General features: G+C 44.8%; 4 protein-coding genes across 5 annotated transcripts; all 4 read left to right on the top strand.

Annotated features, from left to right (window-relative positions):
• Positions 1 to 53,922: 53,922 nt before the first annotated feature.
• Positions 53,923 to 59,049, top strand: LOC138846319 (leucine-rich repeat-containing protein 37A3-like). The gene is made up of 2 exons (XM_070061722.1): positions 53,923 to 54,537; positions 55,965 to 59,049. Exons 1-2 carry the CDS (start codon positions 54,435 to 54,437, stop codon positions 57,764 to 57,766), a joined length of 1,905 nt encoding a protein of 634 aa, XP_069917823.1. The 5' UTR covers positions 53,923 to 54,434; the 3' UTR covers positions 57,767 to 59,049.
• Positions 59,050 to 59,836: 787 nt separating this feature from the next.
• LOC138846310 (leucine-rich repeat-containing protein 37A3-like) lies at positions 59,837 to 91,310 on the top strand. Its single transcript, XM_070061704.1, has 9 exons — positions 59,837 to 62,628; positions 64,269 to 64,340; positions 67,864 to 67,935; positions 70,783 to 70,854; positions 71,469 to 71,549; positions 78,056 to 78,127; positions 78,675 to 78,749; positions 86,680 to 86,798; positions 88,226 to 91,310. The coding sequence occupies exons 1-9, from the start codon at positions 59,837 to 59,839 to the stop codon at positions 90,025 to 90,027; spliced, it is 5,157 nt and encodes a 1,718-aa protein (XP_069917805.1). The 3' UTR covers positions 90,028 to 91,310.
• Positions 91,311 to 109,642: 18,332 nt separating this feature from the next.
• On the top strand, positions 109,643 to 115,215 carry LOC138846327 (leucine-rich repeat-containing protein 37A3-like). 2 transcript variants are annotated; one of them, XM_070061753.1, is made up of 2 exons: positions 109,643 to 114,668; positions 114,749 to 115,215. In XM_070061753.1, the coding sequence occupies exon 1, from the start codon at positions 109,878 to 109,880 to the stop codon at positions 110,370 to 110,372; it is 495 nt and encodes a 164-aa protein (XP_069917854.1). In that variant the 5' UTR covers positions 109,643 to 109,877; the 3' UTR covers positions 110,373 to 114,668; positions 114,749 to 115,215. The 2 variants fall into 2 exon arrangements, with proteins under 2 accessions (XP_069917854.1, XP_069917855.1); XM_070061754.1 differs by having other exon boundaries at positions 109,643 to 114,885; positions 114,975 to 115,215.
• A 2,114-nt stretch (positions 115,216 to 117,329) lies between these two features.
• Positions 117,330 to 121,658, top strand: LOC138846318 (leucine-rich repeat-containing protein 37A3-like). Its single transcript, XM_070061721.1, has 2 exons — positions 117,330 to 117,985; positions 119,413 to 121,658. The coding sequence occupies exons 1-2, from the start codon at positions 117,883 to 117,885 to the stop codon at positions 121,212 to 121,214; spliced, it is 1,905 nt and encodes a 634-aa protein (XP_069917822.1). The 5' UTR covers positions 117,330 to 117,882; the 3' UTR covers positions 121,215 to 121,658.
• Positions 121,659 to 141,891: the final 20,233 nt, after the last annotated feature.

Here is a 141,891-nt window from a genome sequence, read left to right as displayed (position 1 = left end):
TCACAGCTTGGGGAAAGGGTGCCAAGGGGAGATGCAGAGGCCAAGGAGCCTTCTTGCACAAGGCTCCCTCGTGATCTCACAGAACAAAGAACAAAGAACAAAACAGATGATGGTCAAAGTCCAGTCTGAGAAACCCTGCTTCACCAAGCACGTGATACATTTTTCATCTAGCATCCTTAGTGACTATTAAAGAATTTTATGAGTTGAACAAGTTCATGATGCTAAAAATACCTGCGAGAACACACTTGAACGGGGGAGATCACAGGCAAGACAATACATGGTTCTTGAACTCACCACTGACCCTGACCTTGATCACAGAAGAATCAGATGTTTCATTCTTTTCCCATATAGCAGCATGTCTGGTTTTCTGGCACCTGTGTATAATATGGTTCTGTTTCAAAACTGAAATATAATCCACTTATCATAAAATGCATACAATCCAGTGGTGTCTAGTATAGTCATTCACAAGGCTCTATAATCATCTCCATTATCTGATTCTGTCACAGAGAGAAGTCATGTGGGGTTCTTGTCTTCATGCAAGAAAGAATTCAGGTGTGAGACAGAGAGCAAAGTAGCAAGGTTTCACTGGGGACAGGGCATCCGTCAGGATGGAAGGGACAGAGAGAGTTTGCCCAGTCACTCGGACTGGGGGAGAGCAAGGTGACATGTTTGAATGGAGAAAATACACTTGGCAGGCCAGGCGGGCAGCTCAGGGGAGAGCAGAGAGCTGAACGTGCAGTCTTTGTCTAGACTGGGGTTTATGAGGGAAAAGGGGTCCAGGTTTTTCCTTCCCCTCCTTCTCCTCCTCCTCTAGGACAAGTCAGATGCAAAAGGCCACAATACTGTGTGGTGCATTTGTATAAAATGTTCAGAATTATACAAATGCATAACACAGTATTGTGGCCTTTTGCATCTGACTTCTTGCCCATAGCCTGCTGGTTTCAAGGTTCACCCATGTTGTAACAGGTACCAGTGCTTTAATGCCTTCCTAATGCTGATAAGGCTCCATGGTGTAGACAGACCACAATACCAATTCACATACTCATCCTTTAAGAGCCACCTGGGTTATTTCCACTTTGGGGCTGCTATGAATAATGCTGTTGTGAACATTCAGGAACAAGTTTTTGTGCAACCATGTTTGTTTTTTAATTCCTGAACCTATAAGTAGGAATGATACTGCTGGGTCTTATGTTAAGGCATGTTTAACATACGTGAGGAACCACCAATCTCTTTTCCACATTGGCTACACCATTTTACCTTCCCACCTGCCATGTAGGAGAGTTCCCATTCTATCTATCTATGTCAACAACTGTCAGTGTATGTCTTTTTTTATTATGACCATCCTATTAAGTGGCTAAAGTAGCATCTAATTGTGGTTTTCATTCACATTTCCCTAATGACTTCAGATGTTGTGCATCATTTTATGACTGCTGGCCATTTATATATCTTCATTTCATGAATGTTTATTCCCTTCTCCTTGAAGTCTAAGAATTCTTTAAATACTCTGGGCATTCTAAGAACTAGACCTTTATCAGATACAAGACTTGCAAATACTGTGAGTTGTCTTAGCTTTTTTTAAAAAATTATTTACCTATTTTATTTTAAAGGGATACAGAGACAGAAGACAGAGATAATTCTTCCATTTGCTGGTTCAATCGCCAAAGTCCCGCAACAACTAGGGTGGGTCAGGCCTAACCCAGGGGCCCAGAACTCAATCTGAGACTCCCATAAGAGTGGCAAGGACCCAATACCTGACCATCACCTGCTGCCTCCCAGGGTACACACTAGCAGGAAGCTAGATTGGAAGCAGGGTAGCCAGGAATCAAATACGGTACTCTGATCTAAGATTCAGACTTTCCAAGTATCAACTCAACTGCTATGCCACACACCTGTCCCACCTTCTTGACAGTCTCCTTGGATGCACCAGTGTTTTTAATTTTCAAAACATATAGTCTATATAACCCTCTATATGTGAGGGTTCATTTTGGGGGTGTCAAGTCGGTTCCATTGATTCCAATGATTGTCAATCATTACTCCAGTACCATACTGAGATTACCATAGGTTTGAACTGGGTTTTGTTGTGGAGTTTTTGCTTGCAACAGACTGAAAGTAGAGCAGGAAGGGAAGTTCAATCCAGGCCTCCCACATGGGTGTCAGGAACCAATTACTTGAGCTATCACTGCTGCCTCCCACTGTCTGCATTACCAGGAAGTAGAACTCAGGAGCTGAAGCCAGACATCAAATCTAGGCACTTGGATATGGGATGCAGACATTTTAACCAGCATCTTAACTGTCAGGCCAAATGCCTGCCTCTGGGTTTTGAAATTGGGAAGTTTGAGTCCTCCCGATTTTTTCCTTTTTTAAGTATTGTTTTAGCTATTCTGGATCCCTTGAATTGTCATATGACCTTATGCCAATTTCTGGCAAGAAGCCAGCTTGGATTTTGCTAGGAATTGTGCTAAAATCATGGATAAATTTGGAGAACAGTCACATCTTCACTGTACTTTCTGATTCATAAACACAGAATGTCTTTCCATTTTCTTAGATCTTCTTTAAAATTACTCAAAAATATGTTGTAGCTTCAGAGTACAGGCCTTTTCATTCTGATTAGATGTATTCCTAAGTATTTTTCTTTGGTGTGATTGTTTATGGAATTGTTACCTTAATGTCATTTTCAGATTATTAATTGCTAGTCTGAAAATACAGCAAATTTTGGCAGACTGATCTGTGTCCCACAAACTACTGAACTTTTTCTCTAGTAGATTTTTTTGTGCATGGATTCTTTCTCATTTTCTACAGGTAAGATAATCATCTCATCTCCAAAAAGAGAATGTTTTCTTTCATTCATTCCAAAATATATGTTTTTCTCACCTAATTTCCCTAGCTAGAACCTTCAGAACAACATCGAATAAAAGTGGTAAGAGAAAGCACCCTTGCTTTGTTCTTGATCTTAGGATGAAAGCTTTCAATCCATCATAATTCAGCATGAAGTTAGCCAGGGGATCTTCACTGTTGTCCTCTATTAGGTTATTGAGTTGCCTTCTATCCAAGTTCCATGTTTTTATACTGAAAGGTTATTCTAGCTTTTAAATACTTTTAGAACTGTATGTATTGAGATGATCACGTATCTTTTCTTTCATTCTATTAACACAGCACATTACAGTGATTTACTTTGATATGTTTAATCAACTTTTCATTCCTGGGATAAATCCAAGTTGGTTAAGATATGGAATCCTTTTCATATATTCTGTTGGATTATACTTGCTAGTATTTGCTGAGCATTTTCCAATCTATATCATTAGGTACCAGTTTATAATTTTTCTTGTGATATTTTTGTCTGACTTTGGTATCAGCATAAAACTAACCTCATACAATGCTAGGAAATGTTCTGCCCTATATTTTAGAAGACTTAATGAATTATTGACGTTAATTATTTTAGATTTGCAATGAAGTTATGTGTCCTTGAGCTTTTCTTTGTAGAAGTTCTAATTACTAACTCAATCTCTTTTCTTTAAAAGAAAGTTTATCTATTTATTTGAAAGGCAGAAAGAATCAGAATGAATGAATGAGTGAATATCTTCTATTTGCTAGTTTACTCACCACAAACCTGAGGCTGGGCAAGACTGAAGCCAAGAGCCAGGAACTCCATCTGGGTCTTCCACATGGGTGGCCAAGAATCTGAACCCTCATCTGCTGCCTCCCAGGGAGCACATTAGCATGAAGTTGTATCAGAAGCGGACGTGGGGCTTGATCCCAGCCAATCCAGTAAGGGGTGTGGGCATTCTTAGTGGCAGCCTAACCTACCACACCACATCTGCCCCCTCAGTCTCTTCACCTGATATAGGTCTATTCAGATTTGTTAATTTGAAGTCAGGTTCAGCAGTTTGTATCCATCTAAGAACGTGTCCATTCCATCCATGTTTCCTAATTCACTGGCATATAGTCCTCAGTTTTCCTTTTTATACTTCTGATGTCTATAAGGTCAACAGTAATGTCCCCTTTCATTCCTGATTTTTTTTTTCTTGACAGGCAGAGTGGACAGAGAGAGAGACAGAGAGAAAGGTCTTCCTTTGCTGTTGGTTCACCCTCCAATGGCCGCCGCAGCCAGCACGCTACAGCCGGCACATTGCGCTGATCCAAAGCCAGGAGCCAGGTGCTTCTCCTGATCTCCCATGTGGGTGCAGGGCCCAAGCACCTGGGCCATCCTCCACTGCACTCCCTGGCCACAGCAGAGAGCTGGCCTGGAAGAGGGGCAACCGGGACAGAATCCGGCGCCTGGACCGGGACTAGAACCCGGTGTGCCGGCGCCGCAAGGCAGAAGTTTAGCCTAGTGAGCCGCGGCGCCGGCCCCTGATTTTAAATAATTTTATTGGTCAGTCGAACTTAAGTGTGTTGATCTTTTCAATGAACCAATTTTTATTATATTGAGTTTTCTCTATTGTTTTTCTATATTTCTGCTCTGAACTTTGTTTCATTCCTTTTTTTTTTTTTTCATAGTTGATTTGGGAGGAAGTTTAGGTACAGATATGAGACTTCTAAACATTTATATTTACATATATAAACTTCCCTCTGAGCACTGCTCCAGCTCATCATGTAGTATTGATATCTTCTGTGTGCATTTTCATTCCTACCAAAATAGTTTCTGGTTTCCTTTGTGATTTCTTCTTTGAACCACTGGTTATTCATGGGTGCTTACTTCCACTTATATGTGAATATCCCAGATGTTTTTCTGCTTTGATTTCTAATTTCATTCTACTTTAGTTGAAAACATACTCTGTGTGATTTCAGTCCTTTTAAATGTATTGATAGGTCTTGTGATGTAACATATGATCTTCCTAGAGAATGTTCTATTTACACTAGAAAAGAATACATCTTTAGCATTTTTATGTCGACATTGCTGGGAATTGCTCTGTAGATGTCTGGTACATCTAGATGGTTTATATTCATTCAAGTTTTCTTTTTTTAAATATTTTATTTATTTATTTGAGAGAGCATTACAGAGAGAGGGAGAGACAGAGAGAAAGGTCTTCCACCCACTGGTTCACTACCCAGATGGCCACAACAGCCAGAGCTGAACCCATCCAAAGCCAGGAATCAGAAGCTTCCTCTAGGTCTTCCCATACGGGTATAGGGGCCTTGCTTTCCCAGGCCATAGCAGAGAGCTGGATGGGAAGAGGAACGGCTGGGACACAAACCAGCACCCATATGGGGTGCCAGTGCCACACCTCCCAGCCCACTCCCTAAATGCCTGTACTGGCCAGGGTTGGGTAAGGCAAAAGCCAGGAGCTGGCAACTCAGTCCATGTCTACCCAACATGGGCAACTGGAAGCCAACCACTTGAGCTACCACTTGCCGCCTCCCAAGGTCCACACTGGCAGGAAGCTGGAATTAGGAGCAAAACTCAGACTCCTTTGCAGACACTCTAATACAGGATGCAGACAACCCAAACAGTGGTTTAACCACTAGACCAAATGGCCATCCACTTTTTTTCTACAATATATTCAAGTTATTTCCTTAGTGGTTGTCCTAGAATTATAATTAACATCTTAGTTTATAACATTTTTCTTCAGATTACTATCAAAATAACTTAAATAGTATACAGAAACTTTGCTTCTCTATAGCTCCATTCTCCCCCTACCTTTATACTATTTTTTTATTTAATAAATGTAAATTTACAAAGTGCAACTTTTGCATTGTTGTGGCTTTCCCCCCCAACCTCCCTCCCACCCGCAGCCATCCCATCTCCCACTCCCTCTCCCATCCCACTCTTCATCACGTTTCATTTTCAATTATCTTTATATACAGAAGATCAACTTAGTATATACTAAGCAAAGATTTCAACAGACTGCACCCACACAACCACATAAGATATAGAGTACTGTTCGACTAGTAGTTTTATCGTTAACTCTCATAGTAAAACACATTAAGGACAGAGATCCTGCATGGGGAGCATGTGCACAGTGACTCCCATTGTTGATTTAACAATTGACACTCTTATTTATGACGTCAGTAATCACCTGAGGCTCTTGCCATGAGCTGTCAAGGCTATGGAAGCCTCTTGAGATCACCAACTCTGAACTTAGTCAAGGCCATATCACAGTGGAGGTTCCTTCCTCCCTTCAGAGAAAGAAAGGTGACTCCTTCTTTGATGGCCCATTCTTTCTGCTGGGATCTTGTTCACTGAGATCGTTCATTCAGGTTGTTTTTGCTACAGTGTCTTGGCTTTCCATGCCTGTGAGACTCTCATGGGCCTTTTAGCCAGATCCGAATGCCCCAAGGGTTGATTCCGAGGCTGGAGTGCTGTTTAGGACATTTGCTATTCTATGAGTCTGCTGTGTGTCCTGCTTCCCCTGCCGGATCATTCTCTCCCTTTTAATTCTATCCTTCATTCTTTGCAGACACTGGTCTTTTTTGTGAAATCTCTTCGACACTTACCTTTTTGATCAATTATGTACTTAAACTTATCACTTTAACAAGTGAGATGCCATTGGTACATGCCTCCTTGATAAGATTGATTTGGAATCCCCTGGCACATTTCTAGCTCTACCATTGGAGGTAAGCCCGAGTGAGCATGTGCCGACCTGTACATCTCCTCCCTCTCTTATTCCCACTCTTATATTTAACAGAGATCATTTTTCTGTTAATTTTAAATGCCTAAGAATAATTGTGTATTAATTACAGAGTTCAACCATATCCTGCTATTCTTACCCATCAGGGTGACAAAAAGTTTGAGAAAGTGGAATTAAAACATATTAGATAATCCATGCATCTGATGAGTCTTCAAAAGTTTACAGAAATGTGTACTATGGAAAAACGATGCACTTCTTGGTTGACATTTCTTCCCTGCAGCACATTGAATGTGCCATCTCACTGCCTTGGGGCCTCTATTGTTTCTGATGATACATCAGCTATTAATCTTTTGACGATTCCTAGTATATGATGTTATTTTCTCTTGCTGCTTTCAAGATGTTCTGTGTTTGGCTTCTAATAGTTTGATTATGATACGCCTATATGTGAAACTCTTTCAGTTCATCCTACTTAAGAATTCCTTGAACTTCTTGCATGTATAGATCCATATGTTTTATTAGGTTTAGGAAGTTTGAGGCCACCATTTCTTCAAATATTCTTTCTCCTCTTTTCTCCTTCTGAAATTAGTAAGCTTGATGGTGTCCTACTCTCTAGGATTGCATCCATCTTTCTTCTTTCTTCCTTCTTTCTGTTCCTTCAACTCAACAATCTCAATTTATCATCAAATTCCTGATTCTTTCTTCTGCTTAGTCAGATCTGCCACTGACACTCACTAGTGAATTTTCCATATTAATTACTATGTTTTTCAACTCCTCAATTTCTATTTGGCTCCTTTTTATAATTTCTGTGTTTTTTTTTTTTTTAATTTAGAAAGCATACAAAGATGGTGATCTTCCACCCACAGTTTTACTCCCCAACTATCTCTATCATGTGGGGCTGGGGCAGGCTGAAACAGGAAATGGGGAACTCAGTCCAGGTCTCCTCTGTGGGTGAAATTACCTGCTTCCTCCAATACTCTGCATTAGCAGGAAGCTGAAGTTGCGAGTGGAATCAGAACTTGAACCCAGGCACTCTGCTATGGGATGCAGATGTCCCAAGCAGCGTCTTGACTGCTGCACCAATCAGCTGTCCCTCTTTTTAAAGTAATTTCCGTATTTAATATGGTCCATTTGATGAGGCATAGTTTTCATTAGTTCTTTACTAAACAAAACTAAATGGTTTCCTTTATACTTTCTTAAACAAGGGTGTCCTCACTCATCACTTCCATTTTAACATCTGTTTGAAAGGTAGTGACTGACAGAGAGGTCTTCCATCTGCTGGTTCATTCCCTAAATGCCTGCAAAAGCCAGAGCTGGGCCAGACCAAAGCCAAAAGCTTAGAAAACCATCTGGGTCTCCCACATGGCTGGCAGGGGCTCCCACACTTGAGGCAAAGCTGCTGTCTCCCAGCACGTGAAGCAGCAGGAGGCTGAAGTCAGAAGCCAGGTAGGATGTGGACATCCCAAGTGACAGCTTAACCCTCTGCACCACAACACCCACCTCTGAACTTATTATCAGTAACTGAATCAAGTCTTTGTCTAGTGAGTCCAATGTCTGGGCTCCTCTGGGATAGTTTTTTACTGAAACTGGAATTTCCTCTGAGTATGAGCCATATTTTGTTTCCTTCTCGCTCTCATAAAAAAATGAACATTTTAAATAATATAGCAATTCCAAAAACTAGATTCCTGTCTCCAGTTTGGTGTTACTAATGCTTGTTGTAGCAGTTGCTGTTATCTAGCCACTTTTCTGAACCAATGCTATAAAGTTTGTATTACTTATGATGTGTGGCCATTGAAGTCTCCACTTGGTTAGTCTGGGGGTCAGGACTGAATAGAGAACTCCCTACAAGTCTGGAATCAACAATTCTCCCAGCTTTTGTCAAAGAGCTCCAAGTACACGTTGTACTGTGTCCTTTCTGTTCTTAGCCAGGCAGTCCAGGGCTGTCTTTTCTTTTACTTCCTGCATGCATAGAACCTCAGGATCAGCCAGTTATAAAGAAGTCAGGGCCTCTTCAGGTCTTTCCTGGCAAAGCTTATAGCCCTAGATATGTGTAAGGCCTTCCAAATTCACAGGAATACATTCCACCATCTTCCAGTGTCCTGAGGGTATATTGTGTGTTTCAAAGTTCTAATGAACATCTTATTCCTCAGCTTCCCATGTTAAGCTTTTTGAATAGACTATCTTTTGGTCCCAACTGCTATCCAGTATCGCACACAGCTTCCATGGTGAAGCACTTGCCTGTAGTTATTTCCCAAAAACAGCCTCTGAGAGAGGCTTCATTCTGCATGTTTATCTCCATTCATTTCCATTCTCTCTGTCTCTGTTCTGTCTCTCTCTCTCTTTCTCTCCCTCCCTCCCTCCTTCTGTCCCTCTATCCCTCTCCCTCACTCTCTCTGATACTGGGCATACAGGCTATTTTTTTTTTTTTATTTTGGAGAGTTTGAAGGTTTTTTTTTTTTTTGCTCATTTTACACATACTTCTCTTTTCTCTCATTATAATTCCTGATTTGGTTCAAATGTAGACAAAATAAATTGGACAAAGTTCAAACATTATCCAACATTCACATGGTTACATATGACTTTGAGTATGCAAGTAATACATCTCATAATTTTAAAAAAATTGAGAAGCAACAAATTAAAAATAAAATTCACCCACAATCCAAAAACCTAAACCCAAATATTACTAAGACATCAGTCTATTCCTAAAGCAGATGTTTCTTTTTTAACCTTTATTTAATAAATATAAATTTCCAATGTACAACTTCTGGATTATAGTGGCTTTTTGCCCCCATAACTTCCTCCCACCCGCAACCATCCCATCTCCCATTCCCTTTCTCATCCCATTCTTCATCAAGATTCATTCTCAATTCTCTTTATATACAGAAGATCAACTTAGTATATACTAAGTAAAGATTTCAACAGTTTGCACCCACACAGAAACACAAAGTATAAAGTATTGTTTGAGTACTAGTTATACCATTAATTCACATAGTACCACACATTAAGGACAGAGATCCTACATGGGGAGTAAGTGCACAGTGACTCCTGTTGTTGATTTAACAATTGACACTCTTATTTATGTCAGTCATCACCCGAGGCTCTTGTCATAAGCTGCCAAGCCTATTTTTAAGGCTACCACTGAGCTTGCCAGGGAGGAACTGTCTAGGGCAAGTTAAATACACGAAACCCACACAAATCTCACTATTCTTAGAGAAAGTCAGCCAATTTTCTTGAGTAAATGCCCCACAGGTGGCTGCAAGCCTTTGGTTAAATTTCCAGAATTATCAAAAACTTGATTCTGACCACTTTTACCATTTTGTTGTTCCCTTTATGAAGGGATAAATTTTCAGATGTTCTCACTCCACTGTTTACATAGGTTTCCACTGATGTCACCTACAACATGCTTTTAAATCTCTAGTCTCAATGACTCTGAGCTAAATATCTAATCGTGGGATAAGATTAGGGAAAAGGAATAAAAAGAGAAACTAATTTTCATGAGCGCTATCCTGAGAAGGTTGATGAAATTTTCAAAGTACTTCTATATTTAGTCATCTCAAGCTTCAGATTAAAGTGACAAATATTTGGACCCTTTTCTGCACACATATTAGACACAGTCTGGGGCAGGACTGAGCTCCAGCTCCAGCTTTGCTTCTTACAAGTGCAGTGACCTACAACAAGTTACACAGCCTCTGTGACTCAGCACAATATATATCACAATAGGCTACTGGGGTACAATACCTATCACAGAGGTTACTGGGAACATCCAGTGTTGAATGCTGAACACAGATGCTTGGCAGCCAAATAAATATCATCTGTAAGAGTTATTATTTTCACAGTCTGTAACAGTACAGTACGTTTTTGAGTAGAGTTAAACTAAAGGCAGTTTTTTTTTTTTTACCTGTTTTTGTTTTTGTTTGCTTGCTTTAAAAACTTTAAAAATCTATTACAGCATTTAGGAATGAAATTTCCCACAACACGAATTTATTCACTGTATTGGTAGGGAAACAAAATGTGAATTCTTTACTCAACAAATATTTATTAACCATGCAGTAAATTTCAGGCACTATGCCACACACAGGCATAACAAAGACAATAACAATATCCCTGCCCTCAAGGAGCTACAGGCCAGGAGACTGACAGGCCAACAGGTGATGACAAGCAACGTAACAAAGACTGATGTGACGTGATGTGACGTGATGTGATGTGACGTGATGATGTGATGTGATGTGATGTGATGTGATGTGATGATGTGTGATGCGAAATGAGAACACCAGTGGAAGAACGTGACAAGAGTATGGCTTTGATGTGGGTTCTTTTTCCATCAACTAAATGAATTAAGTCATGGCTTGTTTAAAATTTCCAAAGATGAAAGGCAAGCACCTTGAATTATGGAGAACACAGGATTAGTGTTTCCTACACAAAAAAGGGCTTCCCTATCAGTGTGGTCACTTCTATACGTCTTTCTTTTTTAAGACACAGACAGCTCCCGCCCACTAGTTCACTTCCCAAATACCTGCAACGGCTCAGGCTAGGCTAGGCCAGGCCCAGGCTGAAGCTGGAAACCAGAAACCAGTCCACGTCTCCAAGTAGATAGCAGAGACTCAACCAATTGAGCCATCACCACTGCCTCCCAGGGTCTGCATTAGCAGGAAGTTGCAATTAGAAGCTGGAACTGGGAATCAAACCCAGGCATCTGATTTGAGACGTAGGTATCCCAATCTGGGTGTTAATTGCTAGGCAAAACACTGGCTCCACTTCTAAGGCTTTTCACCTAAAAAGTTCTTTGGCATATTTTGTGTTTATTATGCATTTTTTTGTATCTTTTCTCTTTCTCTTCTCCATTCATCCTCTAGGAGACATAGATAGTTCCCAAAGAACAAGTGCTTTTTGAATCCTAAGGGTGATTTGTAAGTACACAGAAAGTAATTTTAAGCCTAAAATGTCTACACAAAAAAGAATATAATTTCTTATACAGTCTTGTGCTTACTGAAGTGGCCGATACCTTTAATTCCATTGCCTTTTTCAGAAATCTCAATCGTAATCCTCTGACAAATGTTGAAGATTCGTATCTTTTTAAACTGCCAGCATTAAAATATCTGTAAGTATGAAAATAATCTTTTTTTATTTTCATCAAACATTAAGTATTTGAGATTGAGGCTAAAAAGTCATGATTTTAAATTAGGTTACTGAAAAAAGTTATTGACTGAGGCAAGAACTGAGAAAGAATTTATCATGGGAAAGACAGCTGGCAGGGCGAGACAGTGTTACATGCAAATACATGTTAGGAATACCATCTATCCCAAGCAAAGAGGTATAGATGTAAATTTTTTAAAGAAAAAATAAGAATTAAAAGAGGTCAGTGTAGTATAAAATGAAAAATAAGACAATGGCAGAAAAAGGTGTAGGTTCTACTCTTCAATGCCAAGGTCATTAATCTGATGATGCAAATAGTAAAGTCATTTCAACCAGGGCTTTCTGGAACTGTCTCCATGACAAACTCTTGAGCTGTCTTGCTTTATAGAGAAGCCAAAACTGATGTAACCACATCTTCCTGAAACAACCTTTTTAAGGACAGATCTTTTTATTGAGGTCCATACCGTGAATGTTTGGGCTTTCTCCTTCAGAGACTTGGGAACAACACAAGTACCACTTACCACAGTTGAGAACATTCTCATGATGACTCTTCAACTGGAAAAACTGTAAGTTATCTTTTTCTTAGGTTTATTTCCATGTAAGTCTGTAGACGTGTTTTCTTTAAGTCAGGCTTATGGAGGTATAATTTTTATGTATTTCAATTCACACTGTAAAGTTTGCTGAGTTTTGGCAAACACGTGGTTATGTAACCACCACCAAATTCCTGATGTAGAACATTTCTATCAACCCAAAAAGGTCCCTCATGGTCCTTTCCAGTCAATCGTCTGCTCCCATCCCCAGACCCAGGCCCTCAAACCACTCACCCTGTTTCTATTCTTGTAGTTTTTCCTTCCACAGTGTCTTATAAGCAAAATCATGTAGTAAGTGTAGCCTCTTGTGTCTGGCTCCTTTACTCAGCATAATCCTTTAGAGATTAAACTACTATTCATGTTGCTGCCTCTACCTATTGCTGAGTAATATTCCAATTGTGTAGTTACACCAGTTTATCCATTTCATCAGCTTATAGAACTGTGTTTTCCAACTTTTTGCAATTATAAATAAAGCCACTAACAGCACTCACATGCAGGTCTGTAAATGAATATGTGGCTTCATCTCTTTGGTGTAAAGATCTAGGGGTAGGACAGTTCATTACCTACTAAGTGTATATTGAACTGTTTAACACACAGCTAAACTGTTTGCCAAGTAGCTGCTGCAGTCTGCACTCTCACCAACAATGTTCGAGAGTGGCACTTGCAACATGTGTTGTCCCAGTCCTCAGATTTGAACTTTAACAAAAATTTAGAAACTGGATGTTGTGGCACAGCATTAAGATACCACTTGGGGGGCCAGCACCATGGCTCACTTGGCTAATCCTCCGCCTGTGGTACTGGCATCCCATATGGGCACTGGGTTCTAGTCCCGGCTGCTCCTCTTCCAGTCCAGCTCTCTGCTGTGGCCCGCGAAGGCAGTGGAGGATGGCCCAAGTGCTTGGACCCTGCACCCGCATGGGAGACCAGGAGGAAGCACCTGGCTCCTGGCTTCAGTTCGGCGCAGCTCCGGCCATAGCGGCCATTTGGGGGGTGATTGGGAGGTGAGCCAATGGAAGGAAGACCTTTCTCTCTGTGTCTCTCACTGTCTAACTCTACCTGTCAAATAAATAAATAAATAAGATACCACTTGGGATGCCTACATCCCGTATCAGAGTGCCAAGTTTGAGTCCCAGCTACTCTGCTTCCAGCTAATGTGCACCCTGGGAGGTAGCCGATGGTAACTCGAGTATTCTGGTCTCTGCCACCCATGTAGGAGACCCACACACTGAGACCTATATCCTTGGCATAGTCCTGGCCCAACCCTGGCTGTTATCAGCATTTGGGGAAGTGAACCAGCAGATGGAAGGTCAATCTTTCTCTCTCTCTCTCTTTCTCTCTCTCGTTCTTTCAAATAAGTTAAAAAATAAAACTTTTTTAATGTAGCTTTTCTGCTAGTAGATATATAGTGGAATCTCTATTTTTTTTTAGTATTTAAAAATAGTTACTTGAGAGTCAATCAGTTCTCTCACCAAATGCCCACCATGACCAGCACTGGGCTGAAGCTGGAGTTGAAGGCTGGGAATTCAACCAAGACCTCCCATGTAGGTGGCAGGAACCCCAATTTCTCAAGCCCAAGAAAGGCAGGAGAACTATATTAGCAAGAAGCTGGAATCAGGAACCAGAGAGAAGAATCAAATGCAAGTGCTCAAATGTGGGACTCAGTCATCCTAACGCTGGCACCTTGGGTACACTCACTGCAGTTTAAACTTGCACTACTCTAATGACTGACGATACTGTTGTGCAAGTATCTTTACCAAGTGTCTATTCAAATCTGTTCCCATGTAGTAATTTGATGTTAATCTTAGGGAGGTTTTTTTTTTTTTTTTTGACAGGCAGAGTGGACAGTGAGAGAGAGAGAAAGAGAGAAAGGTCTTCCTTTGCCGTTGGTTCACCCTCCAATGGCCGCCGAGGCTGGCGTGCTGCAGCCGGCGCACTGTGCTGATCCGAAGGCAGGAGCCAGGTGCTTCTCCTGGTCTCCCATGGGGTGCAGAGCCCAAGCACTTGGGACATCCTCCACTGCACACCCTGGCCACAGCAGAGAGCTGGCCTGGAAGAGGGGCAACCGGGACAGAATCTGGTGCCCCGACTGGGACTAGAACCCAGTGTGCTGGCGCCGCTAGGTGGAGGATTAGTCTATTGAGTCGCAGCGCTGGCCGTGAGTTATCCTTTCACTCTACTAAGTGTACCTTCTGAAGAGTAGAAGTTAATTTTTTAATGTTGCTGAGCCTATAGCAACTTTTTATCTTGTATGGTTTGTCCTTTTATTGTGCCTTTCCTAAATAAATCATTCAAATAACCCATTGTCTAATCTAAAGTTACAGAGATTTTTTCCTGTTTTCTTGTAGAAACTGTAGAGTTACATTTAGGTCCATGATCCTTTCTAGTTAATTTTCATGCAGAGTTTGAAGTATCTCAAGTTTTGAAGTTTTAAAAAGGATTTCCTTAGAGCCCTATTCTGACATTTTACCATAAACTCACTGCAACTTCCATTGTGACCTCCCCCCTGCCAATTGGACAAGCTAAACAGAAACTATGATAAGGCTAGTTGAGCGGACTCCACAAGATAAGAATGGGGAAAGGCCTCTCACAGCATACCCTGCCCTAATCACTTCTGTCAGATCACCTCCTTGACTAACTTCCCACATCATCAAATCCATTGGTTTCTGCTCTAGCCTCCTCTTCCTCAACCTTGGGCAGCATCTGCCACAGTGGATCCTCCCAGGTCAGTGAGAGGCCTTCCTCTCCAAAGAGTCAAAGCTCTCATCATCAACAAGCTTTCTCAGTTAGCCAAGGCTGTGGTGTTCTAGCTGCTTTTTTCATACTTGACCATCAGTGGACAGGAAAAGTGCTAGCATTTTCTGGAGCCATGTGCAACCAAGGCTATAAAAACCTGAAAGCAATTGTTACACTGGAGTTCATTATTGGAAGTCCTCAGGAGTTTAGACAAAGCAGGCCAGCTCACTTGTGTCATGACTCATAAGTGATGGTCCTTAATGCATTCTTAAAGACTTACTTATTTATTTGAAAGGCAGAAATACAGAGAGAGAGAAAGATCTTCCATCTGCTGGTTCCTAGCTCAAAAGACCACAACAGCCTGGGCTTGGCCAGGCCAAAGTCAGGCGTCGGAGCTTATTCTGACTCATGTGGGAGCAGGAGCCCAAGCACTTGGGCCATCCTCTGCTGCTTTCCCAAGTGCATTAGCAGGGAGGTGGATCAGAAGCGGAGCAGCTGGGACTTGAACCCGTGCCTATAAGGGATGCTGACACTGCAGGTGAAGGCTTAACCTGCTACACCACAGCGCTGGCCCCTTTATAGCATATTAATGTGCAATGGTCTTATCTAGTAAGAATAAGCTATACCTCAGGTCATTAGCAATTTCAAAAGATTTTCCAATATTTTTTTTAGATTTTATTTATTTATTTGACAGATAGAGTTATAGACAGTGAGAGAGAGACACAGAGAAAAAAGCCTTCCGATGGTTCACTACCCAAATGGCCACAATGGCCGGAGCTGCACTGATCGAAGCCAGGAGCCAGGTGCTTCTTCCCAGTCTCCCATGCAGGTGCAGGGGCCCAAGGACTTGGGCCATCTTCCACTGCTTTCCCAGGCCACAGCAGAGAGCTGGATCAGAAGCAGAGCAGCTGGGACTAGAACCAGCGCCCATATGGGATGCTGGCACCACAGGTGAAGGATTAACCTACTGTGCCATGGTGCCGGCCCAGATTTGCCAATATTTTTAAAAATAATGATTTGGGGCCCAGCACTGGTGTTGTGGCATAAGGTTAAGTTGTCTGTGATGCTGGCATCCCATATGGGAGTGCCAGTTCAAGTCCCAGCTGCTCCACTTCCCATCCAGCTCCTTGCTAATGAACCTGGGGAAGCAGCACAGGATGACCAAAGTGCTTGCCCCCTGCCACCCAGGAGAGACCTGAATATAGTTCCTGGCTCCTGGCTCCTGGCTCCTGACTTCAACCCAGCCCAGCCCCAGCTGCGGTGGCCATTTGGGGCATGAACCAGTGGCTGGAAGATTTATTCACATTGGCCTTAGAAAGATAAATTGAGGTACATGCTGTAAAACAACTGATTTGAATGCCTCAAAAATCCCAATGCCATGAAACACTGCAAAAAAGGAACAGTTCTAAACTGAAGAAAATTAAAGAGCCATGAAAATAAAATGCAATGCCTGATTTAAAAGTAGCCAAGACATGTTTGGGACAACTGAGAGCACCTGCATGTGGACCACAATAGACGGTGATGTTAATGTTAAAGCTGACTGGGTGATAATAGTGTTGTGGATATGCAGGAGAATGCCTTTGTTCTTAGGAGACGCAGACTTCAGGTTTAGCAAGAAAAGGTCATCATATCTACAGCTCATTCTCAAATGGTTTGTCCAAGAAGTGCATAGAGACACACACGTGGAAAGTGAATGTGGCAAAATGTTAGCAACAGTTGAATCTAAGTGAGAGAACATGTAAACTCATGACACCAATCTTTTGGATATTTTTGTAGGCTTGAAAATTTTCAAAATACGAAGTTAGGGGTAGAAAGGACTTAACGAAAATTTCCTGTTAGAATTGAAGTCTAGTAAAACACTAGCTTAGCATTCTGAGTGCATTCTTTCTATATGAAGCTTTCTCTGGACCCAAAGAAGTAACATTAGTCATCTGTAACAACTCAACCATTGGTTATTCTATTGGTTAGAAAGAGCCTGGCCCACTAAGTGTATCCAGTGTTAATCTAAACTCTATACATTGTGCCCCCAACCCACAGCCTTCGTGTTTCCATGAAACACAGGTTCTGTTTGCCTAATAAAGTCATCCTTTTGCCTCAGAGAAGGCCCCCAAACAACCCAAGGTGGGAGAGCATCAGTACTGTGCAGGTAGTGGTTTGCAAGTGAATAACTAGAGTGGCTAACTTGTGTTGCACACTCACATGTGTCAGGCACATTTCAAGTGCTGATTCATTTGGTCCTCACATCTCATTAGAGGTAGGTGCTATCAGAATGAGGTGGCTGAGAAACAGAGTCTAAGCCATTTGCCCAAGATCATATTATTAGCAGAGCTAAGATGTGAACCTAATCTGGTGATGGAATTTGTACTCCTAATCACTACATTATACTGCTTAAGTATAATATTGAGGACTCACTCCTATTAAACAGGCTGTTTTTATCTCCCTGAAACAGCCTCCAATAATTCTTTTTTTTTTTTTTTTTGGACAGGCAGAGTGGACATTGAGAGAGAGAGAAAGGTCTTCTTTTTGCCGTTGGTTCACCCTCCAATGGCCGCCACTCCCTGGCCACAGCAGAGAGCTGGCCTGCAAGAGGGGCAATTGGGACAGAATCCGGCGCCCGGACTGGGACTAGAACCCGGTGTGCCGGCGCCGCTAGGTGGAGGATTAGCCTATTGAGCTGTGGCTCCGGCTCAATAATTCCTTTTTTTTTTTTTTTTTTTTTTTTGACAGGCAGAGTGGACAGTGAGAGAGAGAGAGACAGAGAGAAAGGTCTTCCTTTGCCGTTGGTTCACAATCCAATGGCCGCCACAGCCGGCGCGCTGTGGCCTGCTCCGAAGGCAGGAGCCAGGTGCTTATCCTGGTCTCCTGTGGGGTGCAGGGCCCAAGGACTTGGGCCATCCTCCACTGCACTCCCTGACCATAGCAGAGAGCTGGCCTGGAAGAGGGGCAACCGGGACAGAATCTGGTGCCCTGACCGGGACTAGAACCCGGTGTGCTGGCGCCGCCAGGTGGAGGATTAGCCTAGTGAGCCGCGGCGCCGGCTCCGGCTCAATAATTCTTAATAAGATAACCAACTAGCTTTGTTAGCGTTTTTGCCAATTTTATTTTAAAAATACTCAAACCTACTAGGGACAGGCCTTGTGGCACAGCAAGGTAACTCACCACGTGTGATGCCGGCACTCCATATTGGAATGTCAGTTTGAATCCCAGCTACTCCACTCGGCTTTTGTGGCCATTTGGAGAGTGAAAAATAATAATAAATAATAACATAAATAAATAAATATTTTTAAAAATAATTCAATCCCCCAAGAAAAGTAAAGAATAGTACAAAAAGTACACCGAGAACCCAGGCACTGCCATACAGGATGTGGGTATCACAAGCAGCATACTTCTCATGTGGACTCAATCATTAGCCTTCCTTCCCTCCTCTGCTCCCTCACTCCCACCCCTCCCCCTTCCTCCTCCTCTCTCTTGCTTCCTCCCTTCCTTCTTTCCTCTGAGCAGTTTCATAGTAGTTCCAGAGATGAAGAAATAATAGACACAGTGGACCACCTATGTGGATAGATGTATATACCATAGGCCATGACCACAGCAAAATACCCGCCACCTCAACTTGTGCTTTTTTTTATCATTCTTCCCTTCCATCCCTCCTTGCGCTCCCCAATCCAATTTCCATGGAACCTTGACCTTCTTACTGTTACTATGGGCTATTATGCATGTTCTACACGTTTATAGAAATGGAACCACAAACAGTATGCACTGTTTTCTAACCAGTTTTTGTCACTCAACATGATTAAGACACTCTTGTTATTGTGTGTACCAAGAGTTAATTTCCTTTTATTGCTGAATAGCATTTCATTATATGAACCTACCATAGTTTATCTATTCACCTATTTGTGAACACTTAGGTTGTTCCAGTTTGGGGGTATTAGAAATTAAGCTGTTTGCACTTACGCCCCATGTAGGACCTCTGTTAATGAGCTGTACTATGAGAATTAACTGCAAAACTTGTTCTCAAACAGTACTTTTTATGTTGTGGGGTGGGGGGTTGGTGCAAAGTGTTGAAATCTTTACTTAGCACAGAGTGGCTCTTTTGCATATAAAGTTAATCAAAAGTGAATCTTAATGAAGAATGGGATGGGAGAGGGAGTAGGAGGTAGGACAGGAGTGGGGTGGGAGGGCAGGTATGGGGGAAAAAACACTATATTCCTAAAGTTGTACCTATGAAATTTGCATTCATTACATAAAAGCTTTAAAAAAATAAAACAAATAAAAATTAAACTGTTTATGAGGGCAGGCATTTGGTGCAGCCGTTAAGCCACTACCTGGGATACTCCAATCCCACATCAGAATGCCTGGATCCAAGTCCCGGCTCTGCTCCACCCTAGCTTCCTGCTAACATGTACCCTGGAAGGCAGTGGGTGATGCCCCAAGGACTTGAGTTCTTGCTCCTCACATGGAAAACCAAACTAGTTTCTGAGCTCCTGGCTTTGACCTGGCCCAGCCCTGGATGTCGCAGACATTTGGGCAGTAAACTACCTAATGAAAAGATATGTGTGTATGTGTTTGTGTGTGTTTCTCTCTCTCTCTTTCACAGAAACTTCTAAAATGATAAATTTGGAAAAAAATATAATGAAAATAGACTGACGGTTTCTTAAAAACACACACCTACTGTAGGTTGCAGCCTTTCCATTTCTGGGTATTTAGGGAAGCACCACCTGACACATCCCAGGGCACTCCCTGGCAGGAGACAGGGATCAGAAATGGAGCCAGGCACTCCAGAAGGGGATGTGCTTGTCCCAAGCAGCATCTTCATGGCTGGGCTAAACACCTGCCTGCTCAAATTACTTTCACTCACCCATCAGTGAGCAAGTGTTCCTTTTTCTCCACATCTTTTCCAACAATTACTGCAGTCAGTCGTTTTTCTGGGACCAGAGTAGTTTCTAATAGTGAACACTTCCAACAGGGATGGAGAAGGGGACTCCAGAGGTTGGGGGAAGTCCTCTTGTGTACTCCCAACCCACAATGAGACTTGTGAACTGGAAGGAGACACCCCTGAGTCAAACGACAGATCCATGGTGCCCAATGCTCACCCTGTTGACTTTATTTTGGGCACACCACACCCACTTCCATGCCTATGCCTCCTTGGGCCACCTCTCCCTCCTTCCTTTATTCTCATATTCAAGACCAACAATTGGCCACCAGGCTCCTACCCAAATGCCCTGGCCACACACATACCTCAAGAACGCCTTTGCTGGCACCTTGGCTCACCTGTTTGACCCACCCAAGGAACCCCTTTACAGGTAACTTAATTCTCTGTTTCTATTCATAGGATCTTACCCAGCCATATGGCCTGCTGCCTCTGCCAATTTAAACATACTATCGAGGTTGTCTGCAACACCATCAGCTTCATTGTGACAATGAATGCCTGGCAAATACGACACATTGCCCTGAGTCGGAACTACCTGATGATCTTTTTTTTTTTTAATTTTATTTGTTTGAAATTTCTTATTTTAACATTTTAGGGGCAAGTTTAAAGTAACAATGTGATTAACTGCTATATTTTTATTCATCCATTGAGATTTAAACTCCCTAAATTGCTACACTGCTCCCTTGCTAAAAGTCAGGTTCCCAATTACCACTATGTAATTTAATAATGTAACTTACAAATGCACTAAGGATCATGGAAAAGAGATGGAAGGGGAAGGAAGCAATGTTGGGAACCACACATGTGGTGTTCTGTGCTCTTGGGTGCTTTGCTTTCCAATGATAACTCATTTGCACACAGTCTATAAAATGGTTTTCTATGTGTTGGGCCTCAAGGGCCCTCTGTCTTGTAGAAGAGGTCTACACTGCTCACTGCGGTTGTTTGTTTTTGCACTTGTAGAAAAGAGTACAGGTGATGCTGTTTTATTGGGAGCCTGGGAGTTTCTGGTCCCATAACCAGAAATGGCTGCCTGGCTCCTCTGATGCAGTCGGAAGGCTCCTCCATTCCTGTAGACTGTCCAACTCTGAACCTGCTCTGAGTCTCACACTTTTCTATCCACAGAACACTCGGGTACTTTTAAGTATCTTTCTGTAGATGAGGGTTATTACCACTGATGTCATGACTTCCAAAATGTGACCGCTTTCTTCCTTAGACAGCTTGAATTCGGATCTCAGTCATGGATCTGAGGCATTAGCACAGTGATAACTGTATACCCATCTACACAGTGTTGCTCACCTTCCAGACCAGTTTCCTACCAATTATATTATTCCCTTCGTCTCAAGAGGTGAGAAGGACAAGCATTGTTAATCTCCCTTTACAAGGGTGGGAAAGAACACATTGAGGTGAGGAGCAAGGCCCCTTGGCTTGACCACCTCTGCCCTCACTCCCCTTACATGCCTATCTTTTCCCATGGACACCTGTGATGGCAGCAAGAACACAGGGCCACAGGGAGGGAGGGAGGGAAGGAGGAAGCCAGTGCTCCCTCAGCATGAGGCAGGACTGTAGAATGATGTGGCTGAGAAGCAGGGGCAGAGCCACAGAAGGGGCAGCTGGGTGGGGCCATTTGTCCTCCAGCCTTATTCTAAGCCTGGAGTGGTTGGTCATTGGAAACCAATGAAATAATACTGATCATAGTTACTGCTTTTTAACACTGTGAACTCTTTGAATGCCACTCTCAAAAATATCTTTTTCTCCTTTGTTGTTGCCATTTCATAGGTTTGAGTTTGGTTTTACTTTTCTCTCTAAAGTCTCAATGGTACCCCAAATATTGGATTTGACTCCTAATTTAATTGATCAGAGTGTAGGGCTGTGGACTGACATAAAGCTGTCCCATCAGTCTTCTGTGCCAAAAGCAGTCTCTTCTTTTTTTGACAGTTGAAGAAGCATCTATAGGGAACCCAAAGGGGGCATTCATGAAGATATTGCAAGCCCGGAAGAACAACACCAGCAAGCAGCTGACTATTGAGCCAGGGAACCCAGTATCAGAGAGAAACAGTGTGGACTTCCCAGGCCGCATGAGTGAACAGCGGGACCTCAACGATGAAAGTGATGTTATTAGTGCACTGAATTATATATTGCCTTATTTCTCAGAGGAAAATCTACAAAATGTAGAATCAACATTATTACCATTCATTACACTGCTTTTTTCAAATGTGCAAGATAGAGATAAGTCCCTGAGCTACGTGAAAACCCACATAAGAAGGCCCTCTCATCCTTACAGAAATAAGTTGAGAAAGCTCTATTTTCTGGAGAATTTGTTACATGAAGTAATTCAAGAAAAAAATTGATAAGGTTAAGAAGGAAGAAAAGGCCATGCTTATGCAGCCTATCCTGTTAGGTCATCAATTTAACCCTCAAATCCTCCAAAAGAAATCAGAAACTGCCCCGTCACAGAAGAACAGCCTGGCAACCATGCCAAGTGTGGGGTACAGGCTGCAGAGAGTGAAAAATGTCATCAAGGGGCCAAAGGGCTTACGGGAAAGGCACCTCCAGGAGATGAGGAAGAGCCTCGGGAGGAGACGGGGCACCTGGCCCTTTGCGGAGAGCATTGGGGGAAGAAGGCTTGGGAGAGCAGGCTCCAGGGAGCTGAAGGAGCTTCAAGTGGCTCAGAGGCCCAGGCAGGTGGCCGGAAACTCCTTGCACACGGAGCCCTTGCTCACAAAGGAACGTGAGGCTGCAGCCTCCTCTTTCCTGAAGAAACACATCCTGGGCAGGCCTTCTACCTCCCCTGCAAAATCTCTCTCTGAGATCAACAACAAAGGAGGACTTAACCTACACCATTTTTGTCTTAGAAGATGCCAATGCTAGAGCCAAAAATAAGGCGGCAGGGAAACCAATCTGGCATTCCAGACAGAATTACCGCTTTCATAAAACTTGCTCTCACCTGGTCCTCCGAACCCCCAAGGCCAAACTGAGTCGAAAGTTCAGAAGGAAAAATTCCCTCAACAGGCTGACGGCTAGGAAGAGGCCTCCGTTCCCTGCACTGCGGAGTCTCATAAACTCCCCATCCGGGGAGGCTTTCTCATCTCCCGGAGGCCTGCATTCTCAGGGGAGTCCTCCTCTGAGAGAACCTTCTATAGAAGACACTAGGGAGGAAAACCATTCCGGAGGGTGTGTTTTCGAAGAAAATGTTTTGACAGAAAACACCACTGCACATGAAGAAACGCTCCCTGGTGACAAAATGCACATAGATCCTTCAGCTACAGATTCTGCTGGGACCGAATTCGACCTAATGCTGACTGTGGACCAAACCAAGGAAACACAGTGGGAATACCCCAGCGAGGGCACTGAAGCCCCCACCACACCCGCAGGCTTCACCTACCCCGTGATGCTGTCCCAGGGAGAACAGTTTGAAATTCAGCTGAATCAGCAGCTACAGTCCCTCATCCCCAACACTGACGTGAGAAGGCTCATTTCTCACGTCATCCGCACTCTGAAAATGGACTGCTCTGAGGCCCAGGTGCAACTGCCCTGTGCCAAGCTCATCTCCAAAACAGGCATCCTGATGAAGCTCCTCAGTGAGCAGCAGGAAGAAAAGATAGCCAAGAAAGAATGGGATGCAGAGCAGTGGAGGACCGAGACCTATATCAATGAGAGTACAGAAGCCCCGAGTGGACAGAAAGAGCAGGAGTCGAGTAAGGTGAGGACAGGAGACCTGCACTTTCCCATCACTTAGGAGACCCCACGCGGGAAGACCGGGGGCTCCCAGTCCAGATCCCTTGGCTCTCTGAGCCCTGGTCTTCCCACTCCTTGAATGTCCCACCTGAATCGCCTGACTCGCTCACACCCATGGCAGACCCTGGCGGCTTTGATGACCTGGGGTCTTCTGCTCCCTCCCGGGTGCTGACCTCGCCTCAAGAGTCCACTGTGAGTTTGCTTCCTTTTTCTGGAACTGCCCCCAGAGCCAGAACAGCTTGCTGTTCCAAAGCAGTATTTCAATAGGCTGATTCGACAACAGAGGCTACCAGAGGCGATTCCCGTGCTAGACGGGGATCAGGATCAGCCTCCGGCTCTGCCTCCTCGACTGGAAGGAAATGCTCACCAGTCATTGGAAGCACTCGTTCCGCCTCTAGACAGTCTTCACAAGGAAACAAGTTGATTGTTTCACCCCTGACCCCCAAGAAAGATCTAGCTCGGCGTCAACGGCTTCCTAAGGTTGTTGTTGGAACTCCAGATAAAGCGGCCAAGCTTCAGGGTCAAAATCAAGTTTTGCCGGCTGACTATGGGGTCTATCCTGGTGGTTTTCCTACAGAATCCCAGGAGAACCCAGGAGAACCTGCACAGCCCTCTGAGCAGGCTGAACCATCTCAATTCCTGATGGAAGGCCAGACTCAAAATCCAGAGACTCAGGAGCCCATCCAATCCTCCTCTGCACAGCAAGAAGAACAAGCTCCGCCTCCACAGCCCGTTGAACCAGATGAACTTTCTTCACCCCAGCAAGAGGGCCCAGGTGCAGACCTGCAGCAGCCCGAGGAAGAAGCATCTCTGTTGCAGCAGGAGGCCCCCGCTCAGAATCCATTTGCTACTGCAGAAGTAGCAGGTCAGGCATCAGTGTATCACGATCCTAACACTCCATCCTCACCTCAGATTGTAGCTCTCCAAGCAAACTTCCCCAGCGTCACACTGAAACCTGCAGACACGGAGCTGACAGAAGCCTCAGGGGCAGGTGAGGAAGTTCAGTCTACTCCAAGCACGGAGCAGGCTCCAGCTCAGCCTCTGGGGCATCCTGAGGGAGTGGGACTCCCCTCAGCCCAACAAGAGGCCCCAGTGCAGACTCCGGACTTCCCTGGGAGGGTGGAATCTTGGACTCAAGAGGGTCTAGCTCAGACCTCAGATCTCCCTGAGGAGACTGGACCTTTCTCTACCCAAAACGATGCCACAGCTCAGCCCTCAGAGTATGCTGAGGAAGTCAGCCCATCTGTAGCCCAGCAGGGGGCCCCAGCTCAGCCTCCAGGCCTGCCTGTGAACACTGAATATTCCTCCAGCAATCAGGAGCAGCCTGCTCAGCCTTCTGAGTCTCCTGAGATCGAACCTTCTAGAAGCCAACTGGAAGCCCCGGAGAAGCCTTCGGCACTCCCTGTGGAAGTCAAATCTCCAGTACAGCAAGATCCCCGAGCTCAAGCGCTAGAATCTCCTGAAGAGAATATCATAGCTCAGACTCCACAGATTCAGAAGGGGACGGACTGGTCTCCAGATCAGAATCAAGTTCACCGTTATAACCTGCCCAACGTGACCATCAAGCCTGCAGATGTGGCGCTGACCATAACTCTGGAGTCTACCATGGAGCGGGACTCTTCTCCAGCGCAGCAGGAGGGCTCTGCTCAGACTCCGGGCCCTCCTGTGGAGACAGAACCCTATATCAGTGAGCAGGAGCAACCAATGCGGCCCTCTGAGTCTTCTGAGGGGGTTGAATCTTCTGGAAAGAAGACAGAAGTCCCAGCCCAGCTTCCAAGTCCTCACACAGTGACCATTTTACCTCCAGGTCACCATCAAGTTCAGCAGTACGACTTGCCCAATGTGACTACTAAACCTCCAGACCTGCAGCTGACCCTAACACCAAAACCTGCAGCACGGCCGGCACCGCGGCTCACTAGGCTAATCCTCCGCCTTGCAGCGCCGGCACACCGGGTTCTAGTCCCGGTTGGGGCACCGGATTCTGTCCCGGTTGCCCCTCTTCCAGGCCAGCTCTCTGCTGTGGCCAGGGAGTGCAGTGGAGGATGGCCCAGGTGCTTGGGCCTTGCACCCCATGGGAGACCAGGAAAAGCACCTGGCTCCTGGCTCCTGCCATCGGATCAGTGTGGTGCGCCGGCCGCAGCGCGCCGGCCGCGGCGGCCATTGGAGGGTGAACCAACGGCAAAGGAAGACCTTTCTCTCTGTCTCTCTCTCTCACTGTCCACTCTGCCTGTCAAAAAAAAAAAAAAAAACCCTGCAGAAGTGGAAACATTTCCAGTCAGCCACGAGGTCACAACAACTCAGGCCTCAGTCCCAGCTCTGCCTCCAACGCCTCTTGAAGAGGTTGAACCACTGCCAATTCAATCTCCAGAAGTTATGCAGGATGAGAAACCCTCTATGACCCAGCAGGAGGAAACAGCTGAAATTTTACAGGCCCCCGAAGAGGCTGCACCTTCTCCAATCCATCAGGAAGCCCAAGCTCACGCCTCAGTGTTCCCTACGGAGCATGAGCCTTTGAAAGACCAGGAGGCAGACACAGCTCAGCAGCCAAAGCCCCCAGAAGAGGATGAGCACTCCCCACTTCCAGGGGTCCCAGCTCAGCCTGAACAACTGAAGGAACCTTCACCAAGCCAGCAGGGGATTTCCGTTCCACCTCTAGAGCGCCCCGTGAGTGCTTACCAATTACCACTCCAACAGGGAAACACAAACCAGCCTTCAGATATCTTCCCAGAGATGAGTGATGCTATTCCAATGAATATGACATTTTCACCTCATATTCCAGAAGAAATACTCAGAACTCAGCATTTAAGGATGTCTAAAACCAAACCAAAACATGTGGATATTGACCTTACCAGAACCCTAAAGCCCACTCCAGAAGTTTATCCTTACTGGAGTCAGCAGGAAGGACCTGCCCAGCCTACAGTTCCCACCAAGCAAGTTGAATTTTCTCCAACCCAGCTTGGGCCTCCTCTTGCCAAGCCTCCAGCACTGCCTGAAAAGATGGAACTTTCTCCAGCTGAGCCTCTAGAGCCCCTCAAGAATGCAGAACAAGCTCCAGTGCAAAATGTAGCCCCAGCCAAGCCACAAGACTTCCCTGACACTCAATCATCTGTAACCCAGCAGGAGCTTCAAACTCAGCAACCAAACCTGACCAAAGTCACAGGTCAACCTTTGGATGTGGAACTCACCATAACTACACAACCTGGAATGGAAGGCGGACTTTCTCCAATCATGCAGGAGGCCCCAGTTCAGCTTCCAGGGCCATCTAAGGAAGGTATAGCTCAACCCCCAGGATATCAGGGGGTGACAGTTCCAACACCAGCTCAGGATCAAGCTCCGTTTCCAAAATCACCCCGCATCACATTTCAACCTTTTGATCTGGCACTTACAATAACTCCACAGCCCATTACAGAGGCTGAACTTGCCACAAATGTGCAGGAGACTCCACCTAAAGAATCTGTAGCTCAGCCACCAGTGCATCATGAGGGTCAAAATCAACCTCCACTATCACCCAGTGTCACAAATCAACCTTTAGACCTGGCACTTACCATTACTACAGAACCTACTACAGAGGCTGAGCATCCTGCAGACCTGAGCAAGACTACAGCTCCATCTCCAAACCTGACTCCAGTCACAACTCAACATCTGGACCTGGGACTTACCATAACTCCAGAAACCAGCAGTATGGTGACTGAACCCTCTACAGACATGCAGGAGACCTCCAGTCAACCTCCCATGGAGGGTGTAACCCAATCTCCAATACATCAAGAGGTGACAGTTCCAACACTGGGTCATAATCAAGCTCAATATCCAACATTGCCTCACATCACAGTTCAGCCTTTGGACACAGTGCTTACCATAAATGCAAAGCGTACCAGGAAGGCTGAACATTCTACAGCCCTGAAGAAGACTAAAGTACCTCCCGTGCTCCATGAGGAGGTACTTTCACAACCAGACCAGGTTCAGGCTCAGCATCCATCCCTGACAGAAGTCACAGTTCAACCTTTTGATGTAGAACTTACCCTAACTCCAGAATCCATTGTGGAGGGTGAACCACTCCCAACCATGCAGGAGACTTCAGGGCAGCCTCCAGGGCCACATAATGAAGTGGTCTATCAGCCTCCAGTTTATTATGAGATGGTAGTTCCAAAACCAAGTCAAGATCAAACTCCGCATCCAATGTCACCCAGTGGCACAGCTGAACCTTCGAAGTTAGAGTCAACCATAACTCAGGTACCCACTACACAGGATGAACATTCTACAGCCTTCAAGTCTATATCTCCTCCTCCTTATCCAATGTACCCTGAGGTGACATTTTCACCTCCAGTCCAGATTCAGACTCAGTATACAAACCTGCCTCAAGTCACAGTCAAGCCTCTGGACCTGGAAATTACCCAAACTCCACAACGTACTACAGAGGCTACACCTTCTACTACCATGCAAATGACCCTAACTCAGTCTACAGAGCCACTAAAGGAGCTCATAACTCAGTCCCCAGGGGACAATGAGATGACAGTTCCAACAGCAGGTCAGCATCAAGCTCAGCACCCAACATCACCCAGTGTCATAGCTCAGCCTTCCAAGATGGAGCTAACCATAACTCTGGTACCCACTGCAAAAGCTGGCCATTCTCCATCCCTGAAGAAGACTACAGATCTACATCCAGGCCAGGTTCAGACTCAGCACTCAACCCTAACTGAAGTCACAGATCAACCCCTGAATGCGGCTGCCACCATAAATGTCTGTGAGCTCTGCACCTGCAAAGATGAGACACTTCCGTGCACTGGCCTCAGCCCAGTGCAGAAGCTTCACAGAGTTCCTGTACCAGAGCCCAACAGCTACAATGGCACCTTCAGCATATTGTAAGAATCTCCCTTCCTCATGGTTCCCTACAGCCTGCCTGTCTCAGCAGCTTTTACCCAAGATCTTCTGAGCCCTCCTCAAGTCCCCACCTTATGTTGACTGTGTGTGTGTGTATGTGTGTGTTTTGGCAGACAGAGTAGGACAGTGAGAGACAGAGAGAAAGGTCTTCCTTTTTCCGTTGGTTCACCCCCAAGTGGCCACTTTGCTTGTGAGCTTTCCTGATCCTCCTTCTCTTATTCTCTTCTGTCTCTTCTACAGTCTCATGTGATTGCCCTTACTGCTTTTCCTGATTCATTATTTATTGACATTCACCATGTTATTACCTCATTGCTTTAATCCCACTCTTCAACACAGCCCTCATCCCGACTTATTAGAGATGATACAACAGATTTAAGGATAGATTCTGGAGCCAGGTTGCCTGGCTTTGAACACAGGTCTCCCAGTGATTAGCTTTGTGACTTTGGACAAGTTATTTAGCTTGGATTCAATATCCTCATCTGTAAAGCTGGCTTAAAGAATTGTGTGATGGATTGTAACAGAAAATAAAAATGCGTGACTCCACAGTCTTTCCCTGGATGACAGCGAGAATGATGGTGGTCTATAAGGCAGAAGCACAGCAGTCAGAAAGAAGAGCCCGTTAGTGGGAGATGTGTTCAGTGTTAGGCACTTTTTATTGATGAGCATAAAGTAACCCGAGAGGACATATCCACCAGGCAGGTGAGCATACAGGTATCTGTTTTATTGCTGCTCCTGCTTCCAGGAAAATGTGTACCTAAAACAAATAGGTTCATTGTTGCTGAGGAGTGAGGACAGAGTTAAAGCTAAGCACTCACAGCAATTCAAAGTTGAAGCTAAATATAAGTCATTTAACAGCTTCTTGTAAACAAGTATCGATTATGAGCACCTTTCCACTTTTTAAAAAGTGCACAGAATGTAGGATAAAATGTGAAAGTATGAACCCCCACACACCCTCATCATCCCCTGGTCCTCACTCTATTACCTGTAACCCAGGTGTGCGTCTTTCCTTCCAACCTCCTCTCTTTTTTTTTTTTTTTCCTATGGAGGTAATGCTTGGCTCCTGGCTCAGTGATCGGCACTTTTACCCTATGCTGTATTCCAAAAGGCTTTCCACATCAGCACATTAGTCCCTCTGATTTTAAATTGTCTGTATCCATTCAGTACTTGGAAAGATTTCAGCAGAGGGCGCTTGGCCAAAGCACTAGTATACCTGCATAGGTTTTCATTATTCTTATTGGTGACAATACATTTTGCCCATTTTTTCTTGAATAATTTATCCTTTTCTCACTGATTTATAGAAGTCAGTGTAGACACCTGAGTTATTTTGGTGAAAATACTTAATATTCAAAGTGATTGACTGTCTTTACTGTCAAAGAGACTGGACAGAGACGAAGTTAAGCTTCTGAGAGGATGCTTCATTGTTTATGTCAGTGGCCCCTCATTATTTATTGAGTGAGCAAACTGGGAAGCAGAGAGCTACGGAACATAAAAGCACTGGTATTTATTAGAAAGCTGATAATATTTCTGTATTTCAATACTCCCCCATGAGGGTGCCATGATTTTTTTCCTCATTCTGTTCATTCTTTTCCAACCCATTCAAGGATGTGAACTGTGTTCCTTTACAGAAATTTCCAAGGAAACTCGATTTCTTTCATTGATGAAAATGTATGGAAAGCATACCGCTGGGCTGAGACACTGTGAGTACACGCTCCCAAACATGAATACACAAAACTAACTGCATTGTAAGAGCTTTCTTGTTCTACTATTTTGAGGTCAGTATGTCAGAAAAAGTATTCCCTCTCCATGTCACAATCAACATCTGTTGATTATAATTCTATGGTTGTTTTAACAAGGCACAGAATTTGAAATAAGAAACTACTTCTATTTATTTGCATTTTATCAGTAATACCATTACATTCTTAGTAGATAAAAAGTGATAGGGATAGTGAAGACCTTCATTGTGTCCTAACTCCCTACCTATGAGGTAATAATTACTGCTCTGAGTTTGGCATATATCCTTCCAAAAAATTACCTACAAACATATTTACATAGAGCATAATAGTTGTGTTGTGTGGTTTCTTTCTTTTTTTAACCTAAATAGTAACATCCTGCAACTTGGTTCTTTCACTTCATGGTTTCTTCTGGATTTCTTTCCCTCCTAGTACTCAGTCAGTTACCCTATTCATTTAACTCCTGCATGATATTCTATAGTATGGATGGCCATTTCACAGTTTACTTAATAATCCCTCTATTGATGGATTTTCGATTATGTCCACTTCTCATGTATTGCTGCAAGGAAAATCCTTGTGCACACTTGTGAACATGGACAAGCATTTTGCAAAATAGAAGTCTAGAAAGAAAATGGGGCAGCTAGCATTGTGGCATAGTGGGAAAAGCCTCCACCAGCCATGCCAGCATCCCATATGGGCGCTGGTTTGAGTCCTGGCTGCTCCACTTCTGATCCAGATCTCTGATATGGCCTGGGAAAGCAGTGGAAGATGGCCCAAGTGCTTGGGACCCCGCACCCATGTGGGAGACCTTGAAGAAGCTCCTGGCTCCTGGCTCCTGGCTTCGGATCAGCACAGCTCTGGCCATTGTGGCCAACTGGGGAGTGAGCCAGTGGATTGAAGACCTCTCTCTCTCTCTGCCTCTCTCTCTCTCTCTCTCTGCCTCTCCTTCTCTCTGTGTGTAACTTGACTTTCAAATAAATAAATAAATCTCAAAAAAAAAAAAGAATGAAAATGGATGAAGACTACGGAAATAGGAAATTTTAATTGCCCTCAGAAAAGCTGTGCACACTTACTTACACTCCAGCTAACAGAATATAAGAACATTCATTTCCCTTCATCCTTTTTAAAAAGATGTATTTGTTTACTTGAACTATGGGAGTGGGGGGAGGGGGAGATGGAGCGAGAGCAAATGAGAGAGTGAGAGAAAGAGAGAATCTTCCATCCACTGCTTTATTCCCCAAATGCCCAAAACAGCCATGGCTGGGCCAGGCCAAAGCTAAGATCTAATACTTGATTCTGGGTCTCCCACAGGGATGACGAGGAATCAAGCACTTGGGCCATCATCTGCTGCCTCCTAGGTGCACTAGCAGGCATCTGGCTCAGAAGCAGAGGGCCCAAGACTTTAACCAGGCTCTCCAATATGGAATTTACGCTTCTCAAGTGACGGCTTAGCCTGCTATGCCCCAACACTGACTCTTCCCTTCACCTTTTCACCTCGGGATGCTCTTTGTCTTTTTGCTAATGTGACTGGCAAATAAAAGGGTTCCCAGCTGAATCTGGATTTCTCTGATTACTCATAAATTTAAATGTCTTTATATACTTATTGAACATCTATGTTTCGTTGAGGTTTTGTCCACTGTCCATTTGTTGAATTATCTTTTCCTTACTGATTTTTGAAAGGAATCAGTTTAGACTCCCAATTTGGGGGGAAAATACTTAACATTCAAAGTAATTAACTAAAAATAAAAATCTATCATGTCACCTAGGCCAGTGAACTAGAAATTTTGAAGTGCTGAGTGTAACATAATAAAAAAAAAGGAATTAATTGACATTTTTCACGACAGTTTGCGTGTTATATCACTGGGACAACTTGTACAGACATCATAAATTATTTCTGAATACAAACAAGACATATAACAGACAAAGGAGAAGGGTTATGATCACTTTAAGATAAATTTTCCCAGGGCCTGTGCAGTGCTGCAGTAGTGCAGTGGGCTAAGCTGCTACTTGCGGCGCTGGTATCCTGTACGGGCACCAGTTCTAGTCCCAGCTGCTCCACTTTAAATCCAACTCTCTGCTATGGCCTGAGAATGCAGTAGAGGATGGCCCAAGCACTTAGGTCTGTGCACCCATGTAGGAGACCCCAAAGAGGCTCATGGATCCTGGCTCCTGGCTTCCAATTGGCCCAGCTACAGCCATTGCAGCCATTTGGGGAGTGAACCAGTGGAGAGAAGACCTTTCTGTCTCTCCTTCTCTCCATCTGTAATTATAACTCTGAAACAAATAAATAAAATCTTTTTTAAAAAAGATAAAAGTTTCCCCTTAGCCTACTATCTCATTTCTGATGGGAAAATGCTAGAATCAGGCAGTTGTGACTTTTAATTTATGATGTTTCTTAAATGCAATACACACAGTTTGTATATATTTTGGTTATGCTTCATTTAAAGATGTCCCAAACTTGTAAGAAAAATCAAAGTCAGGGCTGGCACTGTGGCATAGCAGGTAAAGCCACCACCCACAGTGCCAGCATCCCATATGGGTGCCGGTTCGAGTCTCAGCTGCTCCACTTCCGATCCAGCTCTTTGCTATGGCCTGGGAAAGCAGTGGAAGATGGCCCAAGTCCTTGGGCCCCTGCACCCACATGGGAAGACCTGGAGGAAGCTCCTGGCTCCTCATTAGCACAGCTCCAGCCTTTGTGGCCAATTGGGGAGTGAACCAGCGGATGGAAGACCTTCCTCTCCCCTCTCCCCTCTCCCTTCTCCCCTCTCCTTCTCTCTGTGTGTAACTCTGACTTTCAAATAAATAAATAAATCTTTGGAAAAAGGAAAAATCAGAGTCATCTGACACAAAAGTAAATAACACTAGTTTCCTCTGAAGAGTGAAGACGGGAGTTGGAAAGGCTAAGGGATAAAGGGAAGGGGAAGAAAATTTAATTTTTTCTTATTTGAGAGGCAAAGGCAGCATGCTATCATACACTGTTCACTCCCCAGATGCCTGTAGTGGTGAGACTGGGTCAGTCAAACTCAGGAACCTCAAACTCAGTCTTGTTCTCCTACATAGATGGCAGGGATTTAAATACTCAGCCATCATTACTGCCTCCCTGGTCAACCTTAACTTGTAGCCCCGGCATGCCTCAAACATGGGGCTTCGGTAGTAGGGCTTGGGGAAAAAACAGAAGGAAATGGCAGTTCTGCCAATCTTGGTGCCTCCCAGTGTTAGGTTCTAACAGGGACATTGTGACCTACAGAGCAGACATTACATTTATGATTTGGTGGGAAGGACGGATAGGTGTATAGAGATGGACAAAAAAGGGAGAGTGGGAAAAATGGTTTAAATTAAAATACAACAGACATTGCCACCCTAGAAGTAAATTAGAATCTGGGTATTTAAACAGCACCATTACCAAAGTTTCCTCTACATACAGAGTTAGTCCTATGAAGCAAACAGCTGCAGTTGTCATTTTGATTCAGAAGTACCTCTTTCATTTTCCAGAATCCTCAGTGAAAATGACTTGACTGAATTACATAAGGACTCATTTGAAGGCCTGCTGTCCCTCCAACACTTGTAAGTCAGTTAATCATACTTATTTATGAGATTTTAGTTACATTATCTAGAAAACAAATATGGGTCCCAGCTGGATAATCTCCAAGGTTTCTTCTGGAAGTCTACACTGTAGGGTCTCATATCTCTAACATGGAATACCTACTATGTGCTTTGTGGTTTTTTTTTTTTTTTGACAGGCAGAGTGGACAGTGAGAGAGAGAGAGAGAGACAGAGAGCAAGGTCTTCCTTTGCCATTGGTTCACCCTCCAATGGCCGCCGCGGCCAGTGCGCTGCGGCCGGAGCACCGCGCTGATCCGATGGCAGGAGCCAGGTGCTTCTCCTGGTCTCCCATGGGGTGCAGGGCTCAAGTACCTGGGCCATCCTCCACTGCACTCCCTGGCCACAGCAGAGATGGCCTGGAGGAGGGGCAACCAGGACAGAATCCGGCGCCCAGGCCAGGACTAGAACCCGGTGTGCCGGCGCCGCAAGGCGGAGGATTAGCCTAGTGAGCCGCGGATTATATTTGTATTTAATTTACAAGCAATGGATGAAATTGGATCCAAGGTCTGTCTTCATACAGGTCCTAAGTTAAGAATGAGTTTTATATTTATAAAGGACTGTAAAGAGAAACAAAGAAACAAGAAAATACAACAGAGACAATATGTGGCCGACCAAGTCTCAAACATTTATCATCTGGCCTTTACAAACAAGGTTTGAACAAGTTGGTTTAATACAACAAAGGGAAGAAAACATAAACCAACAACATTAATTTGAATGCCATCAACTGAAAGTTGTTAGATGATCTAATCTTGAATAAGTTAACCTTTAGCCATTAAGTGACTTGCTAAACAGGTAAATTATATAAACAATATTATCAAGAATACTAAGCTACCAAGAGAACAGATTTGGCATTAATGATTTCCATTAAGGAACTATTATACCCATGTTGGAAATAGATAATTAAAACAATAGCTACATAGTATTGGGAAGTGTACATCATTAATCCTTATTAGGCTAATTACTGGGCCTCTTCAGCAAATAGATTCTTGTCTCAAAAGTACAAGGCTTAAGGAACATAGCATGTGATACTCACAACACTCCTTTGAATGATGATCAGAACTTCTAGGCCATACGGGGACAACCACATCTGCATGGTTCCTCTTGAGCACCTTTCCCATCTGGGCTCCGGAACCTTGCAAACATGGTTTGGAGAAAAACAAATGAGACTACTGCTGGTAGAATAGGCCCTTCATTGTTTCTGCTGGAAAATCCTTTGTAGCCTAATTAGTTTATGCTAGCATATGTATTCACTTCATTTTCAAAATGCCAATCAATTGTCTAAAGCTGAAAGAGAAAGCCAAACACTTTGCCTAGTACTGGAGACACATAAATGAGTAAGACAGGATCCCACCTTCCCAAGAGCTCACAATCTTGCAGGGGAAACAAATACACAAGCTCAAACCAATACCCAATAAGCACTATGTAGCTGACAGAGTGCTGCAGAGGGACCAGGGAATAATAAAACCACACTGCTTTTTAAAAATTCACTTTTCCTTCTTCTACCTACTCAACCATTCCTTCATTTAATAAACACCTGAGTCTATTTCCATGAGTCAGTTTTAAACATAGTGGGCAATGTAGATGAGCAAGGCCGAATCCATGCTTTCAAGAAGTTTATGCTCTGGGGAAATGGAAGGCACAAGTAACGATATCAAAAGAAATGGATATAGAGTCCAGACGAGGGAGAAGACTTTGGGCTGGGTCAGGGACGATGGAACCAGGGAGCAATGCCAGTTGAACAGGACTTCCAAGGGGGCAGTGGGCATCATCAGACGTCTTGGAGAGAATATCGTGGGAGAAAGGGAAAACATGGAAGCTTCTGAGGCACAGAGATGCAGGGAAAGCTGGAGGGTGAAGCCAGGTCTTCCAGGCCTTTGAATGCTGAGCAAGAGTCACCACGGGGAACCATGCTGTCACAGCAGTGCTCTAAAACAGACTTGAGCTTGCACCACAGTTACCTGGGGCTCTGAACCCTACCCCCACAGTAACTGCCTGAGTCGGTCTAGAACAGGGCTGAGAATCTGCCTCTTCTGTAAGCACCTAGTGATATTGGCCTCGGAGAGTCACTTAGGGCAAGTCCCACTGGTGACTGCGCGTGGGACAGGTGAGAGAAGGAGATTCTAGAGATGGAGCCACCAACAGATGAGTTGCAGGTGAAAAGTGAGGGTCAAATTGTAATCAGTGGAAGTAAGAGTCCTCTACCACCAAGAGTGTTTTCAAGTGGGAATCCAGTGTCATGCTGTTTTCTGATGGTTCTATCATGGCTTTCATGGACTATCAAGCAACAAGCAACAAATAAATTTCCTTTAGTATGACAGAAAGTGTAATTCTGAATCAGTTCAAAATAATGAATTAGAGAACCAATTTCATTTCAAATGATTCAAAAGGGCATCTTTTTTTCTGGTATTGAATGAAGTTAGAAAACTAGGACTAAACCAGGAAAGATGTGAAAATGTGAGTATTCTTTGGAATATTAGACATTAAAAATGGAGATGACAGCTTTGCTCCTTGTTTCAAATGGATGAAGACTATGAAAGTTCATCTAATCAATTCTGCACTCAGGAAAGTTTACCACCACAATCTATCAAGATCTATAGTTGTGTATGTCATTGATGAAGGTTCTAACAGTGAGACTATTAGGAGAGGTTGTAAGAAGGGGTAGTATCTCCAGAGGGTCAAATACAAGTCCAAAGCTTTACAGTTTAGGTAAAAACTGCATATCCAACATTATCAAATGCAAATTTTATTATCCCCACTGACTATATAGGTAATAGCTAACCAAGGCAATGTTTTCCTTTTCCTAGAGATTTATCCTGCAATAAAATAGAGTTTATCGAAAGACGTGCATTTGAGTCACTCCCTTTTTTGCAGTCTATGTAAGTTACAATTTCATCACATTTGGAATTTTAATAAATCTTCACTGTTCACCTTGAAATAGGGTTAAGATTCTACTTTACATTTGTAGTAGAAGGTTGCTAAAATTCTGTAACAGGTCCTTTTCCTCTCTAGCAAAAATACTATCAGGTACAAAAGTCAGAGTGAATCCCACAGAGCAGGGCTTCTCAGCCAACATGATTTTGCATTCAGGTAACAGCTTGCAGCCCTGCACGTGCTGCTGACACTGCGTGAGCTAAGCCCAGCCTGCTGTTAAGCCACTTACTATGTACAGGACAAACCTCCACAAGAAAAGCATTATCGAGTCCAAAATGTCAATAGCATTCAAGTTGTGAAACTCTGTTCCAGAGAAGTAAAGATCACACAGTACAAGTATGTCATGTAATATGAAAATAATATGATGAAATTTAATGTAAATGTGCAAGTATAATTCAGAAACCAAATCTTCCAGTACCAGTAAATTCTTTAGTGTGTAGATAAAATGTGGAAGTATTGTTTCATCTATAAAAATTAGAATCACTCCTGAAAGAAGAGTATTCTGAAAATATTTCTTTTTTTCTTCTTCATTCTCTTTCACTCGTGTCTTTTTTTGTAGAAATCTTGGTTGCAATTTACTGACAGAACTGAGCTTTGGGACATTTCAGGCGTGGCATGGAATGCAGTTTTTGCACAATGTGTAAGTGCAATAGATGATGAATACATATTTAAAAACCATTTGTGTATAAAAATGGTATATAGTTATGCTTATCTGGGTATTAAGCCCTGTATATAAACTCTGCAAAGAAGGTCTTCATTTCCATTTTTTTTTCCAAAAATCTAACACAAAGTACTCTGGGAGAAAAAGGTTCTGGTGCTTTCTCAGGGTTACCTGCTTTTAAATCCTAATGCAAAAATAATTCCTGGGACCCAGCCAAAGGGCACATCTCTCCCCATCACCCACCCAGATCATAAGCTTTTTCCAAAATGTATTTAGCTCTCAATTTATAAATTATCTGTGGATACTAATAACTTTTGAAATAGGAAGAAGTGGCATATATGTTAAACTGTAGTGTTAAAAAATAAGAAAATACACTGCTCTAGCCTAATCCCACATATTTTGTCCTGACTAAACTGCAACAGAAAGTGAGTTTTATTCACTTTCAACTCAACAATTCTGTGATGTTCAATGGCCCAAGGGAATATTAGATTCAAGATACAGATTCTCCACTAAACCTGATGTTGAAAGACTATCCACCTGTTCTGTGGTTCAGAATCCCAGCCAAACACAATTCATTCTGGTTATGAGGGAAGGTTTTAGGATGTGTTGGGGATGGACCAACAGTGCCTGCAGATCTTGAGGAAGAACACTGAGAGTCTGTTTTTACTTCACCCACACACCGGGAGCTGGTTCCTGGAGCCCCAACACCAAGTGGTTTTGGTAGCATCAGTAAAAATGGCCTCAACATATATCATTCCATTAGATTCCCTCCTAAGGGGCCAAGTTCCAGTACAGCTTTCTGTAGACAACACAGGGAGAAAATCTGTGGAATCACAGTGGATGAAAAGTAATGAATTCATTTAAGAACATTCACTGAGTGCCAGGCCCACCGAGTGCCAGGTGCTGTATTAAGTGCTGGGGGTACAAACTGGAACAGGACAGAAGCTTTGTCTCCAGAGACTTTCATGCCAGCAGGGGGAAGTTGGACATTGATGGGAAAATGAGTGACAGCCATGCTAGCATCTGTGCAGCAAGGCCAGAGAGTTGAGCTGAAAAAGTAGGAGCAGAGCTAGGGATGGCGTACAGTGCATGAGGCACCAGTTCATTTATCTCAAGTTTCTGTGTCCATCTTAAGCCAAAGAAAAAAAGCATTTGCTTCATGGTGATGCAAAAACCAGAGCTAGCTGGTATTGGAAACTAATCCTCTTATCATGCGATCTGAACATATCTAACTCATGGTTGCTTCAAAAATTGGCACAATGGCTGTAATACACCAAGTGTGTGTTGGGAGCGGGTCTCCTTTATTTGGGGACATATTCTTTTATTAGACAAATCTGCTTCAAGGAAACTTTTGCTATCCCCGTTGCCCCAGGAAGACACCAGTGATCTTATGACCAAAGATGAGGGTTTTTAAAGTGAAAACAATGCTGTTCACTGCATTACAGAGTCCAGAAAAGAGTGCCAGCTGAGCTGGATTCATCATGAACTGGAGCCTAAGCTTCAAGGCTTTACGCTTGCACGTGCCCCTTCCAAGGTCCTGGGAGGGGCTGGAGCAATTTTTATATTCATAATTCTGCATGTTTCATTATAAGGGATTCCCCAAATTAGGTTAGGCTCATGCTCAGCAAAATCTGCATTCACCCTTACTTTGCATGTACTACATGCAGCCCAGTAAACATTCTTCTGAATGAAGTCTCTGTGTAAAACAGCAGTGTGGTAGGATCAATCTATTGTGAATATGAAATCTACCTCAAAGACATGCCAAGAGCTTACCAGTGACATAACATTCTTTGAATAGTAATACTCATCAAATCTTTCAGTGAAATCAGAAATGAAATATATTATGGAAAATCAGCAGTAATTGATAATTCTAAACATTAAGTATACTTTATTTCTTCTGCTTCATTCATTTATGTCGCTCCCCCTCTTCGTGGAGGAACGACACAGGACCCTGCGTTGTTCTTTCGTCTGCTCGGCCCTCCCCAGGTTTGCTGCTGGTTCTTCCCAGGTTGGCTACCGTCCCTTCCACCTCCGTGGAAGGGCGGTTCCCCCTGCCGCTTTCCCCACTTCTGCGGGGGAGCGGCACACCGCCGGCTGGCTCTCTCGGGGGCTGCACAGGTGTTCCTTCAGATAGATGTTCCTGGTGCATGTTGTCTCTCTCCTCCTTTATAGTCCTCTTCCACCAATCCCAACTCTGCTACCCACACGCCGAGTACGCTGCTCTCCTCCAATCAGGAGCAGCTCCTGCAGCTTGTCAAGTTGGTGAAAGGCAGCTGAGTAGAAGCTGTTTGCTCCTCTCCCAGCGCCATATTGTGGGAGAGCAGATGCATAGAATAAGTCTTAATTCCAGTAACTTAGTCTAGTCCGAGTTGCTCCCAGTTGCTCCCCACAGATCCCCCTTTCTTTTTATTTTTGGCGTTGATACGCGCCTGTCTTTGGTGCCCCGCAGCACACACACTGCTCTGCTTGCTAGAGTTGCCCACAGGTGCTTACAAGCCCTACCAATCAGGCAAACTGAATCCGGGTCCTCTCTTCGCCATGTTGTGAGGAGGTTTTTAGGCGCTGATGCGTGCCTGTGTTCGGTGCCCTGCAGCGCATGCTCTGCTCTGCTAGAACTGCCTGCAGGTGCTTACAAGCCCTACCAATCAGGCAAACCGAATCCAAGCCTTCTCATTGCCGTATTGTGGGGAGACTTATTGATGTTAATTCGTGCCTGTCTTCGGTGACCTGCAGCGCATAAGCTGCTAGCTGCCTGCAGGTGCTTATCGTCTTACTAATCAGGCAGACCGAATCCAAGCTCTCTCATTGCCGTGTTGTGGGGAGGCCTTATTTTTCTCTATTTCTCTACCTCCGGGCATTCCTATTTCTCCTATTTTACTTCTATCTGCCAGCATTCCTATTTCTCTCATTTTACTTCTAAACTTGTTTCTCTTATCCCCGCGGTTTCCCGGCGCCCGCCCCGAGGCTGCTTCTCGGCGCCTCCCCCGCGGCGGCTTCCCGGCTCTGCGCGGCTTCCCGGGGCCCGCCCTGCGGTGGCTTCCCGGCTCTGCGCAGCTTACCGGCTTCTATTCGCACCCCGTGCGCTCTCCCCGTTTGTGCCCCGCGCGCTCTCTCTGCGCGTGGCGGCTTCCGCGAGTCACACAGCCCAGCTCACGTTTCCGCCACCGGCATTCAGTCCAAGTTCCCCGGGCTAACCTGGTGAATTCAACCTAGCTCACGTCTGCGCCCCCCAGTTTGGCTTCCCGTCTTTTGCTCCCCGGGCTAATCTGACGGATTCCAACCTGGCGGCCCACGTCTCTGCCTCTGGTTCCAGATTTTCGCCTTTTGCTCCCCGGGCTGACTTGAAGAATTCCAAGCTAGCTTACGTCTCCGCTTCAGCCTGCCCCCCCGCGGCTTCATCCTCCCTAACATTTTTCTCTACCCGGTATGTTTCCTAACTTTTCTTCCAACAACAATCCCCTCTCATTTCTCCTGGCTTTTCCCCACAGTCCGTATCCGAGTCTAAGTTTCTTCTAGGTTTCACTTTCGCTTTCAACCTGCAGTCCGTATCTGAGTCTAAGTTTCTTCTTGCTTTCACTTTAAATCCTAACTTCTTTCCCACAGTCCGTATCCGAGTCTATGCCTAGGCTTTCAATAGCTTCTTCCGGCACCTTTTCCATCCGGCTTTTCCCTAGGTTCTTTGCTAGTCTCTCTCTCCGGTATTTTCCCACTTCTTCCCGTTTCTTCCCTCTTCTTCCCTCCTAGGTTTCCTATCCGAGTCACGGCACCATTATGTCGCTCCCCCTCTTCGTGGAGGAACGACACAGGACCCTGCATTGTTCTTTCGTCTGCTCGGCCCTCCCCAGGTTTGCTGCTGGTTCTTCCCGGGTTGGCTACCGTCCCTTCCACCTCCGTGGAAGGGCGGTTCCCCCTGCCGCTTTCCCCACTTCTGCGGGGGAGCGGCACACCGCCGGCCGGCTCTCTCGGGGGCTGCACAGGTGTTCCTTCAGATAGATGTTCCTGGTGCATGTTGTCTCTCTCCTCCTTTATAGTCCTCTTCCACCAATCCCAACTCTGCTACCCACACGCCGAGTACGCTGCTCTCCTCCAATCAGGAGCAGCTCCTGCAGCTTGTCAAGTTGGTGAAAGGCAGCTGGGTAGAAGCTGTTTGCTCCTCTCCCAGCGCCATATTGTGGGAGAGCAGATGCATAGAATAAGTCTTAATTCCAGTAACTTAGTCTAGTCCGAGTTGCTCCCCACACATGTACATTAAGTCTTAACTCATTGGCTTCTTTCTAAAAATTGTTTTAGTCACTTCATTGGTCCTCACAAAACAAGTTTCATAGTTTAGTAGTGGAAGGACTCTAGAGTGTAGAGAGGGGCTCCCTTATCCAGACAGAGCACATCCACATGCTCACTCGTCTGTTACTCACAAGCACTGTGGGTGACTAGGAGGAGAGTCCAGGCTTTCTCCCTCCTCAGATATTCGCCCCACTGTTGACACTGTAGGTGAGCTGGGTGTGGTCGTACACTGAAGGTCAGCCATGGGCATAGCCTCCTTCAGGCAAGCTGTGGATACACCTGCATTTGCACACTGCTGGCACAGTCCTCCCTCTGTGGTGTGTCCTGGAATCCAAACAGCATCTCCCCAAACTCAGAGAGAGGCATAAACCTTACAGATGAAGAGAACAACTCAGGTCTGCCCTTTGGGGGTGTTTTGTAAGGGTTCACAAGTTTTCACATTGTCACTTCCTGCAACTATTACACTTTTCTTCTCATAATCTTTTCATCTGCACCATATTCTCATCTGTGTGGCAAGAGGTCTTCTTTTCTCTTAAGGTAATTCTTCCTCTGCACCGTATGCTTCTCTTAAAGTATTCTCTTCATTGGCTTTAGGGTTTTTTTGTTCTTTTACTTTTTTCTTTAAGATTTATTCATTTATTTGAAAGTCAGAGACACGGCTGGTGCTGTGGCACAGCAGATTAAAGCCCTGGCCTGAAGCGCCAGCATCCCATATAGGTGCCGGTTTGAGACCTGGATGCTCCACTTCCAATCCAGCTCTCTGCTATGGCCTGGGAAAGCAGTGGAAGATGGCCCAAGATTCTGACAGCTCACTGGGATGCACTTTGGAGAGGCTCAGCTTCATTCTGCATGCTCATCTCCATTCATTTTCTTTTTTTTTCTTTCTTTTTTTTTTACAGGCAGAGTGGACAGTGAGAGAGAGAGACAGAGAGAAAGGTCTTCCTTTGCCGTTGGTTCACCCTCCAATGGCCGCCGCGGCCAGCGCACTGCGGCCGGCGCACCGCGCTGATCCGGTGGCAGGAGCCAGGAGCCAGGTGCTTTTCCTGGTCTCTCATGGGGTGCAGGGCCCAAGCACCTGGGCCATCCTCCACTGCACTCCCTGGCCACAGCAGAGAGCTGGCCTGGAAGAGGGGCAACCTGGACAGAATCTGGCGCCCCGACCGGGACTAGAACCCGGTGTGCCGGCGCCGCTAGGCGGAGGATTAGCCTAGTGAGCCACGGCGCCGGCCCTCATCTCCATTCATTTTCATTCTCTCTCTCTCTCTCTCTCTCTCTCTCTCTCTCTCTCCCCCTCCCTCCCTCCTTCCCTCCCTCTGTCCCTCTGTCCCTCTATCCCTCTATCCCTCTCCCTCACTCTCTCTGATACTGGGCATACAGGCTATTTTTTTTTGGAGAGTTTGAGGTTTTTTTGTTGTTGTTGCTCATTTTACACATACTTCTCTTTTCTTATTATAATTCCTGATTTGGTTCAAATGTAGACAAAATAACTTAGACAAAGTTCAAACATTATCCAACATTCACATGGTTACATATGACTTTGAGTATGCAAGTAATACATCTCATAATTTTAAAAAATTTTGAGAAGCAACAAATCAAAAATAAAATTAATCCACAATCCAAAAACCTAAACCCAAATATTGCTAAGACATCAGTCTATTCCTAAAGCAGATGTTTCTTTTTTTTTAACTTTTATTTAATAAATATACATTTCCAATGTACAACTTCTGGATTATAGTGGCTTTTTCCCCCCATAACCTCCCTCCCACCTGCAGTCATCCCATCTCCCATTCCCTTTCTCATCCCATTCTTCATCAAGATTCATTCTCAATTCTCTTTATATACAGAAGATCAACTTAGTATATACTAAGTAAAGATTTCAGCAGTTCGCACCCACACAGAAACACAAAGTATAAAGTATTGTTTGAGTACTAGTTATACCATTAATTCACATAGTACCACACATTAAGGACAGAGATCCTACATGGGGAGTAAGTGCACAGTGACTCCTGTTGTTGATTTAACAATTGACACTCTTATTTATGACGTCAGTTATCACCCGAGGCTCTTGTCATAAGCTGCCAAGCCTATTTTTAAGGCTACCACTGAGCTTGCCAGGGAGGAACTGTCTAGGGCAAGTTAAATACACAAAACCCACACAAATCTCACTATTCTTAGAGAAAGTCAGCCAATTTTCTTGAGTAAATGCCCCACAGGTGGCTGCAAGCCTTTGGTTAAATTTCCAGAATTATCAAAAACTTGATTCTGACCACTTTTACCATTTTGTTGTTCCCTTTATGAAGGGATACATTTTCAAATGTTCTCACTCCACTGTTTACATAGGTTTCCACTGATGTCACCTACAACATGCTTTTAAATCTCTAGTCTCAATGACTCTGAGCTAAATATCTAATCGTGGGATAAGATTAGGGAAAAGGAATAAAAAGAGAAACTAATTTTCATGAGCGCTATCCTGAGAAGGTTGATGAAATTTTCAAAGTACTTCTATATTTAGTCATCTCAAGCTTCAGATTAAAGTGACAAATATTTGGACCCTTTTCTGCACACATATTAGACACAGTCTGGGGCAGGACTGAGCTCCAGCTCCAGCTTTGCTTCTTACAAGTGCAGTGACCTACAACAAGTTACACAGCCTCTGTGACTCAGCACAATATATATCACAATAGGCTACTGGGGTACAATACCTATCACAGAGGTTACTGGGAACATCCAGTGTTGAATGCTGAACACAGATGCTTGGCAGCCCAATCAATATCATCTGTAAGAATTATTATTTTCACAGTCTGTAACAGTACAGTACGTTTTTGAGTAGAGTTAAACTAAAGGCAGTTTTTTTTACCTGTTTTTGTTTTTGTTTGCTTGCTTTAAAAACTTTAAAAATCTATTACAGCATTTAGGAATGAAATTTCCCACAACACGAATTTATTCATTGTATTGGTATGGAAACAAAATGTGATTTCTTTACTCAACAAATATTTATTAACCATGCAGTAAATTTCAGGCACTATGCCACACACAGGCATAACAAAGACAATAACATATGTTCCCTGCCCTCAAGGGGCTAACAGGCCAGGAGACTGACAGGCCAACAAGCAACGTAACAAAGACTGTGATGTGATGTGATGCAATGTGACGTGATGTGATGTGATGATCAGTGTGATGTGATGTGACGTGATGATGTGATGTGATGTGATGTGATGTGATGTGATGTGACGTGATGATGTGGTGTGATGTGATGTGATGTGATGTGATGATGTGTGATGCGAAATGAGAACACCAGTGGAAGAACGTGACAAGAGTATGGCTTTGACGTGGGTTCTTTTTCCATCAACTAAATGAATTAAGTCATGGCTTGTTTAAAATTTCTAAAGATGAAAGGCAAGCACCTTGAATTATGGAGAACACAGGATTAGTGTTTCCTACACAAAAAAGGGCTTCCCTATCAGTGTGGTCACTTCTATACATCTTTCTTTTTTAAGACACAGACAGCTCCCGTCCACTAGTTCACTTCCCAAATACCTGCAATGGCTCGGGCGAGGCTAGGCCAGGCCCAGGCTGAAGCTGGAAACCAGAAACCAGTCCACGTCTCCAAGTAGGCAGCAAAGAATCAACCAATTGAGCCATCACCACTGCCTCCCAGGGTCTGCATTAACAGGAAGTTGCAATTAGAAGCTGGAACTGGGAATCAAACCCAGGCATCTGATTTGAGACGTAGGTATCCCAATCTGGGTGTTAATTGCTAGGCAAAACACTGGCTCCACTTCTAATTAGGGCTTTTCACCTAAAAAGTTCTTTTGCATACTTTTTGTTTATTATGCATTTTTTTGTATCTTTTCTCTTTCTCTTCTCCATTCATCCTCTAAGAGACATAGGTAGTTCCCAAAGAACAAGTGCTTTTTGAATTCTAAGGGTGATTTATAAGTACACAGAAAGTAATTTTAAGCCTAAAATGTCTACACAAAAAAGAATATAATTTCTCATACAATCTTGTGCTTATTGAAAGGCCAATAACTTTAATTCCATTGCATTTTTCAGAAATCTCAATCGTAATCCTCTGAAAAACGTTGAAGATTCGTATCTTTTTAAACTGCCAGCATTAAAATATCTGTAAGTATTAAACTAATCCTTTTTTATTTTCATCAAACATTAAATATTTGAGATTGAGGCTAAAAAGTCATGATTTTAAATTAGGTTACTGAAAAAAAAATAGGTTACTGAAAAAAAGTTATTGACTGAGGCAAGAACTGAGAAAGAATTTATCATGGGAAAGACAGCTGGCAGAGGGAGACAGTGTTACATGCAAATACATGTTAGGAATACCATCTATCCCAAGCAAAGAGGTATAGATGTAAATTTTTTAAAGAAAAAAATAAGAATTAAAAGAGGTCAATGTAGTATAAAATGAAAAATAAGACAATGGCAGAAAAAGGTGTAGGTTCCACTCTTCAATGCCAAGGTCATTAATCTGATGATGCAAATAGTAAAGTCATTTCAACCAGGGCTTTCTGGAACTGTCTCCATGACAAACTCTTGAGCTGTCTTGCTTTATAGAGAAGCCAAAACTGATGTAACCACATCTTCCTGAAACAACCTTTTTAAAGACAGATCTTTTTATTGAGGTCCATACCATGAATGTTTGGGCTTTCTCCTTCAGAGACTTGGGAACAACACAAGTACCACTTACCACAGTTGAGAACATCCTCATGATGACTCTTCAATTGGAAAACCTGTAAGTTATCTTTTTCTTAGGTTTATTTCCATGTAAGTCTGTAGACTTGTTTTCTTAAGTCAGGCTTATGGAGGTATAATTTTTATGTATTTCAATTCACACTGTAAAGTTTGCTGAGTTTTGGCAAACACGTGGTTATGTAACCACCACCAAATTCCTGATGTAGAACATTTCTATCAACCCAAAAAGGTCCCTCATGGTCCTTTCCAATCAATCGTCTCCTCCCATCCCCAGACCCAGGCCCTGCAAACCACTCACCCTGTTTCTATTCTTGTAGTTTTTCCTTCCACAGTGTCTTATAAGCAAAATCATGTAGTAAGTGTAGCCTCTTGTGTCTGGCTCCTTTACTCAGCATAATCCTTTAGAGATTAAACTACTATTCATGTTGCTGCCTCTACCTATTGCTAAGTAATATTCCAATTGTGTAGTTACACCAGTTTATCCATTTCATCAGCTTATAGAACTGTGTTTTCCAACTTTTTGCAATTATAAATAAAGCCACTAACAGCACTCACATGGAGGTCTGTGAGTGGATATGTGTCTTCATTTCTTTGGTGTAAAGATCTAGGGGTAGGACAGTTCATTACCTACTAAGTGTATATTGAACTGTTTAACACACAGCTAAACTGTGTGCCAAGTAGCTGCTGCAGTCTGCACTCTCACCAACAATGTTCGAGAGTGGCAGTTGCAACATGTGTTGTCCCAGTCCTCAGATTTCAACTTTTTTAACAAACATTTAGAAACTGGACATTGTGGCACAGCATTAAGATACCACTTGGGGGGCCAGCACCATGGCTTACTTGGCTAATCCTCCACCTGTGGCACCAGCATCCCATATGGGCACCAGGTTCTAGTCCCAGCTGCTGCTCTTCCAATCTAGCTCTCTGCTGTGGCCCGGGAAGGCAGTGGAGGATGGCCCAAGTGCTTGGACCCTGCACCCGCATGGGAGACCAGGAGGAAGCACCTGGCTCCTGGCTTCAGTTCGGCGCAGCTCCGGTGGTAGCGGCCATTTGGGGGGTGATTGGGAGATGAACCAATGGAAGGAAGACCTTTCTCTATGTCTCTCCCTCTCACTGTCTAACTCTACATGTCAAATAAATAAATAAATAAATAAATAAATAAATAAATAAGATACCACTTGGGATGCCTACATCCCGTATCAGAGTGCCAAGTTTGAGTCCCAGCTACTCTGCTTCCAGCTAATGTGCACCCTGGGAGGTAGCCGATGGTAACTCGAGTATTCTGGTCTCTGCCACCCATGTAGGAGACCCACACATTGAGACCTATGTCCTTGGCATAGTCCTGGCCCAACCCTGGCTGTTATCAGCATTTGGGGAAGTGAACCAGCAGATGGAAGGTCAATCAATCATTCTCTTTCTCTCTCTCTCTCTCTCTCTCTCTCTCTCTCGTTCTTTCAAATAAGTTAAAAAATAAAACTTTTTTTAATGTAGCTCTTCTGCCAGTAGATAAATAGTGGAATCTCTATATGTTTTTTTAGTATTTAAAAATAGTTACTAGAGAGTCAATCAGTTCTCTCACCAAATGCCACCAAGACCAGCATTGGGCTGAAGCTGGAATTGACAGCTGGGAATTCAACCCAGATCTCCCATGTAGGTGGCAGGAACCCCAGTTACTCAACCAAAGAAAGGCAGAAGAACTATATTAGCAGGAAGCTGGAATCAGGAACCAGAGAGAAGAATCAAATGCAAGTGCTCAAATGTGGGACTCAGTCATCCTAACGCTGGCACCTTGGGTACACTCACTGCAGTTTAAACTTAGACTTCTCTAATAACTGACGATACTGTTGTGCAAATATCTTTACCAAGTGTCTATTCAAATCTGTTCCCATGTAGTAATTTGATGGTAATCTTAGGGAGTTTTAAGAGTGTTTTATATGCTCTGGGTATGAGTACTTTCTCTCAGATGTATGTTTAGTAAATATCTTCTCTCTGGTTGTGAGTTATCATTTCACTCTACTAAGTGTACCTTCTGAAGAGTAGAAGTTAATTTTTTTTTAATGTTGATGAGCCTATAGCAACTTTTATCTTGTATGGTTTGTCCTTTTATTGTGCCTTTCCTGAAAAAAATCTTTCAAATAACCCATTGTCTAATCTAAAGTTACAGAGATTTTCTCCTGTTTTCTTGTAGAAACTGTAGAGTTACATTTAGGTCCATGATCCTTTCTAGTTAATTTTCATGCAGAGTTTGAAGTATCTCAAGTTTTGAAGTTTTAAAAAGGATTTCCTTAGAGCCCTATTCTGACATTTTACCATAAACTCACTGCAACTTCCATTGTGACCTCCCCCCTGCCAATTGGACAAGCTAAACAGAAACTATGATAAGGCTAGTTGAGCGGACTCCACAAGATAAGAATGGGGAAAGGCCTCTCACAGCATACCCTGCCCTAATCACTTCTGTCAGATCACCTCCTTGACTAATGTTCCCACATCATCAAGTCCACTGGTTTCTGCTCTAGCCTCCTCTTCCTCAACCTTGGGCAGCATCTGCCACAGTGGATCCTCCCAGGTCAGTGAGAGGCCTTCCTCTCCAAAGAGTCAAAGCTCTCATCATCAACAAGCTTTCTCAGTTAGCCAAGGCTGTGGTGTTCTAGCTGCTTTTTTTCATACTTGACCATCAGTGGACAGGAAAAGTGCTAGCATTTTCTGGAGCCATGTGCAACCAAGGCTATAAAAACCTGAAAGCAATTGTTACACTGGAGTTCATTATTGGAAGTCCTCAGGAGTTTAGACAAAGCAGGCCAGCTCACTTGTGTCGTGACTCATAAGCGATGGTCCTTAATGCATTCTTAAAGACTTACTTATTTATTCGAAAGGCAGAAATACATGTAGGGTTTTTTTTTTTTTTTGCCAGAGTGTTTTGGCTTTCCATGCCTGTAATACTCTCATGGGCTTTTCAGCTAGATCCGTGTGCCTTAAGGGCTGATTCTGAGGCCAGAGTGCTGTTTAGGACATCTGCCATTCTATGGGTCTGCTGTGTATCTCACTTCCCATGCTGGATCGTTCTCTCCCTTTTTTATTCTATCAGCTAGTATTTGCAGACACTAGTCTTGTTTATGTGCTCCCTTTGGCTCTTAGTCCTATCATTATGATCAATTTGAACAGAAATTGATCACCGGAACTAGTGAGATGGCATTGGTACATGCCACCTTGATGGGATTGAATTGGAATCCCCTGGTATGTTTCTATGTGGGTGCAAACTGTTGAAATCTTTACTTAATATATGCTAAACTGATCTTCTGTATATAAAGAGAATTGAAAATGAATCTTGATGTGAATGGAAGGGGGAGGGAGAGGGAAAGGGGAGGGTTGCGGGTGGGAGGGAAGTTATGGGGGGGGAGCCATTGTAATCCATAAGCTGTACTTTGGAAATTTATATTCATTAAATAAAAGTTAAAAAAAAGAAGAAAAAAGAAATGCAGAAATACAGAGAGAGAGAAAGATCTTCCATCTGCTGGTTCCTAGCTCAAAAGACCACAACAGCCAGGGCTTGGCCAGGCCAAAGTCAGGAGTCGGAGCTTATTCTGAATCATGTGGGAGCAGGAGCCCAAGCACTTGGACCATCCTCTGCTGCTTTCCCAAGTGCATTAGCAGGGAGCTGGACCAGAAGCGGAGCAGCTGGGACTTGAACCAGTGCCTATAAGGGATGCTGACACTGCAGGTGAAGGCTTAACCTGCTACAGCACAGCGCTGGCCCCTTTATTGCATATTAATGTGCAATGGTCTTTAATACTTAAATATTATCTAGTAAGAATAAGTTATACCTCAGGTCATTAGCAATTTCAAAAGATTTTCCAATATTTTTTAAAATTTTATTTATTTATTTGACAGATAAGAGTTATAGACAGTGAGAGAGAGACACAGAGAAAAAAGCCTTCCGATGGTTCACTCCCCAAATGGCCACAATGGCTGGAGCTGCACTGATCGAAGCCAGGAGCCAGGTGCTTCTTTCCAGTCTCCCATGCGGGTGCAGGGCCCAAGGACTTGGGCCATCTTCCACTGCTTTCCCAGGCCATAGCAGAGAGCTGGATCAAAAGCAGAGCAGCTGGCACTAGAACCAGCGCCCATATGAGATGCCGGTGCTGCAGGTGAAGGATTAACCTACTGCACCATGGTGCCGGCCCCAGATTTGCCAATATTTTTGAAAATAATGATTTGGGGCCCAGCGCTGTGGTATAGTGGGCTGTCTCCACCTGCGGTGCCAGCATCCCATATGGGCACCAGATCCAGTCCTGGCTTCTCCTTTTCTGATCCATCTCTCTGCTATGGCCTGGGAAAGCAGTAGATGACCTAAGTGCTTGAGCTTCTGCACCTGCATGGGAGACCCGGAAGAAGCTCCTGGCTCCTGGCTTCAGATTGGCCCAGCTCTGGCCATTGAGGCCATTTGGGACGTGAACCAGCTTAAGATGGAAGATCTTTGTCTCTGTCTCTCCCTTTCTGTGTTTGTAACTCTACCTCTCAAATAAATAAAAATCTTCTAAAAAATAAATATTTTATCACTGACATCATCCCTAGTGCATCCATTTTAGTAAGCAGCAAAACTACAACATTCTCTATGCAAGATGCAGTGTTCCTGCCAGAAATGGTCCCTAGTGGGGCTGGTGTTGTGGCATAAGGTGAAGTTGTCTGTGATGCTGGCATCCCATATGGGAGTGCCAGTTCAAGTCCCAGCTGCTCCACTTCCCATCCAGCTCCTTGCTAATGAACCTGGGAAAGCAGCACAGGATGACCAAAGTGCTTGACCCCCTGCCACCCAGGAGAGACCTGAATATAGTTCCTGGCTCCTGGCTCCTGGCTCCTGACTTCAACCCAGCCCAACCCCAGCTGCGGTGGCCATTTGGGGCATGAACCAGTGGCTGGAAGATTTATTCACGTTCATTCTTTCTCTCTCTCTCCCTCCCTCTCCCTCTCCCTCCACTCATTCTCTCTCTCTCCTGCACCCAACCATCACTCTGCCTTTCAAATAAATAAAACTTTTTAAAAAAAATCTTAGCCACTCAAAAAAATAAATGTTCCCTGGTGATTATATTCAGTATTGGTCTTAGAAGGATAAATTGAGGTGCATGCTGTAAAACAACTGATTTGAATGCCTCAAAAATCCCAATGCCATGAAACACTGCAAAAAAGGAACAGTTCTAAACTGAAGAAAATTAAAGAGCCATGAAAATAAAATGCAATGCCTGATTTAAAAGTAGCCAAGACATGTTTGGGACAACTGAGAGCACCTGCATGTGGACCACAATAGACGGTGATGTTAATGTTAAAGCTGACTGGGTGATAATAGTGTTGTGGATATGCAGGAGAATGCCTTTGTTCTTAGGAGACGCAGACTTCAGGTTTAGCAAGAAAAGGTCATCATATCTACAGCTCATTCTCAAATGGTTTGTCCAAGAAGTGCATAGAGACACACACGTGGAAAGTGAATGTGGCAAAATGTTAGCAACAGTTGAATCTAAGTGAGAGAACATGTAAACTCATGACACCAATCTTTCGGATATTTTTGTAGGCTTGAAAATTTTCAAAATACGAAGTTAGGGGTAGAAAGGACTTAACGAAAATTTCCTGTTAGAATTGAAGTCTAGTAAAACACTAGCTTAGCATTCTGAGTGCATTCTTTCTTTTTTTTTTGTTTTGTTTTGTTTTTAACTTTTATTTAATGAATATAAATTTCCAAAGTACGATTTATGGATTACAATGGCTTCCCCCCCATACCGTCCCTCCCACCCACAACCCTCCCCTTTCCCACTCCCTCTCCCCTTCCATTCACATCAAGATTCATTTTCGAATATCTTAATATACAGAAGATCAGCTTAGTATACATTAAGTAAGGATTTCAGCAGTTTGCTCCCACACAGAAACATAAAGTGAAAAATAATAGATGATTTTTTTAAATGATGATGAAATCAGATCAGACCTATTGTCATGTTTAATCCCAGTGAGAGTCAAGTTGGGAGTTGATAATTTCTTTTTTTTTTCTTTCTATATGAAGCTTTCCCTGGACCCAAAGAAGTAACATTAGTCATCTGTAACAACTCAACCATTGGTTATTCTATTGGTTAGAAAGAGCCTGGCCCACTACGTGTAACCTACCATAGTTTATCTATTCACCTATTTGTGAACACTTAGGTTGTTCCAATTTGGGGGTATTAGAAATGAAGCTGTTTGCACTTACCCCCCCTGTAGGAACTCTGTCCTTAATGAGCTGTACTATGAGAATTAACTGCAAAACTTGTTCTCAAACAGTACTTTTTATGTTGTGGGGTGGGGGGTTGGTGCAAAGTGTTGAAATCTTTACTTAGTATAGAGTTGCTCTTTTGTATATAAAGTCAATCAAAAGTGAATCTTAATGAAGAATGGGATGGGAGAGGGAGTAGGAGGTAGGACGGGAGTGGGGGTGGGAGGGCAGGTATGGAGGAAAAAACACTATATTCCTAAAGTTGTACCTATGAAATTGGCATTCATTACATAAAAGCTTTAAAAAATAAAACAAATAAAAATTAAACTGTTTATGATGGCAGGCATTTGGTGCAGCCGTTAAGCCACTACCTGGGATACTCCAATCCCACATCAGAATGCCTGGATCCAAGTCCCGGCTCTGCTCCACCCTAGCTTCCTGCTAACATGTACCCTGGAAGGCAGTGGGTGATGCCCCAAGGACTTGAGTTCTTGCTCCTCACATGGAAAACCAAACTAGTTTCTGAGCTCCTGGCTTTGGCCTGGCCCAGCCCTGCATGTCGCAGACATTTGGGGAGTAAACTACCTAATGAAAACATGTGGTCGGCACCGTGGCTCAATAGGCTAATCTTCCGCCTTGCGGCGCTGGCACACTGGGTTCTAGTCCCGGTCGGGGCGCCAGATTCTGTCCCGGTTGCCCCTCTTCCAGGCCAGCTCTCTGGTATGGCCCGGGAGTGCAGTGGAGGATGGCCCAAGTCCTTGGGCCCTGCACCCGCATGGGAGACCAGGAAAAGCACCTGGCTTCTGGCTTTGGATCAGCGCGATGCGCCGGCCACGGCGGCCATTGGAGGGTGAACCAATGGCAAAAGGAAGACCTTTCTCTCTGTTTCTGTCTCTCACTGTCCACTCTGCCTGTCAAAAAGAAAAAAAAAAAAGAAAAGATGTGTTTGTGTGTATTTCTCTCTCTTCCTTCCACAGAAACTTTCGAAATGATAAATTTGAAAAAAAAAATATAATGAAAATAGACTGACAGTTTCTTAAAAACACACACCTACCATAAGTTGCAGCCTTTCCATTTCTGGGTATTTAGGGAAGCACCACCTGACACATCCCAGGGCACTCCCTGGCAGGAAACAGGGATCAGAAATGGAGCCAGGCACTCCAGAAGGGGATGTGCTTGTCCCAAGCAGCATCTTCATGGCTGGGCTAAACACCTGCCTGGTCAAATTACTTTCACTCACCCATCAGTGAGCAAGTGTTCCTTTTTCTCCACATCTTTTCCAACAATTACTGCAGTCAGTCATTTTTCTGGGACCAGAGTAGTTTCTAATAGTGAACACTTCCAACAGGGATGGAGAAGAGTACTCCAGAGGTTGGGGGAAGTCCTCCTGTGCACTCCCAACCCACAATGAGACTTGTGAACTGGAAGGAGACACCCCTGAGTCAAACGACAGATCCATGGTGCCCAATGCTCACCCTGTTGACTTTATTTTGGATACACCACACCCACTTCCATGCCTATGCCTCCTTGGGCCACCTCTCCCTCCTTCCTTTATTCTCATATTCAAGACTAACAATTGGCCACCAGGCTCCTACCCAAATGCCCTGGCCACACACATACCTCAAGAACGCCTTTGCTGGCACCTTGGCTCACCTGTTTGACCCACCCAAGGAACCCCTTTACAGGTAACTTAATTCTCTGTCTCTATTCATAGGATCTTACCCAGCCATATGGCCTGCTGCCTCTGCCAATTTAAACATACTATCGAGGTTGTCTGCAACACCGTCAAGCTTCACTGTGACAATGAATGCCTGCCAAATACGACACATTGCCGTGAGTCGGAACTTCCTGAGGATCTTTTTTTAATATTTATTTGTTTTAAATTTCTTATTTTAAAATTTTAGGGTCAAGTTTAAAGTAACAATGTAATTAATTGCTGAATTTTTATTCATTCATTCAGATTTAAACTCCCTAAATTGCTACACTGCTCCCTTGCTGAAAGTCAGGTTCGCAATCACCGCTATGTAATTTAATAACATAGTTACCGCTATGTAATTTACATATGCACAAAGGATCATGGAAAAGAGGTGGAAGGGGAAGGAAGCAATGTTGGGAACCACACACGTGGTGTTCTGTGCTCTTGGGTGCTTTGCTTTTCAATGATAACTCATTTGCACACAGTCTATAAACTGGTTTTCTACGTGTTGGGCCTCAAGGGCCCTCTGTCTTATAGAACAGGTCTACACTGCTCACCGCGGTTGTTTGTTTTTGCACTTGTATAAAAGAGTACAAGTGATGCTGTTTTATTTGGAGCCGGGGAGTTTCTGGTTCCATAACCAGAAATGGCTGCCTGGCTCCTCTGATGGAGTCGGAAGGCTCCTCCATGCACTTGTAGACTGTCCAACTCTGAACCTGCTCTGAGTCTCACGCTTTTCTATCCACAGAACACTCGGGTAATTTTAAGTATCCTTCTGTAGATGAGGGTTATTACCACTGATGTCGTGACTTCCAAAATGTGACCGCTTTCTTCCTTAGACAGCTTGAATTCGGATCTCAGTCAGGGATCTGAGGCATTAGCACAGTGATAACTGTATACCCATCTACACAGTGTTGCTCACCTTCCAGACCAGTTTCCTACCAATTATATTATTCCCTTTGTCTCAAGAGGTGAGAAGGACAAGCATTGTTAATCTCCCTTTACAAGGGTGGGAAAGAACACACTGAGGTGAGGAGCAAGGCCCCTTGGCTTGACCATCTCTGCCCTCGCTCCCCTTACATGCCTATCTTTTGCCATGGACACCTGTGATGGCAGCAAGAACATAGGGCCACAGGGAGGGAGGGAGGGAGGGAGGAAGCCTTGGGCTCCCTCAGCATGAGGCAGGACTGTGGAATGATGTGGCTGAGAAGCAGGGGCAGAGCCACAGAAGGGGCAGCTGGGTGGGGCCATTTGTCCTCCAGCCTTATTCTAAGCCTGGAGTGGTTGGTCATTGGAAACCAATGAAATAATACTGATCATAGTTACTGCTTTTTAACACTGCGAACTCTTCTGAATGCCACTCTCAAAAATATCTTTTTCTCCTTTATTGTTGCCATTTCATAGGTTTGAGTTTGGTTTTACTTTTCTCTCTAAAGTCTCAATGGTACCCCAAATATTGGATTTGACTCCTAATTTAATTGATCAGAGTGTAGGGCTGTGGACTGACATAAAGCTGTCCCATCAGTCTTCCGTACCAAAAAGCAGTCTCTTCTTTTTTTGACAGTTGAAGAAGCATCTATAGGGAACCCAAAGGGGGCATTCATGAAGATATTGCAAGCCCGGAAGAACAACACCAGCAAGCAGCTGACTATTGAGCCAGGGAACCCAGTATCAGAGAGAAACAGTGTGGACTTCCCAGGCCATATGAGTGAACAGCGGGACTTCAACAATGAAAGTGACATTATTAGTGCACTGAATTACATATTGCCTTATTTCTCAGAGGAAATTCTACAAAATGTAGAATCAACATTATTACCATTCATTACACTGCTTTTTTCAAATGTGCAAGATAGAGATAAGTCCCTGAGCTACGTGAAAACCCACATAAGGAGGCCCTCTCATCCTTACAGAAATAAGTTGAGAAAGCTCTATTTTCTGGAGAATTTGTTAGATGAAGAAATTCAAGAAAAAATCGATGAGGTTAAGAAGGAAGAAAAGGCCATGCTTATGCAGCCTATCCTGTTAGGTCCTCAATTTAACCCTCAAATCCTCCAAAAGAAATCAGAAACTGCCCCGTCACAGGAGAACAGCCTGGCAACCATGCCAAGTGTGGGGTACAGGCTGCAGAGAGTGAAAAAAGTCATCAAGGGGCCAAAGGGCTTACGGGAAAGGCACCTCCAGGAGATGAGGAAGAGCCTCGGGAGGAGACGGGGCACCTGGCCCTTTGCGGAGAGCATTGGGGGAAGAAGGCTTGGGAGAGCAGGCTCCAGGGAGCTGAAGGAGCTTCAAGTGGCTCAGAGGCCCAGGCAGGTGGCCGGAAACTCCTTGCACACGGAGCCCTTGCTCACAAAGGAACGTGAGGCTGCAGCCTCCTCTTTCCTGAAGAAACACATCCTGGGCAGGCCTTCTACCTCCCCTGCAAAATCTCTCTCTGAGATCAACAACAAAGGAAAAGACTTAACCTACACCATTTTTGTCTTAGAAGATGCCAATGCTAAAGCTAAAAATAAGGCGGCAGGGAAACCAATCTGGCATTCCAGACAAAATTACCGCTTTCACAAAACTCGCTCTCACCTGGTCCTCCGAACCCCCAAGGCCAAACTGAGTCGGAAGTTCAGAAGGAAAAATTCCCTCAACAGGCTGACGGCTGGGAAGAGGCCTCCGTTCCCTGCACTGCGGAGTCTCATAAACTCCCCCTCCGGAGAGGCTTTCTCATCCCCTGGAGGCCTGCATTCTCAGGGGAGTCCTCCTCTGAGAGAACCTTCTATAGAAGACACTAGGGAGGAAAACCATTCCGGAGGTCGTGTTTTTGAAGAAAACGTTTTGCCAGAAAACACCACTGCACATGAAGAAACGCTCCCTGGCGACAAAATGCACACAGATCCTTCAGCTACAGATTCTGCTGGGACCGAGTTCGACCTAATGCCGACTGTGGACCAAACCAAGGAAACACAGTGGGAATACCCCAGCGAGGGCACTGAAGCCCCCACCACGCCCGCAGGCTTCACCTACCCCGTGATGCTGTCCCAGGGGCAACAGTTTGAAATTCAGCTGAATCAGCAGCTACAGTCCCTCATCCCCAACACGGACATGAAAAAGCTCATTTCTCACGTCATCCGCACTCTGAAAATGGACTGCTCTGAGGCCCAGGTGCAACTGCCCTGTGCCAAGCTCACCTCCAAAACAGGCATCCTGATGAAGCTCCTCAGTGAGCAGCAGGAAGAAAAGATAGCCAAGGAAGAATGGGACGCAGAGCAGTGGAGGACCGAGACCTATATCAATGAGAGTACAGAAGCCCCGAGTGGACAGAAAGAGCAGGAGTCGAGTAAGGTGAGGACAGGAGACCTGCACTTTCCCATCACTTAGGAGACCCCACGCGGGAAGACCAGGGGCTCCCAGTCCAGATCCCTTGGCTCTCTGAGCCCTGGTCTTCCCACTCCTTGAATGTCCCACCTGAATCGCCTGACTCGCTCACACCCATGGCAGACCCTGGCGGCTTTGATGACCTGGGGTCTTCTGCTCCCTCCCGGGTGCTGACCTCGCCTCAAGAGTCCACTGTGAGTTTGCTTCCTTTTTCTGGAACTGCCCCCAGAGCCAGAACAGCTTGCTGTTCCAAAGCAGTATTTCAATAGGCTGACTCGACAACAGAGGCTACCAGAGGCGATTCCCGTGCTAGACGGGGATCAGGATCAGCCTCCGGCTCTGCCTCCTCGACTGGAAGGAAATGCTCACCAGTCATTGGAAGCACTCGTTCCGCCTCTAGACAGTCTTCACAAGGAAACAAGTTGATTGTTTCACCCCTGACCCCCAAGAAAGATCTAGCTCGGCGTCAACGGCTTCCTAAGGTTGTTGTTGGAACTCCAGACAAAGCGGCCAAGCTTCAGGGTCAAAATCAAGTTTTGCTGGCTGACTATGGGGTCTATCCTGGTGGTTTTCCTACAGAATCCCAGGAGAACCCAGGAGAACCTGCACAGCCCTCTGAGCAGGCTGAACCATCTCAATTCCTGATGGAAGGCCAGACTCAAAATCCAGAGACTCAGGAGCCCATCCAATCCTCCTCTGCACAGCAAGAAGAACAAGCTCCGCCTCCACAGCCCGTTGAACCAGATGAACTTTCTTCACCCCAGCAAGAGGGCCCAGGTGCAGACCTGCAGCAGCCCGAGGAAGAAGCATCTCCGTTGCAGCAGGAGGCCCCCGCTCAGAATCCATTTGCTACTGCAGAAGTAGTAGGTCAGGCATCAGTGTATCATGATCCTAACACTCCATCCTCACCTCAGATTGTAGCTCTCCAAGCAAACTTCCCCAGCGTCACACTGAAACCTGCAGACACGGAGCTGACAGAAGCCTCAGGGGCAGGTGAGGAAGTTCAGTCTACTGCAAGCACGGAGCAGGCTCCAGCTCAGCCTCTGGGGCATCCTGAGGGAGCGAGACTCCCCTCAGCCCAACAAGAGGCCCCAGTGCAGACTCCGGACTTCCCTGGGAGGGTGGAATCTTGGACTCAAGAGGGTCTAGCTCAGACCTCAGATCTCCCTGAGGAGACTGGACCTTTCTCTACCCAAAACGATGCCACAGCTCAGCCCTCAGAGTATGCTGAGGAAGTCAGCCCATCTGTAGCCCAGCAGGGGGCCCCAGCTCAGCCTCCAGGCCTGCCTGTGAACACTGAATATTCCTCCAGCAATCAGGAGCAGCCTGCTCAGCCTTCTGAGTCTCCTGAGATCGAACCTTCTAGAAGCCAACTGGAAGCCCCGGAGAAGCCTTCGGCACTCCCTGTGGAAGTCAAATCTCCAGTACAGCAAGATCCCCGAGCTCAAGCGCTAGAATCTCCTGAAGAGAATATCATAGCTCAGACTCCACAGATTCAGAAGGGGACGGACTGGTCTCCAGATCAGAATCAAGTTCACCGTTATAACCTGCCCAACGTGACCATCAAGCCTGCAGATGTGGCGCTGACCATAACTCCAGAGCCTACCATGGAGCGGGACTCTTCTCCAGCGCAGCAGGAGGGCTCTGCTCAGACTCCGGGCCCTCCTGTGGAGACAGAACCCTATATCAGTGAGCAGGAGCAACCAATGCGGCCCTCTGAGTCTTCTGAGGGGGTTGAATCTTCTGGAAAGAAGACAGAAGTCCCAGCCCAGCTTCCAAGTCCTCACACAGTGACCATTTTACCTCCAGGTCACCATCAAGTTCAGCAGTACGACTTGCCCAATGTGACTACTAAACCTCCAGACCTGCAGCTGACCCTAACACCAAAACCTGCAGCACGGCCGGCACCGCGGCTCACTAGGCTAATCCTCCGCCTTGCAGCACCGGCACACCGGGTTCTAGTCCCGGTTGGGGCACCGGATTCTGTCCCGGTTGCCCCTCTTCCAGGCCAGCTCTCTGCTGTGGCCAGGGAGTGCAGTGGAGGATGGCCCAGGTGCTTGGGCCCTGCACCCCATGGGAGACCAGGAAAAGCACCTGGCTCCTGGCTCCTGCCATCGGATCAGTGTGGTGTGCCGGCCGCAGCGCGCCGGCCGCGGCGGCCATTGGAGGGTGAACCAACAGCAAAGGAAGACCTTTCTCTCTGTCTCTCTCTCTCACTGTCCACTCTGCCTGTCAAAAAAAAAAAAAAAAAAAAAACCTGCAGAAGTGGAAACATTTCCAGTCAGCCACGAGGTCACAACAACTCAGGCCTCAGTCCCAGCTCTGCCTCCAACGCCTCTTGAAGAGGTTGAACCACTGCCAATTCAATCTCCAGAAGTTATGCAGGATGAGAAACCCTCTATGACCCAGCAGGAGGAAACAGCTGAAATTTTACAGGCCCCCGAAGAGGCTGCACCTTCTCCAATCCATCAGGAAGCCCAAGCTCACGCCTCAGTGTTCCCTACGGAGCATGAGCCTTTGAAAGACCAGGAGGCAGACACAGCTCAGCAGCCAAAGCCCCCAGAAGAGGATGAGCACTCCCCACTTCCAGGGGTCCCAGCTCAGCCTGAACAACTGAAGGAACCTTCACCAAGCCAGCAGGGGATTTCCGTTCCACCTCTAGAGCGCCCCGTGAGTGCTTACCAATTACCACTCCAACAGGGAAACACAAACCAGCCTTCAGATATCTTCCCAGAGATGAGTGATGCTATTCCAATGAATATGACATTTTCACCTCATATTCCAGAAGAAATACTCAGAACTCAGCATTTAAGGATGTCTAAAACCAAACCAAAACATGTGGATATTGACCTTACCAGAACCCTAAAGCCCACTCCAGAAGTTTATCCTTACTGGAGTCAGCAGGAAGGACCTGCCCAGCCTACAGTTCCCACCAAGCAAGTTGAATTTTCTCCAACCCAGCTTGGGCCTCCTCTTGCCAAGCCTCCAGCACTGCCTGAAAAGATGGAACTTTCTCCAGCTGAGCCTCTAGAGCCCCTCAAGAATGCAGAACAAGCTCCAGTGCAAAATGTAGCCCCAGCCAAGCCACAAGACTTCCCTGACACTCAATCATCTGTAACCCAGCAGGAGCTTCAAACTCAGCAACCAAACCTGACCAAAGTCACAGGTCAACCTTTGGATGTGGAACTCACCATAACTACACAACCTGGAATGGAAGGCGGACTTTCTCCAATCATGCAGGAGGCCCCAGTTCAGCTTCCAGGGCCATCTAAGGAAGGTATAGCTCAACCCCCAGGATATCAGGGGGTGACAGTTCCAACACCAGCTCAGGATCAAGCTCCGTTTCCAAAATCACCCCGCATCACATTTCAACCTTTTGATCTGGCACTTACAATAACTCCACAGCCCATTACAGAGGCTGAACTTGCCACAAATGTGCAGGAGACTCCACCTAAAGAATCTGTAGCTCAGCCACCAGTGCATCATGAGGGTCAAAATCAACCTCCACTATCACCCAGTGTCACAAATCAACCTTTAGACCTGGCACTTACCATTACTACAGAACCTACTACAGAGGCTGAGCATCCTGCAGACCTGAGCAAGACTACAGCTCCATCTCCAAACCTGACTCCAGTCACAACTCAACATCTGGACCTGGGACTTACCATAACTCCAGAAACCAGCAGTATGGTGACTGAACCCTCTACAGACATGCAGGAGACCTCCAGTCAACCTCCCATGGAGGGTGTAACCCAATCTCCAATACATCAAGAGGTGACAGTTCCAACACTGGGTCATAATCAAGCTCAATATCCAACATTGCCTCACATCACAGTTCAGCCTTTGGACACAGTGCTTACCATAAATGCAAAGCGTACCAGGAAGGCTGAACATTCTACAGCCCTGAAGAAGACTAAAGTACCTCCCGTGCTCCATGAGGAGGTACTTTCACAACCAGACCAGGTTCAGGCTCAGCATCCAACCCTGACAGAAGTCACAGTTCAACCTTTTGATGTAGAACTTACCCTAACTCCAGAATCCATTGTGGAGGGTGAACCACTCCCAACCATGCAGGAGACTTCAGGGCAGCCTCCAGGGCCACATAATGAAGTGGTCTATCAGCCTCCAGTTTATTATGAGATGGTAGTTCCAAAACCAAGTCAAGATCAAACTCCGCATCCAATGTCACCCAGTGGCACAGCTGAACCTTCGAAGTTAGAGTCAACCATAACTCAGGTACCCACTACACAGGATGAACATTCTACAGCCTTCAAGTCTATATCTCCTCCTCCTTATCCAATGTACCCTGAGGTGACATTTTCACCTCCAGTCCAGATTCAGACTCAGTATACAAACCTGCCTCAAGTCACAGTCAAGCCTCTGGACCTGGAAATTACCCAAACTCCACAACGTACTACAGAGGCTACACCTTCTACTACCATGCAAATGACCCTAACTCAGTCTACAGAGCCACTAAAGGAGCTCATAACTCAGTCCCCAGGGGACAATGAGATGACAGTTCCAACAGCAGGTCAGCATCAAGCTCAGCACCCAACATCACCCAGTGTCATAGCTCAGCCTTCCAAGATGGAGCTAACCATAACTCTGGTACCCACTGCAAAAGCTGGCCATTCTCCATCCCTGAAGAAGACTACAGATCTACATCCAGGCCAGGTTCAGACTCAGCACTCAACCCTAACTGAAGTCACAGATCAACCCCTGAATGCGGCTGCCACCATAAATGTCTGTGAGCTCTGCACCTGCAAAGATGAGACACTTTCGTGCACTGGCCTCAGCCCAGTGCAGAAGCTTCACAGAGTTCCTGTACCAGAGCCCAACAGCTACAATGGCACCTTCAGCATATTGTAAGAATCTCCCTTCCTCATGGTTCCCTACAGCCTGCCTGTCTCAGCAGCTTTTACCCAAGATCTTCTGAGCCCTCCTCAAGTCCCCACCTTATGTTGACTGTGTGCGTGTGTATGTGTGTGTTTTGGCAGACAGAGTAGGACAGTGAGAGACAGAGAGAAAGGTCTTCCTTTTTCCGTTGGTTCACCCCCAAGTGGCCACTTTGCTTGTGAGCTTTCCTGATCCTCCTTCTCTTATTCTCTTCTGTCTCTTCTACAGTCTCATGTGATTGCCCTTACTGCTTTTCCTGATTCATTATTTATTGACATTCACCATGTTATTACCTCATTGCTTTAATCCCACTCTTCAACACAGCCCTCATCCCGACTTATTAGAGATGATACAACAGATTTAAGGATAGATTCTGGAGCCAGGTTGCCTGGCTTTGAACACAGGTCTCCCAGTGATTAGCTTTGTGACTTTGGACAAGTTATTTAGCTTGGATTCAATATCCTCATCTGTAAAGCTGGCTTAAAGAATTGTGTGATGGATTGTAACAGAAAATAAAAATGCGTGACTCCACAGTCTTTCCCTGGATGACAGCGAGAATGATGGTGGTCTATAAGGCAGAAGCACAGCAGTCAGAAAGAAGAGCCCGTTAGTGGGAGATGTGTTCAGTGTTAGGCACTTTTTATTGATGAGCATAAAGTAACCCGAGAGGACATATCCACCAGGCAGGTGAGCATACAGGTATCTGTTTTATTGCTGCTCCTGCTTCCAGGAAAATGTGTACCTAAAACAAATAGGTTCATTGTTGCTGAGGAGTGAGGACAGAGTTAAAGCTAAGCACTCACAGCAATTCAAAGTTGAAGCTAAATATAAGTCATTTAACAGCTTCTTGTAAACAAGTATCGATTATGAGCACCTTTCCACTTTTTAAAAAGTGCACAGAATGTAGGATAAAATGTGAAAGTATGAACCCCCACACACCCTCATCATCCCCTGGTCCTCACTCTATTACCTGTAACCCAGGTGTGCGTCTTTCCTTCCAACCTCCTCTCTTTTTTTTTTTCCTATGGAGGTAATGCTTGGCTCCTGGCTCAGTGATCGGCACTTTTACCCTATGCTGTATTCCAAAAGGCTTTCCACATCAGCACATTAGTCCCTCTGATTTTAAATTGTCTGTATCCATTCAGTACTTGGAAAGATTTCAGCAGAGGGCGCTTGGCCAAAGCACTAGTATACCTGCATAGGTTTTCATTATTCTTATTGGTGACAATACATTTTGCCCATTTTTTCTTGAATAATTTATCCTTTTCTCACTGATTTATAGAAGTCAGTGTAGACACCTGAGTTATTTTGGTGAAAATACTTAATATTCAAAGTGATTGACTGTCTTTACTGTCAAAGAGACTGGACAGAGACGAAGTTAAGCTTCTGAGAGGATGCTTCATTGTTTATGTCAGTGGCCCCTCATTATTTATTGAGTGAGCAAACTGGGAAGCAGAGAGCTACGGAACATAAAAGCACTGGTATTTATTAGAAAGCTGATAATATTTCTGTATTTCAATACTCCCCCATGAGGGTGCCATGATTTTTTTCCTCATTCTGTTCATTCTTTTCCAACCCATTCAAGGATGTGAACTGTGTTCCTTTACAGAAATTTCCAAGGAAACTCGATTTCTTTCATTGATGAAAATGTATGGAAAGCATACCGCTGGGCTGAGACACTGTGAGTACACGCTCCCAAACATGAATACACAAAACTAACTGCATTGTAAGAGCTTTCTTGTTCTACTATTTTGAGGTCAGTATGTCAGAAAAAGTATTCCCTCTCCATGTCACAATCAACATCTGTTGATTATAATTCTATGGTTGTTTTAACAAGGCACAGAATTTGAAATAAGAAACTACTTCTATTTATTTGCATTTTATCAGTAATACCATTACATTCTTAGTAGATAAAAAGTGATAGGGATAGTGAAGACCTTCATTGTGTCCTAACTCCCTACCTATGAGGTAATAATTACTGCTCTGAGTTTGGCATATATCCTTCCAAAAAATTACCTACAAACATATTTACATAGAGCATAATAGTTGTGTTGTGTGGTTTCTTTCTTTTTTTAACCTAAATAGTAACATCCTGCAACTTGGTTCTTTCACTTCATGGTTTCTTCTGGATTTCTTTCCCTCCTAGTACTCAGTCAGTTACCCTATTCATTTAACTCCTGCATGATATTCTATAGTATGGATGGCCATTTCACAGTTTACTTAATAATCCCTCTATTGATGGATTTTCGATTATGTCCACTTCTCATGTATTGCTGCAAGGAAAATCCTTGTGCACACTTGTGAACATGGACAAGCATTTTGCAAAATAGAAGTCTAGAAAGAAAATGGGGCAGCTAGCATTGTGGCATAGTGGGAAAAGCCTCCACCAGCCATGCCAGCATCCCATATGGGCACTGGTTTGAGTCCTGGCTGCTCCACTTCTGATCCAGATCTCTGATATGGCCTGGGAAAGCAGTGGAAGATGGCCCAAGTGCTTGGGACCCCGCACCCATGTGGGAGACCTTGAAGAAGCTCCTGGCTCCTGGCTCCTGGCTTCGGATCAGCACAGCTCTGGCCATTGTGGCCAACTGGGGAGTGAGCCAGTGGATTGAAGACCTCTCTCTCTCTCTCTGCCTCTCTCTCTCTCTCTCTGCCTCTCCTTCTCTCTGTGTGTAACTTGACTTTCAAATAAATAAATAAATCTCAAAAAAAAAAAGAATGAAAATGGATGAAGACTACGGAAATAGGAAATTTTAATTGCCCTCAGAAAAGCTGTGCACACTTACTTACACTCCAGCTAACAGAATATAAGAACATTCATTTCCCTTCATCCTTTTTAAAAAGATGTATTTGTTTACTTGAACTATGGGAGTGGGGGGAGGGGGAGATGGAGCGAGAGCAAATGAGAGAGTGAGAGAAAGAGAGAATCTTCCATCCACTGCTTTATTCCCCAAATGCCCAAAACAGCCATGGCTGGGCCAGGCCAAAGCTAAGATCTAATACTTGATTCTGGGTCTCCCACAGGGATGACGAGGAATCAAGCACTTGGGCCATCATCTGCTGCCTCCTAGGTGCACTAGCAGGCATCTGGCTCAGAAGCAGAGGGCCCAAGACTTTAACCAGGCTCTCCAATATGGAATTTACGCTTCTCAAGTGACGGCTTAGCCTGCTATGCCCCAACACTGACTCTTCCCTTCACCTTTTCACCTCGGGATGCTCTTTGTCTTTTTGCTAATGTGACTGGCAAATAAAAGGGTTCCCAGCTGAATCTGGATTTCTCTGATTACTCATAAATTTAAATGTCTTTATATACTTATTGAACATCTATGTTTCGTTGAGGTTTTGTCCACTGTCCATTTGTTGAATTATCTTTTCCTTACTGATTTTTGAAAGGAATCAGTTTAGACTCCCAATTTTGGGGGAAAATACTTAACATTCAAAGTAATTAACTAAAAATAAAAATCTATCATGTCACCTAGGCCAGTGAACTAGAAATTTTGAAGTGCTGAGTGTAACATAATAAAAAAAAGGAATTAATTGACATTTTTCACGACAGTTTGCGTGTTATATCACTGGGACAACTTGTACAGACATCATAAATTATTTCTGAATACAAACAAGACATATAACAGACAAAGGAGAAGGGTTATGATCACTTTAAGATAAATTTTCCCAGGGCCTGTGCAGTGCTGCAGTAGTGCAGTGGGCTAAGCTGCTACTTGCGGCGCTGGTATCCTGTACGGGCCCCAGTTCTAGTCCCAGCTGCTCCACTTTAAATCCAACTCTCTGCTATGGCCTGAGAATGCAGTAGAGGATGGCCCAAGCACTTAGGTCTGTGCACCCATGTAGGAGACCCCAAAGAGGCTCATGGATCCTGGCTCCTGGCTTCCAATTGGCCCAGCTACAGCCATTGCAGCCATTTGGGGAGTGAACCAGTGGAGAGAAGACCTTTCTGTCTCTCCTTCTCTCCATCTGTAATTATAACTCTGAAACAAATAAATAAAATCTTTTTTAAAAAAGATAAAAGTTTCCCCTTAGCCTACTATCTCATTTCTGATGGGAAAATGCTAGAATCAGGCAGTTGTGACTTTTAATTTATGATGTTTCTTAAATGCAATACACACAGTTTGTATATATTTTGGTTATGCTTCATTTAAAGATGTCCCAAACTTGTAAGAAAAATCAAAGTCAGGGCTGGCACTGTGGCATAGCAGGTAAAGCCACCACCCACAGTGCCAGCATCCCATATGGGTGCCGGTTCGAGTCTCAGCTGCTCCACTTCCGATCCAGCTCTTTGCTATGGCCTGGGAAAGCAGTGGAAGATGGCCCAAGTCCTTGGGCCCCTGCACCCACATGGGAAGACCTGGAGGAAGCTCCTGGCTCCTCATTAGCACAGCTCCAGCCTTTGTGGCCAATTGGGGAGTGAACCAGCGGATGGAAGACCTTCCTCTCCCCTCTCCCCTCTCCCTTCTCCCCTCTCCTTCTCTCTGTGTGTAACTCTGACTTTCAAATAAATAAATAAATCTTTGGAAAAAGGAAAAATCAGAGTCATCTGACACAAAAGTAAATAACACTAGTTTCCTCTGAAGAGTGAAGACGGGAGTTGGAAAGGCTAAGGGATAAAGGGAAGGGGAAGAAAATTTAATTTTTTCTTATTTGAGAGGCAAAGGCAGCATGCTATCATACACTGTTCACTCCCCAGATGCCTGTAGTGGTGAGACTGGGTCAGTCAAACTCAGGAACCTCAAACTCAGTCTTGTTCTCCTACATAGATGGCAGGGATTTAAATACTCAGCCATCATTACTGCCTCCCTGGTCAACCTTAACTTGTAGCCCCGGCATACCTCAAACATGGGGCTTCGGTAGTAGGGCTTGGGGAAAAAACAGAAGGAAATGGCAGTTCTGCCAATCTTGGTGCCTCCCAGTGTTAGGTTCTAACAGGGACATTGTGACCTACAGAGCAGACATTACATTTATGATTTGGTGGGAAGGACGGATAGGTGTATAGAGATGGACAAAAAAGGGAGAGTGGGAAAAATGGTTTAAATTAAAATACAACAGACATTGCCACCCTAGAAGTAAATTAGAATCTGGGTATTTAAACAGCACCATTACCAAAGTTTCCTCTACATACAGAGTTAGTCCTATGAAGCAAACAGCTGCAGTTGTCATTTTGATTCAGAAGTACCTCTTTCATTTTCCAGAATCCTCAGTGAAAATGACTTGACTGAATTACATAAGGACTCATTTGAAGGCCTGCTGTCCCTCCAACACTTGTAAGTCAGTTAATCATACTTATTTATGAGATTTTAGTTACATTATCTAGAAAACAAATATGGGTCCCAGCTGGATAATCTCCAAGGTTTCTTCTGGAAGTCTACACTGTAGGGTCTCATATCTCTAACATGGAATACCTACTATGTGCTTTGTGGTTTTTTTTTTTTTTTGACAGGCAGAGTGGACAGTGAGAGAGAGAGAGAGAGACAGAGAGCAAGGTCTTCCTTTGCCATTGGTTCACCCTCCAATGGCCGCCGCGGCCAGTGCGCTGCGGCCGGAGCACCGCGCTGATCCGATGGCAGGAGCCAGGTGCTTCTCCTGGTCTCCCATGGGGTGCAGGGCTCAAGTACCTGGGCCATCCTCCACTGCACTCCCTGGCCACAGCAGAGATGGCCTGGAGGAGGGGCAACCAGGACAGAATCCGGCGCCCAGGCCAGGACTAGAACCCGGTGTGCCGGCGCCGCAAGGCGGAGGATTAGCCTAGTGAGCCGCGGATTATATTTGTATTTAATTTACAAGCAATGGATGAAATTGGATCCAAGGTCTGTCTTCATACAGGTCCTAAGTTAAGAATGAGTTTTATATTTATAAAGGACTGTAAAGAGAAACAAAGAAACAAGAAAATACAACAGAGACAATATGTGGCCGACCAAGTCTCAAACATTTATCATCTGGCCTTTACAAACAAGGTTTGAACAAGTTGGTTTAATACAACAAAGGGAAGAAAACATAAACCAACAACATTAATTTGAATGCCATCAACTGAAAGTTGTTAGATGATCTAATCTTGAATAAGTTAACCTTTAGCCATTAAGTGACTTGCTAAACAGGTAAATTATATAAACAATATTATCAAGAATACTAAGCTACCAAGAGAACAGATTTGGCATTAATGATTTCCATTAAGGAACTATTATACCCATGTTGGAAATAGATAATTAAAACAATAGCTACATAGTATTGGGAAGTGTACATCATTAATCCTTATTAGGCTAATTACTGGGCCTCTTCAGCAAATAGATTCTTGTCTCAAAAGTACAAGGCTTAAGGAACATAGCATGTGATACTCACAACACTCCTTTGAATGATGATCAGAACTTCTAGGCCATACGGGGACAACCACATCTGCATGGTTCCTCTTGAGCACCTTTCCCATCTGGGCTCCGGAACCTTGCAAACATGGTTTGGAGAAAAACAAATGAGACTACTGCTGGTAGAATAGGCCCTTCATTGTTTCTGCTGGAAAATCCTTTGTAGCCTAATTAGTTTATGCTAGCATATGTATTCACTTCATTTTCAAAATGCCAATCAATTGTCTAAAGCTGAAAGAGAAAGCCAAACACTTTGCCTAGTACTGGAGACACATAAATGAGTAAGACAGGATCCCACCTTCCCAAGAGCTCACAATCTTGCAGGGGAAACAAATACACAAGCTCAAACCAATACCCAATAAGCACTATGTAGCTGACAGAGTGCTGCAGAGGGACCAGGGAATAATAAAACCACACTGCTTTTTAAAAATTCACTTTTCCTTCTTCTACCTACTCAACCATTCCTTCATTTAATAAACACCTGAGTCTATTTCCATGAGTCAGTTTTAAACATAGTGGGCAATGTAGATGAGCAAGGCCGAATCCATGCTTTCAAGAAGTTTATGCTCTGGGGAAATGGAAGGCACAAGTAACGATATCAAAAGAAATGGATATAGAGTCCAGACGAGGGAGAAGACTTTGGGCTGGGTCAGGGACGATGGAACCAGGGAGCAATGCCAGTTGAACAGGACTTCCAAGGGGGCAGTGGGCATCATCAGACGTCTTGGAGAGAATATCGTGGGAGAAAGGGAAAACATGGAAGCTTCTGAGGCACAGAGATGCAGGGAAAGCTGGAGGGTGAAGCCAGGTCTTCCAGGCCTTTGAATGCTGAGCAAGAGTCACCACGGGGAACCATGCTGTCACAGCAGTGCTCTAAAACAGACTTGAGCTTGCACCACAGTTACCTGGGGCTCTGAACCCTACCCCCACAGTAACTGCCTGAGTCGGTCTAGAACAGGGCTGAGAATCTGCCTCTTCTGTAAGCACCTAGTGATATTGGCCTCGGAGAGTCACTTAGGGCAAGTCCCACTGGTGACTGCGCGTGGGACAGGTGAGAGAAGGAGATTCTAGAGATGGAGCCACCAACAGATGAGTTGCAGGTGAAAAGTGAGGGTCAAATTGTAATCAGTGGAAGTAAGAGTCCTCTACCACCAAGAGTGTTTTCAAGTGGGAATCCAGTGTCATGCTGTTTTCTGACGGTTCTATCATGGCTTTCATGGACTATCAAGCAACAAGCAACAAATAAATTTCCTTTAGTATGACAGAAAGTGTAATTCTGAATCAGTTCAAAATAATGAATTAATTAGAGAACCAATTTCATTTCAAATGATTCAAAAGGGCATCTTTTTTTCTGGTATTGAATGAAGTTAGAAAACTAGGACTAAACCAGGAAAGATGTGAAAATGTGAGAATTCTTTGGAATATTAGACATTAAAAATGGAGATGACAGCTTTGCTCCTTGTTTCAAATGGATGAAGACTATGAAAGTTCATCTAATCAATTCTGCACTCAGGAAAGTTTACCACCACAATCTATCAAGATCTATAGTTGTGTATGTCATTGATGAAGGTTCTAACAGTGAGACTATTAGGAGAGGTTGTAAGAAGGGGTAGTATCTCCAGAGGGTCAAATACAAGTCCAAAGCTTTACAGTTTAGGTAAAAACTGCATATCCAACATTATCAAATGCAAATTTTATTATCCCCACTGACTATATAGGTAATAGCTAACCAAGGCAATGTTTTCCTTTTCCTAGAGATTTATCCTGCAATAAAATAGAGTTTATCGAAAGACGTGCATTTGAGTCACTCCCTTTTTTGCAGTCTATGTAAGTTACAATTTCATCACATTTGGAATTTTAATAAATCTTCACTGTTCACCTTGAAATAGGGTTAAGATTCTACTTTACATTTGTAGTAGAAGGTTGCTAAAATTCTGTAACAGGTCCTTTTCCTCTCTAGCAAAAATACTATCAGGTACAAAAGTCAGAGTGAATCCCACAGAGCAGGGCTTCTCAGCCAACATGATTTTGCATTCAGGTAACAGCTTGCAGCCCTGCACGTGCTGCTGACACTGCGTGAGCTAAGCCCAGCCTGCTGTTAAGCCACTTACTATGTACAGGACAAACCTCCACAAGAAAAGCATTATCGAGTCCAAAATGTCAATAGCATTCAAGTTGTGAAACTCTGTTCCAGAGAAGTAAAGATCACACAGTACAAGTATGTCATGTAATATGAAAATAATATGATGAAATTTAATGTAAATGTGCAAGTATAATTCAGAAACCAAATCTTCCAGTACCAGTAAATTCTTTAGTGTGTAGATAAAATGTGGAAGTATTGTTTCATCTATAAAAATTAGAATCACTCCTGAAAGAAGAGTATTCTGAAAATATTTCTTTTTTTCTTCTTCATTCTCTTTCACTCGTGTCTTTTTTTGTAGAAATCTTGGTTGCAATTTACTGACAGAACTGAGCTTTGGGACATTTCAGGCGTGGCATGGAATGCAGTTTTTGCACAATGTGTAAGTGCAATAGATGATGAATACATATTTAAAAACCATTTGTGTATAAAAATGGTATATAGTTATGCTTATCTGGGTATTAAGCCCTGTATATAAACTCTGCAAAGAAGGTCTTCATTTCCATTTTTTTTTTTCCAAAAATCTAACACAAAGTACTCTGGGAGAAAAAGGTTCTGGTGCTTTCTCAGGGTTACCTGCTTTTAAATCCTAATGCAAAAATAATTCCTGGGACCCAGCCAAAGGGCACATCTCTCCCCATCACCCACCCAGATCATAAGCTTTTTCCAAAATGTATTTAGCTCTCAATTTATAAATTATCTGTGGATACTAATAACTTTTGAAATAGGAAGAAGTGGCATATATGTTAAACTGTAGTGTTAAAAAAATAAGAAAATACACTGCTCTAGCCTAATCCCACATATTTTGTCCTGACTAAACTGCAACAGAAAGTGAGTTTTATTCACTTTCAACTCAACAATTCTGTGATGTTCAATGGCCCAAGGGAATATTAGATTCAAGATACAGATTCTCCACTAAACCTGATGTTGAAAGACTATCCACCTGTTCTGTGGTTCAGAATCCCAGCCAAACACAATTCATTCTGGTTATGAGGGAAGGTTTTAGGATGTGTTGGGGATGGACCAACAGTGCCTGCAGATCTTGAGGAAGAACACTGAGAGTCTGTTTTTACTTCACCCACACACCGGGAGCTGGTTCCTGGAGCCCCAACACCAAGTGGTTTTGGTAGCATCAGTAAAAATGGCCTCAACATATATCATTCCATTAGATTCCCTCCTAAGGGGCCGAGTTCCAGTACAGCTTTCTGTAGACAACACAGGGAGAAAATCTGTGGAATCACAGTGGATGAAAAGTAATGAATTCATTTAAGAACATTCACTGAGTGCCAGGCCCACCGAGTGCCAGGTGCTGTATTAAGTGCTGGGGGTACAAACTGGAACAGGACAGAAGCTTTGTCTCCAGAGACTTTCATGCCAGCAGGGGGAAGTTGGACATTGATGGGAAAATGAGTGACAGCCATGCTAGCATCTGTGCAGCAAGGCCAGAGAGTTGAGCTGAAAAAGTAGGAGCAGAGCTAGGGATGGCGTACAGTGCATGAGGCACCAGTTCATTTATCTCAAGTTTCTGTGTCCATCTTAAGCCAAAGAAAAAAAGCATTTGCTTCATGGTGATGCAAAAACCAGAGCTAGCTGGTATTGGAAACTAATCCTCTTATCATGCGATCTGAACATATCTAACTCATGGTTGCTTCAAAAATTGGCACAATGGCTGTAATACACCAAGTGTGTGTTGGGAGCGGGTCTCCTTTATTTGGGGACATATTCTTTTATTAGACAAATCTGCTTCAAGGAAACTTTTGCTATCCCCGTTGCCCCAGGAAGACACCAGTGATCTTATGACCAAAGATGAGGGTTTTTAAAGTGAAAACAATGCTGTTCACTGCATTACAGAGTCCAGAAAAGAGTGCCAGCTGAGCTGGATTCATCATGAACTGGAGCCTAAGCTTCAAGGCTTTACGCTTGCACGTGCCCCTTCCAAGGTCCTGGGAGGGGCTGGAGCAATTTTTATATTCATAATTCTGCATGTTTCATTATAAGGGATTCCCCAAATTAGGTTAGGCTCATGCTCAGCAAAATCTGCATTCACCCTTACTTTGCATGTACTACATGCAGCCCAGTAAACATTCTTCTGAATGAAGTCTCTGTGTAAAACAGCAGTGTGGTAGGATCAATCTATTGTGAATATGAAATCTACCTCAAAGACATGCCAAGAGCTTACCAGTGACATAACATTCTTTGAATAGTAATACTCATCAAATCTTTCAGTGAAATCAGAAATGAAATATATTATGGAAAATCAGCAGTAATTGATAATTCTAAACATTAAGTATACTTTATTTCTTCTGCTTCATTCATTTATGTCGCTCCCCCTCTTCGTGGAGGAACGACACAGGACCCTGCGTTGTTCTTTCGTCTGCTCGGCCCTCCCCAGGTTTGCTGCTGGTTCTTCCCAGGTTGGCTACCGTCCCTTCCACCTCCGTGGAAGGGCGGTTCCCCCTGCCGCTTTCCCCACTTCTGCGGGGGAGCGGCACACCGCCGGCTGGCTCTCTCGGGGGCTGCACAGGTGTTCCTTCAGATAGATGTTCCTGGTGCATGTTGTCTCTCTCCTCCTTTATAGTCCTCTTCCACCAATCCCAACTCTGCTACCCACACGCCGAGTACGCTGCTCTCCTCCAATCAGGAGCAGCTCCTGCAGCTTGTCAAGTTGGTGAAAGGCAGCTGGGTAGAAGCTGTTTGCTCCTCTCCCAGCGCCATATTGTGGGAGAGCAGATGCATAGAATAAGTCTTAATTCCAGTAACTTAGTCTAGTCCGAGTTGCTCCCCACACATGTACATTAAGTCTTAACTCATTGGCTTCTTTCTAAAAATTGTTTTAGTCACTTCATTGGTCCTCACAAAACAAGTTTCATAGTTTAGTAGTGGAAGGACTCTAGAGTGTAGAGAGGGGCTCCCTTATCCAGACAGAGCACATCCACATGCTCACTCGTCTGTTACTCACAAGCACTGTGGGTGACTAGGAGGAGAGTCCAGGCTTTCTCCCTCCTCAGATATTCGCCCCACTGTTGACACTGTAGGTGAGCTGGGTGTGGTCGTACACTGAAGGTCAGCCATGGGCATAGCCTCCTTCAGGCAAGCTGTGGATACACCTGCATTTGCACACTGCTGGCACAGTCCTCCCTCTGTGGTGTGTCCTGGAATCCAAACAGCATCTCCCCAAACTCAGAGAGAGGCATAAACCTTACAGATGAAGAGAACAACTCAGGTCTGCCCTTTGGGGGTGTTTTGTAAGGGTTCACAAGTTTTCACATTGTCACTTCCTGCAACTATTACACTTTTCTTCTCATAATCTTTTCATCTGCACCATATTCTCATCTGTGTGGCAAGAGGTCTTCTTTTCTCTTAAGGTAATTCTTCCTCTGCACCGTATGCTTCTCTTAAAGTATTCTCTTCATTGGCTTTAGGGTTTTTTTGTTCTTTTACTTTTTTCTTTAAGATTTATTCATTTATTTGAAAGTCAGAGACACGGCTGGTGCTGTGGCACAGCAGATTAAAGCCCTGGCCTGAAGCGCCAGCATCCCATATAGGTGCCGGTTTGAGACCTGGATGCTCCACTTCCAATCCAGCTCTCTGCTATGGCCTGGGAAAGCAGTGGAAGATGGCCCAAGATTCTGACAGCTCACTGGGATGCACTTTGGAGAGGCTCAGCTTCATTCTGCATGCTCATCTCCATTCATTTTCTTTTTTTTTCTTTCTTTTTTTTTTTACAGGCAGAGTGGACAGTGAGAGAGAGAGACAGAGAGAAAGGTCTTCCTTTGCCGTTGGTTCACCCTCCAATGGCCGCCGCGGCCAGCGCACTGCGGCCGGCGCACCGCGCTGATCCGGTGGCAGGAGCCAGGAGCCAGGTGCTTTTCCTGGTCTCTCATGGGGTGCAGGGCCCAAGCACCTGGGCCATCCTCCACTGCACTCCCTGGCCACAGCAGAGAGCTGGCCTGGAAGAGGGGCAACCTGGACAGAATCTGGCGCCCCGACCGGGACTAGAACCCGGTGTGCCGGCGCCGCTAGGCGGAGGATTAGCCTAGTGAGCCACGGCGCCGGCCCTCATCTCCATTCATTTTCATTCTCTCTCTCTCTCTCTCTCTCTCTCTCTCTCTCCCCCTCCCTCCCTCCTTCCCTCCCTCTGTCCCTCTGTCCCTCTATCCCTCTATCCCTCTCCCTCACTCTCTCTGATACTGGGCATACAGGCTATTTTTTTTTGGAGAGTTTGAGGTTTTTTTGTTGTTGTTGCTCATTTTACACATACTTCTCTTTTCTTATTATAATTCCTGATTTGGTTCAAATGTAGACAAAATAACTTAGACAAAGTTCAAACATTATCCAACATTCACATGGTTACATATGACTTTGAGTATGCAAGTAATACATCTCATAATTTTAAAAAATTTTGAGAAGCAACAAATCAAAAATAAAATTAATCCACAATCCAAAAACCTAAACCCAAATGTTGCTAAGACATCAGTCTATTCCTAAAGCAGATGTTTCTTTTTTTTAACTTTTATTTAATAAATATACATTTCCAATGTACAACTTCTGGATTATAGTGGCTTTTTCCCCCCATAACCTCCCTCCCACCTGCAGTCATCCCATCTCCCATTCCCTTTCTCATCCCATTCTTCATCAAGATTCATTCTCAATTCTCTTTATATACAGAAGATCAACTTAGTATATACTAAGTAAAGATTTCAGCAGTTCGCACCCACACAGAAACACAAAGTATAAAGTATTGTTTGAGTACTAGTTATACCATTAATTCACATAGTACCACACATTAAGGACAGAGATCCTACATGGGGAGTAAGTGCACAGTGACTCCTGTTGTTGATTTAACAATTGACACTCTTATTTATGACGTCAGTTATCACCCGAGGCTCTTGTCATAAGCTGCCAAGCCTATTTTTAAGGCTACCACTGAGCTTGCCAGGGAGGAACTGTCTAGGGCAAGTTAAATACACAAAACCCACACAAATCTCACTATTCTTAGAGAAAGTCAGCCAATTTTCTTGAGTAAATGCCCCACAGGTGGCTGCAAGCCTTTGGTTAAATTTCCAGAATTATCAAAAACTTGATTCTGACCACTTTTACCATTTTGTTGTTCCCTTTATGAAGGGATACATTTTCAAATGTTCTCACTCCACTGTTTACATAGGTTTCCACTGATGTCACCTACAACATGCTTTTAAATCTCTAGTCTCAATGACTCTGAGCTAAATATCTAATCGTGGGATAAGATTAGGGAAAAGGAATAAAAAGAGAAACTAATTTTCATGAGCGCTATCCTGAGAAGGTTGATGAAATTTTCAAAGTACTTCTATATTTAGTCATCTCAAGCTTCAGATTAAAGTGACAAATATTTGGACCCTTTTCTGCACACATATTAGACACAGTCTGGGGCAGGACTGAGCTCCAGCTCCAGCTTTGCTTCTTACAAGTGCAGTGACCTACAACAAGTTACACAGCCTCTGTGACTCAGCACAATATATATCACAATAGGCTACTGGGGTACAATACCTATCACAGAGGTTACTGGGAACATCCAGTGTTGAATGCTGAACACAGATGCTTGGCAGCCCAATCAATATCATCTGTAAGAATTATTATTTTCACAGTCTGTAACAGTACAGTACGTTTTTGAGTAGAGTTAAACTAAAGGCAGTTTTTTTTACCTGTTTTTGTTTTTGTTTGCTTGCTTTAAAAACTTTAAAAATCTATTACAGCATTTAGGAATGAAATTTCCCACAACACGAATTTATTCATTGTATTGGTATGGAAACAAAATGTGATTTCTTTACTCAACAAATATTTATTAACCATGCAGTAAATTTCAGGCACTATGCCACACACAGGCATAACAAAGACAATAACATATGTTCCCTGCCCTCAAGGGGCTAACAGGCCAGGAGACTGACAGGCCAACAAGCAACGTAACAAAGACTGTGATGTGATGTGATGCAATGTGACGTGATGTGATGTGATGATCAGTGTGATGTGATGTGACGTGATGATGTGATGTGATGTGATGTGATGTGATGTGATGTGATGTGATGTGATGTGACGTGATGATGTGGTGTGATGTGATGTGATGTGATGTGATGATGTGTGATGCGAAATGAGAACACCAGTGGAAGAACGTGACAAGAGTATGGCTTTGACGTGGGTTCTTTTTCCATCAACTAAATGAATTAAGTCATGGCTTGTTTAAAATTTCTAAAGATGAAAGGCAAGCACCTTGAATTATGGAGAACACAGGATTAGTGTTTCCTACACAAAAAAGGGCTTCCCTATCAGTGTGGTCACTTCTATACATCTTTCTTTTTTAAGACACAGACAGCTCCCGTCCACTAGTTCACTTCCCAAATACCTGCAATGGCTCGGGCGAGGCTAGGCCAGGCCCAGGCTGAAGCTGGAAACCAGAAACCAGTCCACGTCTCCAAGTAGGCAGCAAAGAATCAACCAATTGAGCCATCACCACTGCCTCCCAGGGTCTGCATTAACAGGAAGTTGCAATTAGAAGCTGGAACTGGGAATCAAACCCAGGCATCTGATTTGAGACGTAGGTATCCCAATCTGGGTGTTAATTGCTAGGCAAAACACTGGCTCCACTTCTAAGGCTTTTCACCTAAAAAGTTCTTTTGCATACTTTTTGTTTATTATGCATTTTTTTGTATCTTTTCTCTTTCTCTTCTCCATTCATCCTCTAAGAGACATAGGTAGTTCCCAAAGAACAAGTGCTTTTTGAATTCTAAGGGTGATTTATAAGTACACAGAAAGTAATTTTAAGCCTAAAATGTCTACACAAAAAAGAATATAATTTCTCATACAATCTTGTGCTTATTGAAAGGCCAATAACTTTAATTCCATTGCATTTTTCAGAAATCTCAATCGTAATCCTCTGAAAAACGTTGAAGATTCGTATCTTTTTAAACTGCCAGCATTAAAATATCTGTAAGTATTAAACTAATCCTTTTTTATTTTCATCAAACATTAAATATTTGAGATTGAGGCTAAAAAGTCATGATTTTAAATTAGGTTACTGAAAAAAAAATAGGTTACTGAAAAAAAGTTATTGACTGAGGCAAGAACTGAGAAAGAATTTATCATGGGAAAGACAGCTGGCAGAGGGAGACAGTGTTACATGCAAATACATGTTAGGAATACCATCTATCCCAAGCAAAGAGGTATAGATGTAAATTTTTTAAAGAAAAAAATAAGAATTAAAAGAGGTCAATGTAGTATAAAATGAAAAATAAGACAATGGCAGAAAAAGGTGTAGGTTCCACTCTTCAATGCCAAGGTCATTAATCTGATGATGCAAATAGTAAAGTCATTTCAACCAGGGCTTTCTGGAACTGTCTCCATGACAAACTCTTGAGCTGTCTTGCTTTATAGAGAAGCCAAAACTGATGTAACCACATCTTCCTGAAACAACCTTTTTAAAGACAGATCTTTTTATTGAGGTCCATACCATGAATGTTTGGGCTTTCTCCTTCAGAGACTTGGGAACAACACAAGTACCACTTACCACAGTTGAGAACATCCTCATGATGACTCTTCAATTGGAAAACCTGTAAGTTATCTTTTTCTTAGGTTTATTTCCATGTAAGTCTGTAGACTTGTTTTCTTAAGTCAGGCTTATGGAGGTATAATTTTTATGTATTTCAATTCACACTGTAAAGTTTGCTGAGTTTTGGCAAACACGTGGTTATGTAACCACCACCAAATTCCTGATGTAGAACATTTCTATCAACCCAAAAAGGTCCCTCATGGTCCTTTCCAATCAATCGTCTCCTCCCATCCCCAGACCCAGGCCCTGCAAACCACTCATCCTGTTTCTATTCTTGTAGTTTTTCCTTCCACAGTGTCTTATAAGCAAAATCATGTAGTAAGTGTAGCCTCTTGTGTCTGGCTCCTTTACTCAGCATAATCCTTTAGAGATTAAACTACTATTCATGTTGCTGCCTCTACCTATTGCTAAGTAATATTCCAATTGTGTAGTTACACCAGTTTATCCATTTCATCAGCTTATAGAACTGTGTTTTCCAACTTTTTGCAATTATAAATAAAGCCACTAACAGCACTCACATGGAGGTCTGTGAGTGGATATGTGTCTTCATTTCTTTGGTGTAAAGATCTAGGGGTAGGACAGTTCATTACCTACTAAGTGTATATTGAACTGTTTAACACACAGCTAAACTGTTTGCCAAGTAGCTGCTGCAGTCTGCACTCTCACCAACAATGTTCGAGAGTGGCAGTTGCAACATGTGTTGTCCCAGTCCTCAGATTTCAACTTTTTTAACAAACATTTAGAAACTGGACATTGTGGCACAGCATTAAGATACCACTTGGGGGGCCAGCACCATGGCTTACTTGGCTAATCCTCCACCTGTGGCACCAGCATCCCATATGGGCACCAGGTTCTAGTCCCAGCTGCTGCTCTTCCAATCTAGCTCTCTGCTGTGGCCCGGGAAGGCAGTGGAGGATGGCCCAAGTGCTTGGACCCTGCACCCGCATGGGAGACCAGGAGGAAGCACCTGGCTCCTGGCTTCAGTTCGGCGCAGCTCCGGCGGTAGCGGCCATTTGGGGGGTGATTGGGAGGTGAACCAATGGAAGGAAGACCTTTCTCTATGTCTCTCCCTCTCACTGTCTAACTCTACATGTCAAATAAATAAATAAATAAATAAATAAATAAATAAGATACCACTTGGGATGCCTACATCCCGTATCAGAGTGCCAAGTTTGAGTCCCAGCTACTCTGCTTCCAGCTAATGTGCACCCTGGGAGGTAGCCGATGGTAACTCAAGTATTCTGGTCTCTGCCACCCATGTAGGAGACCCACACATTGAGACCTATGTCCTTGGCATAGTCCTGGCCCAACCCTGGCTGTTATCAGCATTTGGGGAAGTGAACCAGCAGATGGAAGGTCAATCAATCAATCTCTTTCTTTCTCTCTCTCTCTCTCTCTCTCTCTCTCGTTCTTTCAAATAAGTTAAAAAATAAAACTTTTTTTAATGTAGCTCTTCTGCCAGTAGATAAATAGTGGAATCTCTATATGTTTTTTTAGTATTTAAAAATAGTTACTAGAGAGTCAATCAGTTCTCTCACCAAATGCCACCAAGACCAGCATTGGGCTGAAGCTGGAATTGACAGCTGGGAATTCAACCCAGATCTCCCATGTAGGTGGCAGGAACCCCAGTTACTCAACCAAAGAAAGGCAGAAGAACTATATTAGCAGGAAGCTGGAATCAGGAACCAGAGAGAAGAATCAAATGCAAGTGCTCAAATGCGGGACTCAGTCATCCTAACGCTGGCACCTTGGGTACACTCACTGCAGTTTAAACTTAGACTTCTCTAATAACTGACGATACTGTTGTGCAAATATCTTTACCAAGTGTCTATTCAAATCTGTTCCCATGTAGTAATTTGATGGTAATCTTAGGGAGTTTTAAGAGTGTTTTATATGCTCTGGGTATGAGTACTTTCTCTCAGATGTATGTTTAGTAAATATCTTCTCTCTGGTTGTGAGTTATCATTTCACTCTACTAAGTGTACCTTCTGAAGAGTAGAAGTTAATTTTTTTTTAATGTTGATGAGCCTATAGCAACTTTTATCTTGTATGGTTTGTCCTTTTATTGTGCCTTTCCTGAAAAAAATCTTTCAAATAACCCATTGTCTAATCTAAAGTTACAGAGATTTTCTCCTGTTTTCTTGTAGAAACTGTAGAGTTACATTTAGGTCCATGATCCTTTCTAGTTAATTTTCATGCAGAGTTTGAAGTATCTCAAGTTTTGAAGTTTTAAAAAGGATTTCCTTAGAGCCCTATTCTGACATTTTACCATAAACTCACTGCAACTTCCATTGTGACCTCCCCCCTGCCAATTGGACAAGCTAAACAGAAACTATGATAAGGCTAGTTGAGCGGACTCCACAAGATAAGAATGGGGAAAGGCCTCTCACAGCATACCCTGCCCTAATCACTTCTGTCAGATCACCTCCTTGACTAACGTTCCCACATCATCAAGTCCACTGGTTTCTGCTCTAGCCTCCTCTTCCTCAACCTTGGGCAGCATCTGCCACAGTGGATCCTCCCAGGTCAGTGAGAGGCCTTCCTCTCCAAAGAGTCAAAGCTCTCATCATCAACAAGCTTTCTCAGTTAGCCAAGGCTGTGGTGTTCTAGCTGCTTTTTTTCATACTTGACCATCAGTGGACAGGAAAAGTGCTAGCATTTTCTGGAGCCATGTGCAACCAAGGCTATAAAAACCTGAAAGCAATTGTTACACTGGAGTTCATTATTGGAAGTCCTCAGGAGTTTAGACAAAGCAGGCCAGCTCACTTGTGTCGTGACTCATAAGCGATGGTCCTTAATGCATTCTTAAAGACTTACTTATTTATTCGAAAGGCAGAAATACATGTAGGGTTTTTGTTTGTTTTTTTTTTTTTTTTTTTTTTTTTGCCAGAGTGTTTTGGCTTTCCATGCCTGTAATACTCTCATGGGCTTTTCAGCTAGATCCGTGTGCCTTAAGGGCTGATTCTGAGGCCAGAGTGCTGTTTAGGACATCTGCCATTCTATGGGTCTGCTGTGTATCTCACTTCCCATGCTGGATCGTTCTCTCCCTTTTTTATTCTATCAGCTAGTATTTGCAGACACTAGTCTTGTTTATGTGCTCCCTTTGGCTCTTAGTCCTATCATTATGATCAATTTGAACAGAAATTGATCACCGGAACTAGTGAGATGGCATTGGTACATGCCACCTTGATGGGATTGAATTGGAATCCCCTGGTATGTTTCTATGTGGGTGCAAACTGTTGAAATCTTTACTTAATATATGCTAAACTGATCTTCTGTATATAAAGAGAATTGAAAATGAATCTTGATGTGAATGGAAGGGGGAGGGAGAGGGAAAGGGGAGGGTTGCGGGTGGGAGGGAAGTTATGGGGGGGGGAGCCATTGTAATCCATAAGCTGTACTTTGGAAATTTATATTCATTAAATAAAAGTTAAAAAAAAGAAGAAAAAAGAAATGCAGAAATACAGAGAGAGAGAAAGATCTTCCATCTGCTGGTTCCTAGCTCAAAAGACCACAACAGCCAGGGCTTGGCCAGGCCAAAGTCAGGAGTCGGAGCTTATTCTGAATCATGTGGGAGCAGGAGCCCAAGCACTTGGACCATCCTCTGCTGCTTTCCCAAGTGCATTAGCAGGGAGCTGGACCAGAAGCAGAGCAGCTGGGACTTGAACCAGTGCCTATAAGGGATGCTGACACTGCAGGTGAAGGCTTAACCTGCTACAGCACAGCGCTGGCCCCTTTATTGCATATTAATGTGCAATGGTCTTTAATACTTAAATATTATCTAGTAAGAATAAGTTATACCTCAGGTCATTAGCAATTTCAAAAGATTTTCCAATATTTTTTAAAATTTTATTTATTTATTTGACAGATAAGAGTTATAGACAGAGAGAGAGAGACACAGAGAAAAAAGCCTTCCGATGGTTCACTCCCCAAATGGCCACAATGGCTGGAGCTGCACTGATCGAAGCCAGGAGCCAGGTGCTTCTTTCCAGTCTCCCATGCGGGTGCAGGGCCCAAGGACTTGGGCCATCTTCCACTGCTTTCCCAGGCCATAGCAGAGAGCTGGATCAAAAGCAGAGCAGCTGGCACTAGAACCAGCGCCCATATGAGATGCCGGTGCTGCAGGTGAAGGATTAACCTACTGCACCATGGTGCCGGCCCCAGATTTGCCAATATTTTTGAAAATAATGATTTGGGGCCCAGCGCTGTGGTATAGTGGGCTGTCTCCACCTGCGGTGCCAGCATCCCATATGGGCACCAGATCCAGTCCTGGCTTCTCCTTTTCTGATCCATCTCTCTGCTATGGCCTGGGAAAGCAGTAGATGACCTAAGTGCTTGAGCTTCTGCACCTGCATGGGAGACCCGGAAGAAGCTCCTGGCTCCTGGCTTCAGATTGGCCCAGCTCTGGCCATTGAGGCCATTTGGGACGTGAACCAGCTTAAGATGGAAGATCTTTGTCTCTGTCTCTCCCTTTCTGTGTTTGTAACTCTACCTCTCAAATAAATAAAAATCTTCTAAAAAATAAATATTTTATCACTGACATCATCCCTAGTGCATCCATTTTAGTAAGCAGCAAAACTACAACATTCTCTATGCAAGATGCAGTGTTCCTGCCAGAAATGGTCCCTAGTGGGGCTGGTGTTGTGGCATAAGGTGAAGTTGTCTGTGATGCTGGCATCCCATATGGGAGTGCCAGTTCAAGTCCCAGCTGCTCCACTTCCCATCCAGCTCCTTGCTAATGAACCTGGGAAAGCAGCACAGGATGACCAAAGTGCTTGACCCCCTGCCACCCAGGAGAGACCTGAATATAGTTCCTGGCTCCTGGCTCCTGGCTCCTGGCTCCTGACTTCAACCCAGCCCAACCCCAGCTGCGGTGGCCATTTGGGGCATGAACCAGTGGCTGGAAGATTTATTCACGTTCATTCTTTCTCTCTCTCTCCCTCCCTCTCCCTCTCCCTCCACTCATTCTCTCTCTCTCCTGCACCCAACCATCACTCTGCCTTTCAAATAAATAAAACTTTTTAAAAAAAATCTTAGCCACTCAAAAAAATAAATGTTCCCTGGTGATTATATTCAGTATTGGTCTTAGAAGGATAAATTGAGGTGCATGCTGTAAAACAACTGATTTGAATGCCTCAAAAATCCCAATGCCATGAAACACTGCAAAAAAGGAACAGTTCTAAACTGAAGAAAATTAAAGAGCCATGAAAATAAAATGCAATGCCTGATTTAAAAGTAGCCAAGACATGTTTGGGACAACTGAGAGCACCTGCATGTGGACCACAATAGACGGTGATGTTAATGTTAAAGCTGACTGGGTGATAACAGTGTTGTGGATATGCAGGAGAATGCCTTTGTTCTTAGGAGACGCAGACTTCAGGTTTAGCAAGAAAAGGTCATCATATCTACAGCTCATTCTCAAATGGTTTGTCCAAGAAGTGCATAGAGACACACACGTGGAAAGTGAATGTGGCAAAATGTTAGCAACAGTTGAATCTAAGTGAGAGAACATGTAAACTCATGACACCAATCTTTCGGATATTTTTGTAGGCTTGAAAATTTTCAAAATACGAAGTTAGGGGTAGAAAGGACTTAACGAAAATTTCCTGTTAGAATTGAAGTCTAGTAAAACACTAGCTTAGCATTCTGAGTGCATTCTTTCTTTTTTTTTTTTGTTTTGTTTTGTTTTTAACTTTTATTTAATGAATATAAATTTCCAAAGTACGATTTATGGATTACAATGGCTTCCCCCCCATACCGTCCCTCCCACCCACAACCCTCCCCTTTCCCACTCCCTCTCCCCTTCCATTCACATCAAGATTCATTTTCGAATATCTTAATATACAGAAGATCAGCTTAGTATACATTAAGTAAGGATTTCAGCAGTTTGCTCCCACACAGAAACATAAAGTGAAAAATAATAGATGATTTTTTTAAATGATGATGAAATCAGATCAGACCTATTGTCATGTTTAATCCCAGTGAGAGTCAAGTTGGGAGTTGATAATTTCTTTTTTTTTTCTTTCTATATGAAGCTTTCCCTGGACCCAAAGAAGTAACATTAGTCATCTGTAACAACTCAACCATTGGTTATTCTATTGGTTAGAAAGAGCCTGGCCCACTACGTGTAACCTACCATAGTTTATCTATTCACCTATTTGTGAACACTTAGGTTGTTCCAATTTGGGGGTATTAGAAATGAAGCTGTTTGCACTTACCCCCCCTGTAGGAACTCTGTCCTTAATGAGCTGTACTATGAGAATTAACTGCAAAACTTGTTCTCAAACAGTACTTTTTATGTTGTGGGGTGGGGGGTTGGTGCAAAGTGTTGAAATCTTTACTTAGTATAGAGTTGCTCTTTTGTATATAAAGTCAATCAAAAGTGAATCTTAATGAAGAATGGGATGGGAGAGGGAGTAGGAGGTAGGACGGGAGTGGGGGTGGGAGGGCAGGTATGGAGGAAAAAACACTATATTCCTAAAGTTGTACCTATGAAATTGGCATTCATTACATAAAAGCTTTAAAAAATAAAACAAATAAAAATTAAACTGTTTACGATGGCAGGCATTTGGTGCAGCCGTTAAGCCACTACCTGGGATACTCCAATCCCACATCAGAATGCCTGGATCCAAGTCCCGGCTCTGCTCCACCCTAGCTTCCTGCTAACATGTACCCTGGAAGGCAGTGGGTGATGCCCCAAGGACTTGAGTTCTTGCTCCTCACATGGAAAACCAAACTAGTTTCTGAGCTCCTGGCTTTGGCCTGGCCCAGCCCTGCATGTCGCAGACATTTGGGGAGTAAACTACCTAATGAAAACATGTGGTCGGCACCGTGGCTCAATAGGCTAATCTTCCGCCTTGCGGCGCTGGCACACTGGGTTCTAGTCCCGGTCGGGGCGCCAGATTCTGTCCCGGTTGCCCCTCTTCCAGGCCAGCTCTCTGGTATGGCCCGGGAGTGCAGTGGAGGATGGCCCAAGTCCTTGGGCCCTGCACCCGCATGGGAGACCAGGAAAAGCACCTGGCTTCTGGCTTTGGATCAGCGCGATGCGCCGGCCACGGCGGCCATTGGAGGGTGAACCAATGGCAAAAGGAAGACCTTTCTCTCTGTTTCTGTCTCTCACTGTCCACTCTGCCTGTCAAAAAGAAAAAAAAAAGAAAAGATGTGTTTGTGTGTGTTTCTCTCTCTTCCTTCCACAGAAACTTTCGAAATGATAAATTTGAAAAAAAAAATATAATGAAAATAGACTGACAGTTTCTTAAAAACACACACCTACCATAAGTTGCAGCCTTTCCATTTCTGGGTATTTAGGGAAGCACCACCTGACACATCCCAGGGCACTCCCTGGCAGGAAACAGGGATCAGAAATGGAGCCAGGCACTCCAGCAGGGGATGTGCTTGTCCCAAGCAGCATCTTCATGGCTGGGCTAAACACCTGCCTGGTCAAATTACTTTCACTCACCCATCAGTGAGCAAGTGTTCCTTTTTCTCCACATCTTTTCCAACAATTACTGCAGTCAGTCATTTTTCTGGGACCAGAGTAGTTTCTAATAGTGAACACTTCCAACAGGGATGGAGAAGAGTACTCCAGAGGTTGGGGGAAGTCCTCCTGTGCACTCCCAACCCACAATGAGACTTGTGAACTGGAAGGAGACACCCCTGAGTCAAACGACAGATCCATGGTGCCCAATGCTCACCCTGTTGACTTTATTTTGGATACACCACACCCACTTCCATGCCTATGCCTCCTTGGGCCACCTCTCCCTCCTTCCTTTATTCTCATATTCAAGACCAACAATTGGCCACCAGGCTCCTACCCAAATGCCCTGGCCACACACATACCTCAAGAACGCCTTTGCTGGCACCTTGGCTCACCTGTTTGACCCACCCAAGGAACCCCTTTACAGGTAACTTAATTCTCTGTCTCTATTCATAGGATCTTACCCAGCCATATGGCCTGCTGCCTCTGCCAATTTAAACATACTATCGAGGTTGTCTGCAACACCGTCAAGCTTCACTGTGACAATGAATGCCTGCCAAATACGACACATTGCCGTGAGTCGGAACTTCCTGAGGATCTTTTTTTAATATTTATTTGTTTTAAATTTCTTATTTTAAAATTTTAGGGTCAAGTTTAAAGTAACAATGTAATTAATTGCTGAATTTTTATTCATTCATTCAGATTTAAACTCCCTAAATTGCTACACTGCTCCCTTGCTGAAAGTCAGGTTCGCAATCACCGCTATGTAATTTAATAACATAGTTACCGCTATGTAATTTACATATGCACAAAGGATCATGGAAAAGAGGTGGAAGGGGAAGGAAGCAATGTTGGGAACCACACACGTGGTGTTCTGTGCTCTTGGGTGCTTTGCTTTTCAATGATAACTCATTTGCACACAGTCTATAAACTGGTTTTCTACGTGTTGGGCCTCAAGGGCCCTCTGTCTTATAGAACAGGTCTACACTGCTCACCGCGGTTGTTTGTTTTTGCACTTGTATAAAAGAGTACAAGTGATGCTGTTTTATTTGGAGCCGGGGAGTTTCTGGTTCCATAACCAGAAATGGCTGCCTGGCTCCTCTGATGGAGTCGGAAGGCTCCTCCATGCACTTGTAGACTGTCCAACTCTGAACCTGCTCTGAGTCTCACGCTTTTCTATCCACAGAACACTCGGGTAATTTTAAGTATCCTTCTGTAGATGAGGGTTATTACCACTGATGTCGTGACTTCCAAAATGTGACCGCTTTCTTCCTTAGACAGCTTGAATTCGGATCTCAGTCAGGGATCTGAGGCATTAGCACAGTGATAACTGTATACCCATCTACACAGTGTTGCTCACCTTCCAGACCAGTTTCCTACCAATTATATTATTCCCTTCATCTCAAGAGGTGAGAAGGACAAGCATTGTTAATCTCCCTTTACAAGGGTGGGAAAGAACACACTGAGGTGAGGAGCAAGGCCCCTTGGCTTGACCATCTCTGCCCTCGCTCCCCTTACATGCCTATCTTTTGCCATGGACACCTGTGATGGCAGCAAGAACATAGGGCCACAGGGAGGGAGGGAGGGAGGGAGGAAGCCTTGGGCTCCCTCAGCATGAGGCAGGACTGTGGAATGATGTGGCTGAGAAGCAGGGGCAGAGCCACAGAAGGGGCAGCTGGGTGGGGCCATTTGTCCTCCAGCCTTATTCTAAGCCTGGAGTGGTTGGTCATTGGAAACCAATGAAATAATACTGATCATAGTTACTGCTTTTTAACACTGCGAACTCTTCTGAATGCCACTCTCAAAAATATCTTTTTCTCCTTTATTGTTGCCATTTCATAGGTTTGAGTTTGGTTTTACTTTTCTCTCTAAAGTCTCAATGGTACCCCAAATATTGGATTTGACTCCTAATTTAATTGATCAGAGTGTAGGGCTGTGGACTGACATAAAGCTGTCCCATCAGTCTTCCGTACCAAAAAGCAGTCTCTTCTTTTTTTGACAGTTGAAGAAGCATCTATAGGGAACCCAAAGGGGGCATTCATGAAGATATTGCAAGCCCGGAAGAACAACACCAGCAAGCAGCTGACTATTGAGCCAGGGAACCCAGTATCAGAGAGAAACAGTGTGGACTTCCCAGGCCATATGAGTGAACAGCGGGACTTCAACAATGAAAGTGACATTATTAGTGCACTGAATTACATATTGCCTTATTTCTCAGAGGAAATTCTACAAAATGTAGAATCAACATTATTACCATTCATTACACTGCTTTTTTCAAATGTGCAAGATAGAGATAAGTCCCTGAGCTACGTGAAAACCCACATAAGGAGGCCCTCTCATCCTTACAGAAATAAGTTGAGAAAGCTCTATTTTCTACAGAATTTGTTAGATGAAGAAATTCAAGAAAAAATCGATGAGGTTAAGAAGGAAGAAAAGGCCATGCTTATGCAGCCTATCCTGTTAGGTCCTCAATTTAACCCTCAAATCCTCCAAAAGAAATCAGAAACTGCCCCGTCACAGGAGAACAGCCTGGCAACCATGCCAAGTGTGGGGTACAGGCTGCAGAGAGTGAAAAAAGTCATCAAGGGGCCAAAGGGCTTACGGGAAAGGCACCTCCAGGAGATGAGGAAGAGCCTCGGGAGGAGACGGGGCACCTGGCCCTTTGCGGAGAGCATTGGGGGAAGAAGGCTTGGGAGAGCAGGCTCCAGGGAGCTGAAGGAGCTTCAAGTGGCTCAGAGGCCCAGGCAGGTGGCCGGAAACTCCTTGCACACGGAGCCCTTGCTCACAAAGGAACGTGAGGCTGCAGCCTCCTCTTTCCTGAAGAAACACATCCTGGGCAGGCCTTCTACCTCCCCTGCAAAATCTCTCTCTGAGATCAACAACAAAGGAAAAGACTTAACCTACACCATTTTTGTCTTAGAAGATGCCAATGCTAAAGCTAAAAATAAGGCGGCAGGGAAACCAATCTGGCATTCCAGACAAAATTACCGCTTTCACAAAACTCGCTCTCACCTGGTCCTCCGAACCCCCAAGGCCAAACTGAGTCGGAAGTTCAGAAGGAAAAATTCCCTCAACAGGCTGACGGCTGGGAAGAGGCCTCCATTCCCTGCACTGCGGAGTCTCATAAACTCCCCCTCCGGAGAGGCTTTCTCATCCCCTGGAGGCCTGCATTCTCAGGGGAGTCCTCCTCTGAGAGAACCTTCTATAGAAGACACTAGGGAGGAAAACCATTCCGGAGGTCGTGTTTTTGAAGAAAACGTTTTGCCAGAAAACACCACTGCACATGAAGAAACGCTCCCTGGCGACAAAATGCACACAGATCCTTCAGCTACAGATTCTGCTGGGACCGAGTTCGACCTAATGCCGACTGTGGACCAAACCAAGGAAACACAGTGGGAATACCCCAGCGAGGGCACTGAAGCCCCCACCACGCCCGCAGGCTTCACCTACCCCGTGATGCTGTCCCAGGGGCAACAGTTTGAAATTCAGCTGAATCAGCAGCTACAGTCCCTCATCCCCAACACGGACATGAAAAAGCTCATTTCTCACGTCATCCGCACTCTGAAAATGGACTGCTCTGAGGCCCAGGTGCAACTGCCCTGTGCCAAGCTCACCTCCAAAACAGGCATCCTGATGAAGCTCCTCAGTGAGCAGCAGGAAGAAAAGATAGCCAAGGAAGAATGGGACGCAGAGCAGTGGAGGACCGAGACCTATATCAATGAGAGTACAGAAGCCCCGAGTGGACAGAAAGAGCAGGAGTCGAGTAAGGTGAGGACAGGAGACCTGCACTTTCCCATCACTTAGGAGACCCCACGCGGGAAGACCAGGGGCTCCCAGTCCAGATCCCTTGGCTCTCTGAGCCCTGGTCTTCCCACTCCTTGAATGTCCCACCTGAATCGCCTGACTCGCTCACACCCATGGCAGACCCTGGCGGCTTTGATGACCTGGGGTCTTCTGCTCCCTCCCGGGTGCTGACCTCGCCTCAAGAGTCCACTGTGAGTTTGCTTCCTTTTTCTGGAACTGCCCCCAGAGCCAGAACAGCTTGCTGTTCCAAAGCAGTATTTCAATAGGCTGACTCGACAACAGAGGCTACCAGAGGCGATTCCCGTGCTAGACGGGGATCAGGATCAGCCTCCGGCTCTGCCTCCTCGACTGGAAGGAAATGCTCACCAGTCATTGGAAGCACTCGTTCCGCCTCTAGACAGTCTTCACAAGGAAACAAGTTGATTGTTTCACCCCTGACCCCCAAGAAAGATCTAGCTCGGCGTCAACGGCTTCCTAAGGTTGTTGTTGGAACTCCAGACAAAGCGGCCAAGCTTCAGGGTCAAAATCAAGTTTTGCTGGCTGACTATGGGGTCTATCCTGGTGGTTTTCCTACAGAATCCCAGGAGAACCCAGGAGAACCTGCACAGCCCTCTGAGCAGGCTGAACCATCTCAATTCCTGATGGAAGGCCAGACTCAAAATCCAGAGACTCAGGAGCCCATCCAATCCTCCTCTGCACAGCAAGAAGAACAAGCTCCGCCTCCACAGCCCGTTGAACCAGATGAACTTTCTTCACCCCAGCAAGAGGGCCCAGGTGCAGACCTGCAGCAGCCCGAGGAAGAAGCATCTCCGTTGCAGCAGGAGGCCCCCGCTCAGAATCCATTTGCTACTGCAGAAGTAGTAGGTCAGGCATCAGTGTATCATGATCCTAACACTCCATCCTCACCTCAGATTGTAGCTCTCCAAGCAAACTTCCCCAGCGTCACACTGAAACCTGCAGACACGGAGCTGACAGAAGCCTCAGGGGCAGGTGAGGAAGTTCAGTCTACTCCAAGCACGGAGCAGGCTCCAGCTCAGCCTCTGGGGCATCCTGAGGGAGTGGGACTCCCCTCAGCCCAACAAGAGGCCCCAGTGCAGACTCCGGACTTCCCTGGGAGGGTGGAATCTTGGACTCAAGAGGGTCTAGCTCAGACCTCAGATCTCCCTGAGGAGACTGGACCTTTCTCTACCCAAAACGATGCCACAGCTCAGCCCTCAGAGTATGCTGAGGAAGTCAGCCCATCTGTAGCCCAGCAGGGGGCCCCAGCTCAGCCTCCAGGCCTGCCTGTGAACACTGAATATTCCTCCAGCAATCAGGAGCAGCCTGCTCAGCCTTCTGAGTCTCCTGAGATCGAACCTTCTAGAAGCCAACTGGAAGCCCCGGAGAAGCCTTCGGCACTCCCTGTGGAAGTCAAATCTCCAGTACAGCAAGATCCCCGAGCTCAAGCGCTAGAATCTCCTGAAGAGACTATCATAGCTCAGACTCCACAGATTCAGAAGGGGATGGACTGGTCTCCAGATCAGAATCAAGTTCACCGTTATAACCTGCCCAACGTGACCATCAAGCCTGCAGATGTGGCGCTGACCATAACTCCGGAGCCTACCATGGAGCGGGACTCTTCTCCAGCGCAGCAGGAGGGCTCTGCTCAGACTCCGGGCCCTCCTGTGGAGACAGAACCCTATATCAGTGAGCAGGAGCAACCAATGCGGCCCTCTGAGTCTTCTGAGGGGGTTGAATCTTCTGGAAAGAAGACAGAAGTCCCAGCCCAGCTTCCAAGTCCTCACACAGTGACCATTTTACCTCCAGGTCACCATCAAGTTCAGCAGTACGACTTGCCCAATGTGACTACTAAACCTCCAGACCTGCAGCTGACCCTAACACCAAAACCTGCAGCACGGCCGGCACCGCGGCTCACTAGGCTAATCCTCCGCCTTGCAGCACCGGCACACCGGGTTCTAGTCCCGGTTGGGGCACCGGATTCTGTCCCGGTTGCCCCTCTTCCAGGCCAGCTCTCTGCTGTGGCCAGGGAGTGCAGTGGAGGATGGCCCAGGTGCTTGGGCCCTGCACCCCATGGGAGACCAGGAAAAGCACCTGGCTCCTGGCTCCTGCCATCGGATCAGTGTGGTGCGCCGGCCGCAGCGCGCCGGCCGCGGCGGCCATTGGAGGGTGAACCAACGGCAAAGGAAGACCTTTCTCTCTGTCTCTCTCTCTCACTGTCCACTCTGCCTGTCAAAAAAAAAAAAAAAAAACCCTGCAGAAGTGGAAACATTTCCAGTCAGCCACGAGGTCACAACAACTCAGGCCTCAGTCCCAGCTCTGCCTCCAACGCCTCTTGAAGAGGTTGAACCACTGCCAATTCAATCTCCAGAAGTTATGCAGGATGAGAAACCCTCTATGACCCAGCAGGAGGAAACAGCTGAAATTTTACAGGCCCCCGAAGAGGCTGCACCTTCTCCAATCCATCAGGAAGCCCAAGCTCACGCCTCAGTGTTCCCTACGGAGCATGAGCCTTTGAAAGACCAGGAGGCAGACACAGCTCAGCAGCCAAAGCCCCCAGAAGAGGATGAGCACTCCCCACTTCCAGGGGTCCCAGCTCAGCCTGAACAACTGAAGGAACCTTCACCAAGCCAGCAGGGGATTTCCGTTCCACCTCTAGAGCGCCCCGTGAGTGCTTACCAATTACCACTCCAACAGGGAAACACAAACCAGCCTTCAGATATCTTCCCAGAGATGAGTGATGCTATTCCAATGAATATGACATTTTCACCTCATATTCCAGAAGAAATACTCAGAACTCAGCATTTAAGGATGTCTAAAACCAAACCAAAACATGTGGATATTGACCTTACCAGAACCCTAAAGCCCACTCCAGAAGTTTATCCTTACTGGAGTCAGCAGGAAGGACCTGCCCAGCCTACAGTTCCCACCAAGCAAGTTGAATTTTCTCCAACCCAGCTTGGGCCTCCTCTTGCCAAGCCTCCAGCACTGCCTGAAAAGATGGAACTTTCTCCAGCTGAGCCTCTAGAGCCCCTCAAGAATGCAGAACAAGCTCCAGTGCAAAATGTAGCCCCAGCCAAGCCACAAGACTTCCCTGACACTCAATCATCTGTAACCCAGCAGGAGCTTCAAACTCAGCAACCAAACCTGACCAAAGTCACAGGTCAACCTTTGGATGTGGAACTCACCATAACTACACAACCTGGAATGGAAGGCGGACTTTCTCCAATCATGCAGGAGGCCCCAGTTCAGCTTCCAGGGCCATCTAAGGAAGGTATAGCTCAACCCCCAGGATATCAGGGGGTGACAGTTCCAACACCAGCTCAGGATCAAGCTCCGTTTCCAAAATCACCCCGCATCACATTTCAACCTTTTGATCTGGCACTTACAATAACTCCACAGCCCATTACAGAGGCTGAACTTGCCACAAATGTGCAGGAGACTCCACCTAAAGAAACTGTAGCTCAGCCACCAGTGCATCATGAGGGTCAAAATCAACCTCCACTATCACCCAGTGTCACAAATCAACCTTTAGACCTGGCACTTACCATTACTACAGAACCTACTACAGAGGCTGAGCATCCTGCAGACCTGAGCAAGACTACAGCTCCATCTCCAAACCTGACTCCAGTCACAACTCAACATCTGGACCTGGGACTTACCATAACTCCAGAAACCAGCAGTATGGTGACTGAACCCTCTACAGACATGCAGGAGACCTCCAGTCAACCTCCCATGGAGGGTGTAACCCAATCTCCAATACATCAAGAGGTGACAGTTCCAACACTGGGTCATAATCAAGCTCAATATCCAACATTGCCTCACATCACAGTTCAGCCTTTGGACACAGTGCTTACCATAAATGCAAAGCGTACCAGGAAGGCTGAACATTCTACAGCCCTGAAGAAGACTAAAGTACCTCCCGTGCTCCATGAGGAGGTACTTTCACAACCAGACCAGGTTCAGGCTCAGCATCCAACCCTGACAGAAGTCACAGTTCAACCTTTTGATGTAGAACTTACCCTAACTCCAGAATCCATTGTGGAGGGTGAACCACTCCCAACCATGCAGGAGACTTCAGGGCAGCCTCCAGGGCCACATAATGAAGTGGTCTATCAGCCTCCAGTTTATTATGAGATGGTAGTTCCAAAACCAAGTCAAGATCAAACTCCGCATCCAATGTCACCCAGTGGCACAGCTGAACCTTCGAAGTTAGAGTCAACCATAACTCAGGTACCCACTACACAGGATGAACATTCTACAGCCTTCAAGTCTATATCTCCTCCTCCTTATCCAATGTACCCTGAGGTGACATTTTCACCTCCAGTCCAGATTCAGACTCAGTATACAAACCTGCCTCAAGTCACAGTCAAGCCTCTGGACCTGGAAATTACCCAAACTCCACAACGTACTACAGAGGCTACACCTTCTACTACCATGCAAATGACCCTAACTCAGTCTACAGAGCCACTAAAGGAGCTCATAACTCAGTCCCCAGGGGACAATGAGATGACAGTTCCAACAGCAGGTCAGCATCAAGCTCAGCACCCAACATCACCCAGTGTCATAGCTCAGCCTTCCAAGATGGAGCTAACCATAACTCTGGTACCCACTGCAAAAGCTGGCCATTCTCCATCCCTGAAGAAGACTACAGATCTACATCCAGGCCAGGTTCAGACTCAGCACTCAACCCTAACTGAAGTCACAGATCAACCCCTGAATGCGGCTGCCACCATAAATGTCTGTGAGCTCTGCACCTGCAAAGATGAGACACTTTCGTGCACTGGCCTCAGCCCAGTGCAGAAGCTTCACAGAGTTCCTGTACCAGAGCCCAACAGCTACAATGGCACCTTCAGCATATTGTAAGAATCTCCCTTCCTCATGGTTCCCTACAGCCTGCCTGTCTCAGCAGCTTTTACCCAAGATCTTCTGAGCCCTCCTCAAGTCCCCACCTTATGTTGACTGTGTGTGTGTGTATGTGTGTGTTTTGGCAGACAGAGTAGGACAGTGAGAGACAGAGAGAAAGGTCTTCCTTTTTCCGTTGGTTCACCCCCAAGTGGCCACTTTGCTTGTGAGCTTTCCTGATCCTCCTTCTCTTATTCTCTTCTGTCTCTTCTACAGTCTCATGTGATTGCCCTTACTGCTTTTCCTGATTCATTATTTATTGACATTCACCATGTTATTACCTCATTGCTTTAATCCCACTCTTCAACACAGCCCTCATCCCGACCTATTAGAGATGATACAACAGATTTAAGGATAGATTCTGGAGCCAGGTTGCCTGGCTTTGAACACAGGTCTCCCAGTGATTAGCTTTGTGACTTTGGACAAGTTATTTAGCTTGGATTCAATATCCTCATCTGTAAAGCTGGCTTAAAGAATTGTGTGATGGATTGTAACAGAAAATAAAAATGCGTGACTCCACAGTCTTTCCCTGGATGACAGCGAGAATGATGGTGGTCTATAAGGCAGAAGCACAGCAGTCAGAAAGAAGAGCCCGTTAGTGGGAGATGTGTTCAGTGTTAGGCACTTTTTATTGATGAGCATAAAGTAACCCGAGAGGACATATCCACCAGGCAGGTGAGCATACAGGTATCTGTTTTATTGCTGCTCCTGCTTCCAGGAAAATGTGTACCTAAAACAAATAGGTTCATTGTTGCTGAGGAGTGAGGACAGAGTTAAAGCTAAGCACTCACAGCAATTCAAAGTTGAAGCTAAATATAAGTCATTTAACAGCTTCTTGTAAACAAGTATCGATTATGAGCACCTTTCCACTTTTTAAAAAGTGCACAGAATGTAGGATAAAATGTGAAAGTATGAACCCCCACACACCCTCATCATCCCCTGGTCCTCACTCTATTACCTGTAACCCAGGTGTGCGTCTTTCCTTCCAACCTCCTCTCTTTTTTTTTTTCCTATGGAGGTAATGCTTGGCTCCTGGCTCAGTGATCGGCACTTTTACCCTATGCTGTATTCCAAAAGGCTTTCCACATCAGCACATTAGTCCCTCTGATTTTAAATTGTCTGTATCCATTCAGTACTTGGAAAGATTTCAGCAGAGGGCGCTTGGCCAAAGCACTAGTATACCTGCATAGGTTTTCATTATTCTTATTGGTGACAATACATTTTGCCCATTTTTTCTTGAATAATTTATCCTTTTCTCACTGATTTATAGAAGTCAGTGTAGACACCTGAGTTATTTTGGTGAAAATACTTAATATTCAAAGTGATTGACTGTCTTTACTGTCAAAGAGACTGGACAGAGACGAAGTTAAGCTTCTGAGAGGATGCTTCATTGTTTATGTCAGTGGCCCCTCATTATTTATTGAGTGAGCAAACTGGGAAGCAGAGAGCTACGGAACATAAAAGCACTGGTATTTATTAGAAAGCTGATAATATTTCTGTATTTCAATACTCCCCCATGAGGGTGCCATGATTTTTTTCCTCATTCTGTTCATTCTTTTCCAACCCATTCAAGGATGTGAACTGTGTTCCTTTACAGAAATTTCCAAGGAAACTCAATTTCTTTCATTGATGAAAATGTATGGAAAGCATACCGCTGGGCTGAGACACTGTGAGTACACGCTCCCAAACATGAATACACAAAACTAACTGCATTGTAAGAGCTTTCTTGTTCTACTATTTTGAGGTCAGTATGTCAGAAAAAGTATTCCCTCTCCATGTCACAATCAACATCTGTTGATTATAATTCTATGGTTGTTTTAACAAGGCACAGAATTTGAAATAAGAAACTACTTCTATTTATTTGCATTTTATCAGTAATACCATTACATTCTTAGTAGATAAAAAGTGATAGGGATAGTGAAGACCTTCATTGTGTCCTAACTCCCTACCTATGAGGTAATAATTACTGCTCTGAGTTTGGCATATATCCTTCCAAAAAATTACCTACAAACATATTTACATAGAGCATAATAGTTGTGTTGTGTGGTTTCTTTCTTTTTTTAACCTAAATAGTAACATCCTGCAACTTGGTTCTTTCACTTCATGGTTTCTTCTGGATTTCTTTCCCTCCTAGTACTCAGTCAGTTACCCTATTCATTTAACTCCTGCATGATATTCTATAGTATGGATGGCCATTTCACAGTTTACTTAATAATCCCTCTATTGATGGATTTTCGATTATGTCCACTTCTCATGTATTGCTGCAAGGAAAATCCTTGTGCACACTTGTGAACATGGACAAGCATTTTGCAAAATAGAAGTCTAGAAAGAAAATGGGGCAGCTAGCATTGTGGCATAGTGGGAAAAGCCTCCACCAGCCATGCCAGCATCCCATATGGGCGCTGGTTTGAGTCCTGGCTGCTCCACTTCTGATCCAGATCTCTGATATGGCCTGGGAAAGCAGTGGAAGATGGCCCAAGTGCTTGGGACCCCGCACCCATGTGGGAGACCTTGAAGAAGCTCCTGGCTCCTGGCTCCTGGCTTTGGATCAGCACAGCTCTGGCCATTGTGGCCAACTGGGGAGTGAGCCAGTGGATTGAAGACCTCTCTCTCTCTCTCTGCCTCTCTCTCTCTCTCTCTGCCTCTCCTTCTCTCTGTGTGTAACTTGACTTTCAAATAAATAAATAAATCTCAAAAAAAAAAAAGAATGAAAATGGATGAAGACTACGGAAATAGGAAATTTTAATTGCCCTCAGAAAAGCTGTGCACACTTACTTACACTCCAGCTAACAGAATATAAGAACATTCATTTCCCTTCATCCTTTTTAAAAAGATGTATTTGTTTACTTGAACTATGGGAGTGGGGGGAGGGGGAGATGGAGCGAGAGCAAATGAGAGAGTGAGAGAAAGAGAGAATCTTCCATCCACTGCTTTATTCCCCAAATGCCCAAAACAGCCATGGCTGGGCCAGGCCAAAGCTAAGATCTAATACTTGATTCTGGGTCTCCCACAGGGATGACGAGGAATCAAGCACTTGGGCCATCATCTGCTGCCTCCTAGGTGCACTAGCAGGCATCTGGCTCAGAAGCAGAGGGCCCAAGACTTTAACCAGGCTCTCCAATATGGAATTTACGCTTCTCAAGTGACGGCTTAGCCTGCTATGCCCCAACACTGACTCTTCCCTTCACCTTTTCACCTCGGGATGCTCTTTGTCTTTTTGCTAATGTGACTGGCAAATAAAAGGGTTCCCAGCTGAATCTGGATTTCTCTGATTACTCATAAATTTAAATGTCTTTATATACTTATTGAACATCTATGTTTCGTTGAGGTTTTGTCCACTGTCCATTTGTTGAATTATCTTTTCCTTACTGATTTTTGAAAGGAATCAGTTTAGACTCCCAATTTTGGGGGAAAATACTTAACATTCAAAGTAATTAACTAAAAATAAAAATCTATCATGTCACCTAGGCCAGTGAACTAGAAATTTTGAAGTGCTGAGTGTAACATAATAAAAAAAAGGAATTAATTGACATTTTTCACGACAGTTTGCGTGTTATATCACTGGGACAACTTGTACAGACATCATAAATTATTTCTGAATACAAACAAGACATATAACAGACAAAGGAGAAGGGTTATGATCACTTTAAGATAAATTTTCCCAGGGCCTGTGCAGTGCTGCAGTAGTGCAGTGGGCTAAGCTGCTACTTGCGGCGCTGGTATCCTGTACGGGCACCAGTTCTAGTCCCAGCTGCTCCACTTTAAATCCAACTCTCTGCTATGGCCTGAGAATGCAGTAGAGGATGGCCCAAGCACTTAGGTCTGTGCACCCATGTAGGAGACCCCAAAGAGGCTCATGGATCCTGGCTCCTGGCTTCCAATTGGCCCAGCTACAGCCATTGCAGCCATTTGGGGAGTGAACCAGTGGAGAGAAGACCTTTCTGTCTCTCCTTCTCTCCATCTGTAATTATAACTCTGAAACAAATAAATAAAATCTTTTTTAAAAAAGATAAAAGTTTCCCCTTAGCCTACTATCTCATTTCTGATGGGAAAATGCTAGAATCAGGCAGTTGTGACTTTTAATTTATGATGTTTCTTAAATGCAATACACACAGTTTGTATATATTTTGGTTATGCTTCATTTAAAGATGTCCCAAACTTGTAAGAAAAATCAAAGTCAGGGCTGGCACTGTGGCATAGCAGGTAAAGCCACCACCCACAGTGCCAGCATCCCATATGGGTGCCGGTTCGAGTCTCAGCTGCTCCACTTCCGATCCAGCTCTTTGCTATGGCCTGGGAAAGCAGTGGAAGATGGCCCAAGTCCTTGGGCCCCTGCACCCACATGGGAAGACCTGGAGGAAGCTCCTGGCTCCTCATTAGCACAGCTCCAGCCTTTGTGGCCAATTGGGGAGTGAACCAGCGGATGGAAGACCTTCCTCTCCCCTCTCCCCTCTCCCTTCTCCCCTCTCCTTCTCTCTGTGTGTAACTCTGACTTTCAAATAAATAAATAAATCTTTGGAAAAAGGAAAAATCAGAGTCATCTGACACAAAAGTAAATAACACTAGTTTCCTCTGAAGAGTGAAGACGGGAGTTGGAAAGGATAAGGGATAAAGGGAAGGGGAAGAAAATTTAATTTTTTCTTATTTGAGAGGCAAAGGCAGCATGCTATCATACACTGTTCACTCCCCAGATGCCTGTAGTGGTGAGACTGGGTCAGTCAAACTCAGGAACCTCAAACTCAGTCTTGTTCTCCTACATAGATGGCAGGGATTTAAATACTCAGCCATCATTACTGCCTCCCTGGTCAACCTTAACTTGTAGCCCCGGCATACCTCAAACATGGGGCTTCGGTAGTAGGGCTTGGGGAAAAAACAGAAGGAAATGGCAGTTCTGCCAATCTTGGTGCCTCCCAGTGTTAGGTTCTAACAGGGACATTGTGACCTACAGAGCAGACATTACATTTATGATTTGGTGGGAAGGACGGATAGGTGTATAGAGATGGACAAAAAAGGGAGAGTGGGAAAAATGGTTTAAATTAAAATACAACAGACATTGCCACCCTAGAAGTAAATTAGAATCTGGGTATTTAAACAGCACCATTACCAAAGTTTCCTCTACATACAGAGTTAGTCCTATGAAGCAAACAGCTGCAGTTGTCATTTTGATTCAGAAGTACCTCTTTCATTTTCCAGAATCCTCAGTGAAAATGACTTGACTGAATTACATAAGGACTCATTTGAAGGCCTGCTGTCCCTCCAACACTTGTAAGTCAGTTAATCATACTTATTTATGAGATTTTAGTTACATTATCTAGAAAACAAATATGGGTCCCAGCTGGATAATCTCCAAGGTTTCTTCTGGAAGTCTACACTGTAGGGTCTCATATCTCTAACATGGAATACCTACTATGTGCTTTGTGGTTTTTTTTTTTTTTTTTGACAGGCAGAGTGGACAGTGAGAGAGAGAGAGAGAGACAGAGAGCAAGGTCTTCCTTTGCCATTGGTTCACCCTCCAATGGCCGCCGCAGCCAGTGCGCTGCGGCCGGAGCACCGCGCTGATCCGATGGCAGGAGCCAGGTGCTTCTCCTGGTCTCCCATGGGGTGCAGGGCTCAAGTACCTGGGCCATCCTCCACTGCACTCCCTGGCCACAGCAGAGATGGCCTGGAGGAGGGGCAACCGGTACAGAATCCGGCGCCCAGGCCAGGACTAGAACCTGGTGTGCCGGCGCCGCAAGGCGGAGGATTAGCCTAGTGAGCCGCGGATTATATTTGTATTTAATTTACAAGCAATGGATGAAATTGGATCCAAGGTCTGTCTTCATACAGGTCCTAAGTTAAGAATGAGTTTTATATTTATAAAGGACTGTAAAGAGAAACAAAGAAACAAGAAAATACAACAGAGACAATATGTGGCCGACCAAGTCTCAAACATTTATCATCTGGCCTTTACAAACAAGGTTTGAACAAGTTGGTTTAATACAACAAAGGGAAGAAAACATAAACCAACAACATTAATTTGAATGCCATCAACTGAAAGTTGTTAGATGATCTAATCTTGAATAAGTTAACCTTTAGCCATTAAGTGACTTGCTAAACAGGTAAATTATATAAACAATATTATCAAGAATACTAAGCTACCAAGAGAACAGATTTGGCATTAATGATTTCCATTAAGGAACTATTATACCCATGTTGGAAATAGATAATTAAAACAATAGCTACATAGTATTGGGAAGTGTACATCATTAATCCTTATTAGGCTAATTACTGGGCCTCTTCAGCAAATAGATTCTTGTCTCAAAAGTACAAGGCTTAAGGAACATAGCATGTGATACTCACAACACTCCTTTGAATGATGATCAGAACTTCTAGGCCATACGGGGACAACCACATCTGCATGGTTCCTCTTGAGCACCTTTCCCATCTGGGCTCCGGAACCTTGCAAACATGGTTTGGAGAAAAACAAATGAGACTACTGCTGGTAGAATAGGCCCTTCATTGTTTCTGCTGGAAAATCCTTTGTAGCCTAATTAGTTTATGCTAGCATATGTATTCACTTCATTTTCAAAATGCCAATCAATTGTCTAAAGCTGAAAGAGAAAGCCAAACACTTTGCCTAGTACTGGAGACACATAAATGAGTAAGACAGGATCCCACCTTCCCAAGAGCTCACAATCTTGCAGGGGAAACAAATACACAAGCTCAAACCAATACCCAATAAGCACTATGTAGCTGACAGAGTGCTGCAGAGGGACCAGGGAATAATAAAACCACACTGCTTTTTAAAAATTCACTTTTCCTTCTTCTACCTACTCAACCATTCCTTCATTTAATAAACACCTGAGTCTATTTCCATGAGTCAGTTTTAAACATAGTGGGCAATGTAGATGAGCAAGGCCGAATCCATGCTTTCAAGAAGTTTATGCTCTGGGGAAATGGAAGGCACAAGTAACGATATCAAAAGAAATGGATATAGAGTCCAGACGAGGGAGAAGACTTTGGGCTGGGTCAGGGACGATGGAACCAGGGAGCAATGCCAGTTGAACAGGACTTCCAAGGGGGCAGTGGGCATCATCAGACGTCTTGGAGAGAATATCGTGGGAGAAAGGGAAAACATGGAAGCTTCTGAGGCACAGAGATGCAGGGAAAGCTGGAGGGTGAAGCCAGGTCTTCCAGGCCTTTGAATGCTGAGCAAGAGTCACCACGGGGAACCATGCTGTCACAGCAGTGCTCTAAAACAGACTTGAGCTTGCACCACAGTTACCTGGGGCTCTGAACCCTACCCCCACAGTAACTGCCTGAGTCGGTCTAGAACAGGGCTGAGAATCTGCCTCTTCTGTAAGCAGCTAGTGATATTGGCCTCGGAGAGTCACTTAGGGCAAGTCCCACTGGTGACTGCGCGTGGGACAGGTGAGAGAAGGAGATTCTAGAGATGGAGCCACCAACAGATGAGTTGCAGGTGAAAAGTGAGGGTCAAATTGTAATCAGTGGAAGTAAGAGTCCTCTACCACCAAGAGTGTTTTCAAGTGGGAATCCAGTGTCATGCTGTTTTCTGACGGTTCTATCATGGCTTTCATGGACTATCAAGCAACAAGCAACAAATAAATTTCCTTTAGTATGACAGAAAGTGTAATTCTGAATCAGTTCAAAATAATGAATTAATTAGAGAACCAATTTCATTTCAAATGATTCAAAAGGGCATCTTTTTTTCTGGTATTGAATGAAGTTAGAAAACTAGGACTAAACCAGGAAAGATGTGAAAATGTGAGAATTCTTTGGAATATTAGACATTAAAAATGGAGATGACAGCTTTGCTCCTTGTTTCAAATGGATGAAGACTATGAAAGTTCATCTAATCAATTCTGCACTCAGGAAAGTTTACCACCACAATCTATCAAGATCTATAGTTGTGTATGTCATTGATGAAGGTTCTAACAGTGAGACTATTAGGAGAGGTTGTAAGAAGGGGTAGTATCTCCAGAGGGTCAAATACAAGTCCAAAGCTTTACAGTTTAGGTAAAAACTGCATATCCAACATTATCAAATGCAAATTTTATTATCCCCACTGACTATATAGGTAATAGCTAACCAAGGCAATGTTTTCCTTTTCCTAGAGATTTATCCTGCAATAAAATAGAGTTTATCGAAAGACGTGCATTTGAGTCACTCCCTTTTTTGCAGTCTATGTAAGTTACAATTTCATCACATTTGGAATTTTAATAAATCTTCACTGTTCACCTTGAAATAGGGTTAAGATTCTACTTTACATTTGTAGTAGAAGGTTGCTAAAATTCTGTAACAGGTCCTTTTCCTCTCTAGCAAAAATACTATCAGGTACAAAAGTCAGAGTGAATCCCACAGAGCAGGGCTTCTCAGCCAACATGATTTTGCATTCAGGTAACAGCTTGCAGCCCTGCACGTGCTGCTGACACTGCGTGAGCTAAGCCCAGCCTGCTGTTAAGCCACTTACTATGTACAGGACAAACCTCCACAAGAAAAGCATTATCGAGTCCAAAATGTCAATAGCATTCAAGTTGTGAAACTCTGTTCCAGAGAAGTAAAGATCACACAGTACAAGTATGTCATGTAATATGAAAATAATATGATGAAATTTAATGTAAATGTGCAAGTATAATTCAGAAACCAAATCTTCCAGTACCAGTAAATTCTTTAGTGTGTAGATAAAATGTGGAAGTATTGTTTCATCTATAAAAATTAGAATCACTCCTGAAAGAAGAGTATTCTGAAAATATTTCTTTTTTTCTTCTTCATTCTCTTTCACTCGTGTCTTTTTTTGTAGAAATCTTGGTTGCAATTTACTGACAGAACTGAGCTTTGGGACATTTCAGGCGTGGCATGGAATGCAGTTTTTGCACAATGTGTAAGTGCAATAGATGATGAATACATATTTAAAAACCATTTGTGTATAAAAATGGTATATAGTTATGCTTATCTGGGTATTAAGCCCTGTATATAAACTCTGCAAAGAAGGTCTTCATTTCCATTTTTTTTTTCCAAAAATCTAACACAAAGTACTCTGGGAGAAAAAGGTTCTGGTGCTTTCTCAGGGTTACCTGCTTTTAAATCCTAATGCAAAAATAATTCCTGGGACCCAGCCAAAGGGCACATCTCTCCCCATCACCCACCCAGATCATAAGCTTTTTCCAAAATGTATTTAGCTCTCAATTTATAAATTATCTGTGGATACTAATAACTTTTGAAATAGGAAGAAGTGGCATATATGTTAAACTGTAGTGTTAAAAAAATAAGAAAATACACTGCTCTAGCCTAATCCCACATATTTTGTCCTGACTAAACTGCAACAGAAAGTGAGTTTTATTCACTTTCAACTCAACAATTCTGTGATGTTCAATGGCCCAAGGGAATATTAGATTCAAGATACAGATTCTCCACTAAACCTGATGTTGAAAGACTATCCACCTGTTCTGTGGTTCAGAATCCCAGCCAAACACAATTCATTCTGGTTATGAGGGAAGGTTTTAGGATGTGTTGGGGATGGACCAACAGTGCCTGCAGATCTTGAGGAAGAACACTGAGAGTCTGTTTTTACTTCACCCACACACCGGGAGCTGGTTCCTGGAGCCCCAACACCAAGTGGTTTTGGTAGCATCAGTAAAAATGGCCTCAACATATATCATTCCATTAGATTCCCTCCTAAGGGGCCGAGTTCCAGTACAGCTTTCTGTAGACAACACAGGGAGAAAATCTGTGGAATCACAGTGGATGAAAAGTAATGAATTCATTTAAGAACATTCACTGAGTGCCAGGCCCACCGAGTGCCAGGTGCTGTATTAAGTGCTGGGGGTACAAACTGGAACAGGACAGAAGCTTTGTCTCCAGAGACTTTCATGCCAGCAGGGGGAAGTTGGACATTGATGGGAAAATGAGTGACAGCCATGCTAGCATCTGTGCAGCAAGGCCAGAGAGTTGAGCTGAAAAAGTAGGAGCAGAGCTAGGGATGGCGTACAGTGCATGAGGCACCAGTTCATTTATCTCAAGTTTCTGTGTCCATCTTAAGCCAAAGAAAAAAAGCATTTGCTTCATGGTGATGCAAAAACCAGAGCTAGCTGGTATTGGAAACTAATCCTCTTATCATGCGATCTGAACATATCTAACTCATGGTTGCTTCAAAAATTGGCACAATGGCTGTAATACACCAAGTGTGTGTTGGGAGCGGGTCTCCTTTATTTGGGGACATATTCTTTTATTAGACAAATCTGCTTCAAGGAAACTTTTGCTATCCCCGTTGCCCCAGGAAGACACCAGTGATCTTATGACCAAAGATGAGGGTTTTTAAAGTGAAAACAATGCTGTTCACTGCATTACAGAGTCCAGAAAAGAGTGCCAGCTGAGCTGGATTCATCATGAACTGGAGCCTAAGCTTCAAGGCTTTACGCTTGCACGTGCCCCTTCCAAGGTCCTGGGAGGGGCTGGAGCAATTTTTATATTCATAATTCTGCATGTTTCATTATAAGGGATTCCCCAAATTAGGTTAGGCTCATGCTCAGCAAAATCTGCATTCACCCTTACTTTGCATGTACTACATGCAGCCCAGTAAACATTCTTCTGAATGAAGTCTCTGTGTAAAACAGCAGTGTGGTAGGATCAATCTATTGTGAATATGAAATCTACCTCAAAGACATGCCAAGAGCTTACCAGTGACATAACATTCTTTGAATAGTAATACTCATCAAATCTTTCAGTGAAATCAGAAATGAAATATATTATGGAAAATCAGCAGTAATTGATAATTCTAAACATTAAGTATACTTTATTTCTTCTGCTTCATTCATTTATGTCGCTCCCCCTCTTCGTGGAGGAACGACACAGGACCCTGCGTTGTTCTTTCGTCTGCTCGGCCCTCCCCAGGTTTGCTGCTGGTTCTTCCCAGGTTGGCTACCGTCCCTTCCACCTCCGTGGAAGGGCGGTTCCCCCTGCCGCTTTCCCCACTTCTGCGGGGGAGCGGCACACCGCCGGCTGGCTCTCTCGGGGGCTGCACAGGTGTTCCTTCAGATAGATGTTCCTGGTGCATGTTGTCTCTCTCCTCCTTTATAGTCCTCTTCCACCAATCCCAACTCTGCTACCCACACGCCGAGTACGCTGCTCTCCTCCAATCAGGAGCAGCTCCTGCAGCTTGTCAAGTTGGTGAAAGGCAGCTGGGTAGAAGCTGTTTGCTCCTCTCCCAGAGCCATATTGTGGGAGAGCAGATGCATAGAATAAGTCTTAATTCCAGTAACTTAGTCTAGTCCGAGTTGCTCCCAGTTGCTCCCCACAGATCCCCCTTTCTTTTTATTTTTGGCGTTGATACGCGCCTGTCTTTGGTGCCCCGCAGCACACACACTGCTCTGCTTGCTAGAGTTGCCCACAGGTGCTTACAAGCCCTACCAATCAGGCAAACTGAATCCGGGTCCTCTCTTCGCCATGTTGTGAGGAGGTTTTTAGGCGCTGATGCGTGCCTGTGTTCGGTGCCCTGCAGCGCATGCTCTGCTCTGCTAGAACTGCCTGCAGGTGCTTACAAGCCCTACCAATCAGGCAAACCGAATCCAAGCCTTCTCATTGCCGTATTGTGGGGAGACTTATTGATGTTAATTCGTGCCTGTCTTCGGTGACCTGCAGCGCATAAGCTGCTAGCTGCCTGCAGGTGCTTATCGTCTTACTAATCAGGCAGACCGAATCCAAGCTCTCTCATTGCCGTGTTGTGGGGAGGCCTTATTTTTCTCTATTTCTCTACCTCCGGGCATTCCTATTTCTCCTATTTTACTTCTATCTGCCAGCATTCCTATTTCTCTCATTTTACTTCTAAACTTGTTTCTCTTATCCCCGCGGTTTCCCGGCGCCCGCCCCGAGGCTGCTTCTCGGCGCCTCCCCCGCGGCGGCTTCCCGGCTCTGCGCGGCTTCCCGGGGCCCGCCCTGCGGTGGCTTCCCAGCTCTGCGCAGCTTACCGGCTTCTATTCGCACCCCGTGCGCTCTCCCCGTTTGTGCCCCGCGTGCTCTCTCTGCGCGTGGCGGCTTCCGCGAGTCACACAGCCCAGCTCACGTTTCCGCCACCGGCATTCAGTCCAAGTTCCCCGGGCTAACCTGGTGAATTCAACCTAGCTCACGTCTGCGCCCCCCAGTTTGGCTTCCCGTCTTTTGCTCCCCGGGCTAATCTGACGGATTCCAACCTGGCGGCCCACGTCTCTGCCTCTGGTTCCAGATTTTCGCCTTTTGCTCCCCGGGCTGACTTGAAGAATTCCAAGCTAACGTCCTTGGTTAAGTTTATTCCAAGGTATTTGATTGTTTTTGTAGCTATTGTGAATGGGATTGATCTTAGAATTTCTTCCTCAGCCATGGCATTGTCTGTGTATACAAAGGCTGTTGATTTTTGTGCATTGATTTTATACCCTGCTACTTTGCCAAACTCTTCTATGAGTTCCAATAGTCTCTTGGTAGAGTTCTTTGGGTCCCCTAAATAAAGAATCATGTCATCTGCAAAGAGGGATAGTTTGAGTTCTTCCTTCCCAATTTGTATCCCTTTAATTTCTTTTTCTTGCCTAATAGCTCTGGCTAGAACCTCCAGAACTATATTGAATAGCAGTGGTGAGAGTGGACATTCCTGTCTGGTCCCAGATCTCAGTGGAAATGCTTCCAACTTTTCCCCATTCAATAGGATGTTGGCTGTGGGTTTTTCATAGATTGCTTTGATTGTATTGAGGAATGTTCCTTCCAAACCCAGTTTGCTTAGAGTTTTCATCATGAACGGGTGTTGTATTTTATCAAATGCTTTCTCGGCATCTATTGAGAGAATCATATGGTTTTTCTTCTGCAGTCTGTTAATGTGGTGTATCACATTGATTGTCTTGCGCACATTAAACCATCCCTGCATACCAGGGATAAATCCCACTTGGTCTGGGTGGATGATCTTTCTGATGTGTTGTTGCATTCTATTGGCGATAATTTTATTGAGGATTTTTGCATCTATGTTCATCAGGGATATTGGTCTGTAATTCTCTTTCAGTGCTGCATCTTTTCCCGGCTTAGGAATTAAGGTGATGCTGGCTTCATAGAAAGAATTTGGGAGGATTCCCTCTTCTTCAATTGTTCTGAATAGTTTGAGAAGAATTGGAGTTAGTTCTTCTTTAAATGTCTGGTAGAATTCAGCAGTGAATCCATCTGGTCCTGGGCTTTTCTTTGTTGGGAGGGCCTTTATTACTGTTTCAATTTCTGTCTCAGTTATGGGTCTGTTTAGGTTTTCGATGTCTTCCTGGTTCAATTTAGGTAGGTTGCATGTGTCCAGGAATCTATCCATTTCTGATAGTTTTTTTGTCTGTTCTACTTAATATGACTGATTTAATTCTGTAATTAATACACAGTTATTCTTAAGTGTTGAAATTTAACTGAAATGTGATCCCTGTTAAACATAAGAGTAGGAAGAAGAGAGGGAAGAGATATATAATTTGGGACATGCTCAGGCTGACTTGCCCCAAATGGTGGAGTTAGAAACATACCAGGGGACTCCAATTTAATCCCATCAAGGTGGCATGTACCAATGCCATCTCACTAGTCCAAGTGATCAATTTCAGTTCGCAATTGATCATAATGAAAGGACTAAGAGTCAAAGGGAGCACATAAGCAAGTCTAGTACCTGCTAACACTAACCGATAGAATAAATAAAGGGGAGAGTGATCCAACATGGGAGGTGAGATGCTCAGCGGACTCATAGAATGGCAGATGCCCTAAATAGCACTCTGGCCTCAGAATCAGCCCTAAAGGCACTCGGATCTGGCTGAAAAGCCCATGAGAGTATTTCAGGCATGGAAAGCCAAGACACTCTGGCAGAAGATCTCTGTGAGTGAGATCTCAGTGGAAAGAACAGGTCTTCAAAGAAGGAGGTACCTTTCTCTGAAGGGAGGAGAGAACCTCCACTTTGACTATGACCTTGTCTAAACAAGATAAGAGTCGGAGAACTCAAGGGGCTTCCATAGCCTTGGAAACTCATGACTGGAGCATAGGGAGATTACTGATGCCATAGACAGGAGTGTCAATTGGTAAAGTCAACAACAGGAGTCACTGTGCACTTACTCCTCATGTAGGATCTCTGTCCTTAATGTGCTGTGCATTGAGATTTAATGCTATAATGAGTACTCAAATAATATATTGCACTTTGTGTTTCTATGGGGGTGCAAACTGTTGAAGTCTTTACTTAATGCATACTAAACTGATCCTCTGTAAAAAAAAAAAAAAAAAAAAAAAAATATCAACTCCCAACTTGACTCTCACTGGGATTAAACATGACAATAGGTCTGATCTGATTTCATCATCATTAAAAAAAATCATCTATTATTTTTCACTTTATGTTTCTGTGTGGGAGCAAACTGTTGAAATCCTTGTTTAATGTATACTAAGCTGATCTTCTGTATATTAAGATAATCGAAAATGAATCTTGATGTGAATGGAAGGGGAGTGGGAGTGGGAAAGGGGAGGGTTGTGGGTGGGAGGGACGGTATGGGGGGGAAGCCATAGTAATCCATTATTCGTACTTTGGAAACGTATATTCATTAAATAAAAGTTAAAAAAAAAAAAAAAAAAGATTTAAAAAAAAAAAAAAAAAAAAAGAAAGAAATTACCGCTTTCACAAAACTCGCTCTCACCTGGTCCTCCAAACCCCCAAGGCCAAACTGAGTCGGAAGTTCAGAAGGAAAAATTCCCTCAACAGGCTGACGGCTGGGAAGAGGCCTCCGTTCCCTGCACTGCGGAGTCTCATAAACTCCCCCTCCGGAGAGGCTTTCTCATCCCCTGGAGGCCTGCATTCTCAGGGGAGTCCTCCTCTGAGAGAACCTTCTATAGAAGACACTAGGGAGGAAAACCATTCCGGAGGGCGTGTTTTCGAAGAAAATGTTTTGACAGAAAACACCACTGCACATGAAGAAACGCTCCCTGGCGACAAAATGCACACAGATCCTTCAGCTACAGATTCTGCTGGGACCGAGTTCGACCTAATGCCGACTGTGGACCAAACCAAGGAAACACAGTGGGAATACACCAGCGAGGGCACTGAAGCCCCCACCATGCCCGCAGGCTTCACCTACCCCGTGATGCTGTCCCAGGGGCAACAGTTTGAAATTCAGCTGAACCAGCAGCTACAGTCCCTCATCCCCAACACGGACGTGAGAAGGCTCATTTCTCACGTCATCCGCACTCTGAAAATGGACTGCTCTGAGGCCCAGGTGCAACTGCCCTGTGCCAAGCTCATCTCCAAAACAGGCATCCTGATGAAGCTCCTCAGTGAGCAGCAGGAAGAAAAGATAGCCAAGAAAGAATGGGACGCAGAGCAGTGGAGGACTGAGACCTATATCAATGAGAGTACAGAAGCCCCGAGTGGACAGAAAGAGCAGGAGTCGAGTAAGGTGAGGACAGGAGACCTGCACTTTCCCATCACTTAGGAGACCCCACGCGGGAAGACCAGGGGCTCCCAGTCCAGATCTTGTCTCGGTAATGTAACTTTTGCCAAGACGGTGACACTTTGTTAGGAGGCAGACCTAACACACTGTAGAGAAAATGAGTAATACCAAGATTATATATAATACAGCAGATTTTGTATGGTCTTTTAAGATCTTTTACGCCACTCACCTGAAGAACGGGGTTCTGAATATTTAGCATCCATATTTTCCAGCTCTTTATTCTGTCTTTTTAAACTGTGCTCTTTCTTAGCTCGCAAAAGGAGCTCAAGAACACGGCTATCACAACAAGCTCATCGTGGCAATATCTGTGACGGCAGTGGTCACAATGCTGGTTATCATCTTCTGTCTCATTGAGGTAGGGACGACTCATTCAGGTTGCCAGAGTGCATCCTTCCTTTGTAATAGATTCGGAATCCACAGACTGTACATCAATGCCACTTTCCACGTACCATGAGCTGACCTTCCTCTTTAGTCACCAAGACCGAGATGCGCTTTACTCTTTCCCTTGAAAAGCACATTCCACAGATTTTTAAAGGAACCCCACTTGTGGGAAATCTCTGTGCAACTGGAACCGAGATAACAAGGGACTGGACATTTGGAGAGGTTAAGTGTAAGAAGGCCAGAGTAAAGTGGCAGAAGTTCTCCAAAATTGTGTCAGGGATTTGATGTACTCTCTTCTACCACTGATTTCTTTCCTCATTGCTGAAACGATGAGATTATATACTCTCCACCCTCGAGGAACTGTCTCTGCCCTTGGGAGAAAGGATGCAGCCGAAAGACAAAAGTATTGTCTTACAGAGTCATTAGATCTACGTAGCATCCCACTGCTCCAATGTCTAAGACTTTGTCTAAATGAGTTCAGCTGATGCACTGCAGCTGATTCCTGCATCAAGCTGCTCTAAGATGTGTTCCCTCCCTGGAGCTTGCCTGCACCCTCCCACACAGCCCAGTGTTTTCACAGTCCCACCACACAAGGCTCCCACAGCCACAAGCACCCAGCCCCCTGTCAATTCTCCCAGAGTCTGGCATCTCCTCTAGGTTGGTTTCTGGGTTCACGGTCACTAGCTGGAGCAGCTGTTACATATCTCCAAAATGGTGCCTGCCCTCTCTTGGCTAGTTACAGCATGCCAGTGCCTGAGGTCGGGCAGAGAGAAACGTGAACTCCCCCACTTTTTTTTGCTCTAGGTTGGCAGGTACATCATCCCCCACAGAGCTCCAAGCCAGACCCATGCCAGGCTTTTCCCACAGCTTTATTGCCAGTGGCTTGAGCTGTTGCAGTATGGTCTTGCCTCATTCCAAAGCTGGTGCTGAGGCTCTCAGCTGCTGGGGTCTCAAACTGTGCAAGTCCACACCCTCCACATAGGTCCACAGCGTCCATCCAATTTGCATGGAGTTTCCTCTACCATTTTCTCCCTAAACCTTCCCTGAGATTGCACTCCTTCCACTTTTTTTAAACTATCCACCCCCAGACTAGAGCAGCAAGCTGCCTCCCTATGCCACCATCTTGAAAAATCCCTGAGATGTGATGATTTTAAATAGCCCTTGTGTGAACTGTTGAAGAACAGTGAATTTTTTTCTTCATACTAGTTGTTGAACATTTTACTTAGTGTAGGGTTAATCTTATGAGTATAATGTTAACTGAAAATAGATCTTCATAAAAAATAAGAATGGAAATAGGAGAGGGGGGAAGAATAAGGGATGGGAGTGTGGGCAGGAGGGAGGGTAAGGTGGAAAGTATCACTATGTTCCTGAATCTGTATACATGAAATCTGTCTATCTTCAATGAAAGTTTTTTAAAAGACATGTCTAGCCACAAGAAGTAAGTGATCACAGCATAGAGATGAGAAAGAGACCAGCATGGGCAGTGCCCACCCTAACACTACACAGTTTCAGTGTAGGGCAGCTCCTGCTTCATAAATTTAGTAGTTTTTATCATCTATTTTTTCCTAAAAGATGGCAGCTGGTCAGATTTTGTAAAAAGTTTTCTTGGGGTTTGAGTTAAGTTGCCTTGAATTTGTAGATTAATTTGAGAACTGACGTCTTTATGATACCCTAGAAACATGACATTTTATGGACTTCAGAAGAGCATCCTAATCACATAAATCTTACACAACTTTCGTTGAGTTTATTCCAAGATAGTTTATTCCTTTCTATTGCTATTAAAGAAGGGCTCTGTACTCCATTTTCCCTCTAGTCACTGGTGGTGCACAACAAACAGGAGATTCACTGTACTACTCTCCTGACTCAGCACCTAGTCACCTCCCCGGACCCACACGTTACGTCCAACAAAATGTCAGCTGATTATCTTGGGCTTTTTTTTTTAGGTTGTCCACCATCTCCTATGCAAATGATGACAGTTTTGTCTCTTCCTTTGCAGTAATTATACCCCATTTATTTTTCTTATTGCACTAATTTCAGCCTTTTCAACAATGATGACTAGTAGCAGTCTAATAAGTATCCTACTCCTGTTCTTGCCTTTAAAACACCATTGTTTAGGTTTCTGGTCCATACTTTCAGCAGGTTAAGGGTGTTTCCTACTACTCCACTTTTTTTTCTTCCAGATTTTTTAAATTTTGTTTAAGGACTACAACTTCCATGTTCCCAAATTAGTATAGATTAAATGCATGACGCTGCACTCCCATTCCACTTTTAAGAGGACTCACTGATGACTGGCTGTCAATAGAATGTATTAAGTCCCAGAGGCATTCAAGACCAAGGACTGTGGAAGAGTGAGAACTATTAACAAGACAGAATTCCTGTCCTCAAAAAAGTTATCTTATTGGGCAGGCAAGGCTTTTAGAGAAAGAAAGGGAAGGTAAATGATTTGGAGATAGAATCATTATGGTGAATAATGATTGCTTTTCCTTACAAAAAAGATTTACTCTCATAGAGGAAGAGGAAGAGAAGACATAGAAAAATCTTCAACGTAAGTATCAGTCTGACAATTGTTAGAAAAATCTTCAACGTAAGTATCAGTCTGACAATTGTTACATTAGAATTTTAGAAGTAGAGGAGTACTGAGAACTCATCTATTTAAACCTGCTCATTTTAGAATGAGGACATTGCCAGAGGCAGAAGACTATCCATCTGAGTGTTTTGCCTGATTCCAGCAAATCTGGTCCCCAGCCATGGCTGGGGAGACGGCACCAGCACGGACACATGTGCTGTCAGTGGTCCTTCCGAGACACAGCAGCTAGGGAGGGGCTTTGTTTGTGCTGTTCCTGCTGCTGGTGGCATCTGGCCAGTTCAGAGGCCTTTCCAGAGGCTCGGAGAAGGGCTATGGAAAGACACATGACACTGGGGGAAGGGGGACAGTCGCCCTCAAGGCTGCTGGAGAGTAAAACGTATGAGGTGGCTGGAAAACTTACTGGTTTCCAGACCCCCGCTGCCTATGCCTTTTATTCACACCTTCTCAGACCGTTTGTCTCTCCCTGTTATGGTAAGGATACAAGGAGAAAGGGACAATACTGGTCCCATAGTCACACTGCCAGTGAGTATTACAGAGAGGAAGGTTCCTCCCCAGCCAGGGACTTCTCCCTTGGTCATAGTGAGCTTGGGCTGTGTGCTACAATTTCTATTGCAAATCAATACCCACACGCTCTGTAGACACAAGCAGTTGCTGAAACAATGCACTCTTTTTCTGTTTTAATCATATTCAAAAAGGGTACCTTGTATTTCCACACTGGTTTTGCCCTTTAAACTGGTTTCACAACTCAATCTTCCATCAGTGACAGACACCCTGCAGTGAGAAAAATCTTTGAGCTGGGTAACGTTGCTATTGGACTCGGACATTGCTTCATAGGATTCAATTTATAGGGGACTAGAGCAGCTATGGAAACACAAGCATTTTCTCCCTACACCCCAGTGAATGATGCTTGTGAGGCTAAATCCTAAAGGGGCAGGTGTCAAATGCCTCTGGAGAGAGAAAATACTTCTGCCCCGTGTGGTGGTGCAGTGTGTCCCACTGCGCAAGCACACTTGGCTGAGAAAGGCACTGGGACTGACAACAGACAAAAGTCTCCCCAGAGACACTGCAGGTCTGTAGGGACAGAGGGCTCCTGGAAGCCCAGCGCCCTGGGTACTGCATCTGAGACCCCAGGCTTGTAGTGAGCACTCACTGCAGTGATGGCTGAGGTGCATGTGTCGTCCCAGGAAGACCGGAGATGCACACTGTGAGAAGTGAACAATGGCACTCGTCTCTAATGGTCTTGTGTGTGTTTTTCCCCAAGGAGCTTTCACCAATCAGTGCCTAGAAAGTGTTCGGAAGATGAGACTCAGGTAAATGGGAGGAGGCTGCAGTGTGTGGCTGGAGACAGCAGGGAAAATGCTCAATTCACATGTCTTTTTGTCTTTCCTAGGGCTTCTTCCGGCTGAGGTGGCCACTCTGGCTGAGGCGTCTGCTCAGCCCTTTCGGTGGCACACGCAAGAAAGCCAAGGACTTGCCCCCAGACAAGGAGCCTTCCGTAAAGGAAGAGTTTCCTGACAAGGACGCAGGGTCCTTGACAGGGCCACTTCACCGTACTGAGTTTGGGGAGGCGGGGAGAGTGGCAGGAGTGGAAGCCTTGCTCTGCTCTCTTCCCACAGGGAGCTCAGCGAGGCCCCCGCCAAGAAAACGCCCCCTCCAGAGTCCTCGGCAGAAGGTGAAGAGAGCGAAGCCCCCGAGGAAAACACGGAGTGACCGTCCCGCCTCTGTCACCTGCAAGTCCTGTTTTCTGATATTGGCATCTCAGCGGTGCTTATAAAATACTTAATTGCTTACATTCATGGGTGTGATATTCGTAAGCAATTCTAGCCAGGTGGCGAGAAATTAAAATGTTGTCAAATATTTATTGTATGCAGTAACAGGGGCCACAGGCAAGAAAAGCAGGACTGCTTCTAGAAGCCTCCGAGGGAGTCAAGCCCTCCCCAGGGGCACAGCACCAGCAAGAACTCTCACCTCTCTTCTTCCATTAAGTCAGTCTCCAAGAACCCGAAAACACATCCCCAAGGTGTAGACTTTTAAATCAAATACCGGGTGTTCTGGTGCTTTCTTTCCCCTGGATCACTGAGAACCAATCAACAGAGGGGGATTAGACCTCCAGCTCACAGAGGACCCGCTTCCTCTGGTCGGTCTCGGAGGGCCTTGGGGTGGTCAGAATATTTGGATCTTAATACCTCCCAAGTCACTGTCCAAAGTTTGTCACTGGGAGTGAGAAGCACTTCAGCAAGCTACCAGTATTCCTGAGTCTAAAATATAAGATGAAATGGTACTAATAACAATGAGCAGAGGCCAGCGCTGTGGCGTAGTGGGTCAAGCTGGCACCTGCAGTGCCGGCCTCCCATATGGGAGCTGGTTCAAGTCCCAGCTGCTCCACTTCTGATCCAGCTCTCTGCTATGGCCTGGGAAAGCAGTAGTAGCTTAGTATACATTAAGTAAGGATTTCAGCAGTTTGCTCCCACACAGAAACATAAAGTGAAAAATAATAGATGATTTTTTTAAATGATGATGAAATCAGATCAGACCTATTGTCATGTTTAATCCCAGTGAGAGTCAAGTTGGGAGTTGATAATTTCTTTTTTTTTTCTTTCTATATGAAGCTTTCCCTGGACCCAAAGAAGTAACATTAGTCATCTGTAACAACTCAACCATTGGTTATTCTATTGGTTAGAAAGAGCCTGGCCCACTACGTGTAACCTACCATAGTTTATCTATTCACCTATTTGTGAACACTTAGGTTGTTCCAATTTGGGGGTATTAGAAATGAAGCTGTTTGCACTTACCCCCCCTGTAGGAACTCTGTCCTTAATGAGCTGTACTATGAGAATTAACTGCAAAACTTGTTCTCAAACAGTACTTTTTATGTTGTGGGGTGGGGGGTTGGTGCAAAGTGTTGAAATCTTTACTTAGTATAGAGTTGCTCTTTTGTATATAAAGTCAATCAAAAGTGAATCTTAATGAAGAATGGGATGGGAGAGGGAGTAGGAGGTAGGACGGGAGTGGGGGTGGGAGGGCAGGTATGGAGGAAAAAACACTATATTCCTAAAGTTGTACCTATGAAATTGGCATTCATTACATAAAAGCTTTAAAAAATAAAACAAATAAAAATTAAACTGTTTATGATGGCAGGTATTTGGTGCAGCCGTTAAGCCACTACCTGGGATACTCCAATCCCACATCAGAATGCCTGGATCCAAGTCCCGGCTCTGCTCCACCCTAGCTTCCTGCTAACATGTACCCTGGAAGGCAGTGGGTGATGCCCCAAGGACTTGAGTTCTTGCTCCTCACATGGAAAACCAAACTAGTTTCTGAGCTCCTGGCTTTGGCCTGGCCCAGCCCTGCATGTCGCAGACATTTGGGGAGTAAACTACCTAATGAAAACATGTGGTCGGCACCGTGGCTCAATAGGCTAATCTTCCGCCTTGCGGCGCTGGCACACTGGGTTCTAGTCCCGGTCGGGGCGCCAGATTCTGTCCCGGTTGCCCCTCTTCCAGGCCAGCTCTCTGGTATGGCCCGGGAGTGCAGTGGAGGATGGCCCAAGTCCTTGGGCCCTGCACCCGCATGGGAGACCAGGAAAAGCACCTGGCTTCTGGCTTTGGATCAGCGCGATGCGCCGGCCACGGCGGCCATTGGAGGGTGAACCAATGGCAAAAGGAAGACCTTTCTCTCTGTTTCTGTCTCTCACTGTCCACTCTGCCTGTCAAAAAGAAAAAAAAAAGAAAAGATGTGTTTGTGTGTGTTTCTCTCTCTTCCTTCCACAGAAACTTTCGAAATGATAAATTTGAAAAAAAAAATATAATGAAAATAGACTGACAGTTTCTTAAAAACACACACCTACCATAAGTTGCAGCCTTTCCATTTCTGGGTATTTAGGGAAGCACCACCTGACACATCCCAGGGCACTCCCTGGCAGGAAACAGGGATCAGAAATGGAGCCAGGCACTCCAGAAGGGGATGTGCTTGTCCCAAGCAGCATCTTCATGGCTGGGCTAAACACCTGCCTGGTCAAATTACTTTCACTCACCCATCAGTGAGCAAGTGTTCCTTTTTCTCCACATCTTTTCCAACAATTACTGCAGTCAGTCATTTTTTCTGGGACCAGAGTAGTTTCTAATAGTGAACACTTCCAACAGGGATGGAGAAGAGTACTCCAGAGGTTGGGGGAAGTCCTCCTGTGCACTCCCAACCCACAATGAGACTTGTGAACTGGAAGGAGACACCCCTGAGTCAAACGACAGATCCATGGTGCCCAATGCTCACCCTGTTGACTTTATTTTGGATACACCACACCCACTTCCATGCCTATGCCTCCTTGGGCCACCTCTCCCTCCTTCCTTTATTCTCATATTCAAGACTAACAATTGGCCACCAGGCTCCTACCCAAATGCCCTGGCCACACACATACCTCAAGAACGCCTTTGCTGGCACCTTGGCTCACCTGTTTGACCCACCCAAGGAACCCCTTTACAGGTAACTTAATTCTCTGTCTCTATTCATAGGATCTTACCCAGCCATATGGCCTGCTGCCTCTGCCAATTTAAACATACTATCGAGGTTGTCTGCAACACCGTCAAGCTTCACTGTGACAATGAATGCCTGCCAAATACGACACATTGCCGTGAGTCGGAACTTCCTGAGGATCTTTTTTTAATATTTATTTGTTTTAAATTTCTTATTTTAAAATTTTAGGGTCAAGTTTAAAGTAACAATGTAATTAATTGCTGAATTTTTATTCATTCATTCAGATTTAAACTCCCTAAATTGCTACACTGCTCCCTTGCTGAAAGTCAGGTTCGCAATCACCGCTATGTAATTTAATAACATAGTTACCGCTATGTAATTTACATATGCACAAAGGATCATGGAAAAGAGGTGGAAGGGGAAGGAAGCAATGTTGGGAACCACACACGTGGTGTTCTGTGCTCTTGGGTGCTTTGCTTTTCAATGATAACTCATTTGCACACAGTCTATAAACTGGTTTTCTACGTGTTGGGCCTCAAGGGCCCTCTGTCTTATAGAACAGGTCTACACTGCTCACCGCGGTTGTTTGTTTTTGCACTTGTATAAAAGAGTACAAGTGATGCTGTTTTATTTGGAGCCGGGGAGTTTCTGGTTCCATAACCAGAAATGGCTGCCTGGCTCCTCTGATGGAGTCGGAAGGCTCCTCCATGCACTTGTAGACTGTCCAACTCTGAACCTGCTCTGAGTCTCACGCTTTTCTATCCACAGAACACTCGGGTAATTTTAAGTATCCTTCTGTAGATGAGGGTTATTACCACTGATGTCGTGACTTCCAAAATGTGACCGCTTTCTTCCTTAGACAGCTTGAATTCGGATCTCAGTCAGGGATCTGAGGCATTAGCACAGTGATAACTGTATACCCATCTACACAGTGTTGCTCACCTTCCAGACCAGTTTCCTACCAATTATATTATTCCCTTCATCTCAAGAGGTGAGAAGGACAAGCATTGTTAATCTCCCTTTACAAGGGTGGGAAAGAACACACTGAGGTGAGGAGCAAGGCCCCTTGGCTTGACCATCTCTGCCCTCGCTCCCCTTACATGCCTATCTTTTGCCATGGACACCTGTGATGGCAGCAAGAACATAGGGCCACAGGGAGGGAGGGAGGGAGGGAGGAAGCCTTGGGCTCCCTCAGCATGAGGCAGGACTGTGGAATGATGTGGCTGAGAAGCAGGGGCAGAGCCACAGAAGGGGCAGCTGGGTGGGGCCATTTGTCCTCCAGCCTTATTCTAAGCCTGGAGTGGTTGGTCATTGGAAACCAATGAAATAATACTGATCATAGTTACTGCTTTTTAACACTGCGAACTCTTCTGAATGCCACTCTCAAAAATATCTTTTTCTCCTTTATTGTTGCCATTTCATAGGTTTGAGTTTGGTTTTACTTTTCTCTCTAAAGTCTCAATGGTACCCCAAATATTGGATTTGACTCCTAATTTAATTGATCAGAGTGTAGGGCTGTGGACTGACATAAAGCTGTCCCATCAGTCTTCCGTACCAAAAAGCAGTCTCTTCTTTTTTTGACAGTTGAAGAAGCATCTATAGGGAACCCAAAGGGGGCATTCATGAAGATATTGCAAGCCCGGAAGAACAACACCAGCAAGCAGCTGACTATTGAGCCAGGGAACCCAGTATCAGAGAGAAACAGTGTGGACTTCCCAGGCCATATGAGTGAACAGCGGGACTTCAACAATGAAAGTGACATTATTAGTGCACTGAATTACATATTGCCTTATTTCTCAGAGGAAAATCTACAAAATGTAGAATCAACATTATTACCATTCATTACACTGCTTTTTTCAAATGTGCAAGATAGAGATAAGTCCCTGAGCTACGTGAAAACCCACATAAGGAGGCCCTCTCATCCTTACAGAAATAAGTTGAGAAAGCTCTATTTTCTACAGAATTTGTTAGATGAAGAAATTCAAGAAAAAATCGATGAGGTTAAGAAGGAAGAAAAGGCCATGCTTATGCAGCCTATCCTGTTAGGTCCTCAATTTAACCCTCAAATCCTCCAAAAGAAATCAGAAACTGCCCCGTCACAGGAGAACAGCCTGGCAACCATGCCAAGTGTGGGGTACAGGCTGCAGAGAGTGAAAAAAGTCATCAAGGGGCCAAAGGGCTTACGGGAAAGGCACCTCCAGGAGATGAGGAAGAGCCTCGGGAGGAGACGGGGCACCTGGCCCTTTGCGGAGAGCATTGGGGGAAGAAGGCTTGGGAGAGCAGGCTCCAGGGAGCTGAAGGAGCTTCAAGTGGCTCAGAGGCCCAGGCAGGTGGCCGGAAACTCCTTGCACACGGAGCCCTTGCTCACAAAGGAACGTGAGGCTGCAGCCTCCTCTTTCCTGAAGAAACACATCCTGGGCAGGCCTTCTACCTCCCCTGCAAAATCTCTCTCTGAGATCAACAACAAAGGAAAAGACTTAACCTACACCATTTTTGTCTTAGAAGATGCCAATGCTAAAGCTAAAAATAAGGCGGCAGGGAAACCAATCTGGCATTCCAGACAAAATTACCGCTTTCACAAAACTCGCTCTCACCTGGTCCTCCGAACCCCCAAGGCCAAACTGAGTCGGAAGTTCAGAAGGAAAAATTCCCTCAACAGGCTGACGGCTGGGAAGAGGCCTCCGTTCCCTGCACTGCGGAGTCTCATAAACTCCCCCTCCGGAGAGGCTTTCTCATCCCCTGGAGGCCTGCATTCTCAGGGGAGTCCTCCTCTGAGAGAACCTTCTATAGAAGACACTAGGGAGGAAAACCATTCCGGAGGTCGTGTTTTTGAAGAAAACGTTTTGCCAGAAAACACCACTGCACATGAAGAAACGCTCCCTGGCGACAAAATGCACACAGATCCTTCAGCTACAGATTCTGCTGGGACCGAGTTCGACCTAATGCCGACTGTGGACCAAACCAAGGAAACACAGTGGGAATACCCCAGCGAGGGCACTGAAGCCCCCACCACGCCCGCAGGCTTCACCTACCCCGTGATGCTGTCCCAGGGGCAACAGTTTGAAATTCAGCTGAATCCGCAGCTACAGTCCCTCATCCCCAACACGGACATGAAAAAGCTCATTTCTCACGTCATCCGCACTCTGAAAATGGACTGCTCTGAGGCCCAGGTGCAACTGCCCTGTGCCAAGCTCACCTCCAAAACAGGCATCCTGATGAAGCTCCTCAGTGAGCAGCAGGAAGAAAAGATAGCCAAGGAAGAATGGGACGCAGAGCAGTGGAGGACCGAGACCTATATCAATGAGAGTACAGAAGCCCCGAGTGGACAGAAAGAGCAGGAGTCGAGTAAGGTGAGGACAGGAGACCTGCACTTTCCCATCACTTAGGAGACCCCACGCGGGAAGACCAGGGGCTCCCAGTCCAGATCCCTTGGCTCTCTGAGCCCTGGTCTTCCCACTCCTTGAATGTCCCACCTGAATCGCCTGACTCGCTCACACCCATGGCAGACCCTGGCGGCTTTGATGACCTGGGGTCTTCTGCTCCCTCCCGGGTGCTGACCTCGCCTCAAGAGTCCACTGTGAGTTTGCTTCCTTTTTCTGGAACTGCCCCCAGAGCCAGAACAGCTTGCTGTTCCAAAGCAGTATTTCAATAGGCTGACTCGACAACAGAGGCTACCAGAGGCGATTCCCGTGCTAGACGGGGATCAGGATCAGCCTCCGGCTCTGCCTCCTCGACTGGAAGGAAATGCTCACCAGTCATTGGAAGCACTCGTTCCGCCTCTAGACAGTCTTCACAAGGAAACAAGTTGATTGTTTCACCCCTGACCCCCAAGAAAGCTCTAGCTCGGCGTCAACGGCTTCCTAAGGTTGTTGTTGGAACTCCAGACAAAGCGGCCAAGCTTCAGGGTCAAAATCAAGTTTTGCTGGCTGACTATGGGGTCTATCCTGGTGGTTTTCCTACAGAATCCCAGGAGAACCCAGGAGAACCTGCACAGCCCTCTGAGCAGGCTGAACCATCTCAATTCCTGATGGAAGGCCAGACTCAAAATCCAGAGACTCAGGAGCCCATCCAATCCTCCTCTGCACAGCAAGAAGAACAAGCTCCGCCTCCACAGCCCGTTGAACCAGATGAACTTTCTTCACCCCAGCAAGAGGGCCCAGGTGCAGACCTGCAGCAGCCCGAGGAAGAAGCATCTCCGTTGCAGCAGGAGGCCCCCGCTCAGAATCCATTTGCTACTGCAGAAGTAGTAGGTCAGGCATCAGTGTATCATGATCCTAACACTCCATCCTCACCTCAGATTGTAGCTCTCCAAGCAAACTTCCCCAGCGTCACACTGAAACCTGCAGACACGGAGCTGACAGAAGCCTCAGGGGCAGGTGAGGAAGTTCAGTCTACTCCAAGCACGGAGCAGGCTCCAGCTCAGCCTCTGGGGCATCCTGAGGGAGTGGGACTCCCCTCAGCCCAACAAGAGGCCCCAGTGCAGACTCCGGACTTCCCTGGGAGGGTGGAATCTTGGACTCAAGAGGGTCTAGCTCAGACCTCAGATCTCCCTGAGGAGACTGGACCTTTCTCTACCCAAAACGATGCCACAGCTCAGCCCTCAGAGTATGCTGAGGAAGTCAGCCCATCTGTAGCCCAGCAGGGGGCCCCAGCTCAGCCTCCAGGCCTGCCTGTGAACACTGAATATTCCTCCAGCAATCAGGAGCAGCCTGCTCAGCCTTCTGAGTCTCCTGAGATCGAACCTTCTAGAAGCCAACTGGAAGCCCCGGAGAAGCCTTCGGCACTCCCTGTGGAAGTCAAATCTCCAGTACAGCAAGATCCCCGAGCTCAAGCGCTAGAATCTCCTGAAGAGAATATCATAGCTCAGACTCCACAGATTCAGAAGGGGATGGACTGGTCTCCAGATCAGAATCAAGTTCACCGTTATAACCTGCCCAACGTGACCATCAAGCCTGCAGATGTGGCGCTGACCATAACTCCGGAGCCTACCATGGAGCGGGACTCTTCTCCAGCGCACCAGGAGGGCTCTGCTCAGACTCCGGGCCCTCCTGTGGAGACAGAACCCTATATCAGTGAGCAGGAGCAACCAATGCGGCCCTCTGAGTCTTCTGAGGGGGTTGAATCTTCTGGAAAGAAGACAGAAGTCCCAGCCCAGCTTCCAAGTCCTCACACAGTGACCATTTTACCTCCAGGTCACCATCAAGTTCAGCAGTACGACTTGCCCAATGTGACTACTAAACCTCCAGACCTGCAGCTGACCCTAACACCAAAACCTGCAGCACGGCCGGCACCGCGGCTCACTAGGCTAATCCTCCGCCTTGCAGCACCGGCACACCGGGTTCTAGTCCCGGTTGGGGCACCGGATTCTGTCCCGGTTGCCCCTCTTCCAGGCCAGCTCTCTGCTGTGGCCAGGGAGTGCAGTGGAGGATGGCCCAGGTGCTTGGGCCCTGCACCCCATGGGAGACCAGGAAAAGCACCTGGCTCCTGGCTCCTGCCATTGGATCAGTGTGGTGCGCCGGCCGCAGCGCGCCGGCCGCGGCGGCCATTGGAGGGTGAACCAACGGCAAAGGAAGACCTTTCTCTCTGTCTCTCTCTCTCACTGTCCACTCTGCCTGTCAAAAAAAAAAAAAAAACCTGCAGAAGTGGAAACATTTCCAGTCAGCCACGAGGTCACAACAACTCAGGCCTCAGTCCCAGCTCTGCCTCCAACGCCTCTTGAAGAGGTTGAACCACTGCCAATTCAATCTCCAGAAGTTATGCAGGATGAGAAACCCTCTATGACCCAGCAGGAGGAAACAGCTGAAATTTTACAGGCCCCCGAAGAGGCTGCACCTTCTCCAATCCATCAGGAAGCCCAAGCTCACGCCTCAGTGTTCCCTACGGAGCATGAGCCTTTGAAAGACCAGGAGGCAGACACAGCTCAGCAGCCAAAGCCCCCAGAAGAGGATGAGCACTCCCCACTTCCAGGGGTCCCAGCTCAGCCTGAACAACTGAAGGAACCTTCACCAAGCCAGCAGGGGATTTCCGTTCCACCTCTAGAGCGCCCCGTGAGTGCTTACCAATTACCACTCCAACAGGGAAACACAAACCAGCCTTCAGATATCTTCCCAGAGATGAGTGATGCTATTCCAATGAATATGACATTTTCACCTCATATTCCAGAAGAAATACTCAGAACTCAGCATTTAAGGATGTCTAAAACCAAACCAAAACATGTGGATATTGACCTTACCAGAACCCTAAAGCCCACTCCAGAAGTTTATCCTTACTGGAGTCAGCAGGAAGGACCTGCCCAGCCTACAGTTCCCACCAAGCAAGTTGAATTTTCTCCAACCCAGCTTGGGCCTCCTCTTGCCAAGCCTCCAGCACTGCCTGAAAAGATGGAACTTTCTCCAGCTGAGCCTCTAGAGCCCCTCAAGAATGCAGAACAAGCTCCAGTGCAAAATGTAGCCCCAGCCAAGCCACAAGACTTCCCTGACACTCAATCATCTGTAACCCAGCAGGAGCTTCAAACTCAGCAACCAAACCTGACCAAAGTCACAGGTCAACCTTTGGATGTGGAACTCACCATAACTACACAACCTGGAATGGAAGGCGGACTTTCTCCAATCATGCAGGAGGCCCCAGTTCAGCTTCCAGGGCCATCTAAGGAAGGTATAGCTCAACCCCCAGGATATCAGGGGGTGACAGTTCCAACACCAGCTCAGGATCAAGCTCCGTTTCCAAAATCACCCCGCATCACATTTCAACCTTTTGATCTGGCACTTACAATAACTCCACAGCCCATTACAGAGGCTGAACTTGCCACAAATGTGCAGGAGACTCCACCTAAAGAATCTGTAGCTCAGCCACCAGTGCATCATGAGGGTCAAAATCAACCTCCACTATCACCCAGTGTCACAAATCAACCTTTAGACCTGGCACTTACCATTACTACAGAACCTACTACAGAGGCTGAGCATCCTGCAGACCTGAGCAAGACTACAGCTCCATCTCCAAACCTGACTCCAGTCACAACTCAACATCTGGACCTGGGACTTACCATAACTCCAGAAACCAGCAGTATGGTGACTGAACCCTCTACAGACATGCAGGAGACCTCCAGTCAACCTCCCATGGAGGGTGTAACCCAATCTCCAATACATCAAGAGGTGACAGTTCCAACACTGGGTCATAATCAAGCTCAATATCCAACATTGCCTCACATCACAGTTCAGCCTTTGGACACAGTGCTTACCATAAATGCAAAGCGTACCAGGAAGGCTGAACATTCTACAGCCCTGAAGAAGACTAAAGTACCTCCCGTGCTCCATGAGGAGGTACTTTCACAACCAGACCAGGTTCAGGCTCAGCATCCAACCCTGACAGAAGTCACAGTTCAACCTTTTGATGTAGAACTTACCCTAACTCCAGAATCCATTGTGGAGGGTGAACCACTCCCAACCATGCAGGAGACTTCAGGGCAGCCTCCAGGGCCACATAATGAAGTGGTCTATCAGCCTCCAGTTTATTATGAGATGGTAGTTCCAAAACCAAGTCAAGATCAAACTCCGCATCCAATGTCACCCAGTGGCACAGCTGAACCTTCGAAGTTAGAGTCAACCATAACTCAGGTACCCACTACACAGGATGAACATTCTACAGCCTTCAAGTCTATATCTCCTCCTCCTTATCCAATGTACCCTGAGGTGACATTTTCACCTCCAGTCCAGATTCAGACTCAGTATACAAACCTGCCTCAAGTCACAGTCAAGCCTCTGGACCTGGAAATTACCCAAACTCCACAACGTACTACAGAGGCTACACCTTCTACTACCATGCAAATGACCCTAACTCAGTCTACAGAGCCACTAAAGGAGCTCATAACTCAGTCCCCAGGGGACAATGAGATGACAGTTCCAACAGCAGGTCAGCATCAAGCTCAGCACCCAACATCACCCAGTGTCATAGCTCAGCCTTCCAAGATGGAGCTAACCATAACTCTGGTACCCACTGCAAAAGCTGGCCATTCTCCATCCCTGAAGAAGACTACAGATCTACATCCAGGCCAGGTTCAGACTCAGCACTCAACCCTAACTGAAGTCACAGATCAACCCCTGAATGCGGCTGCCACCATAAATGTCTGTGAGCTCTGCACCTGCAAAGATGAGACACTTTCGTGCACTGGCCTCAGCCCAGTGCAGAAGCTTCACAGAGTTCCTGTACCAGAGCCCAACAGCTACAATGGCACCTTCAGCATATTGTAAGAATCTCCCTTCCTCATGGTTCCCTACAGCCTGCCTGTCTCAGCAGCTTTTACCCAAGATCTTCTGAGCCCTCCTCAAGTCCCCACCTTATGTTGACTGTGTGTGTGTGTATGTGTGTGTTTTGGCAGACAGAGTAGGACAGTGAGAGACAGAGAGAAAGGTCTTCCTTTTTCCGTTGGTTCACCCCCAAGTGGCCACTTTGCTTGTGAGCTTTCCTGATCCTCCTTCTCTTATTCTCTTCTGTCTCTTCTACAGTCTCATGTGATTGCCCTTACTGCTTTTCCTGATTCATTATTTATTGACATTCACCATGTTATTACCTCATTGCTTTAATCCCACTCTTCAACACAGCCCTCATCCCGACTTATTAGAGATGATACAACAGATTTAAGGATAGATTCTGGAGCCAGGTTGCCTGGCTTTGAACACAGGTCTCCCAGTGATTAGCTTTGTGACTTTGGACAAGTTATTTAGCTTGGATTCAATATCCTCATCTGTAAAGCTGGCTTAAAGAATTGTGTGATGGATTGTAACAGAAAATAAAAATGCGTGACTCCACAGTCTTTCCCTGGATGACAGCGAGAATGATGGTGGTCTATAAGGCAGAAGCACAGCAGTCAGAAAGAAGAGCCCGTTAGTGGGAGATGTGTTCAGTGTTAGGCACTTTTTATTGATGAGCATAAAGTAACCCGAGAGGACATATCCACCAGGCAGGTGAGCATACAGGTATCTGTTTTATTGCTGCTCCTGCTTCCAGGAAAATGTGTACCTAAAACAAATAGGTTCATTGTTGCTGAGGAGTGAGGACAGAGTTAAAGCTAAGCACTCACAGCAATTCAAAGTTGAAGCTAAATATAAGTCATTTAACAGCTTCTTGTAAACAAGTATCGATTATGAGCACCTTTCCACTTTTTAAAAAGTGCACAGAATGTAGGATAAAATGTGAAAGTATGAACCCCCACACACCCTCATCATCCCCTGGTCCTCACTCTATTACCTGTAACCCAGGTGTGCGTCTTTCCTTCCAACCTCCTCTCTTTTTTTTTTTTTTCCTATGGAGGTAATGCTTGGCTCCTGGCTCAGTGATCGGCACTTTTACCCTATGCTGTATTCCAAAAGGCTTTCCACATCAGCACATTAGTCCCTCTGATTTTAAATTGTCTGTATCCATTCAGTACTTGGAAAGATTTCAGCAGAGGGCGCTTGGCCAAAGCACTAGTATACCTGCATAGGTTTTCATTATTCTTATTGGTGACAATACATTTTGCCCATTTTTTCTTGAATAATTTATCCTTTTCTCACTGATTTATAGAAGTCAGTGTAGACACCTGAGTTATTTTGGTGAAAATACTTAATATTCAAAGTGATTGACTGTCTTTACTGTCAAAGAGACTGGACAGAGACGAAGTTAAGCTTCTGAGAGGATGCTTCATTGTTTATGTCAGTGGCCCCTCATTATTTATTGAGTGAGCAAACTGGGAAGCAGAGAGCTACGGAACATAAAAGCACTGGTATTTATTAGAAAGCTGATAATATTTCTGTATTTCAATACTCCCCCATGAGGGTGCCATGATTTTTTTCCTCATTCTGTTCATTCTTTTCCAACCCATTCAAGGATGTGAACTGTGTTCCTTTACAGAAATTTCCAAGGAAACTCGATTTCTTTCATTGATGAAAATGTATGGAAAGCATACCGCTGGGCTGAGACACTGTGAGTACACGCTCCCAAACATGAATACACAAAACTAACTGCATTGTAAGAGCTTTCTTGTTCTACTATTTTGAGGTCAGTATGTCAGAAAAAGTATTCCCTCTCCATGTCACAATCAACATCTGTTGATTATAATTCTATGGTTGTTTTAACAAGGCACAGAATTTGAAATAAGAAACTACTTCTATTTATTTGCATTTTATCAGTAATACCATTACATTCTTAGTAGATAAAAAGTGATAGGGATAGTGAAGACCTTCATTGTGTCCTAACTCCCTACCTATGAGGTAATAATTACTGCTCTGAGTTTGGCATATATCCTTCCAAAAAATTACCTACAAACATATTTACATAGAGCATAATAGTTGTGTTGTGTGGTTTCTTTCTTTTTTTAACCTAAATAGTAACATCCTGCAACTTGGTTCTTTCACTTCATGGTTTCTTCTGGATTTCTTTCCCTCCTAGTACTCAGTCAGTTACCCTATTCATTTAACTCCTGCATGATATTCTATAGTATGGATGGCCATTTCACAGTTTACTTAATAATCCCTCTATTGATGGATTTTCGATTATGTCCACTTCTCATGTATTGCTGCAAGGAAAATCCTTGTGCACACTTGTGAACATGGACAAGCATTTTGCAAAATAGAAGTCTAGAAAGAAAATGGGGCAGCTAGCATTGTGGCATAGTGGGAAAAGCCTCCACCAGCCATGCCAGCATCCCATATGGGCGCTGGTTTGAGTCCTGGCTGCTCCACTTCTGATCCAGATCTCTGATATGGCCTGGGAAAGCAGTGGAAGATGGCCCAAGTGCTTGGGACCCCGCACCCATGTGGGAGACCTTGAAGAAGCTCCTGGCTCCTGGCTCCTGGCTTCGGATCAGCACAGCTCTGGCCATTGTGGCCAACTGGGGAGTGAGCCAGTGGATTGAAGACCTCTCTCTCTCTCTCTGCCTCTCTCTCTCTCTCTCTGCCTCTCCTTCTCTCTGTGTGTAACTTGACTTTCAAATAAATAAATAAATCTCAAAAAAAAAAAAAGAATGAAAATGGATGAAGACTACGGAAATAGGAAATTTTAATTGCCCTCAGAAAAGCTGTGCACACTTACTTACACTCCAGCTAACAGAATATAAGAACATTCATTTCCCTTCATCCTTTTTAAAAAGATGTATTTGTTTACTTGAACTATGGGAGTGGGGGGAGGGGGAGATGGAGCGAGAGCAAATGAGAGAGTGAGAGAAAGAGAGAATCTTCCATCCACTGCTTTATTCCCCAAATGCCCAAAACAGCCATGGCTGGGCCAGGCCAAAGCTAAGATCTAATACTTGATTCTGGGTCTCCCACAGGGATGACGAGGAATCAAGCACTTGGGCCATCATCTGCTGCCTCCTAGGTGCACTAGCAGGCATCTGGCTCAGAAGCAGAGGGCCCAAGACTTTAACCAGGCTCTCCAATATGGAATTTACGCTTCTCAAGTGACGGCTTAGCCTGCTATGCCCCAACACTGACTCTTCCCTTCACCTTTTCACCTCGGGATGCTCTTTGTCTTTTTGCTAATGTGACTGGCAAATAAAAGGGTTCCCAGCTGAATCTGGATTTCTCTGATTACTCATAAATTTAAATGTCTTTATATACTTATTGAACATCTATGTTTCGTTGAGGTTTTGTCCACTGTCCATTTGTTGAATTATCTTTTCCTTACTGATTTTTGAAAGGAATCAGTTTAGACTCCCAATTTTGGGGGAAAATACTTAACATTCAAAGTAATTAACTAAAAATAAAAATCTATCATGTCACCTAGGCCAGTGAACTAGAAATTTTGAAGTGCTGAGTGTAACATAATAAAAAAAAAAGGAATTAATTGACATTTTTCACGACAGTTTGCGTGTTATATCACTGGGACAACTTGTACAGACATCATAAATTATTTCTGAATACAAACAAGACATATAACAGACAAAGGAGAAGGGTTATGATCACTTTAAGATAAATTTTCCCAGGGCCTGTGCAGTGCTGCAGTAGTGCAGTGGGCTAAGCTGCTACTTGCGGCGCTGGTATCCTGTACGGGCACCAGTTCTAGTCCCAGCTGCTCCACTTTAAATCCAACTCTCTGCTATGGCCTGAGAATGCAGTAGAGGATGGCCCAAGCACTTAGGTCTGTGCACCCATGTAGGAGACCCCAAAGAGGCTCATGGATCCTGGCTCCTGGCTTCCAATTGGCCCAGCTACAGCCATTGCAGCCATTTGGGGAGTGAACCAGTGGAGAGAAGACCTTTCTGTCTCTCCTTCTCTCCATCTGTAATTATAACTCTGAAACAAATAAATAAAATCTTTTTTTAAAAAAGATAAAAGTTTCCCCTTAGCCTACTATCTCATTTCTGATGGGAAAATGCTAGAATCAGGCAGTTGTGACTTTTAATTTATGATGTTTCTTAAATGCAATACACACAGTTTGTATATATTTTGGTTATGCTTCATTTAAAGATGTCCCAAACTTGTAAGAAAAATCAAAGTCAGGGCTGGCACTGTGGCATAGCAGGTAAAGCCACCACCCACAGTGCCAGCATCCCATATGGGTGCCGGTTCGAGTCTCAGCTGCTCCACTTCCGATCCAGCTCTTTGCTATGGCCTGGGAAAGCAGTGGAAGATGGCCCAAGTCCTTGGGCCCCTGCACCCACATGGGAAGACCTGGAGGAAGCTCCTGGCTCCTCATTAGCACAGCTCCAGCCTTTGTGGCCAATTGGGGAGTGAACCAGCGGATGGAAGACCTTCCTCTCCCCTCTCCCCTCTCCCTTCTCCCCTCTCCTTCTCTCTGTGTGTAACTCTGACTTTCAAATAAATAAATAAATCTTTGGAAAAAGGAAAAATCAGAGTCATCTGACACAAAAGTAAATAACACTAGTTTCCTCTGAAGAGTGAAGACGGGAGTTGGAAAGGCTAAGGGATAAAGGGAAGGGGAAGAAAATTTAATTTTTCTTATTTGAGAGGCAAAGGCAGCATGCTATCATACACTGTTCACTCCCCAGATGCCTGTAGTGGTGAGACTGGGTCAGTCAAACTCAGGAACCTCAAACTCAGTCTTGTTCTCCTACATAGATGGCAGGGATTTAAATACTCAGCCATCATTACTGCCTCCCTGGTCAACCTTAACTTGTAGCCCCGGCATGCCTCAAACATGGGGCTTCGGTAGTAGGGCTTGGGGAAAAAACAGAAGGAAATGGCAGTTCTGCCAATCTTGGTGCCTCCCAGTGTTAGGTTCTAACAAGGACATTGTGACCTACAGAGCAGACATTACATTTATGATTTGGTGGGAAGGACGGATAGGTGTATAGAGATGGACAAAAAAGGGAGAGTGGGAAAAATGGTTTAAATTAAAATACAACAGACATTGCCACCCTAGAAGTAAATTAGAATCTGGGTATTTAAACAGCACCATTACCAAAGTTTCCTCTACATACAGAGTTAGTCCTATGAAGCAAACAGCTGCAGTTGTCATTTTGATTCAGAAGTACCTCTTTCATTTTCCAGAATCCTCAGTGAAAATGACTTGACTGAATTACATAAGGACTCATTTGAAGGCCTGCTGTCCCTCCAACACTTGTAAGTCAGTTAATCATACTTATTTATGAGATTTTAGTTACATTATCTAGAAAACAAATATGGGTCCCAGCTGGATAATCTCCAAGGTTTCTTCTGGAAGTCTACACTGTAGGGTCTCATATCTCTAACATGGAATACCTACTATGTGCTTTGTGGTTTTTTTTTTTTTTTTGACAGGCAGAGTGGACAGTGAGAGAGAGAGAGAGAGACAGAGAGCAAGGTCTTCCTTTGCCATTGGTTCACCCTCCAATGGCCGCCGCGGCCAGTGCGCTGCGGCCGGAGCACCGCGCTGATCCGATGGCAGGAGCCAGGTGCTTCTCCTGGTCTCCCATGGGGTGCAGGGCTCAAGTACCTGGGCCATCCTCCACTGCACTCCCTGGCCACAGCAGAGATGGCCTGGAGGAGGGGCAACCAGGACAGAATCCGGCGCCCAGGCCAGGACTAGAACCCGGTGTGCCGGCGCCGCAAGGCGGAGGATTAGCCTAGTGAGCCGCGGATTATATTTGTATTTAATTTACAAGCAATGGATGAAATTGGATCCAAGGTCTGTCTTCATACAGGTCCTAAGTTAAGAATGAGTTTTATATTTATAAAGGACTGTAAAGAGAAACAAAGAAACAAGAAAATACAACAGAGACAATATGTGGCCGACCAAGTCTCAAACATTTATCATCTGGCCTTTACAAACAAGGTTTGAACAAGTTGGTTTAATACAACAAAGGGAAGAAAACATAAACCAACAACATTAATTTGAATGCCATCAACTGAAAGTTGTTAGATGATCTAATCTTGAATAAGTTAACCTTTAGCCATTAAGTGACTTGCTAAACAGGTAAATTATATAAACAATATTATCAAGAATACTAAGCTACCAAGAGAACAGATTTGGCATTAATGATTTCCATTAAGGAACTATTATACCCATGTTGGAAATAGATAATTAAAACAATAGCTACATAGTATTGGGAAGTGTACATCATTAATCCTTATTAGGCTAATTACTGGGCCTCTTCAGCAAATAGATTCTTGTCTCAAAAGTACAAGGCTTAAGGAACATAGCATGTGATACTCACAACACTCCTTTGAATGATGATCAGAACTTCTAGGCCATACGGGGACAACCACATCTGCATGGTTCCTCTTGAGCACCTTTCCCATCTGGGCTCCGGAACCTTGCAAACATGGTTTGGAGAAAAACAAATGAGACTACTGCTGGTAGAATAGGCCCTTCATTGTTTCTGCTGGAAAATCCTTTGTAGCCTAATTAGTTTATGCTAGCATATGTATTCACTTCATTTTCAAAATGCCAATCAATTGTCTAAAGCTGAAAGAGAAAGCCAAACACTTTGCCTAGTACTGGAGACACATAAATGAGTAAGACAGGATCCCACCTTCCCAAGAGCTCACAATCTTGCAGGGGAAACAAATACACAAGCTCAAACCAATACCCAATAAGCACTATGTAGCTGACAGAGTGCTGCAGAGGGACCAGGGAATAATAAAACCACACTGCTTTTTAAAAATTCACTTTTCCTTCTTCTACCTACTCAACCATTCCTTCATTTAATAAACACCTGAGTCTATTTCCATGAGTCAGTTTTAAACATAGTGGGCAATGTAGATGAGCAAGGCCGAATCCATGCTTTCAAGAAGTTTATGCTCTGGGGAAATGGAAGGCACAAGTAACGATATCAAAAGAAATGGATATAGAGTCCAGACGAGGGAGAAGACTTTGGGCTGGGTCAGGGACGATGGAACCAGGGAGCAATGCCAGTTGAACAGGACTTCCAAGGGGGCAGTGGGCATCATCAGACGTCTTGGAGAGAATATCGTGGGAGAAAGGGAAAACATGGAAGCTTCTGAGGCACAGAGATGCAGGGAAAGCTGGAGGGTGAAGCCAGGTCTTCCAGGCCTTTGAATGCTGAGCAAGAGTCACCACGGGGAACCATGCTGTCACAGCAGTGCTCTAAAACAGACTTGAGCTTGCACCACAGTTACCTGGGGCTCTGAACCCTACCCCCACAGTAACTGCCTGAGTCGGTCTAGAACAGGGCTGAGAATCTGCCTCTTCTGTAAGCACCTAGTGATATTGGCCTCGGAGAGTCACTTAGGGCAAGTCCCACTGGTGACTGCGCGTGGGACAGGTGAGAGAAGGAGATTCTAGAGATGGAGCCACCAACAGATGAGTTGCAGGTGAAAAGTGAGGGTCAAATTGTAATCAGTGGAAGTAAGAGTCCTCTACCACCAAGAGTGTTTTCAAGTGGGAATCCAGTGTCATGCTGTTTTCTGACGGTTCTATCATGGCTTTCATGGACTATCAAGCAACAAGCAACAAATAAATTTCCTTTAGTATGACAGAAAGTGTAATTCTGAATCAGTTCAAAATAATGAATTAATTAGAGAACCAATTTCATTTCAAATGATTCAAAAGGGCATCTTTTTTTCTGGTATTGAATGAAGTTAGAAAACTAGGACTAAACCAGGAAAGATGTGAAAATGTGAGAATTCTTTGGAATATTAGACATTAAAAATGGAGATGACAGCTTTGCTCCTTGTTTCAAATGGATGAAGACTATGAAAGTTCATCTAATCAATTCTGCACTCAGGAAAGTTTACCACCACAATCTATCAAGATCTATAGTTGTGTATGTCATTGATGAAGGTTCTAACAGTGAGACTATTAGGAGAGGTTGTAAGAAGGGGTAGTATCTCCAGAGGGTCAAATACAAGTCCAAAGCTTTACAATTTAGGTAAAAACTGCATATCCAACATTATCAAATGCAAATTTTATTATCCCCACTGACTATATAGGTAATAGCTAACCAAGGCAATGTTTTCCTTTTCCTAGAGATTTATCCTGCAATAAAATAGAGTTTATCGAAAGACGTGCATTTGAGTCACTCCCTTTTTTGCAGTCTATGTAAGTTACAATTTCATCACATTTGGAATTTTAATAAATCTTCACTGTTCACCTTGAAATAGGGTTAAGATTCTACTTTACATTTGTAGTAGAAGGTTGCTAAAATTCTGTAACAGGTCCTTTTCCTCTCTAGCAAAAATACTATCAGGTACAAAAGTCAGAGTGAATCCCACAGAGCAGGGCTTCTCAGCCAACATGATTTTGCATTCAGGTAACAGCTTGCAGCCCTGCACGTGCTGCTGACACTGCGTGAGCTAAGCCCAGCCTGCTGTTAAGCCACTTACTATGTACAGGACAAACCTCCACAAGAAAATCATTATCGAGTCCAAAATGTCAATAGCATTCAAGTTGTGAAACTCTGTTCCAGAGAAGTAAAGATCACACAGTACAAGTATGTCATGTAATATGAAAATAATATGATGAAATTTAATGTAAATGTGCAAGTATAATTCAGAAACCAAATCTTCCAGTACCAGTAAATTCTTTAGTGTGTAGATAAAATGTGGAAGTATTGTTTCATCTATAAAAATTAGAATCACTCCTGAAAGAAGAGTATTCTGAAAATATTTCTTTTTTTCTTCTTCATTCTCTTTCACTCGTGTCTTTTTTTGTAGAAATCTTGGTTGCAATTTACTGACAGAACTGAGCTTTGGGACATTTCAGGCGTGGCATGGAATGCAGTTTTTGCACAATGTGTAAGTGCAATAGATGATGAATACATATTTAAAAACCATTTGTGTATAAAAATGGTATATAGTTATGCTTATCTGGGTATTAAGCCCTGTATATAAACTCTGCAAAGAAGGTCTTCATTTCCATTTTTTTTTTCCAAAAATCTAACACAAAGTACTCTGGGAGAAAAAGGTTCTGGTGCTTTCTCAGGGTTACCTGCTTTTAAATCCTAATGCAAAAATAATTCCTGGGACCCAGCCAAAGGGCACATCTCTCCCCATCACCCACCCAGATCATAAGCTTTTTCCAAAATGTATTTAGCTCTCAATTTATAAATTATCTGTGGATACTAATAACTTTTGAAATAGGAAGAAGTGGCATATATGTTAAACTGTAGTGTTAAAAAAATAAGAAAATACACTGCTCTAGCCTAATCCCACATATTTTGTCCTGACTAAACTGCAACAGAAAGTGAGTTTTATTCACTTTCAACTCAACAATTCTGTGATGTTCAATGGCCCAAGGGAATATTAGATTCAAGATACAGATTCTCCACTAAACCTGATGTTGAAAGACTATCCACCTGTTCTGTGGTTCAGAATCCCAGCCAAACACAATTCATTCTGGTTATGAGGGAAGGTTTTAGGATGTGTTGGGGATGGACCAACAGTGCCTGCAGATCTTGAGGAAGAACACTGAGAGTCTGTTTTTACTTCACCCACACACCGGGAGCTGGTTCCTGGAGCCCCAACACCAAGTGGTTTTGGTAGCATCAGTAAAAATGGCCTCAACATATATCATTCCATTAGATTCCCTCCTAAGGGGCCAAGTTCCAGTACAGCTTTCTGTAGACAACACAGGGAGAAAATCTGTGGAATCACAGTGGATGAAAAGTAATGAATTCATTTAAGAACATTCACTGAGTGCCAGGCCCACCGAGTGCCAGGTGCTGTATTAAGTGCTGGGGGTACAAACTGGAACAGGACAGAAGCTTTGTCTCCAGAGACTTTCATGCCAGCAGGGGGAAGTTGGACATTGATGGGAAAATGAGTGACAGCCATGCTAGCATCTGTGCAGCAAGGCCAGAGAGTTGAGCTGAAAAAGTAGGAGCAGAGCTAGGGATGGCGTACAGTGCATGAGGCACCAGTTCATTTATCTCAAGTTTCTGTGTCCATCTTAAGCCAAAGAAAAAAAGCATTTGCTTCATGGTGATGCAAAAACCAGAGCTAGCTGGTATTGGAAACTAATCCTCTTATCATGCGATCTGAACATATCTAACTCATGGTTGCTTCAAAAATTGGCACAATGGCTGTAATACACCAAGTGTGTGTTGGGAGCGGGTCTCCTTTATTTGGGGACATATTCTTTTATTAGACAAATCTGCTTCAAGGAAACTTTTGCTATCCCCGTTGCCCCAGGAAGACACCAGTGATCTTATGACCAAAGATGAGGGTTTTTAAAGTGAAAACAATGCTGTTCACTGCATTACAGAGTCCAGAAAAGAGTGCCAGCTGAGCTGGATTCATCATGAACTGGAGCCTAAGCTTCAAGGCTTTACGCTTGCACGTGCCCCTTCCAAGGTCCTGGGAGGGGCTGGAGCAATTTTTATATTCATAATTCTGCATGTTTCATTATAAGGGATTCCCCAAATTAGGTTAGGCTCATGCTCAGCAAAATCTGCATTCACCCTTACTTTGCATGTACTACATGCAGCCCAGTAAACATTCTTCTGAATGAAGTCTCTGTGTAAAACAGCAGTGTGGTAGGATCAATCTATTGTGAATATGAAATCTACCTCAAAGACATGCCAAGAGCTTACCAGTGACATAACATTCTTTGAATAGTAATACTCATCAAATCTTTCAGTGAAATCAGAAATGAAATATATTATGGAAAATCAGCAGTAATTGATAATTCTAAACATTAAGTATACTTTATTTCTTCTGCTTCATTCATTTATGTCGCTCCCCCTCTTCGTGGAGGAACGACACAGGACCCTGCGTTGTTCTTTCGTCTGCTCGGCCCTCCCCAGGTTTGCTGCTGGTTCTTCCCAGGTTGGCTACCGTCCCTTCCACCTCCGTGGAAGGGCGGTTCCCCCTGCCGCTTTCCCCACTTCTGCGGGGGAGCGGCACACCGCCGGCCGGCTCTCTCGGGGGCTGCACAGGTGTTCCTTCAGATAGATGTTCCTGGTGCATGTTGTCTCTCTCCTCCTTTATAGTCCTCTTCCACCAATCCCAACTCTGCTACCCACACGCCGAGTACGCTGCTCTCCTCCAATCAGGAGCAGCTCCTGCAGCTTGTCAAGTTGGTGAAAGGCAGCTGGGTAGAAGCTGTTTGCTCCTCTCCCAGCGCCATATTGTGGGAGAGCAGATGCATAGAATAAGTCTTAATTCCAGTAACTTAGTCTAGTCCGAGTTGCTCCCAGTTGCTCCCCACAGATCCCCCTTTCTTTTTATTTTTGGCGTTGATACGCGCCTGTCTTTGGTGCCCCGCAGCACACACACTGCTCTGCTTGCTAGAGTTGCCCACAGGTGCTTACAAGCCCTACCAATCAGGCAAACTGAATCCGGGTCCTCTCTTCGCCATGTTGTGAGGAGGTTTTTAGGCGCTGATGCGTGCCTGTGTTCGGTGCCCTGCAGCGCATGCTCTGCTCTGCTAGAACTGCCTGCAGGTGCTTACAAGCCCTACCAATCAGGCAAACCGAATCCAAGCCTTCTCATTGCCGTATTGTGGGGAGACTTATTGATGTTAATTCGTGCCTGTCTTCGGTGACCTGCAGCGCATAAGCTGCTAGCTGCCTGCAGGTGCTTATCGTCTTACTAATCAGGCAGACCAAATCCAAGCTCTCTCATTGCCGTGTTGTGGGGAGGCCTTATTTTTCTCTATTTCTCTACCTCCGGGCATTCCTATTTCTCCTATTTTACTTCTATCTGCCAGCATTCCTATTTCTCTCATTTTACTTCTAAACTTGTTTCTCTTATCCCCGCGGTTTCCCGGCGCCCGCCCCGAGGCTGCTTCTCGGCGCCTCCCCCGCGGCGGCTTCCCGGCTCTGCGCGGCTTCCCGGGGCCCGCCCTGCGGTGGCTTCCCGGCTCTGCGCAGCTTACCGGCTTCTATTCGCACCCCGTGCGCTCTCCCCGTTTGTGCCCCGCGCGCTCTCTCTGCGCGTGGCGGCTTCCGCGAGTCACACAGCCCAGCTCACGTTTCCGCCACCGGCATTCAGTCCAAGTTCCCCGGGCTAACCTGGTGAATTCAACCTAGCTCACGTCTGCGCCCCCCAGTTTGGCTTCCCGTCTTTTGCTCCCCGGGCTAATCTGACGGATTCCAACCTGGCGGCCCACGTCTCTGCCTCTGGTTCCAGATTTTCGCCTTTTGCTCCCCGGGCTGACTTGAAGAATTCCAAGCTAGCTTACGTCTCCGCTTCAGCCTGCCCCCCCGCGGCTTCATCCTCCCTAACATTTTTCTCTACCCGGTATGTTTCCTAACTTTTCTTCCAACAACAATCCCCTCTCATTTCTCCTGGCTTTTCCCCACAGTCCGTATCCGAGTCTAAGTTTCTTCTAGGTTTCACTTTCGCTTTCAACCTGCAGTCCGTATCTGAGTCTAAGTTTCTTCTTGCTTTCACTTTAAATCCTAACTTCTTTCCCACAGTCCGTATCCGAGTCTATGCCTAGGCTTTCAATAGCTTCTTCCGGCACCTTTTCCATCCGGCTTTTCCCTAGGTTCTTTGCTAGTCTCTCTCTCCGGTATTTTCCCACTTCTTCCCGTTTCTTCCCTCTTCTTCCCTCCTAGGTTTCCTATCCGAGTCACGGCACCATTATGTCGCTCCCCCTCTTCGTGGAGGAACGACACAGGACCCTGCATTGTTCTTTCGTCTGCTCGGCCCTCCCCAGGTTTGCTGCTGGTTCTTCCCGGGTTGGCTACCGTCCCTTCCACCTCCGTGGAAGGGCGGTTCCCCCTGCCGCTTTCCCCACTTCTGCGGGGGAGCGGCACACCGCCGGCCGGCTCTCTCGGGGGCTGCACAGGTGTTCCTTCAGATAGATGTTCCTGGTGCATGTTGTCTCTCTCCTCCTTTATAGTCCTCTTCCACCAATCCCAACTCTGCTACCCACACGCCGAGTACGCTGCTCTCCTCCAATCAGGAGCAGCTCCTGCAGCTTGTCAAGTTGGTGAAAGGCAGCTGGGTAGAAGCTGTTTGCTCCTCTCCCAGCGCCATATTGTGGGAGAGCAGATGCATAGAATAAGTCTTAATTCCAGTAACTTAGTCTAGTCCGAGTTGCTCCCCACACATGTACATTAAGTCTTAACTCATTGGCTTCTTTCTAAAAATTGTTTTAGTCACTTCATTGGTCCTCACAAAACAAGTTTCATAGTTTAGTAGTGGAAGGACTCTAGAGTGTAGAGAGGGGCTCCCTTATCCAGACAGAGCACATCCACATGCTCACTCGTCTGTTACTCACAAGCACTGTGGGTGACTAGGAGGAGAGTCCAGGCTTTCTCCCTCCTCAGATATTCGCCCCACTGTTGACACTGTAGGTGAGCTGGGTGTGGTCGTACACTGAAGGTCAGCCATGGGCATAGCCTCCTTCAGGCAAGCTGTGGATACACCTGCATTTGCACACTGCTGGCACAGTCCTCCCTCTGTGGTGTGTCCTGGAATCCAAACAGCATCTCCCCAAACTCAGAGAGAGGCATAAACCTTACAGATGAAGAGAACAACTCAGGTCTGCCCTTTGGGGGTGTTTTGTAAGGGTTCACAAGTTTTCACATTGTCACTTCCTGCAACTATTACACTTTTCTTCTCATAATCTTTTCATCTGCACCATATTCTCATCTGTGTGGCAAGAGGTCTTCTTTTCTCTTAAGGTAATTCTTCCTCTGCACCGTATGCTTCTCTTAAAGTATTCTCTTCATTGGCTTTAGGGTTTTTTTGTTCTTTTACTTTTTTCTTTAAGATTTATTCATTTATTTGAAAGTCAGAGACACGGCTGGTGCTGTGGCACAGCAGATTAAAGCCCTGGCCTGAAGCGCCAGCATCCCATATAGGTGCCGGTTTGAGACCTGGATGCTCCACTTCCAATCCAGCTCTCTGCTATGGCCTGGGAAAGCAGTGGAAGATGGCCCAAGATTCTGACAGCTCACTGGGATGCACTTTGGAGAGGCTCAGCTTCATTCTGCATGCTCATCTCCATTCATTTTCTTTTTTTTTCTTTCTTTTTTTTTTTACAGGCAGAGTGGACAGTGAGAGAGAGAGACAGAGAGAAAGGTCTTCCTTTGCCGTTGGTTCACCCTCCAATGGCCGCCGCGGCCAGCGCACTGCGGCCGGCGCACCGCGCTGATCCGGTGGCAGGAGCCAGGAGCCAGGTGCTTTTCCTGGTCTCTCATGGGGTGCAGGGCCCAAGCACCTGGGCCATCCTCCACTGCACTCCCTGGCCACAGCAGAGAGCTGGCCTGGAAGAGGGGCAACCTGGACAGAATCTGGCGCCCCGACCGGGACTAGAACCCGGTGTGCCGGCGCCGCTAGGCGGAGGATTAGCCTAGTGAGCCACGGCGCCGGCCCTCATCTCCATTCATTTTCATTCTCTCTCTCTCTCTCTCTCTCTCTCTCTCTCTCCCCCTCCCTCCCTCCTTCCCTCCCTCTGTCCCTCTGTCCCTCTATCCCTCTATCCCTCTCCCTCACTCTCTCTGATACTGGGCATACAGGCTATTTTTTTTTGGAGAGTTTGAGGTTTTTTTGTTGTTGTTGCTCATTTTACACATACTTCTCTTTTCTTATTATAATTCCTGATTTGGTTCAAATGTAGACAAAATAACTTAGACAAAGTTCAAACATTATCCAACATTCACATGGTTACATATGACTTTGAGTATGCAAGTAATACATCTCATAATTTTAAAAAATTTTGAGAAGCAACAAATCAAAAATAAAATTAATCCACAATCCAAAAACCTAAACCCAAATGTTGCTAAGACATCAGTCTATTCCTAAAGCAGATGTTTCTTTTTTTTAACTTTTATTTAATAAATATACATTTCCAATGTACAACTTCTGGATTATAGTGGCTTTTTCCCCCCATAACCTCCCTCCCACCTGCAGTCATCCCATCTCCCATTCCCTTTCTCATCCCATTCTTCATCAAGATTCATTCTCAATTCTCTTTATATACAGAAGATCAACTTAGTATATACTAAGTAAAGATTTCAGCAGTTCGCACCCACACAGAAACACAAAGTATAAAGTATTGTTTGAGTACTAGTTATACCATTAATTCACATAGTACCACACATTAAGGACAGAGATCCTACATGGGGAGTAAGTGCACAGTGACTCCTGTTGTTGATTTAACAATTGACACTCTTATTTATGACGTCAGTTATCACCCGAGGCTCTTGTCATAAGCTGCCAAGCCTATTTTTAAGGCTACCACTGAGCTTGCCAGGGAGGAACTGTCTAGGGCAAGTTAAATACACAAAACCCACACAAATCTCACTATTCTTAGAGAAAGTCAGCCAATTTTCTTGAGTAAATGCCCCACAGGTGGCTGCAAGCCTTTGGTTAAATTTCCAGAATTATCAAAAACTTGATTCTGACCACTTTTACCATTTTGTTGTTCCCTTTATGAAGGGATACATTTTCAAATGTTCTCACTCCACTGTTTACATAGGTTTCCACTGATGTCACCTACAACATGCTTTTAAATCTCTAGTCTCAATGACTCTGAGCTAAATATCTAATCGTGGGATAAGATTAGGGAAAAGGAATAAAAAGAGAAACTAATTTTCATGAGCGCTATCCTGAGAAGGTTGATGAAATTTTCAAAGTACTTCTATATTTAGTCATCTCAAGCTTCAGATTAAAGTGACAAATATTTGGACCCTTTTCTGCACACATATTAGACACAGTCTGGGGCAGGACT

This window comes from Oryctolagus cuniculus, chromosome 17 (genome assembly GCF_964237555.1).
Source record: "Oryctolagus cuniculus chromosome 17, mOryCun1.1, whole genome shotgun sequence".
NCBI lineage: Eukaryota > Metazoa > Chordata > Mammalia > Lagomorpha > Leporidae > Oryctolagus > Oryctolagus cuniculus.
The sequence above is the reverse complement of the archived record's forward strand: the minus strand, read 5'-3'. Positions and strand labels throughout refer to the sequence as shown.

Excerpts from the sequence above, each read along its gene's own strand:
- LOC138846319 (XM_070061722.1), top strand. The coding sequence starts at position 54,435 with ATGGCCTGCTGCCTCTGCCAATTTAAACATACTATCGAGGTTGTCTGC. Across the intron at positions 54,538-55,964 it reads GCCAAATACGACACATTGCC|TTGAAGAAGCATCTATAGGG; the intron begins GTGAGTCGGAAC and ends TTTTTTTGACAG.
- LOC138846310 (XM_070061704.1), top strand. The coding sequence starts at position 59,837 with ATGGGAGACCAGGAAAAGCACCTGGCTCCTGGCTCCTGCCATCGGATC. Across the intron at positions 67,936-70,782 it reads CTGCTGTCCCTCCAACACTT|AGATTTATCCTGCAATAAAA; the intron begins GTAAGTCAGTTA and ends TCCTTTTCCTAG. Across the intron at positions 86,799-88,225 it reads GCCAAATACGACACATTGCC|TTGAAGAAGCATCTATAGGG; the intron begins GTGAGTCGGAAC and ends TTTTTTTGACAG.
- LOC138846327 (XM_070061753.1), top strand. The coding sequence starts at position 109,878 with ATGCACACAGATCCTTCAGCTACAGATTCTGCTGGGACCGAGTTCGAC.
- LOC138846318 (XM_070061721.1), top strand. The coding sequence starts at position 117,883 with ATGGCCTGCTGCCTCTGCCAATTTAAACATACTATCGAGGTTGTCTGC. Across the intron at positions 117,986-119,412 it reads GCCAAATACGACACATTGCC|TTGAAGAAGCATCTATAGGG; the intron begins GTGAGTCGGAAC and ends TTTTTTTGACAG.